Source organism: Budorcas taxicolor, chromosome 18, assembly GCF_023091745.1.
Source record: "Budorcas taxicolor isolate Tak-1 chromosome 18, Takin1.1, whole genome shotgun sequence".
Classification (NCBI taxonomy): domain Eukaryota; kingdom Metazoa; phylum Chordata; class Mammalia; order Artiodactyla; family Bovidae; genus Budorcas; species Budorcas taxicolor.
The window spans coordinates 16,877,806-17,021,984 of NC_068927.1; the positions used below are offsets into that span (position 1 = coordinate 16,877,806).

The following is a 144,179-nucleotide window of genomic DNA, read 5'->3' on the forward strand; positions in this document are numbered from 1 at the left end:
AAAAAAAAAAAAAAGCAGGGCTAGTTACACTTATAACTGAAAGAATAGACTTTAGTTTTAAAAGGAGATAAAAAAGGTCATTACATAATAATGGGGTCATTCCATCAAGAATTTATAACAATTTAAAGTATTTATGCAACCAATATTGGAGCTCCTAAATATATAAAGCAAAACAACAGAGCTATGCAGCAACCAGAGAAAGCCCACATTCAGCAATGAAGACCCACCACAGCCAAAAGAATAAAAATAAATAAATCTAAAAAAAAAAAACAAAAAAAACTAACAGAGCTAAAATAAGAAGTAAAAGTATTACAAAAATAGTTGGAGACTTTAAAACCCCACCCTCAACAATTCTGAAAATCAGTAAGGAAACAGCAGACTTGAACAACACTATGAACAAATGGACCTAATAGACACATATAGAACATTCTATCGGAGAAGGCAATGGCACACCAGTTCAGTACTCTTGCCTGGAAAATCCCATGGGCGGAGGAGCCTGGTAGGCTGCAGTCCATGGGGTCGCTAAGAGTCGGACACGACTGAGCAACTTCACTTTCACTTTTCATGATTGGAGAAGGAAATGGCAACCCACTCCAGTGTTCTTGCCTGAAGAATCCCATGGACGGGGTGCCTGGTGGGCTGCCATCTATGGGGTCGCACAGAGTTGGAGACGACTGAAGTGACTTAGCAGCAGTAGTAGCAGAACATTCTATCCAACGAGAAAACACATTCTTCTAAAGTGCACATGGAAATATCCTAGGAAAGACCATACGTTAGGCTGCAGAATAAGCCTTAGTAAATTCAAGCAGATTGAACTCATACCAAGTACCTTCTTTGACCACAATGGTATTAAACTAGACATCAATAACAAGAGGAAAATGGGAAAATTAATAAATACACAGAAATTACACAACACTCTCCTGAACAACCCAGGGATAAAAGAAGAAACTAAAGGTGAAATTTAAAAGTTTCTTGAGACAAATGAAAGTGAAAACTAAACACACCAGCACTTATGGGATGCAGCAAAAGCAGTGGTATGGGGGGAATTCATTGCAATCAATGTCTATATTAAGATGCAAGAAAGGTCCCAAATAAATCACTTGCCACTTGTGACAACATGGATGAACCTACGGAGTACTATGTTAAGTGAAGTAAGAGAGAAATATTGCATGATTTCACTTATATGTGAAGTCTAAACAACGAAATGAATAAATGTAACAAAACAGAAACAGTGTTATAGCTAGAGAGAACAAACAGATGGTTGCTGAGGGCTGGGGTAGAGTGAGGGGAGAAAAGAAAGAGGTGAAGGAGATAAGGGGTACAAACTCCCAGCTGCAAAATAAATGAGTCACAAGTATTAAATGTGTACTGTGGAGAAAAGTTACTAATTATGTAATATCTTTATATGGTGACAAATCACAATCAAACTTTATTGTGGTGACCATTTTGATATATATAGAAATATCAAATCACTGTGTTGTGTAACAGGAACTAACACAGTGTCATAGGTCGATAATACTTCAAAAACAAACATATTCATGGAAAAAGAGATCAGATTTGTGATTACGGGCGGGGGGGGGGGGGGGTGTCGATTGGATGAAGACAGTCAAAAGGTAAAAACTTCCAGTTATAAGATAAATAAATACTAGGGATGTAATGCATAATACAATAAATATAATTAACATTGCTGTATATTATATGAAAGTTGTTGAAAGAGTAAATCCTAAGAGTTCTCATCATAAAGAAAAATATTTTTTCTATTTCTTTAATTTTGTTATCTATATGAGATGATGGATGTTTATTAAACTTACTGTGCTAATCATTTCATGATGAATGTAAGACAAACCATTATGCTATACACCTTAAACTTATAGTGTTGGGTGTCAATTGTATTTCCATACAACTGGATGAAAACCTAAACTGAGACAAGATAAAAAAAAAATAAAGCCAATAGATGTCATATTAAAGCTACAAACAAGCAAAAATAAAGAAGAGGAACACTCTCAAACTCATTTTACAAGGCCAGCATTAACCTGATACCAAAAGCCAGAAAGGGACATTGCTAGAAAACTACAAACCAATATCCTGAATATAGTATAGATGTACAAATTCTCAATAAAGTAGTAACAAACTGAATTCAGCAGCAACTTACAAGGGTCATTCACCACCATAGTCAAGTGGGATTCATTCCTACAATGCATGGAAGGTTCAATGTGTATAAATCAATCAATGTGATATATTACATTAATAGAATGAAAGAAAAGAATTATCATCTCCACAGATAAAGCATCTGATAAAATCCCACATCCAGTCATTAAAAAAAAAACAACTATTAACAATTTAGTCAGAAGAAACATATTTCAACATAATAAAGGCCATATATCATAATCCCACAGCTAACATTATACTCAGTGGTGAGAAGTTAGAAGCTTTTCTTCTAAAAGCAGGAAGAAGAAAACATGCCCAATCTCACCACTCCATTCAATACAGTACTGGAAGTAAAAATCAGGTGGGAGAAAAAGAAATAAAAGGTATCAAAATTGGACTGGTGGTTTAGGTGGTTTACCCTAAGTCGTGTCCAAGTCTTGCAACCCCATGGACTATAGCCCACCAGGCTCTTCTGTCCATGAAATTCTACAGGCAACAATACAGGAGAGGGTTTCCATTTCCACCAGAATTGGAAAGGAAAAAGTAAAACTGTCTTTCCTTGCAGATGACATGATCATACATATAGAAAATCTTAAAAGTGAAGTCGCTCAGTCGTGTCTGACTCTTTGTGACCCCATGGACTGTAGCCTACCAGGCTCCTCAGTCCATGGAATTTTCCAAGCAAGAGTACTGGAGTGGGTTGCCATTTCTTTCTCCAGGGGATCTTCCTGACCCAGGGATTGAACCTGGGTCTCCTGCATTGCAGGCAGATGCTTTACCATCTGAGCCACCAGGGAAGCAAAAAATCTTAAAGATGAAACTAAAAATCATTAGATCTAATCAGTGAATTCAGTAAAGACGCAGGACATAAAATTAGCATACAAAAGCAACAGCATTTCTATCCACTAACAACACATTTTCTGAAAAAGGAAAAAAGATGTCAATCTCATTTATAGTAGCATCAAAAATAATTAAATATATAGGAATAAATTTAACCAAGGAGGTGAAAGAGCTCTACTCTGAAAACTATAATACTTTGATGAAAGAAATGGAAGAAAACACAGATAAATGAAAAGGTAGCCAATGTTCACAGATTTGAAGAATTAATACTGTTAAAATTCCATCTGTAAAAACTACAAACAGAACTGCCATATGACCCAGCAATCCCACCGCTAGGCATACACACTGAGAAAACCAGAATTGAAAGAGACACGTGTACCCCAATGTTCATCGCAGCACTGTTTATAATAGCCAGGACATGGAAGCAACCTAGATGTCCATCAGCAGACAAATGGATAAGAAAGCTGTGGTACATATACACAATGAAGTATTACTCAGCTATTAAAAAGAATACATTTGAATCAGTTCTAATGAGGTGGATGAAACTGGAGCCAATTATATGGAGTGAAGTAAGCCAGAAAGAAAAACACCAATACAGTATACTAACACATATATATGGAATTTAGAAAGATGGTAATGATAACCCTATATGTGAGACAGCAAAAAAGACACAGATGTAAAGAACAGACTTTTGGACTCTGTGGGAGAGGGAGACAGTGGGATGATTTGGGAGAATGGCATTGAAACATGTATACTATCATGTAAGAAACAAATCACTAGTCTAGGTTCGATACAGGATACAGGATGCTTGGGGCTGGTGCACTGGGATGACCCAGAGAGATATGGGGAGGGTGGTGGGAGGGGGGTTCAGGGTTGGGAACTCATGTACACCTGTGGTGGATTCATGTCAAGGTATGGCAAAACCAATACAGTATTGTAAAGTAGGAAAAATAAAATAAAAATAATAATAAAAATAAATAAAATAAAAATAAAAATGCAAAAAAAAAATTCCATCTATAGATTCAATGCAATTCCTATCAAAATTCCAATGGCATTTTTTAGAAGTTTGCATAAGTAAAAGCAAACAAAAGACTCCTAAAACTTACATGGAAATGCAGAAGTCCTTGAATGTCCAAATAAATGCTGAGAAAGAAGAACAAAGCTGGAAGCATCACATTTCATCATTTTTAGTTGTACTTGTACTTTAACGCTATAGTAATCCAAACAGTATGGTACTGGCATAAAAACAGTATGAAAAATACCAGTGAGCCTTAGCCCTTGCTATCTGCTCTAGTCCCCTTCACCAAGAGTTTATCTGCAAGTGACCTCTGCCACTACATAGGGATATGCAGCTGGCCCCTGCAGCCAAGCTTGTGCATTTTGCTGGCTCCAGCCACCACTTCCTGCCCTGCTACCAGTCTTGGAGGTGCCACTTAGCCCAAAAGATCTTGAAGCCAAGCGGAATTTCTGCAAAGCTTGTCAAGGGCCACACAGTTGTCAATACTGTGGACCCCAATGTCCTTGTGCCAAAGGGACATCATATATCACTGGACCTAGTGTCAAATGCACCTTTATACATGCTGCTCGCATCACTAGACAAGGCCAACATAACCAGGATGGGTCCCTATCAGCAGGTAGAAAGGCTCCTACAAAAAAAAGTGAAAGGTGAAAGTGACGTCGCTCAGTCATGTCCGACTCTTTGCGACCCTGTGGACTATAGCCTACGAGGCTCCTCTGTCCATGGGATTCTCCAGGCAATAGTACTGGAGTGGATTGCCATTCCCTTCTCCAGGGGATCTTCCTGACCCAGGGACTGAACCTGGGTCTCCCACATTGTAGACAGACGCTTTACCGTCTGAGCCACCAGGGAAGTCCCCTGCAAAAAAAATCAGTCCATAAACCCTGGAGGAAGTGACTGCTTTTTCAAATGTGCAGATACTGATACAATACTACAGGGATCACAGAGAGTCAAGAAAAATATATTTCCACCAAAGAAATACAATAAACTTCCAGTATCTGGCTCCAAATAGATGAATGTCCAGGAATGCCTGACAAAGAGTTCAAAATAATTATTCTGTGAATACTCAGAGAGGTATAAAACACAGATGAAAAGTTTAATGCTATCAGGAAAATAATAAAAGAACAAAATAAGAAACTCAAGAAAACATTAAAAAAAGAACCAAACAGAAAATCTGGAGCTGGAGAATACAAAGACTAAAATATAGTATTGACTAGAAAGCTTCAAAAGCAGACTTGAACAAGCAGAAGAGCAAATTCATGGTCTAAAGGACAAATTGAAATTTTACAACAGAAGAGAAAAAAGAATGAAAAAGAATGTACAAAGCCTATAGATGTCATGGAACACTATCAAAAGAAATAATGTATGATAGGGGAGAAAGGAGTAGAAACCTTATTTTAACAAATGGCTGAGAAATCCTCAAATATGAGGACAGATTTGGGCATCAAAGTTCATGAAGTAAATTGGTCAACTCAAAATCTCAATCCAAAATGTTTTTTTCTAAGACACATAGTAATAAAAGTGTCTAAAACTAAAGGTAAAGAGAGAATTTCAAAAGAAGCAAAAGAGGACTTCCTGGCAGTATGGTGGTTAATCCTTCATGCATCCACTGCAGGGGTTAAAGGCTCAGTCCTGCTGGGGAACTAAGATACTGCATACTACACAGTGTGATTAAAAAAAAAAAGGAGGAAAAAAAAATCTCTCCCATACAAGGGAATTCCCATAAAGCTATCAGTAGATGCCTCAGCACAGACCTTATAGCCCAAGAAAGAATGAGATAATACATCCAAAGTGCTGAAAGAAAAAACTACCAACCAAGAATACTTAGCCCAGAAAAACTGTCCTTCAGAATTGAAGGCAAAATGACAGCTTCCCCAAATAAACAAAAGTAGAGGGAATTAGTTAGTTAGTTCAGTCACTCAGTCGTGTCTGACTCTTTGTGACCCTATGAATCGCAGCACGCAGGGCCTCCCTGTCCATCACCGACTCCTGGAGTTTACTCAAACTCATGTCCATCAAGTCAGTGATGCCATCCAGCCATCTCATCCTCTGTCGTCCCCTTCTCCTCCTGCCCCCAGTCCCTCCCAGCATCAGGCTCTTTTCCAATGAATCAACTCTTCTCATTAGGTGGCCAAAGCATTGGGAGTTTCAGCTTCAGGATTAGTCCTTCCAATGAACATCCAGGACTGATCTCCTTTAGAATGGACTGGTTGGACCTCCTTGTAGTCCAAGGGACTCTCAAGAGTCTTCTCCAACACCGCAATTCAAACGCATCAATTCTTCGGCACTCAGCTTTCTTCACAGTCCAACTCTCACATCCATACATGACCACTGGAAAAACCATAGCCTTGACTAGATGGACCTTTGTTGGTCAAGTAATATCTCTGCTTTTCAATATGCTGTCTAGGTTGGTCATAACTTTCCTTCCAAGGAGTAAGTGTCTTTTAATTTCATGACTGCAATCACCATCTGCAGTGATTTTGGAGCCCTCAAAAATAAAGTCAGCCACTGTTTCCCCATCTATTTCCCATGAAGTGATGGGACCAGATGCCATGATCTTAGTTTTCTGAATGTTGAGCTTTATGTTTTTGGTTAACATACGTATTAATTTAATCACCACTAAATTTGCTTTGGGCTTCCCTGCTGGTCCAGATGATAAAGAATCTGCCTGCAATGCAGGAAACCCAGGTTTGATCCCTGGGTCGGGAAGATCCCCTGGAGAAGGAAATGGCAACCTCCTCCAGTATTCTTGCCTGGAGAATTCCATGGACAGAGGAGCCTAGCAGGCTACACTCCATGGGGTCACAAAGAGTCGGATATGACTGAACAACTAACACTACACTACTACCACTACCTTACAAGAAATGCTAGAAGAGTCCCTCAGGCTGAAACAAAAGGATGCTTATTGGTAACATGAAAATATACAACACACTGGTAAAGGTAAGGAAATAATCAGATTCAGAATACCCTAATACTGTAATTTGTTGATATGCTAACTACTTAACTCTAGAATAAAGGTTAAAAGGACAAAAGCATTAAAAATAACTATGTCTGTAACAATTTGCTAATAGATACACAATCAAAAAATGTAAATGGTGACATCAAAAACACAAAAGGGGGAGTAAAAGAATATTTTATGTGAGATATAATTACACATGATGTAAGTTTAACTGTTATAAGCATAACGTAAACTGTTAAGTCTATTACATGTTTTATGGAAACCTCATGGTAACCACAAAGCAAAAATCTACAAAATACACACAAAAGACATAGAAAAGGAAGTGAAAGCATACTTCTACTACAGAAAAACATCAACTTAAAAAGAAGTCAGCTAGAGAGGAGGAAAAAAAATGAAACTACAAAATAGCTAGAAAACAATAAGACAGTGTTAGCAGGTATCAATTACTATAAATATCAGGGGATTGAATTCTCCAATCAGAAGATATACAGATATACAGATTAAGAGGCAAAGCCAACAATATGCTGCTTATAAAAGATTCATCTCACTCTACGAATACACATAGATTCAAAGTTAAGGTGTGGCAAAAGGTATTCTATGCAAATGGAAAGCCAAAAAAGAAAAAAAAAGGAGTAGCTATACTAATATCAAACAAAATAAGTTTTAGGTCAAAAATGGTAACAAGAGACAAAATGGTCATTATATGATGATAAGAGGGCCAATTCATCAAGATGATACAACAGTTATAAATATATGCACTCAACATCAGAAATCTTAAATATATGTTAAGCAAATACTATCAGATCTAAAGGGAGAAACAGACAATACTAGGGGGACTTCAATACCTCACTTTAAATAATGGATACATCATCTAGACAGAAAAATCAACAAGTAAATGGACTCGATCATAGGTTAGCGCAAATAGATCTAACAAACGTAAAGCATTCCACCCAGTACAGCAGAATACACATTATTCTCAAGCACAAATTCAACATTAGCCAGAGTAGGTCACATAATAGAACATAAAACAAAACTTAAAAACTTAAGACAACTAAAATCGTACTAAGTATCTTTTTGGACAACTGTGTAAAGCTGGAAGTCCATAACAGAGAAAAGCTGAAAATCCACAAATATGTGGAGATTAAACAACATGCTCCCAAACAATCAATGGATCAAAGAAGAAATCAAAAGGAAATTCAAGTAATATGAAAAAAAAAAGTGAAAACTAAAGCACAACAGGGGCTTTCCAGGTGGCTCACTAGTAAAGAATCTGCTGGCCAATGCAGGAGTTGCAGGAGACACAATTTCAATCCCTGGGTCAGGAATATCCCCTGGAGGAGGAAATGACAACCTACCCCAGTAGTCTTGTCTGCAGAATCCCATGCACAGAGGAGCCTTGTGGGCTACAGTCCACATGGTCACAATGAGTCAGACATGACTGAGCACACACAAAAGCACAACATATCAAACCTATGAAATGCTACAAAAGCAGTTCTAACAGGGAAGATTACAGAGATAAAAACCTATATTAAGACACAAGGAAGATCTCAAATAAACCACCTCACTTTACACTTCAAGGAACTAGAAAAAGAACAAACTAAACAGTTACATTTCATTTTCTTGGGCTCCAAAATCAGCCACGAATTAAAAGACACTTGCTCCTTGTAAGAGTAGCTATTACAAACCTAGATAGTGTATTAAAAAGCAGAGACATCACTTTGATAACAAAGGTCTGTATAGTCAAACCTATGGTGTTTCCAGTAGTCATGTGTGGATGTGAAAGTTGGACCATAATGAAGGCTGACTGCTGAAGAACTGATGCTTTCTAACTGTGGTGAGAGAGATGGGAATACGAGACCAACTGATCTGCCGCATAAGAAATCTGTATGCAGGCCAGGAAGCAACAGTTAGAACTGGACATGGAACAACAGACTGGTTCCAAATAGGAAAAGGAGTATGTCAAGGCTGTATATTGTCACCCTGCTTATTTAACTTCTATGCAGAGCACATCATGAGAAACACTGGACTGGAAGAATCACAAGTGGAATCAAGATTGCCAGGAGAAATATCACTAACCTCAGATATGCAGATGACACCACCCTTATGGCAGAAAGTGAAGAGGAACTAAAAAGCCTCTTGATGAAAGTGAAAGAGGAGAGTGAAAAAGTTGGCTTAAAGCTCAACATTCAGAAAACAAAGATCATGGCATCTGGTCCCATCACTTCATGGGAAATAGATGGGGAAACAGTGGAAACAGTGTCAGACTTTACTTTTTTGGGCTCCAAAATCACTGCAGATGGTGACTGCAGCCATGAAATTAAAAGATGCTTACTCCTTGGAAGAAAGTTATGACCAACCTAGACGGCATATTCAAAAGCAGAGACATTACTTTGCCGACTAAGGTCCGTCTAGTCAAGGCTATGGTTTTTCCAGTAGTCATGTACGGATGTGAGAGTTGGACTGTGAAGAAGGCTGAGCGCCGAAGAATTGATGTGTTTGAAGTGTGGTCTTGGAGAAGACTCTTGAGAGTCCCTTGGACTGCAAGATCCAACCAGTCCATTCTGAAAGAGATCAGCCCTGGGATTTCTTTGGAGGGAATGACGCTGAGGCTGAAACTCCAGTACCTTGGCCACCTCATGCGAAGAGTTGACTCATTGGAAAAGACTTTGATGCTGGGAGGGATTGGGCAGGAGAAGAAGGGGATGACAGAGGATGAGATGGCTGGATGGCATCACCGACTCGATGGACTTGAATCTGAGTGAACTCCAGGAGTTGGTGATGGACAGGGAGGCCTGGCGTGCTGCGATTCATGGGGCCGCAAAGAGTCGGACACGACTGAGCAACTAGGCTGAACTGAACTGTGGTGCTGGAAAAGACTCCTGAGAGCCCCTTGGACTGCAAGGAGATCAAACCAGTCAATCCTAAAGGAAATCAACTCTGAATATTCACTGGAAGGACTAGTGCTGAAACTGAAACTACAATATTTTGGCCACCTGATGTGAAGAGTCAACTCACTGGAAAAGACCCTGATGCTGGGAAAGATTGAAGGCAGGAGAAGGGGGCAACAGATGAGATGGTTGGATGGCATCACTGACTCAATGGACATGAGTTTGAGCAAACTCTGGGAGATAAGGAAGGACAGAGAAGACTGGTGTGCTGTAGTGATGGGGTCACAAAGAGTTGGATCCAACCTAACAACTGAACAACAACAACAGGCGTACAGATACTACATATATTTCCAAATGTAAAAACAAGGCATGTAACAGTATTAAGGCGGGGGGTGGGGGGGGGGAACCAGCTACACACACAAAGTTTTAATTGTAATGAGATTCATTTATTTAAAAAAATGTTCTAAATGCTAAAAAGATAGAAAATGCTAGTGAGATTTCAAGAAAATAAGGCATCAAACCAAAACCAGAAGGTAGACTGGAAATAGCAATTTTTCTTTTTTTACATTTTTCTTTTTTTCAGCCATGCTGCATGGCATGTAGGATCTCACTTCCTCAATCAGGTATCAAACTGGAGCCCCCTGAAGTGGAAGCTGCAATCTTAACCACTGAACTGCCATGGAAGTACCGAAATATTAATAATAATTTTAAAGGAATTTCAAAAAATAATAGAGAAATGTTTTAGGGAAGAACACATTAAATTTGCAATGTGAGTGACTGTTATCTTGAGCATATTTTGTATGCAGAATCAAACAAATTTGATTGATGCTTTATTATGAAGTACATAAAGAGCTCAGTTTCTTCAAATTTAAAGGAAAAAGATGCAACTTGAGAGGAAAGTAAAAGTTAAGTATATTGCTAAGACCTTTCTACATACAGAATTAGAAAAGCAAGTGGAACTACCAAAATTTAGAAAGTTACTTTTCTATTATAATTATCTCAGGAAAATCACTTCTAATAGTACTTTTAGCAAGAAACAGATGTCAAGAAACACAGAAGTGAAGTGAAATGACTCAGTCACGTCCGACTCTTAAGAACTACACAAAAAAGATGTGAATGACCCAAATAACCACAATGGTGTGATCACTCACCTAGAGCCAATCATCATGGAGTCTGGAGTCAAGGGGGCCTTAGGAAGCATCACTACCAACAAAGCTAGTGGAGGTGATGGAATCCTAGCTGAGCTATTTCAGATCCTAAAAGATGATGCTGTTAAATTGCTGCACTCTATATGCCAGCAAATTTGGAAAACTCAGCAGTGGTCACAGGACTGGAAAAGGTCAGTTTTATTCCAATTTCAAAGAAAGGCAATGCCAAAGAATATTCAAACTACTGCACAATCAAACTCATCTCACATGCTAGCAAGGTAATGTTCAAAATTCTCCAAGTGAGGCTTCAACAGTACATGAACTAAGAACTTCCAGATATTCAAGCTGGATTTAGAAAAGGCAGAGGAACCAGAGATCAAATTGCCAACATCCGCTGGATCATAGAAAAATCAAGAGTCCCAAAAATTTATTTCTGCTTTATTGAATATGCCAAAACCTTTGACTCTGTGGATCACAACAAACTGTGGAAAACTCTAAAGAGATGGGAATACTAGGCCACCTTACCTGCCTCATGAGATATCTGTATTGCAGGTCAAGAAGCAACAGTTAGAACCGAACATTGAACAACAGGCTGGTTCCAAGTTGGGAAAGGAGTATGTCTAGGCTGTATATTGTCACTTTGCTATATTAAACTTATATTCAGAGTACATCATGAAAAATCCTAGGCTGGATGAACCACCAGCTGGAATCAAGATTTCTGGGAGAAATACCAATAACGTCAGATATGCTGATGACAATACCCTGTGGCAAAAAGCGAAGAGGAACTCAAGAGTCTCTTGATGAAAGTGAAAGAGGAAAAACCTGGCTTAAAACTCAACATTCAAAAACTAAGATCATGGTATCTAGTCCCATCACTTCATGGCAAATAGAGAGGGAAACAATGGAAACAGTGACAGATTTTATTTTCTTGTGCTCCAAAATCACGGCAGATGGTGACTGCAGCCATGAAATTCAAAGACATTTGCTCCTTGGAAGAAAAACTATGAGGAAACTAGACAACATATGAAAAAACAGACACATTACTTTACCGACAAAGGTCCGCATAGTCAAAGCTACGGTTCTTCCAGTAGTCATGTATGGATATGAGTGTTGGACCTTAGAAAGCTGAGCACCAAAGAACTGATGCTTTCAAACTGGTGTTGGAGAAGACTCTTGAGAGTCTCTTGTACAGTAAGGAGATCAAACCAGTCTATCCTACAGGAAATTAGTCCTGAATAGTCATTGGAAGGACTGACGCTGAAGCTCCAATACCTTGGCCACCTGATGCGAAGAACTGACCCATTGGAGAAAACCCTGATGCCAGGAAAAGACTGAAGGCAGAAGTGGATGACAGAGGATGAGATGGTTGGATGGCATTAGCGACTCGATGGACATGAGTTTTAGCAAGCTCTGGGAGTTATTGATGGACAGGGAAGCTTGGCGTGCTGTAGTCCATGGGTTCACAAAGAGTCAGACACGACTGAGTGATTGAACTGACCATTGTATCATTGTATCATGACTGTCAACAGAAAACTTAAAGAATTCTATACCACCAAAACTAGCATTTAATAGAAAAACCTGTAATCACTTTTTAAAATCCAGATGCATATCAGAATTATCTTGGAATCTTTTGAAAAATTCCACGACTGAGTGACTGAACTGAACAGATGTCATGGGATACCTACCATTATTTTTTAAATATTTCTGAAATTTAAAGACATGAATTTACTTTGGCTAAATTTCTAAGTCTAAGTCTATGCAGTAGAGCATATGGGACCTTAGTTCCCCATCCAGAGATTGAACCTGCACCCCCTGGAGTGGAAACAGTGAGTTTTAACCACTGGACCATCAGGGAAGTCCTTCCAATGACTATTTTAACATGACTTTCCTCTAAGGGGTCTTCAGCTTTAAACAGGTTGGCTCTGACATCAATAATTCTTATAGAGATACGTACTCCATAAGCTTCTTGTTTTTTCTGGGGACCTAAATAAGCACAGGCATACTTCAGTTTACTGAGCTTTGCAGATACTGCCTTTTTTGAAAACAAATTGAAGGCTTGTGGCAATCCTACATCAACTAAGTCTATAGGTGCCATTTTCCCATCATTTGCTCACTTTGTGTCTGTGTCAATTTTTATAATTCTCACATTTTGAATTTTCTCATTTTTGTATTTGTTTTGGTGACCTGCAATCAGTGATCTTTGATGTTACTACTGTAATTGTTTTGGGGTGCCATTAACTTTGACAACATAAGATGACAACCTTAATAAAGATGTATTCTGATCACTCCACCAGCCAATCATTCCGTCTTCCCGCCTTTCCCCTGGCCTCCAAGACACAATATTAAGATTAGGTCAGTTAATGTCTCTAAAGGACACTAATGGTTCAAGTGAAAGGAAGTCACAGGTCTCTCATTTTATATCAAAAACTAGACATAATTAAGCCTGGTGAGAAAAACATGTCCAAAGTCAAGATAGGCTGAAAGCTAGGCCTTTTGCACCAGTTAGCAAAGTTGTGAGTGCAAAGGAAAATTTCTTGAAGGAAATTAAAAGTGCTATTCCAGTGAACACATAAATGAAAAGGGAAACTGCCTAATGGCTGATATGAAGATCTTCCATATGGACAGAAGATCAAACCAGCCACATTTAGCCAAAACATAATCCAGTGCAAGGGCCTCTTTTCAGTTCTGTGAAGGCCAAGAAGTGAGGGAGCTGCAGAAGAAAGCTTGAAGGTAGTAGACGTTGGTTCATGAGGCTTATGGAAAGAAGCTGTCTCTATAACATAAAAATGCAAGGTGAAGCAGCATATGCTGATGTAGAAGCTGTTAACAAGTCATCCAGAAGACCTAGGTTAAGATAATTAATGAAGGTGGCTACACCAAAATGATAAATTTTCAATGTAGACCAACAGCCTATACTGGAAGATGCCACCTAGGAGTTTCATGGTAAAGAGAAGTCAATGCCTGCTATCAGAGCTTCAAAGGACAGGCTGACTCTCTTATTTGGGGTTATTGCAATAGGTGACTGAAAGTTGAAACCAAAGCTCATTACCATTCGAAAACCTTTAGGACCCTTTAAAATTACGCTAAATTTACTCTGTCTGTGCTCTACAAATGGAAAAACAAAGCCTGGATGACAGCACATCTGTTTACAACACGATTTACTGTTTAAAGCTCACTATTAAGACCTACTCCTCAGAATAAGATTCCTTTCAAAATATTAATGCTCATTGACAATGCACCTTTGTCACCAAAGAGCTCTGATGGTGATGTACAAGCAAGATTAATATCGTTTTCATGTCTGCTAACATAACATCCATTCTGTAGTTCATGGATCAAGGAGTAATTTCAACTTTCAAGACTTACCATTTAAGAAATATATTTCATAAGGCTATAGCTGCCATAGGCAGTGAGTGCTCTGATAGGTCTGGATAAATTGAAAACCTTGTAGAAAGGACTCACCATCCTAGAAGCCATTAAGAACATTGTGAATCATCGTTAAAAGTCAAAATATCAACATACATCGGAGTTTGGAAGAAGTTGATTTCAACTCTCATGGATGGTTCAAGACTTCAGTGGAAGAAGTAACCAAGATGTGATGGAAACACCGAGAGAACTAAAATCGTAAGTGGAGCCTAAAGATGTGACTGAATTGCTCCAACCTCATGATCTAACTTTAACAGATGAAGAGCTGCTTTGTATAAATGAGTAAAGAAAGTGGTTTCTTGACATGAACTCTACCCCTACTGAAAATGCTGTGAAGAGTGTTGAAATGGCAGCACAGGATTCAGAATATTACATTAACTTAGTTAATGAAGCAGGGTAATAAAGGTGAGAGGGCTGACTCCAATTTTGAAAGAAGTTCTACTTCTTTCAAACAGCATCACATGCTACAGAGAAATCTGTAAGGAAGAGGCAGTCAATGAGGCAGACTTCATTATTGTCTTATTATAAGAAATTGCCACAACCACCTTAAGCCTTCACCTGGATCAGTCAACAGTCATCAACATCAAGCTAAGATCCTCCACCAGCAAAGACTCTCTGAAGGTTCAAATGATGGTTAGCACTTTTTAGCAATTAAGTATTTTTTTAAATTAAGGTGTACGCATATATATATTTAAAGACATAATACTATTGTACACAATAAATTACAGTATCATACAATATATACATAACATTTACATGCACTGGGAAACCAAAAATTTCATGTGACTTGCTTTATCACAATATTTGCTTTATTGGAGGGGTCTGGATTTGTACCCACAATATCTTGGAGGTATGCCTATATAAGTTCATAAGCATTTTAAGATATTAATCATATAACTTTTTTTCTCAAAATGAAAGTTTCTTATCATTTTATTTCATAGATAAAAGTCACATTAACATTCCTGGGAATAAACTTTATTACCAGGGTTTTAAAATGCATAAAAGATAAATGTAGTAGTACTTGGAGGTAAATATGGAGATTGAGGGAAAAGGAATTCTTAGGAAAAATCCTATATCCTACCTAGAGTACCTCTTAAGCTCCCTCTGCTGGCTACCATTTAAATAAAGAAAAAAAAATTGTAAACCTCTTTTCCTCTGAGCAGTAACGAGAGAAACAGCCTGAAGCTGACAATGCTGTCGTTGAAAGGAAAATTCTCCCTTAAGCAAGGGCAAGTATAACTGCTGCCACCTTCCCTAATAAGGCTTTAGAATTTCCAAACAGATTTGGGGGGTGGGGGGGAGGTGGGAGAGGCCACAACCAACTTAAAATAAGGAAAATCATTACCAAGTTTGAATGTGTTAGGCACAAAATTGATATACAAAAATGCAAAAGCATTAAGTATAAAACAAATCAACTATAAACAATTATCATTAACACTAGGAAATTAATAATTTAAATACAGTTCACAAATTTCACTATAACAAAAAGCTTAGAGCACACTATTTAATCTATTAGTTTCAATATTAAGGTTTATTTTCTTTTTCCTCCAGAGTGAGGTTAAGTAACAACTTAAATAATTTTCCGGATGTATAAATGAACATCCATTCGGAACAAACATTACTGCTTAAAAGTGGCTAAGAAATATTTTGCATGTAATAAATATATTCTATGTTTAGGTTAACAGGCACCATCTCGAGAGCAAAAAAGTTTTTTTTAACCAATAAATAAATTACATTCAAGAAAACAAAGTATTTATATCTGAAGTATGATATATCCTTAAATGTTTTTCTTCATATATAGCACCCAAACTTTCAAACTGTCTAGAAAGTAGCTTCTAAAATATAACCCATACCTTACGTCATAAAAATAAAACGCAAAAAAAATCAATTTAAGACAAAACTTACAGTTTATATTAATTCCCCATTCAATAAAATATCAATTGCCAATTTATTAAATGAACTGTAAATATGCAATGTTAGTGCTCAAATCTGAAATATATATTTTCAAAAGTCACTCTTTCTCAAAGTATTTAAAATATTGCATCTCTGGTGGCAAACCTGAAAACTATCATTTTATTTCTCTGGTTTTCATACTTCCACTCTCAACCCTATCCTTTAATTCTTTAACAGTCAACCGGTTTGTTTACTTTTTTTTCTTTTTTGGAGTAAATTCACTATATCCCAAACACAAACACTGACAATACTCCTTGGTAAACAAGGAAATCCCAAAACAGTCCAAGCCTATAGCTTCACTCCCAAAGTGTGGCACAGGCTAAATGATAAGGAAAAAAACAATCAATGGCCCTTATTGATGCAATCAAAATGCTCCTGAGAGTCCACAACTGTTTTGAGAATTTGCTGATGTAATCCTGAAGAAAGTTTCAACACATTTTGCAGACAAATATCAGAGAATAAGTCTTTGATTAATAATTTTTCTATTTATTTCTGCCAAGGCGACTGAAAACACGAAAGCCTTTTCATCAGAGAGGTTAGCATAGATGTCAATTTCCTTTTCCTGTTTCTCTGTTAAAAGAAAAAGGGAAAGCTTTTAACATAAAGGCAGTAGATTCAGTAATTCAAGTTTTCACTATTTCTTTAAATGACAATAAATACTATACATAATACTATGATGCATACTAAATGGTATAAAGTATGTTACTAAACTGAAATATTAAAATTATACAAAGGAGTTACTAAAATGCATGAACTTAATTCTAAGACTAAATAGAGACTGGATATATATTTCTATACACACATCTAATATTTCTGTAAGAATCTCAAATATTTTTCTTCTCAGTAGCATGAGCTCCCTGTCTCAATCAAAATGAATTTCCTCACCATAAATAAGGTCCCTTCTGAACATTAATGGTGCCTTTATGAATATAATAAATTCTTCACCTTAGCCCTGCTACAGAAAATAAGAATAACCAACATTTATTTCTACTTTGCCCCATCTGATTACAAATGTAATAAAAGTTCATGGCAGAATTTTTTTTTTAAACACAGAAAACTAAAATAGAAAAGAAAAACCACCTATTTATCTCAAGCCAGCTAAAATCATGATTAACATCTTTGTGGATTACAAATTACTTTTTCAGGTTCTACTATCACAATAAACTGTGGAAAATTCTGAAAGAGATGGGAACACCAGACCACCTGACCTACCTCCTCTTGAGAAATCTGTATGCAGGTCAGGAAGCAACAGTTAGAACTGGGCATGGAACAACAGACTGGTTCCAAATAGGAAATGGAGTATGTCAAGGCTGTATATTGTCACCCTGCTTATTTAACTTATATACAGAGTACATCATGAGAAACGCTGGGCTGGAGGAAGCACAAGCTGGAATCAAGATTGCTGGGAGAAATACTAAGAACCTCAGATATGCAGATGACACCACCCTTATGGCAGAAAGTGAAGAGGAACTAAAAAGCCTCTTGATGAAAGTGAAAGGAGAATGAAAAAGTTGGCTTAAGGCTCAACATTCAGAAAACAAAGATCATGGCATCTGATTCCATCACTTCATGGGAAATAGACGGGGAAACAGTGGAAACAGTGGCTGACTTTATTTTTGAGGGCTCCAAAATCACTGCAGATGGTGATTGCAGCCATGAAATTAAAAGACGTTTTTTTCCTTGGAAGGAAAGTTATGACCAACCTAGATAGCATATTGAAAAGCAGAGACATTACTTTGCCAACAAAGGTCTAGTGAAGGCTATGGTTTCTCCTGTGGTCATGTACGGATGTGAGAGTTGGCCTGTGAAGAAAGCTGAGAGCTGAAGAATTGATGCTTTTGAAGTGTGGTGTTGAAGACTCTTGAGAGTCCCTTGGACTGCAAGGAGATCCAACTAGACCTTTCTGAAGATCAGCCTTGGGATTTCTTTGGAGGGACTGATGCTAAAGCTGAAACTCCAATACTTTGGCCACCTCATGCAAAGAGCTGACTCACTGGAAAAGACCCTGATGCTGGGAGGGATTGGGGGCGGGAGGAGAAGGGGACGAAAGAGGATGAGATGGCTGGATGGCATCACTGACTCGATGGACATGAGTTTGAGTAAACTCTGGGAGTTGGTGAAGGACAGGGAAGCCTGGCATGCTGCGATTCATGGGGTCGCAAAAAGTTGGACACGACTAAGCGACTGAACTGACTGATTGACTATGATTCTACTTTTGTCTGGATTTTTTATTATGCTTTGATTTTTAATCAGTTAAACATGTATATAGTTTGCTTTTGTTGTTCAGTCGCTTAGTCGTGTCTGACTCTTTGTGACCCCATGGACTGAAGCATGCCAGGCTTCCCTGTCCTTCACCATCTCCCAGAGCTTGGTCAAACTTATGTCCATTGATTCCTTGAGGCCATCCAACCATCTCATTCTGTTGTCCCTTTCTCCTTCTGCCTTCAATCTTTCTGAGCATGTCTTTTCTAATTAGTCAGCTCTCCACGTCAGGAAAATATCAAGAATTTCAGCTTCAGCATCAGTCCTTCTAATGAATATTCAAGGTTAATTTTCTTTAGGATTGACTGGTTTGATCTCCTTGCTGGCCAAGGGATTCGCAAGAGTCTTTTCCAACACCACAGTTGGAAAACACCAATTCTTTGGTGTTCAGTCTTCTTTATGGTCCAACTCTCATATCAGAAAATGACTACTGGAAAAACCATAGCTTTGACTATATGGACCTTTGTTGGCAAAGTAATGTCTCTGCTTTTTAATACGTTGCCTAGGTTTGTGATAGCTTTTCTTCTAAGGAGCAAGCACCTTTTAATTTCATGGCTGCAGTCACCATCTGCAGTGATTTTGGAGCCCAAGAAAATAAACTCTGTCACTGTTTCCATTGTTTCCTCATCTATTTGCCAAGATCTTAATTTTTGAAGGTTGAGTTTTAAGCCAGATTTTCACTCTCCTCTTTCACCTTCATCAAGAGGCTCTTTAGTTCCTCTTCACTTTCTGCCCTAAAGGTGCTGTCATTTGCATATCTTCAGTTCAGTTCAGCTGCTCAGTCGTGTCCGACTCTTTGCGACCCCATGAATCACAGCACTCCGGCCTCCCTGTCCATCACCAACTCCTGGAGTTCACTCATACTCACGTCCATCGAGTCAGTGATGCCATTCAGCCACCTCATGCTGTTGTCCCCTTCTCCTCCTGCCCCCAATCCCTCCCAGCATCAAAGTCTTTTCTAATGAGTCAACTCTTCTCATGAGGTGGCCAAAGTACTGCAGTTTCAGCTTTAGCATCATTCCTTCCAAAGAAATCCCAGGGCTGATCTTCTTCAGAATGGACTGGTTGGATCTCCTTGCAGTCCAAGGGACTCTCAAGAGTCTTCTCCAACACCACAGTTCAAAAGCATCAATTCTTTGGCGCTCAGCTTAGGTTATTGATATTTCTCCCAGCAGTCTTGATTCCAGCTTGTGAATCATCCAGCCTGGCATTTCACATGATGTACTCTGCAGATGTTAAATAAGCAGGATGACAATATACAGCCTTGATGCACTCCTTTCCTAATTTTGAACCAGTCCGTTGTTCCATGTCCAGTTCTAACTGTTGCTTCTTGACCTGCATACAGGTTTCCCAGGAGGCTGGTAAGGTGGTCTGGTATTTCCATCTCTTTAAGAATTTTCCAAAGTCTGCTGTGATCTACACAGTCAGACTTTAGCGTAGTCAATGAAGCAGAAGCAGATGTTTTTCTGGAATTCCCTTGCTTTTTCTACAATCCAGCATATGTTGGCAATTGGATCTCTGGTCCCTCTGCCTTTTCTAAACCCAGCTTGAACATCTGGAAGTTCTCGGTTCACATACGACTGAACCATAGCTTGGAGGATTTTGAGCATTATCTTCCTAACATGTGAAATGAGTGCAATTGTGCGGTAGTTTAAACATTCTTTGGCATTGCCTTTCTTTGGGATTGGAAAGAACACTGACCTTTTCCAGTCCTGTGGCTACTGCTGAGTTTTCCAAATTTGCTGGCATATTGAGTGCAGCACTTTAACAGGATTTATCTGATGCAACATCTTGGACTTCTGTTTTCAGGCATGATAAACTGACCTTCCACCATGAAAAATTAGGATTTATTGTTTTCTGTCTCTTGCCATCATACTTTTATCACATCTTCCCATTACAGTTGTATTATCATTTTGATGAGATCAATATTGTGCTTACATTATTCATTACGTAAATTATTTCACTTTTCCTGTACATTGTTTTCCCTGAAAAGATTCTCTTTCTTCATTTGCTTAGTTTTCATTACTAACTGAACGCAAACTCTCTCCTCGTTGGATAAATCTTTCAGAATGTTTACATATAACAATTTTATCTTCTTGAAGAAATTCTTCAAGAAAGTCTTCTGCTATACTCCAATCTGACATGGTTGGTTCCTAGGCCTACTGCACAATTATCATGTTGAGATCTCTCGTCAACATCATGCTGGAGATTCTTATCTCTCTCTTGAGTTGGACCCTGTGTTCTAAGTTCAGGATACATTCTTGGTTTACGCCTTCATTTTGATGCCATGTATCTTGCAGTAGCTTCCTGAGAAAGGGAGTATGGGTAGCAAATTTTTTGAGATCCTAAATACTAGAAAGTGTCTTGAGTCTTTCTTCACACTAGTTACTAGTATGATTAAGTAAAGACCTGAAGATTTCCTCTTAGTATTTAAAGGCAAAATACTGTATTGCAAATACTGGTGCCACTGCTAAGAAAATTCTATACCACTTTTTATAGTTATTTTTTAAGTTGTTGCTAATTTCCCTAAAATGAAATATACGATCTTAAGTGTACAACTGGATGACCCACACCACAATTTAAGATATGAAATTTCTCATTCTCTTCAGCCAATCCCTCACCACCCTACCAGAAATATTATTCCACCACCATAGATTCATTTTGCCTGTTCTTGAACATCATATAAGTGGCATTGTATAATATGTACTATTTTGTGTCTAGCTTCTTTCATTCAACATGCTTTTGAAATTCGTTGATGTTGCTCATACACAAGTAGCTTGTTCCTTGCTGGATAATATTTCACTGTACCATTTTGATTATTTCCTTTGAACACTTGAAGGATTTTCCTTTTAACCAAAGAGAGATAATTTATGATGATATAATTTTGTATAATATCTTGTTTTAACCATCCACTTAATTTGGTGGGGTATTTCAATACAGAAATTCAGTGTCCTTCAGGTGTGGGAAAATTACTCAAATTATTTCACTGATGGCTTCCTTCTCTTTCATCTTCTGTGTTCTTTTCTGCACCATCAATTATTTACATATGTTGACCTCAAATTGGTCCTCTAAATTTCTTATGTTTCCTATTCTATTTTTAATCTCTTTTCCTACTGGTATACATTCTGGTACATTCTTCAATTTTATCTATCAGATTTCTGTTAAAGTTTGCCATTTTTGCAAATCATATAGACATTATCTATACACATACACACATGTATGATTCTCATTTTAAAGTAACATATTTTATATAGATATATATATATAAGATTCTCATTTTAAAGTTCATTTTCCAGGTGCTTTTTTGACATCTTCAATTTCCTTTTAAGAAAAAGGAAATTCCTTTTTGTTTCATTACTACCACAACTTCTCTTACAAAGAATATTAATGGCAGTTTTCATTTTTTTTTTCACCCTGGAAAAACTCATCCAAGTTACTGTTTTTTTCCTTTATGAAAGCCTGATTGGAGAACCCAATATTTACATCTCTAATTTTTACCTAACTTTCCTCATTTTAATTTGATAGCCCTGCCCTCAATGATGCCTGGTTATTTCCGAGACCAGAAACTCTTTTGCCTTATCTTTTATCAAAGGATAAAGAGCCCTAGCAAGGTATTAAAAAAAGACTTTCAAATAAAGTTTTTAGCCTCACCTTCACCTCTACACTTCCAGACTTAACTCGTGCCAAAAATTGCTGACCTTAAGGAAGATGTAAAACAAGAAAAAGTTTCTTTCTTAGCTTTTCTCGAAGGAGCTTACAATTTAGGTTTCTTGGGTCTACTAAAGAAGTCATTACTTTCCAGAATTTTGCTATTTCTCCTATTCCCTCTTCTTGTGGAACTTTGCCCTTGGAAAACAAAAAGTCCCTTTCCTACTTTACTAGGGTTTGGGGAGAGAACAGAGCTAGATGTGTTTATTCAATCTACCATCTTTAACTTGAAGTCTACCTTAATTATCTATGTTCATTAATAAGATATTCAAAATTGGTTAATAAATTTTAATCAGTGAAAATGTCACTCTTACATTACTAATATCCAGAATAATCATACCCCCACATATAAAATGAAGACTTATTTTAAACCAACCAAAAATTAAGTTTAATGATTGGCTTTTACGATAATGTTGTTACCTAGATGTCTAAAAAGATTTCCTTTCATTCTTCTATTTTTTTCAAAATATAAAAAATAAAGTCAATTAAAAATGTGCTTTTAGACACATTGTAAGGTTTTCCTTATTAAAATAAAAGTAAAGCTTCCTTCAAATTCTTTAAGCGTCCTATGAGCAGGGATACTGAATTCAAGTGGCTACTAAACAATAAGAGGAGAAGGCAATGGCAACCCACTCCAGTACTCTTGCCTGGAAAATCCCATGGACGGAGGAGCCCGGTAGGCTGCAGTCCATGGGATCGCTAGGAGTTAGACACGACTGAGCGACTTTACTTTCACTTTCATGCATTGGAGAAGGAAATGACAACCCACTCCTGTGTTCTTGCCTGGAGAATCCCAGGGACAGAGAAGCCTGGTGGGCTGCCGTCTATGGGGTCGCACAGAGTCGGACACGACTGAAGTGACTTAGCAGGAGCAGCAGCAAACAATAAGAAGTATATCAAAGAAGTCTATTCTAAATAGACATTTTAAACGTTCGTATTTCCCACCAGTATTATATTTAGAGAACATGGTGTGCCTTCAGGGACTGAAAGCTATAGCCCAAGAGCAAAATCTAGTCTGCAACCTGTTTTTATAAAGTCTTACTGGAACACAGCCATGCCCATTCATTTACATATTTTCTATGGCTGCTTTCCAGACACAATGACAGAGCAGAGTGGCTTTGACAGAGACTTTATAGCCCAGAAAGCCTAAAATATTATCTGGCTCTTTACATAAAAAGCTTGCTGACTGCCCCTGTTCCTGACCTACATTAAAAGATTCCATTTTATTATACAAAAATTGCTTTGACATCTTCCTTGTTTGCAGTAAAAGCATATCTTACTCTAGAAACAGCTTTCTTAAAACTTTTCTACAACAAACTAAAAATATCTGAAAAAAATGTATAGCCAAACAAATGCTTCTGTTTTCAAGTTAACACAAAATAAAAGATTCAAACCTGCACAGTGAGAACCAGAACTACAGAGTCTTCATTTCCCCAAAGAAAAGACTGTCATTATCTATTTTCTCATCTCCTCTGACCCACCACCAGAAGCATTCCTTTTCCATTCTTTGAATTATGGTCTTTTTACTTCAACTGTAAAGAATGTTCTGTTTTCTGGGCCAAACAGTATTTTCCTTTTCTCTTTTTCCTCTGTTAGACTTTCCTTTACCTAGTTTCCCTGTTGAAATAGTCTTTGGCATATATTTTCTGGTCACCCCATTATTAAAGCACATTCAAACTGAGAAGAAAACTCAAACTCTCTGGAAGATCAGCATAACAGAAGAAAAGAGAATAAGTAGTAAAATTAGCCAAGGAATTAAGGAGTATCTAAGCACAGTCTTCACAGAATATAGTCAAAGACATTAACCTTAATCCTTTAGCCATATGATATTAAGAAATCTTTAACTTTGATAAAAGCTAAAAGATGAAGTTATTTACACTAACAGTAGTAACTTTATTCAAACAGATATTTAAATAGAAACACACAAAACAGGGAGAAATGGTGAACAGTAAGAAATTCTCAGTGTCTAAAATATATTTATGGGTGAATACCTGAATACCTGAATACTTAAGACTGACTGCCTGAAAAAAGTAAAGCGTAGCTCACAAATAACATAAGAAATTATAAACACATTTAACTGAAGATGAAATTATTCTAACAGAGGTTTTTCTGATGTCTAATAACATTGTTATTTATTTTTAATTAAAGTATAGTTGATTTACTTGATAGAGATTTTAAAAGAATTATAGAAAGCAACTATCTTTTTCATTTAATTACTGGCTTGAAATTATGGGCATATGGGGGTTCATTATACCATTCTTTTTAATTTGTGTAATTAAAAAAATTTTCCACAATAAAAGGTTTTTTAAAAGATAAACAAAAATCAAAGAAAAAGAAGCTGAAGTTTAAGTTGATGGTTAAAAACATCATGGTGGATGGTTATTGGTAGGCACACTAGTTATCCAAAGAAAAGAGAAAATCTATAAGGAGAAAATGAATATGTTTTAGACAAAGAAGAATTCACCTTTATTATCCAAGAAGAATCCACCTTAGCTTTTGGATACTAAAGAACACTGAAAATTCATACTGAAGAACACTTTCAATAGTAAATTTTTAAAACTCACAGTATAATAGTTTGAAATAAATCTTAATAGAATTTAGATTTATCTTTAAAAAAAATATAACCATTTTAACAGACTTATTCAGGATGTCATACACAAATTATTGTCTCTGAACTTTACTATCATCAGTTTATAGGAAAGTGAATTTACCTAACTTAAGCCTTTAGTTTTCCAATAAGAATTAAATTTATGGATTAAAAAAAAAAAAAAACAAGTATCTACCTGAGAGAAAATGCTTTTACAAACTAAAATATAAGTTGGAATTTTAAATCCAGGAGTTAAATGCCTACCAAATACTTTCTTCACTACTATCTAATTAAGATCTTAGAAAACTTTAATACTTGGGGGAAAAAAAACTGCTTGGATTTACTCATACCTCTTTCTTCCTCATGTTTTTTGGCAGATGCACTTTTAGGTCTTCCTCTTCCTCGTCTGATATGATCTGAATGGCTGTTACTTCGAGACCTCTTTCTGTTTTCTAAATCTTTATTTACTGTAGAATTTATCTTCTCTCGCCTAACTCTCTCTGTTCGCCTCCTCTTGGCCTCATGCTTGTTTTCTGTATGGATGAATAAAAGTGATATATTTTAGGGCTTAAGCAAGAACTGTTTGCCCATGTTCACACTGCTTTCTTCTTTTTCTTTCTAAATAGCGCTAGAGTTTGCTGCCTGGCATATTTTATAAAATTACATCCATAACATCTATGCCCTTCAGAAAAAAAAAGAAACAACAGAATTCAGATCCATATTAACATGTAAGGTAGGAGGAATATTAGAAAACAAGTATCTCTATTTGATATTCAGCCCCTGTAAATTCACACAATTCCAAGGCAACCTTTCTGCTTTTTTCCTTTTCTCTGTTTCTAAGCTAAAAATGGTTAAGTATTAAAAAGGAAAATAAATAAATATTCCATTCCTTTTTTCCCCTTACCCATATCACAGATTCAAATATATAAATTACACAGAAGTAAAACTGACTTTAGCTATATTATATTAATGTTACGGAAAAAAACAAACAGAAAGTATCTAGGGAAAACATAAAAACACTAGGGAAGTAAGCAGTTTTCACTTTAGTTACAGATAAGGTCATTTTTTATATTCTAAGAGCATATTTATCCCAATTAGAATCCAATGGGGGAACTTTACTCAACATGGTGATTTAATTAATGCAAGGAGCCACTCCTTCTCACTCCAAACAGATTAAAAGGTTGGGTAAGACAAACAATAAATTTAATACATACCCAACTTTAAAAAAAGAAAATTCCTCAAATGCCTAAAATAATAGTGGTAAAGGGGCAAAACAAATAAGAAAATTCATATCCCAAACACTAAAGGGAAAAAATTAAAAGGCTATATAAATTAAGTATGTTCAATAGGCTACTATAAAGTAAAATAAATTTAAGTAAAATAGTAATAGTTATTTCCAAATGCCATATCCTTAGAAAATTAGTTAATTCCAGGTCTCAAATGAGACATACACCAGATAATGTAAGAACATTTAATTATTCCAAACTGTAAGAAAGTTATTACTTTAACAAATAATTTGCAAGGAATAAAAAATAAAATAATAGAGTCAAAAGAGATATCACCCATATACAACGTGAGGACCTTATTTGGAATCTGTTTATAAAAACCATTTATGAGAAACCTGAAAATTTCAATACCAGTTGGATATTTGGTATTACAGAATTAGTGATATTTTTTTATTGCATGTAAGTTTTTAAAAATTATTTACTTGGCTGTGCCAGGTCTTAGTTGCAGCATGTGGGATCTAGATCTCTGACCAGGGATTGAACCCAGGCCCCCTCCATTGGGAACATGGAGTCCTAGCCACTGGACCATTAGGGAAGGCCCTGTGCTTCAGCTTTTAAAGGTCAACCTTTCAGAAACATATAATGAAATATTTATAATTGAGATTACATGAGATTTGCTTTAAAATGATATACAAGACAAGAAATGGATGTGGATGTGACAGTGTGTGCTTAGAATTTCTCAAAAAAATAAAAAATTGATTTGATACAGTTTCATTTATTATGGCATCTACTATTACTGCTAAAGGCAGAAAGATTATTATTTTAGTGATTTAAAAAAAAAACAATTTTAAATGAGGCTTGAAACTTCCAATCCAATTCTGAAAATATAAAGATATATGATTTTATTTTAAAAAAATAGAAAATTTACATGTGATTCCAGTATTATTATCTAAAGTATAGATTTTGTTCAAATTTCACAAAATTTTATGTCCACTATTGGTTTTCATACCTAATTCAGGATTTCACATTGTATTTATTGGATTGACCAGTTTCAGCTACATGCAATGAATTCTGATAACTTCTCTTTTCATCTTTATTCTTTACAAATATTTTCTAATTTCTCTTGTTACGGCTTCTTAGATACACCCATCACTTAAAAGTAGGCATTTAATTTCCACAAATATGGGTTTTTTTAAAGTATTTTTTATATTAATTTTTCATTTAAATGCTTTATTCTCCACAATCACCCTGTGTTTTTTCAGTCTTTTAACTTTCTTGAGGCTTTCAATGGGTAAGACAAAGATCTCTCTTGGTTAATGTCACACTGTACTCTTGCCTGGAAAATCCCATGGATGGAGGAGCCTGGTGGGCTGCAGTCCATGGGGTCATGAAGAGTCAGACACGACTGAGTGACTTCACTTTCACTTTTCACTTTCATGCATTGGAGAAGGAAATGGCAACCCACTCCAGTATTCTTGCCTGGAGAATCCCACAGACAGAGGAGCCTGGTGGGCTGCCGTCTCGCACAGAGTTGGACACGACTGAAGCGACTTAGCAGCAGCAGCAGCAGCACTTGAAAATATGTGGGCTATTTTCAAGTATCTTTCAATATTCATTTCTAACACAATTCCGCAGTTATAAGAGAATAATAGACTCTGTTTGATTTCAACACTTTTAGATGATGAAATTTTTGCACCTGGTTTTATGTCCCTGGATATGTTCCAGGGTCTCCTGGTGTATGTCTATAGGAACTTCAATAGAATCTGTACCCTGCTGTTGTGTGAAAATTGTGTAAATCTTAATTATGTTGAATTGGCTCATAACGCTAGTCTACTATATCCTACTTTTCTATTTATTCTATTAATTTTTGAGACTTTGATGCAGAAACTCCACCTAAAAAACCTTAATTTATCTACTTAAAAAATAATTGTAATACATAATGGAACTATATGTAATTTTGATCTGTATTTTCCAAGTCTCCAATAAATGTATTATACTTTCATAATTTAAAATATTAAAAGTTTAAATAAAGTATAAGAAAAAAATTAAAAGTTGAAAGAAATAGTAACTGGTAAAGCTTTTTACAGTATGCCTTTTAGACTTTAACACTGAATTTAAGTTTGTTCCTTCAGCTACCCACTCATCGCTGTAAACTTATTCATAGCCAATCTCAAAAAAAAAGAAGTGTCTATACTTTCTGCCTCTAGTTTCTCACCTCCCATTCATCCATCACTTCATTCCAGTGTAGTTCCCAACCCAATGAAAAGGATCAAGAACAAAAACCTCTGTCAGCAAATCTAACTGACACCTTTCTTTAATCATCTTAATTACCATTTCTCAAAAATTCAAGAGGACTACTCTTTTCCTTGAAATTAATTTCCTTGATTTTTCAGGTTCTCCAGGCTGCCCATCATACCAGCCACTCCTTTTTTATCTCCTTTGGAGTCTTCTCCTCCCTGCAGATTCTTTTCCATCTCTAATATTAAAGTCCTAGGACTCTATCTTGAACTCAGATACTCCGTGGACCCAAAACATTAAGCGCTGGTGTTATAATGGTTCTAAAATTCATACTTTCAGCTGTGACTTCTTCCCAAAGCTCTAGACTGCCTACTTTTGTGACCCACAAGCATTTCAAAAGTGCCCAAAAAAATAACTCTTGATTTTCCCTCCTCCAACCTTCATTATAATAGTAAACAGCACCAACAGTTACAAAAGCCAAATAACCTAGTCATTTGTGACTCAGATTGTTTCTTCTATCATCACAAAAGTCCACAGGTACTCTGTGCAAAATATATCCACAATTTCCTCATTTCTCCCACTTCTGTGGGCAACATCCAAACCGAATATATTCCCTAAACAGCTGTCAAAATTACCTTTAAGAAAAAATAGACTGTATAAGTTCCTTTTCTAAAACCTTTCATTAGGCTTTTCACTTTATTTAAAATATGGTCAAATTTCCTGACAAAAGACTATAAGTCCCACTATAAGACCTGACATTCACCTCTTACCCATCTCATTTCATACCACTAGCCATCTTGTTCACTACTCTCCAGACATGTCTTCCTCTAAAACAAGCTCCTTCCTCCTCTTGAAGCTCTGCACTTGCCAATCCTTCTGCCTAGAGTTCTCTTCCCAACACTCTTCATCAGATAGGCTATACTTCCTTCAGATGTCAATTTACAAATCACTCCAAGTCTCAAGCCCAAGTTACTTTCTTCTTCTACTATTACTATAGTCTGTTTTTTATTTACATATATGCTCAATATGTCTCCCCCATCAAAGTGTAAGCTCTATGGAAGTTGGGACACTTGTTTGTCTGTCTCATTCACAGAAACTAGAACATTACCTACACATGTTGCTGCTGCTACTGCTAAGTCGCTTCAGTCATGTCCAACTCTGTGCGACCCCAAAGATGGCTGCCCACCAGGCTCCCCCGTCCCTGGGATTCTCCAGGCAAGAACACTGAAGTGGGTTGCCATTTCCTTCTCCAATGCATGAAAGTGAAAAGTGAAAGTGAAGTCACTCAGTCATGTCCGACTCTTAGCGACCCCATGGACTGCAGCCTACCAGGCTCCTCCATCCATGGGATTTTCCAAGCAAGAGTACTGGAGTGGGGTGCCATTGGCTTCTCCAACCTACACATGTTAAGTGGTGCTAAATAAACAAAATTAGACTGAGTACATCCAGTGGTCATGGTTGGATGTGAGAGTTGGACTGTAAAGAAGGCTGAGCGCCGAAGAATTGATGCTTTTGAAGTGTGGTGTTGGAGAAGACTCTTGAGAGTCCCTTGGACTGGAAGGAGATCCAACCAGTCCATTCTGAAGGAGATCAGCCTTGGGATTTCTTTGGAAGGAATGATGTTAAAGCTGAAGCTCCAATACTCTGGCTACCTCATGCGAACAGTTGACTCACTGGAAAAGACTTTGATGCTGGGAGGGATTGGGGGCAGGAGGAGAAGGGGACGACAGAGGATGAGATGGCTGGATGGCATCACTGACTCAATGGATGTGAGTCTGAGTGAACTCTGGGAGTTGGTGATGGACAGGGTGGCCTGGCGTGCTGCGATTCATGGGGTCACAGAGTCGGACACGACTGAGCGACTGAACTGAACATGCATTTATCTCACGATGTTCTCAAAAATTCTACTGAAATGCAAATAAACATGGGAAAAAGGAAAATAAATCAGCAGGGTTTCAAACAGGAAATAGTGCTATTAGCAATCTGAAATTACAGAATTCCAGCAAGCTGGCAAACTGACAGACTCTGATTAAGTAACCAGAAAAGAAAAAACTAAAATTCAAACTAAGACTATGAGATGGCTCCTATAGAAGGGGCAGCTGTTCTTCCCAAAGACACTCCCAGGATAGGACAAAAAGTATAGTAAGGAAGAGTAGGCCACAGAGTGCTCATCAGAATAACTCTCGAACTACTGTAGAATAGTTGGGCCTATGTATACAAAGCAACTGACATAAAGAAATAAAGCTTTTCAGAACCAAGCAATGTTCAAGGGAACTTTGAACTTCCATATCATAGAAATATGAAAGGGGTTCCCAGGTGGCGCTAGTGGTAAAGAATACAACTGCAATGCAGGAGACGCTGGAGCCTTCGGTTCAATCCCTGGGTTGGGAAGATCTCCTGGAGGAGGCAATGGCAATCCACTCCAGTATTCTTGACTGGAGAACCCCATGGACAGAGGAGCCTAGGGGGCCACAGTCCACAGTGTTACAAAGAGCTGGACACGACTGAGCAGGCACACACATTAGAAATAAGAAATAAACAAAAAAAAGTAGTTCCTCATAAAAAAGAAACACTATAAAGGATTTCACATTCTGCCTCAGAATGATGCCTTTCTTATTTTGGCAATCATGGATTTCAACAGCATCTCCCAGCTTACCTAATTTACATCTAAAAGTTTGCTTCTTCCAATTATACAGAACCTCGAACATTACCTTCTTCCAAATACACACTAAAAATAAACTTCTTCCCATCATACACTAAAAAGACGATGTCAAAATGGACCTTCAAAACAGTGTAAGAAGGTTTTCCTGGTGGTCCAGTGGTTAGGAATCCACCTGCCAATGCAGGGGACACAGGTTCAATCCCTGGTCCGGGAAGAGCCACATGCCATGTGCAGCAACAAAGATCCAGTGCAGTCAAAAATGAATGAATGAATAAATAAATAAATATATTTTTTAAAGTGTAGGATATGCATGCAAGTTACCTACACTGATAAACCAAGGCCTTCATTTACAAGCATCAACAGATAATTAAAGATTACCAGCTATTTGAGGAAAACAAAAAGAGCAAGAGAGAAGGAACAAGATAAAACATGAGGAACAGGGAGTTTCCTGGTGGCCTAGTGGTTAGGATTCTGGGTTTTCACTGCTGAGGCCCAGGTTAAATCCCTGGTCAAGGCTAAAAAAAGACAACAACAACAAACCCATAAGGAACAAAAGTATTTCAGGAAACAAAAACATCTTAAAATGTTTCAGATGATACCTTCAGAGAGTATTATACCATTAACATTCTTCTGCAGAAACAGAAAACACATTCCAATCATATGGACTCTCAAAACCCCATATAGAAAGACAATCTTAGAACAGAACAAAGAACCATACTTCTTGGTTTCAAAACTTTTCCTAACAAAACTGCAGTAATCAAAAAAAATGATACTGTGTTACCAGAGACAAACAGACCACAGAATAAAATATCCAGAAATAAATCCATGGTCAAATGGTTTTCAGGAACAGTAGTCTTGAAAAAATAGAGCTTGCAACAAATGGTAATTCGGAAACTGGATACCCAGAGGCAAAAAAATGAAAGTGGACCCTTATACTACCTACAAGAATGGACTCAAAATGGACTGAAGACCTAACATAACAGCTAAAACCATAAAAGGCTTAGGGGGGGTGGAAGGAAACAGGAGAAACACTTCATGACAGTGGACTTGCCAGTGATTTCTTGGATAGGACACCAAAAATATAGGCAACAAAATAAAAACTAGACAACTTCGATTTCACTTAAAATTTAAAAACTTATGTATGTCAAAAGGACACTATCAACAAAACAGAAAGGCAACTCATGAAATAGAAGAAAAAAATATTTGCAAAAATGTATCAGGTAAGGAATTAACATCCAGAATAAAAAGAACTTCCAAAATTCAACAACGAAATAAAGGTCAAAGAACTTCAACAAACATTTCTCCAAAAACAGACAAATGGCCAATAAACACATGAAAAAATGTTCAACATCACCAATTATAAGGGAAATGCAAATTAAAATCACAACATGACATCACTTCAATCCCACTGGATGGTTAATAGGAAAAGAACATAAAATAACAAGTGTTGCTGAGGATGTGGAGAAATTGGAAACTTTGCATTGCTGGTGGTAAAGAAAAACAGTGAAAATGCCATGACACTTCCTCAGAAAATTAAACAGAATTACTATATGATCCAGCGTTTCCCCATACAGGCATATGTCCGTCCAAAAGAAACGAAGGAAGGGCACTGAGCAGTATGTACACACATGCTCACGGCATGTTTCATAACACCCAGAAGGTGAAAGCGACTCAAGTGCCCATCAGTGCATTACGAGATAAACAAAATGGGGTATGTAATACACTCAAATAGTATTCAAGAAGGAAATTCTGACACATGTTACAACGTGGATAAACTCTGAAGACATTATGCTACATGACACAAAAGGACAAATATTGGATGATTACACGTAAGACGATAACTACAGTAGTCAAATTCAAATTCACAGGCACAGGAAGAACACAGGTAGTCTGGGGCATGATATGGGGATGGAAGGAAAATGAGGAATTAGTGTTTCATGTGTATGGAGTTTCAGTTTGGGAAGATGAAAAGAGTTCTGGAAAAGGATAATGGTGAAGATTAAGCACATGATAATGAATGTATTCAATGCCACTAACCTATACAATTTAAAATGATTAAAATACTAAATTTTACAATAAAAGATATGAAAAAGTAAGATTCAATGAAAAAGAAGAAATTAAAATAAAAATGAACTGCTAATAAGAAAGCGCAAAAGACAAGTTAAATAGGGACTTCCCTGATGGTTCAGTGGTTAAGAATCACCTTCCAATGCAGGGGATCCAGGTTCGATCCCGTGTCAAGGAACTATAATTCCACATGCCACAGGACAACTAAGCCTGCGCATCACAAATAGAGAGCAGCTCATGTGCCACAGCTAAGACCCAATGCAGCCAAAAAGATACATTTTTTTTTAAATTTTTAAAAAGACAAATAATGGGCATGTCTGAACACAGAATTCAGGCATGTCCATTATGAGAAAAGGAAAACACTGAAATTTCTTGGAACAAAAACGAAGACAGAATATATGACAATAAGGGAAGAGCAATACAGGAAAGATCTAAGAAATCTGATACTCATCTATAATATAATGTGTAATTATCTACCCAATATTCATTCTCCCCCTCTTCCTTAAGAATAGAATCCTGCTCTGGTCAAGAGGGAAATGTGCCCAGTTAAAATATACACATTCAAAGATTCTCCTGCAGGTGAAGAGGCCATGAAATTTAGTTCTGACCAATGACATATAAGTAGAACTGGATAAGGTTTCCAGAAAGTTTTAATTTTTTTTTTAAGGAGTATAATCCCTAGGTTGGGAAGATCCCTTGGAGGAAGGCATGACAACCCACTCCAGCATTCTTGCCTGGAGAATCCCCATGAACAGAGAAGCCTGGTGGGCTACAGTCCATGAGGTCGCAAAGAGTTGGACATGACTGAGCAACTAAGCACAGCACATGGCTGCTTTGTCCTTCCCTCTGTGTCTGTCTCTCTTCTTTGTGCTTAGAATACTTAAGAGATGCCTAGATGTACAACAATTACTTTGTAACAATGAGCATGGACTGGTTCCAAATTGGGAAATGAGTACTCAAGGATGTATACTGTCACCCTGCTTTTTAACTTATATGCGGAGTACATCACGTGAAATGTTGGGCTGGATGAATCATAAATTGGAATCAAGGTTGCCAGGAGAAATATCAACAACCTCAGATATGTAGATGATATCACTCTAGTGGCAGAAAATGAAGAGGAAGTAAAGAACTTCTTGATGAGGGTGAAAGAGGAGAGTGAAGTTGGCTTGAAACACAACATCCAAAAAACTAAGATCATGGTATCCAGTCCCATCACTTCATGGCAAATCCAAGGGGAAAAAGTGGAAGCAGTGATATTTTATTTTCTTGGGCTCCAAATCACTGTGGACAGTGACTGCAGCCTTGAAATTAAAAGATACTTGCTCCTTGAAAGGAAAGCTATGACAAATCTGCTGCTGCTGCTGCTAAGTCGCTTCAGTCGTGTCCGACTCTGTGCGACCCCATAGATGGCTGCCCACCAGGCTCCCCCCGTCCCTGGGATTCTCCAGGCAAGAACACTGAAGTGGGTTGCCATTTCCTTCTCCAATGCATGAAAGTGAAAAGTGAAAGTGAAGTCACTCAGTCGTGTCTGACTCTTCGCGACCCATGGACTGCAGCCTACCAGGCTCCTCCACCCACGGGATTTTCCAGGCAAGGGTACTGGAGTGGGGTGCCACTGCCTTCTCTAAAGAGGGTACTGAAAAGCAGAGACATCACTTTGCCAACAAAGGCCCATATAGTCAAAGCTACAGTTTTTCCAGTAGTTATGATGTGAGAGATGGACCATAAAGAAGGTTGAGAGTCAAAGAATTGATGCTTTTGAGCTGTGGTGCTTTAAGAGTCCCCTGGACTACAAGCAGATCAAACCAGTTAATCCTAAAGGAAATTAACCCGGAATATTCATTGTAAGGACTGATGCTAAAGCTGAAGTTCCAATACTTTGGCCACCTGATGTAACTCACTGGAAAAGACCCTGCCAGCTCACTGGAAAAGACCCTGATGCTGGGAAAGATTGAAGAAAAAAAGAGAAGGAGGCAGTAGAGGATGAGATGGTTAGATAGCATCATCAACTTAAGGGACAGTGAAGGACAGAGGAGTCTGGTGTGCTGCATTCCATAGGATCGCAAACAGCTGGGCACGACTTAGTGACTGAACAACAATGAGCATGAAAGCCACATCTTCTCAAGAAAGGGAAGAGCTTAGGTCCTTGGGGACAACATTGAACAGTCCTGTACAGTGGTCCCTTGGTATCAATGAGGGTTTTAAAACCCCCAACAGATATCAAAATCTGTAGATGTTCAAGTATCTTATATAAATGGTATATTATTTACACAAAACCTACACACATCTACCTGTATAGTCTGTGATTTCTAGATATAATAACTAATACAATATAAATGCTATGTAAATACCAGGGCACAGCAAATTTAAGTTTTGCTTTTTGAAACTTTTTGGAATTTTTTTCCCCTGAATACTTTCAATCCATGGTTGAGTGAAACTGCAAACATGGAAACCCACAGATGCAGAGGACCAACTGTAATGCCAACTTCATTTTTCTTCACTAAAGGAAAAGTAAACTATTTGTCCAATCTAGTGTCAGCCAGGTTTTCTGTGGATGGCGATCATGACAACAATTATCCAATAAGCATGCCAGAAAGAGAATGGGGGGAAAGAAATAGGTAAAAATTTCCCTAAGCTGAAGACTTGAGCCTTCAGATGAAAAGGACTTACTGAGTAACAAGGAAGAATGACAATGACATAAGAGTGAGTACAAAGTAAAGGTGATTTGTGAGTACAAATCAGATGATTGCTTCTTGGCAGGAAAGCAATGACAAACCTAGACAGTGTGTTGAAAAGCAGAGACATTACTCAGCTGACAAAGGTCCATATAATCAAGGCTATGGTCTTCCCAGTGGTTATGTAAGTTCTCAGAACTGGACCGTAAAGAAGGCAGAATGCCAAAGAACTGATGCCTTCAAACTGTGGTGCTGGAGAAGACTCCTGGAAATCCCTTGGACAGCAAGGAGATTAAACCAGTCAATCTTAAGGGAGATCAACCCTAAATATTCACTGGAAAAAATGATGCTGAAGTTGAAGCTCCAGTATTTTGGCCATCTGACATGAACAGACAACTCATTGGAAAAGTCCCTCAAGGGAAAAATCTTTCCCTCATTGGGAAAGATTGAGGGCAGAAGAAGAGTATGTCAGAGAATGAGATGGCTGGACAGCATCACTGATGCAATGAACATGAACTTGGGCAAACTCCAGGAGATCATGAGAGACAGGGAGGCCTGGTGTGCTGTAGTCCGTGTGTGGCAAAGAGTCGGACATGACTAGGCTATTGAACAACAACAAAGTAAAGGTACTCTCTCCAATGGAAGATAAGAAATATACCATCACATATTTTTCATGAAAATTTTTTCAGGTCTAAAACAATTTTTAGAAAATTAGCTCCAGAAATAAAAACACATGGGTTTTTAAAAAAAGTATATAAGAAAAATTGAGATTATCCTTGTAGCACAATGGAAAGAAATTTTAGTGACAGCTCTGCTGTGGACCTAAAATCAGGAATAAAATTGTAAGGAATGATTTTTCTGAAATAACAATACCAAATCTTCACCGTCAAGTAATTCAGAGTTAAGGATAACTTACTATTGAATTAATGTTGAATGACTTTGGATTTCTAAAAGGTACTGGTGATAATAATTTCTTCATTTTTCTTCCTTAACAAAAGTGAGTATGCAATTTGTAGATTTTGCTTACTTATCAGCCTTTGCCTGTGAACTTAAGAGAATAATTTAAAAATTGGGTTTAATATTTCTATCCCTTTGTTCCTTCCTCCAGTAAAAAATGGGGAGGGTGTTGCTTAACCTAAAGCTTGTACTCACTGAGAAATTAAATATTAATGAGCTATCCCAATATCTTATTGTTTTAAGTCTTTTTCTTATCTTTAGAGAAGTCCTTATAAACTAGTATCTCATTTCGATTTTTGAGTTTATTTTTTCTTTACAGTTTTTATAACAAAAAATGTATAAAGGAAAAAGGTATATCCATTGCTATTAAGTGCAAAACAGCACTCTTGATGCACTAAACCATCCAGAACACCCATGTGGAAAACCAAATTTAAAGACTTGGAACAAACTGAGTTTATTCTCACTAAAAACTGCTTGTCAGTATTATCTTTACAGGTATATATTATCCATTTTCATTTCTCCTATAAATTCTCTGGTAATTAAAACTGAAATGTTCTAGATCCTATTGACAACATTCATTAGAACTTGATAAAACTGGGGAGATTTTTTTAAAAATTATACTCATCTCAATTCCCTATACATAATGGACTAGCCAAGGCAATCTTACTTTTAAGAAATTTAATTGTAAAAATTAGTATTTATGTACCTATAACATATCAAGCTTTCTTTACATTCAGTTCAGTTGCTCAGTCATGTCCTACTCTTTGCGACCCCATGGACTGCAGCTCGTCAGGCCTCCGTGTCCATCACCAACTCCTGGAGTTTACCCAAACTCATATCCATTGAGTCGGTGATGTCATCCAACCAACTCATGCTCTGTTGTCTCCTCCTCCTGCCTTCAGTCTTTCCCAGCATCAGGGTATTTTCATATGAGTCAGTTCTTCACATCAGGTGGCCAAAATATTGGAGCTTCAGCTTCAACATCAGTCCTTCCAAAGGACACTCAGGACTGATTTCCTTTAGGATGCACTGGTTTGATCTCCTCACAGTCCAAGGGACTCTGAGTCTTCTCCAACACCACAGTTCAAACACATCAATTCTTCAATACTCAACTTTCTATATAGTCCAACTCTCACATCCATACATGACTACTGGAAAAACCACAGCTTTGACTAGATAGACCTTTTGTGGTAAAGTAATGTCTCTGCTTTTTAAGGCTGTCTAGGTTGGTCATAACTTTCCTTCCAAGGAGTAAGCGTCTTTTAATTTCATGGCTGCAATCACCATCTGCAGTGATTTTGGAGCCCAAAGAAATAAAGTCTGACACTGTTTCCCCATCTATTTGCCATGAAGTGATGGGACTGGATGCCATGATCTTCATTTTCTGAATGTTGAGTTTTAAGCCAACTTTTTCACTCTCCTTTTCCACTTGCATCAAGAAGCTCTTTAGTTCTTCTTTTCTTCCTGCCATAAGGGTGGTATCATCTGCATATCTGAGGTTATTGATATTTCTCCCAGCAATCTTGATTCCAGCTTGTGCTTCCTCCAACCCAGTGTTTCTCATACTGTACTCTACATAAAAGTTAAATAAGCAGGGTGACAATATACAGCCCTGACGTACTCCTTTTCCCATTTGGAACCAGTCTGTTGTTCCATGTCCTGCATACATGGAACAACTGTTGCTAACAGTTGCTTCCTGACCTGCATACAGATTTCTCAATGAGCAGGTCAGGTGGTCTGGTATTCCCATCTCTTTCAGAATTTTCCAGTTTATTGTGATCCATACAGTCAAAGGCTTTGGCATAGTCAATAAAGCAGAAATAGATGTTTTTCTGGAACTCTCTTGCTTTTTCGATGATCCAGCAGATATTGGCAATTTGATCTCTGGTTCCTCTGCCTTTTCTAAATTCAGCTTGAACATCTGGAAGTTCACAGTTCACATACTGTTGAAGCCTGGCTTGGAGAATTTTGAGCATTACTTTACTAGCGTGTGAGATGAGTGCAACTGTGTGATAGTTCTTTACATTAGACATTTTCATATGCACTTCATCTACACAACAGCCCCCTAAGGTCGGTACTATAAATCTATGTATGTACAAGTAAACAGCAGCTTCTCATGGAGGGTTAATCTGTTACACTTACCAAACTAGAATCTGAATCTGAAGCCAGATCTTCCATGTAACAACATATAGCTCATGTCTGTACTGTACCAAACTGATTTCCAGGCTCTGAGTATTGTTAGTCCTTAAGGGCTTCCCTGGTGGCTCAGTGATAAAGAATCTCCCTGTTAAATGAAGGAGATATGGGTTTGATCCCTGGGTTGGAAAAGGTGGGTTTGATCCCTGGAGGAGGAAATGGCAACCCACTCCAAGATTCTTGCCTGTGAAATGCCACAGACAGAGGAGGCTGGTGGGCTATACAGTCCAAGGGGTCGCAAAGAGTTGGACACAACTTCTGGACTAAACAATAGCCCTTCTTAAAACCCTTTCTTCCTTTGGTTCTATAGCACAGCTTGTTCAGCTGCTCAGTCATGTCCGACTCTTTGCAACCCCATGGACTGCAGCACATCAGGTTTCCCTGTCCTTCACTATCTCCCAGAGCTTGCTCAAACTCATCTCCATTGAGTCAGTGATGCCATCCAATCATCTCATCCTCTGTCCCCCGCTTCTCCTCCTGCCTTCAATCTTTTCGAGCATCAGGGTTTCTTGTAATGAGTCGGCTCTATGCATCAGGTGGTCAAAGTGTTGGAGCTTCTGTATGAGTCCTTCAAATGAATATTCAGAGTTCATTTCCTTTAGGATTGACTGATTTGATCTTCTTGCAGTCCAAGGGATTCTCAAGTCTTCTCTAGCACAAAAATTGGAAAGCATCTGCCTTTTCTAAATAAAGCTTGTACATCTGGAAGTTCTCAGTCCATGAACTGTTGAAGCCTAGCTTGAAAGATTTTGAGCATTACCTTGCGAAATGAGTGCAACTGTATGGTAGTTTGAACATTCTTTGGCATTGCCCTTCTTTGGAACTGGAATGAAAAGTGACCTTTTCTAGTCCTGTAGCCACCACTATGTTTTTGAAATTTGCTGGCATATTGAGTGCAGTACTTTCACAGCATCATCTTTTAGGGTCTGAAATAGCTCAGCTGGAATTCCATCACTTCCACTAGCTTTGTTTATAGTAATGCTTCCTAAGGCCCACCTGACTTCACTCACACTTCAGGATGTCTGGGTCTCAGTGAGTGATCACACCATCATGGTTGTCCAGGTCATTAAGATCTTTTTTGTATACTTCTTCTGTGTACTCCTGCCACCTCTTCTTAATATCTTCTGCTTCTGTAAGGTCCATACCATTTCTGTCCTTTATCGTGTCCTATCTTTGCATGAAATGTTCCCTTGGTATCTCTAATTTTCTTGAAGAGATCTCTAGTCATTCCCATTCTATTGTTTTCCTCTACTTCTTTGCATTGTTCACTTAAGAAAGCGTTCTTATCTCTCCTTGCTATTCTTTGCAACTCTGCATTTAGATGCATATATCTTTCCTTTTCTCCTTTGCCTTTCACTTCTCTTCTTTTCTCAGCTATTTGTAAGGTGTCCTCAGACGACCATTATGCCTTTTCCATTTCTTTTTGTTGAGGATGGTTTTGACCACCACCTCCTGTACAATGTTACAAAGCTCTGTTCATAGTTCTTCTGGCACTCTATCAGATCTAATCTCTTGAATCTATTTGTCACTTCCACTTTACAAACATAAGGGATTTAAGTCATACCTGAATGGTCTAGTGGTTTTCCCTACTTTTTTTCAATTTAAGTCTGAATTTGGCAATAAGGAGTTCATGATCGAGCCACAGTCAGCTCCCAGTCCTGTTTTTGCTGACTACAGAGCTTCTCCATCTGCAGCTGCAAAGAATATAATCAATGTGATTTCAGTACTGACCATCTGGTGACATCCGTGTGTAGGGTCGTCTCTTGTTATTGTTGGACGAGGGTGTTTGCTATGAGCAGTGTGTTCTCTTGGCAAAACTGTTAGCCTTTGCCCTGCTTCATTTTGTAACCATGGCCCAACTTGCCTATTAGATAGCAAAGTCTATCTCTGATATTTCTCTGTCCTTTCTATTCCTTCTCTTTATTTTGCTGGTTCTTCTTCCTCCTCCCTAGGATTCCTAGGCTTCAATGTTTCATTTGTACTTCAAGGCCACAAGGCTACTCTAATTTATTAAACAACAGAATCTTAGGAAATGCCAAATGTAAAATAATAATGAATTACTTCTCACTTATCACCAGACTTATGTAAAAACCACTGTTGGCTGTTCTCCTACAGCTAACATTTTTTCTCAGTTGACAGGACCTCCCTACCTACTTCTACCCATAAACACTGGAGTCTGCCAGAGTTCTCTTCCTTCCCTATAGACTGTAGAACTAGCTCATCCATTCCCATGATCTCAACAACCATGATTATTTGAAACCTTTATCTCTAGCTAAGGCTACTCCCTGAGCTACTCTCAGATTGTATCTCCAACTGGGGAAAAAAAAAATTTACATAGATGGTATTTCACAACTATATCCAAATCTAGTTTCTTCATCTTTCCCTCAAAACTTGTCTTCCCTTTCTAGCCACTAATCCCAGGAAGAAATCTGGGAGTCATTCTAAAGCCTTCCCTCTCCTTCAACTGGTTCTAACTTTTTAACACTTGGAGTATCTGACCCTTTCCATTGTCCTCATTAGGTCTCCACCTTACCTCACTTCTCACCTGAATAACTGGTATACAGAAGGATCTCAAAGATATTTGTACAATAAAAATAAAATAAACATACTTGTTCCACTAACAAGCATGGACCACGTCTTACTCATTTTGGAGACTCAGAAATGAGTTGACCTGCCTCCCCAGAAAATCTACAGAGTGAATCATTCCAGAGTTTCCATTCCTTGAATCAAACTCTTAGGAAGTCAGAACCAGGAATCGATTTTTAACAAGCTCTCTAGATGACTCCTATATAACCCAATCCAGCAACAGTCTTTAAGAACTAATGCATTAGTAGTAAACCCATTATCATGTTGAAAAGGAGCAAACTCAAAGGCAGAAATGGAATTAAAACAACTTTCTGAAAACAGTATGTTGATTTCTTAAAAAACTAGGAATAAAACTACCACACGACCCAGCAATTACCACTTCTAGGCATATACCCTGAGGAAACCAACACTAAAAAAAAAACACATGTATTTCAATGTTCATTGTAGCACTATTTACAATAGCTAGGACACAACAGATGTCCAACAACAGATGAATGAACAAAGAAGCTGTGGTACATATATACAATGGAATACTTCTCAGCCATAAAAAGGAATGCATTTGAGTCAGTTCTAATGAGGTGGATGAACCTATTATACAGAGTGAAGTAAGTCAGAAGCAGAAAAACAAATATCATATATTAATGCATATATATGGAATCCAGAAAGATGGTACTGATGAAACTATCTGCACGGCTATAATGGAGATCCAGACATAGAGAACAGACTTATGGACAAGGGCGGGGGAGAGGAAGGAGAGGGTGAGATGTATAGAGAGAGTAGCATGGAAGCATATATACTAACATATGTAAAATAAATAGCCAATGGAAATTTGCTGACTCAGGGAACTCAAACAGGCTCTGTCATAACCTAGAGGGGTGGGAAAGGGTGGGAAGGAGGTTCAAGAGGGAGGGAACATATATACACCTATGGTTAATTCATCTTGCTGTTTGACAGAAATCAAACCAATATTGTAAAGCAATCACTAAATCAATTAAAAATAAATATAATTATTAAAAAATGAAGGAAGGAAATAGTCTTAAAAAAAAAACTTTCCGCCCATCTCTCCATAGACTTGGGATAAACAGGCCTCCCACAGACATAAATATAAATAATCCTTGAATCATCTCCTACTATAACTATTCTTTTGTCTAACCCGGCTCCCTTACTCAGTTAACATACTTCAAGAGCTCACTTCCATCTTGCAACCCCACAAACTATTCTCTAGATAGTAGTCAGAATGATCTTTCTAAAAGGCAAAGCAAAGCATGTCACCATCCCCTAACCTCATCCCACCACCCAGGGATAATTTCTTCTCACATGGTAAGAACAAAAACCAAAATCTTACTTTAGTTTAAAAGCCTTAAATAATCTGGCCCTTGCTTATCCCTCTGGCTTCATCTCAAACACTCTCCTGGTTTTACTGTCTACATTGCAACCACGTAGGCCCTTCTGTTCCTGCTGATGCTGCTGCTGCTGCTGCTGCTGCTAAGTCGCTTCAGTCGTGTCCGACTCTGTGCGACCCCATAGACGGTAGCCCACCAGGCTCCCCTGTCCCTGGGATTCTCCAGGCAAGAACACTGGAGTGGGTCTTCTGTTCCTAAAATACATCAAACTTTTAACAACCTTAGAATTTTTGCATTTGCGATTTCTGTCAAGAATGGTCTTCTTCATGGCTACTACCCCCGTCATGTTCCTATTCAGTCTCAACTTAAAATGTCACCTCTCAGAGAAGCCCTATTATTGTCACCCTGCTTATTTAACTTATATACAGAGTACATCATGCGAAATGCTGGGCTGGATGAAGCACAAGCTGGAACCAAGATTGCCAGGAGAAATATCAATAACCTCAGATACGCAGATGACACCACCCTTATGGCAGAAAGCAAAGAAGAACTAAAGAGCCTCTTGATGAAAATGAAAGAGGAGAGTGAAAAAGTTGGCTTAAAACTCAACATTCAGAAAATTAAGGTCATGGCATCTCGTCCCATCACTTCATGGCAAACAGATGGGGAAACAATGGGAACAGTGAGAAACTTTGTATGGATATGAGAGCTGGACTATAAAGAAAGCTGAGAACAGAAGAACTGATGCTTTTGAAATGTGGTGTTGCAGAAGACTCTTGAGAGTACCTTGGACAACAAGGAGATCCAATCTGTGAATCCTAAAGGAAATTGGTCCTGAATATTCATTGCAAGGACTGATGCTGAAGCTGAAACTCCAATACTTTGGCCACCTGATGCGAAGAACCAACTCATTGGAAAAGACCCTGATGCTGGGAAAGATTGAAGGTGGGAGGAGAAGGGGACAACAAAAGATGAGATGGTTGGATGGCATCACCGACACGATGAACATGAATTTGAGTGGGCTCCAGGAGTTGGTGATGGACAGGGAAGCTTGGTGTGCTACAGTCCATGGGATCACAGAGTCAGACACAACTGAGCAACTGAACTGAACTGAACAGAACAGAAAAGCCCCCAATCACTAAGTCAAAAGCAGTCTTAACAATCACACACCACAGCACTCTATTTTAATTCCTAACAAGGCATTTATTACAAGTTGATATTCTCCCTATTTCTCTATTTCCTGCCCACAGGAATGTAGTAAGATCTATGACAGAAGTGAACCTGCCTTGAGAGTAGATTGATTCATTACTTTAGACCCAAGGCTTAGACAGTGCCTAGTATACAGCAGGGGCTCACATATACATCTGTAATCAGTCTACTCTTATTTGGGGTTCAAAAACATACAAAGTTTTTCTATTTTATCAAAGATGACAAAATTTAATTTTTAATAAATATATCCACTGAATACACCCAATCTGTCTATATTAATGGGAAGATAAAATTCAAACAAAAAAATTTTTTTAGATATTCTATATCAGGGAATAACAAAGAATAATCAATGTGTCCAAAAATTATATTCACATCAAAATCAGGTTGTATATTTTTCAGCCACCAGTTTACTTTAACGTTAATATTACTTTAACGTTGTTACAAATTTTACCAGCATTATGAGGGGAAAAACCAAATGTTTATCAAGCAGTAAACAGGTAAACAAATTGTGGCATATCCACACAAAGAATACTATTAAAACTAAGCAATAAAAAGGAACGAATTCTTATATATAAAAATGTGGCTAAATCTTAAATTATGCTCAGTGAAAGAAGCCAGGCAAATGAGTACATACTATATGATTCCATTTATATAATACAAAGTTCTAAAACAGTAACAGCAGATCAGTGGTTATCTGAGGGAAGGGGAAATAAGATGGAGAGATCACAGAGGGGAACTAGAAAACTTATGGGAATGATGGACATGTTCATTATCTTGACTGTGGTGACTGATTAGTGTAAACAAAACTTATCAGATACACTTCAAATATGTGCAATTTATTGAATGTCAATTATAACTTTATTAAACATTAAAAAATTTTTTTTCTTAAATCAGATTAGGTCACTCCCTAAGCCCTTCAATGGCTTTCCATCCTCCAAAAGCAAAAAATAGAAAATCTGTCACAAGCTTTACCAGCACTGGTGAATTAACATTTAAATAGAATGAATGGCATATTAATGTCATAAAGCTGATTTCCAATAGCTAATAAAAACCAAACACATACTTCAATAGATTTTATTTAAATTCAACAAAAATTGAATAGTAAATTAACAAAAACTAACTTCAAATTTCTATATAGAAAAGCTAAAAATATGGTAAACTCTCACAATTACCTGTAGAAGATGGTGCTTTTTCTGGGTGTTTTGCATTTAAAAGTTTTCTGCTAATAAATATGTAACCACAGGGACATGATTTACATGCAACAGGAACCTACAGACAAAAAAAAAGACAAAACACAATTTATTATTACTGCTTTTCTGTTGTTAAACTTCTCAGTGTTTATTTAGTTTCCTGAGCTGAATGATAAATTACTTGAAGTAGGAATCATGGGTTTATTTAAACCCCGCCTCCTTATAATAAATGATGAGATGGGTATTGGGTCCTCTACATCTTCACATTCTACCAATGCATTACAACACTAAGACTATAGCAAATACATGATAAAAGTGTGCTGATGTAAGTGAACAACAGAAAACCACAACAGGATCAGAGCCAAGGAAAATATATTGGAAAAAAGGTAGCATTTCCTAAAATATTAGTTTGATAGCAGTTGATAATAGAATAAGTTGGAGGGCATGGTTGGGAAGTCATTAAAGTAATCCCAGCATAACATTTTGAGGGCCCCACTGGAATAATGAGACTGGAAACAGAGAAAAGGCAGATCTGTAAGACATTTCAGAGGGTAAAGAACTGAAAACATGAGAGGGTAAGATACCAATTACTACTGACAGGAAAACAAAATAGTTTACAACAACCAGTTTGAGAGGCCAAAGTGCAGTATAAACAACAGAGAATGTAGGACAAAGCAGGAGTTGAGATCTAGGATTTTATAATCTCAGGTCCAGGAAGGAAGTTTGATAAAACACTTAAATTCTCCAGGCTTCTGTTTCAAAATCTATAAAATATTTTTACAAGAGGATCCTTTCTCCATTTCATATAAATATTTTTTTCAGTCAAATGTTACTGAAAATTACTGAAAAAAGTTTTAGATTTTCCTCTACAATTGTTTCACTAATATTAACCTTAATGTTCCTTGGACTGGGGACACATTCACTAAGAACCAGAAATTAATCTCAACAAAAAAGTACTCACAAAAATAGTAATTACAATTCTGGTTTGTAAGATATATTCCATTTGTTGTAAAAGTTTAATTATGATTATAAAGCTTTCATCCATTTATGTACGAAATGCCTCATATTATAGAATATAAATATTTGATCTAAATAAGCTAAATCATAATTTTGGGAGAATCCTTTTCTTTGCAGTAAAAATACTAAAGAAAGAACTTGTTGTGTATTCATGAAAAATAACAATGAATGCTATAAAAATAATCAAACTCCAGTATATCTAACAGGTTCCTTTATCAAGAATATAATGAGATTTTTTCAAAAAATAGCAGAAAATGTAATGTTACATTTCTTATTAGTGAGAAATATGCCTAAAATAGGTAAGTTTTGTCATTTTAAAATTTCACATCTTCATAGAAACCAAGCTCAAAGGTACTGACTCATTTCCTTTACACTTAAACACATCATTAAGGACATAGCAGTAATATAAATTGTTTTAAGTTAATACTACCCAAAAAACAACAGAACACGATGTTCTTATTCAACAGATCCTTTGCTACTCAACAGCCATTTTCTTTCAGCTACTGAAACTCAACAAATTGAAATTTAATTCTGTGTCTTATACACAAAAAATACGTCAATCCAATCCAGAATTAACAGAGTGCTATAGTTAGATGAGAAATGTAACATTTGGCTTTCAGATGACTAACGCAATCGATAGGCTGATTTACATCCCTTAATGAAAGCATCTTATGTGCAAGAACATTTAGGTGCCTGAGCTAAATCACCCTAAGGGCCTTTTGAAAATGGAAAGTTCCTTTCCCTCACACCAACCCTGGAAAAAAGCCAACTAACCACCACCACAATACAGATCCTGTAAAAAGAATTGTTAAGCAGGGTGGCCAACTTCAGTAATATTAGTCTCTTTAAATTATTGTATAATTTAGATTTTTTTTTAAAAAATCTAAACTTCCTTTAAATTTCAGTTGTAATGCCAAAAACAACAGTAATGAAAGTTCTAATGCTATACTTTCAGGATTTTAAAATGGAAGAAAAAAACTTAAAGTTTTGTTTACTGATGGCTTGTGAATCAATTTATTCCTTGAAAAACAAGTATTTGGATTGTTTGCACATGTTTTAGAAGACAAGCTCTAAAAAAAAACTGCAAAAAACAAAATCCTGGCCCTATATTATTTCACTGATTTAAAAAAGCTCAAAAAAATAAACCATTTTATGGAGCATACATTTATATTCTTTGTTGCTAAGGGGAAAGTTACCTATAGCAGACACATTTGCTAAAGGTCACATAAAATTTTCTAAAATTTTTTTCCAAAAAAAGGGGGAAAAGCTGATCTAATAAAGAAGAAAACAAAAACACAAAAACAGAAACATACACCAAAGACACCAGAAAAATAAGGATCTTGACTACTACTATACTCAAAATGGCTCAGTAATTTGAATTAGTGGATGTGAAACCCGTTGAAAATGAAAAGTATTGTGGTTTGGATGTTTCAGAACTTTATTTTCAATAGAGGCATGTAAAAGGGGATGTTATAAAGCAACTGAAAATCTAGGTCTTTCTTGTTTACTGATCTCTGTACCCATTTTTAAACTTACACATACAGAACACATGTAAATCTACTTGGCTGAGGCAACTTCCTCAAACTTTAAAAAGATTTTACATTTATGCTTATAAACTGTATCTAAATTGTAATTTAATGTTCACCAGGCAACTTAGAATAACCGTAGTTTTTTTAAAATGGCTTTTGGGGTTGTAATTTTTCTCATTTATAAGAAATCTATACTTTCAAATAATTAGAAAGCTAAAATTAATCTTATTTTCTTCTATTGAGTTACTTTCAATAAAAGACAAATTGCTTTTAAGAATAACCAAAAGTTTGAATTAGTCATCATTTACGTTATCTTAAGTATTCAAAATAAAGGACAACACAAACTAACATTTTAAATTATGTTGTAGCTTGCTATGCAATGAATTGTGTCCCCACCCTGCCAAAAACATCCCAGCAATAAATTCATCTGTTAAAGCCCCAGCTCCTCAATGTAATGGTTTTTGGAGATGAGATAATTAGGTTTAGATGAGTTCATGAGGGTGGGGCCCTCATGATGGCATTAGTGTCCTTAGAAGAGCTGTCAGAAAGCTCTCTTTTCTGCCAGGATCTTGGGGCTTCCAGCCTGTGACAAAATAAATTACTGCTGTTTGAGCCACCCAATCTACAGTATTTTGTTATAGGAGCTGGAAGAGGGGTTGTGTGTGTTAACAACAAAATGAAATACAGTATTGCCAAATAAAATGCTGATCAGGTTCTGATGAACAGATACAAAGACTCCTACAAGTTTACAATCCTTTCCTCTTTCTTCAACCAGGATATTCAAAACAGGTTAAGGTTACTTCATGCCAAGTACTGCAAGGTCATGACTCACACTAATTGATGCCCTAAAGACACTGGAATGCATAATGCATACCATGTAAACCTTATATTTCTGCACAATTGGAACAAATGGAAATGATTTAAATATTGAAATAATCTTCGACAAGGAGACTTAAATAAAGAAGCCCAATTTTTTCAGAATTTAACAAATTTAGTTCAATGTTAAGAATGGAAATTTAACTTTGGTTTGGCAAACATGGCTAAATTGTTTTTAAAATGCATACTCAATAAATTCATAAAGTCAATAAACCATAATTCTCCTTGCACAGCCTTCCTCTAATCAGTATCTCTACCACTGCCCATAAAAGATACTGAATAAAACATGTAACATTTTCTGTTAAAAGATTTGCTCAATCTTTAAGCTTGCCCCGTAAAGAATGCTCTAAAATCAGCTTATTAAAAGAATCTTCAGCCATTTCAAATTATTCCTCATTTTAAAAAGAAAGAAAGAAAAAGAAAGGGGAAGGAGAGAGGTAGTCATTTTGAAAAAATTCTCCCAGTGGAAAAGGAAAAAACACACCCAGATCAGAATGTTGGCGTGAACCAAGGGCCCTTACTAATGCTTTTAACTGAGAGTTTTAACTCATTAGATTATAAGGTTTTAGAGGAACGGGTGAAAAATGAGGCACTCTTAAACTAAAAGAGTAAATGAGATTTAAAACATTACAGCTATGACACCATTAATTCTGTGTGGAAAGCAGTCATTTAAAATTCATAAAACCACATACATATTTTTTAGAAGATCTAGAAAAAGAAATCCTAAATTTTTAACAGTGGATACCGCGGCGGGTAGGGGAACGTGAGGAGCGCCCAGAAAGAAAGGGCTTCAGTGGGGACGTAATTCAATTATATTCCATTTAAAACAATGTACAGAAAAGATTTACGATTATTTACAGCAAAAATAATGTTTTAAGAGAAAAAAACTCCATATTTCGCCAAAACTTATAACTATTACACTGTGGGCCTTACTGTCACATTTAAGCATCCGCCCAGGTGGCGGGGGGACAGTTTGGGGGGTCCACCGTCCACATCTGAAATGGGAACAAAGCAACCCTGAGTGGCAGGAGGGGGATTTGGGAGCCAGGAGCCCTGACTTGGGAGTTCGCACATCAGGCACTCTCGTCGGGGCAGGAGGGGGCTGAGGGACGGTTCTCGTCCACTTGGGCCGCTGCCCCACACTCCTGCCGCTGTCACCGGAGCCGGCCAGGCGACTCGAGGAGGCTCCGGACAGGTCGCCCCGTCTGCTCAGGATAAACGCACGCCCCCTCTCACGCCCAGCCACAGGGCACGACACTCGCCCGTCTGACCGCCGCCAGGTGGACACCGGCCGCTTCCTCGGCAGCCCCTCGGCTCGGCCGGGCCGGTTCGGGGCTCCCGCGGTGGCCACAGAGCCCGAGGGCTGGCCCCCTCGCTCGGCCGCCGGGACCCCGGCGAGGCGGCCTCTCCACAGCCAACGGCCACAGGCAACGGCCCCTGCCCGCGCGCACCCGCCCCGCTGGCCCGCGTGTTCGGTGCCCGGCCCCCGACGCCCACCTGTTGGTCGCACTCGGGGCATGATTTGGTAGCCATCTTCACTTTCTTAGCTCGAGTTGCAGACATGCTTCTCTCAGGCGGCGGCGGCGGCGGCAGCAGCAGTGGCGGCGGCGGCGGCGGTTCGGACTCCGCCCCTCGTACCTCAGCAGCCCAGCCTCTGCCCGCGCGGCCCCCGCTGGCCAAACCGAGGCTCTGACGGGTGCGCGCGCGCGCGTTCGCGAACTCGAGCAGAGCCTGCGGGTCGAGGAGGCGGGGCGCGGCGGGCGCCGGCTCCAAGGAACTGCGGAGCACGCTTCCACCCACACGGCTCCGGTCCTCCAGCGGGTCTCGATTCTCACGAGAAGACACAGCATGGATTTTCCGACGGGACAATGGACACGCCTTCTCTCGGCCGGATGAACGGCGTGGGGGCGTGGCTTAGCCGGGATTCGGCAGTAACGGGCGTCGGGCTCCACCAACGAAAGCACAGAAAGGGCGGGTCCTGGTGCTGAGCACGCCCCCTTCCCCGGAGGAAGAAGGTGAGAGTGAAAAAGCAGGTGGGAGGTAAGACTTTTCGCACGAATACCGACGTTTGATAGACTTCAGTAAATGTTAGCAAGTCTAATCATTGATAAATTATAATAGACAGCTGATGAGTCTGCTAGATGCCAGCCTTGAGCTCTTCACCGGGAGGTATGAAATTCGTTAAGTCAAATATGTATTGAGGGCCAAATCGGCCAGACAAATTTGAATACTGGGAGGTGCCTGTCCTCAAACACGTAGTTTAGAGGTGTAGAGGGCCTAACGTTCGAATACAGGGGAAATGAGTTGTTGGGAGGAGTAATTCGGTTGACTACAATATCAAAATTTAAAATTCACCTCGCCTTTGATCTTGCAATCACATCCCTAAGAATTTGAAAAGATATTTTCCCTAAGAATTTAAAATATATTCTCCAGCTGTGCTCAAATGCATTTGTGCCAAGATGTTGCACTTCGCAGCACAGCTTAATCAGAAACAGCCCAGGTGTCCACCAACAAATTGCCTGAGCAAATTTAGGTATGCACACATCAGAATTATCATTGCAGTTTTTCAAAAGAATGATAGTTCTATATGAAGTGATATAATGATCTCTAAAATAGTATTAACTGGAAGAGCAAAGTACTCTACACCTTGTTTAAGATTGTGTAAAATAACATGAAAATGTATTTATGGTTACATATACATTAAGAGACTAGAAAAGGAAGTGGAGGGCAGGAAGAGGAGGGAGACATATTCCATATAGTATTGTATTAATGTGAATTGTCTACTAGGTTAACCTAATATGACATAGGACAACCCCTCACCCCCCACCCACTCCTCCACCCCCGCAAAAGAGAATAGGATTTGTACACAGTTAATGAGGAGGTCAACTGACACACTGTCCAGGGAGTTGGTGTTCCTGAAAGGCTTTCTAGTAGAGTTATCTCCAGTACTGAATCCCCAAGATCAAATTGCCAACATCTGCTGGATCATGGAAAAAGCAAGAGAGTTCCAGAAAAATATCTATTTCTGCTTTATTGACTATGCTAAAGCCTTTGACTGTGTGGATCACAACAAACTGGACAATTCTGAAAGAGATGGGAATACCAGACCACCTGACCTGCCTCGAGAAACCTGTATGCAGATCAGGAAGCAACAGTTAGAACTGGACATGGGACAACAGACTGGTTCCAAATAGGAAAAGGAGTACATCAAGGCTGTATATTGTCACCCTGCTTATTTACCTTATATGCAGAGTACATCATGAGAAACACTGGGCTGGAGGAAGCACAAGCTGGAATCAAGATTGCTGGGAGAAATCTCAATAACCTCAGATATGCAGATGACACCACCCTTATGGCAGAAAGTGAAGAGGAACTAAAAAGCCTCTTGATGAAAGTGAAAGAGGAGAGTGAAAAAGTTGGCTTAAAGCTCAACATTCAGAAAACGAAGATCATGGCATCCAGTCCCATCACTTCATGGGAAATAGATGGGGAAACAGTGGAAACAGTGTCAGACTTTACTTTTTTGGGCTCCAAAATCACTGCAGATGGTGATTGCAACCATGAAATTAAAAGATGCTTACTCCTTGGAAGGAAAGTTATGACCAACCTAGATAGCATATTAAAAAGCAGAGATATTACTTTGCCAACAAAGGTCCATCTAGTCAAGGCTATGGTTTTTCCAGTGGTCATGTATGGATGTGAGAGTTGGACTGTGAAGAAAGCTGAGAGCCGAAGAATTGATGCTTTTGAACTGTGGTGTTGGAGAAGACTCTTGAGAGTCCCTTGGACTGCAAGGAGAACCAGTCAGTCCATTCTAAAGGAGATCAGTCCTGGGTGTTCATTGGAAGGACTGATGCTGAAGCTGAAACTCCAATACTTAGGCCACCTCACGAGAAGAGTTGACTCCTTGGAAAAGTCCCTAATGCTGGGAGGGATTTGGGGCAGGAGGAGAAGGGGATGACAGAGGATGAGATGGCTGGATGGCATCACCGACTTGATGGACAGGAGTTTGGGTAAACTCCAGGAGTTGGTGATAGACAGGGAGGCCTGGCGTGCTGTGGTTCACGGGGTCGCAAAGAGTCGAACATGACTGAGCGACTGAACTGAAGGAAGTCAGGTGGAGTTGCCCAATCAGAGGTGAGAAACCACCAGGCAGATGAGACAGAGTAAGCAAAGGCAGAGAAGTCAGTAGCTTGGTGTGAGTACACCAAGTGCAAGACAGAGTTAAGACTGGTGATGTGGATCATACCCAGCTGTGCAGACAGGGTCTTTGCTACCATGGGAGGGAGTTTGGGCTTCTTCCTGAGTGCAGTGAGGCAGTAGAGGTTTTATTTTGGGGAATTAACAGGATTATATTTGAAGTTGATAATGATTGGACCAGTAAAACACCTCAGATATTAAGACCTGAGGCATGGGGAGAGGATGGACAGTAGTGGAGAGGAATTTTAAAAATATGAAGGCCATAGTGTTAGTAAAACTTAAGGAGCTATTTTGTTGGTGGAGAGCAGCGGCCATGGATGTTTCCAGGATGACTCTCAAACTTCTAATACAAAGAAATGGAGGAATAGAAGTAACAGAGGAAGATAGTACCTCAGTTTTCCTTGGAGAATGGTGTAGGGCATGAATTGGGAACCCAGGTCCTGTAATCCTGGCCTTGAGAAGTTTTCTGAAAATTTCATTTGACTAGGTCCTTTTTAGGAAACTCTCCCCAAAAGGGCACTTGGTTGGTGTGGGTAAGGAAGAGGTCTTTATCTCTGTGGGGTTTTTGGCACACACTGACAGTTGACTGATGCAAACTCTATCCAGGTTCCCCCCTTCTCTCTAGCCATCTTCTAAGTAGGAATGGGTCATGTGGTGTTATTGCTGGCCAATAAGATATAAACCAAAGTCCACTGAGTGGGATTTTTGGAAAGGCTCTGAGTTCCTGATAAAAATGAAGCAATTCTTGTCCAGAAAAACCTCTTTGTCCTTTGCCTTTCACACTTTTCTTACTCTCTGGAGCATCACCTTGAGGCCGTATAGGTAAAGCAGCCATCTTATGACAATGAGACAATAAGGTTTTGGTTATATATTGTTACATAACAAATTACCCCCAAAATCAGTGGCTTAAAACATACCTGTTTCTGTGAGTCAGGAATGCAGATGTGGTTCTACAATCTCATCTGAGTGCTCAACGATGGGGAGATCCACTTCTCGGTCAGTTCAGTCACTCAGTCATGTCCGACTCTATGCAACCCCATGAACCGCAGCATGCCAGGCCTCCCTGTCCATCACCAACTCCTGGCGTTCACCCAAACTCATGTCCATTGAGTCGGTGATGCCATCCAACCATCTCATCCTCTGTTGTCCCCTTCTCCTCCTGCCCTCAATCTTTCCCAGCATCAGGGTCTTTTCCAAGGAGTCAGCTCTGCGCATCAGGTGGCCAAAGTATTGGAGTATCAGCTTCAGTGTCAGTCCTTCCAATGAACACCCAGGACTGATCTTTAGGATGGACTGGTTGGATCTCCTTGCAGTCCAAGGGACTCTCAAGAGTCTTCTCCAACACCACAATTCAAAAGCATCAATTCTTCGGCGCTCAGCTTTCTTCACAGTCCAACTCTCACATCCATACATGATCCACTTCTAAGCTCACTCATCTGATGAGGGCATCACATGGAGATCTGATCTATGGTAGCGTAGAGTAATCAAGGAGGACTTCCTGGAGTAATCAAGGAAGAAATGTGCATGATAGGTAGAGTTAACAAGGTAAAGAGGAATAGCAAATATTCAACCAGAAAGAGCAGCATGGGGAAATTAACTGAGGTAAAAGGAAGTGAAAGGAAGCTATTGTTGCTGAAGCAGCAAGAGGAAGAGGAAGAGAGAATCTGACATATTGAGGATGGGTGCTGGAGAGTCCACTTTCCACTGGCTTTCAATGCTACTTCTCACTTTGTTCAAGATCTTTTATGTGTGCTGTTACAAGTGGCTGTAGGTGCTCTAGTCTCATAGTAAGCAATTAGAGCAGGCAGAAACTATAATATTTTAATAGAGGGATTATGTACTTGAGAAACCAAAATGGCCATTTAAATGTTTTTTTCTTTGGCTGAGCTTACTCAGCTTGTGGGATCTTAGTTTCCTGACTAGGGATCAAACCCAGGCCCTTGGCAGTGAAAATGCAGTCTTAGCCACTGGACCACCAGGGAATTCCCTCAAAACTGTTCTTTATACCCTTTACTATACCCAAGCTGTGGGGGGTGGGAGGGGGGAGGAGTGGTGGTAAGAAAAAGTGAGGTGTAACAGCCTCCATTTCCATTCCTTTATTTTGATACTCAAAGTTTCTACCAAGGAGCCCTTTAAAGCTTCTCTTTCTTTTCTGGGAAAGGAGAATGAGAGCACTTGGCTGCTTGGGAGGTCTTGATTTCCTTAAAATTTTGCATTTTTCTTGAAAATCTAATATAGCTCCTAAATTAAAGAGTTAAAAGTTTAAAGCTGTAGTTTCTACTTTTCCAAAGCAATGGAGAAATGATCATCACAATGATGAAAATGTAGTCATTTTGTGTTGATTCTGTTCACAACACCATACTCTGGATTTCCAAAAAGGAACAGTCCATGATTTTAAAAAAAGAAATATCAAGTAATAGACAAAGAAGATGCTATCTTTTTCCTGAAAGAGAGCTTTTCTTTTCTCCCCACGAAGCCAATAACACACTGCATCAAGGAGCACTCACTGCAGGAAAGCCACAGGCTCAAAGCAACTCAAGAGGCCAGCCCTCTTTTACAGCTGGGTACCTCTGGACAATTCAAGACATGTGCCCGGCTTCACTGAGCACCGAACTCAGCCCACTGGCTTGCCCTGGACACAGAGGGGCCTCCAGAGGTGTCCCATGCCTTGCTTTGCCTCCTTTTTCTTTTTCTCCCATAGTATTAAATACTACTTATTGGGCATCTACTCTGTGCCTATCCTTACATTATGTTCCTCTTCCTCCCCAAATCCTGCAGAGTATACAGTTAAATAAAGTAAGGCTCAGGGAGCATTATCAGTCAGGAATTTTTTTTTTTTTTTTTTGCCAAACAAAGAACCCAAATCAAAATGGCTTAAACAAAAAGGGTTACTGGCTCTCATAACCAAAAAGCATAAATAGTAGTACCAGTTTCAGGCACAACTGGATCCATGTCCCCAAACAAACATTTTTGTCTCTCAGGTCTATATCCCTTCTTGGAGGTGATAGGAAAGATGGCTCAGATAGCTCACCATCCTATATTTGCTCCTTTTCCTGTCTCATTACACTTCACTGCTTCTGTTTGGTTTTCCTACCTATACCAGAATCACTCATCTGGGCTGGACAAGGACATCCACTGATTATTTTAGACCAAAATTCAGCATCCAGCTCTGGAAATCTGACAGGGTGTCTGAGAACTGAGGGAAGGATCAGTGGGTCACAGAACAACTACCATCCAGAGTAAGTAACTTTACAACACTTTCTTTCACAATGGCCAAGCCACTGCCTCTCACCCTGTTACCATTTATCCTCACCCTGACCTTGATCCTGGGAAAGACTGAAGGCAGGAGAAGGGGATGGCAGAGGATGAGATGATTGGACATCACTCATGACTCGATGGACATGAGTTTGAGCAAGCTCTGGGAGCTAGTGATGGACAGGGAAGCCTGGCGTGCTGCAATCCATGGGGTTGCAAAGAGTCGGACATGACTGAGCCACTGAACTGAACTGGACTGTGCTGCCTTTGAAATAAAGTCCTTCCCACACTTCTGGTCTTAGTCCTCTTACCCCATCAGTCTGAACTAAATCAGAAGCTTCACTGTCCTGGGAGTAAGCAAGAGTCCGCAGAAACTGTAGATTCCTTGGTAAACCCATAGATGTAGTAGTACAATGAGCATGTGACTCCCAACCAGGGCATCCAGCAAAGGAAATAAATTAAGACTGGAAGCACGCTATGCTCTGCTCACCAAGCCTGTGTCATGGTGCAGGATTGCACCTACCCCAAGGAAAGAACACCTTTTCCCCCCTTTCTGCAGTAATACGTCCCATTGTCCTTAATCCCTGGGATCATAGTCAATTTTACTTTAGGGAATTTCCATTCCATGTCTTCCTCCATTTCTCTCCTTCCCTCCCTTTCAGTGTCTCTCTCCCCCTCCAGGTTAAGATTCATTCCAAGATGTCCTCTTACCTCTTACCTTTGAAGATTCCTTAACTCTCCTCTCTTTCATGGATTAGACATAGCAAGTTGTCAGCAGAGAAAGAGGCAGGAAAAGGACCATCCCAGTATCTTTATCATAACTTAATCCCTGGATGCCACAAAGAATAACTGCAATCTGGTTACAAAATCATAAAGAGGCCATTAGCTATGGTACCTAACAGGCTACCTACATTTTAAAAAATAATAAAATCAGAATGTAAAGTATATGAATGAAAGGACTGGCTCTGTGTGACAGAATGAGTGTTATCATCCAAAAGCATCACTGAGCCATGTGTGCATGGCATTTAGTATTAGAAACATGCTTTCATTTCTTTAGTGAAAAAATATTTTCTGAGAGCCTCTGATGAGGCAGTTCATCTCTCTGGAACCCACTTTACTTGGACCTTTGCATGACGGACTCCTAAGCATCTTTCACATACACATCCACTCTGGGCTCCACATTCCTCCAGTGAAAAAGCCCAAAACTCAGGGGCTGCTTGTAGTTTTCCAGCATCTTAGGTTCCTTTCCATATTCATGTTCTGCCAGGGTCTGAGAAGGTATCAAGTTGAACCACATGAAATTGCCTTTTTATGGGCTAAATGAAAATGTTAAGTATTTTGGAGAAAAAATGCTATACTCAACCAAAATATACACTGTTAGCATTAACTGCTTTCCCCAACTGATAAGTTTCCCCCAATATTAAATGGTATATATTATATTTATAAAATTCAGCATTATTAATATTTATTCAAATCTTCCAATTACTGCTTCTCAGTTGGAGAAAGTTTTGTTTCTTAGAGTTCCAAATGACAGGAAAGGTGGTAATTGGTTGAAAAAAAGTCAGGTAAATATGATGAATGTGGTAAAATTTCTTAGCTCAATTAACTTCTCTATGGTGGTTTGTGATTTCTGTGGTCAGATGTCATGGAAAAATAGAGGTTCATGTCTGCTAACCAATACGGAGTACTTTTAGATAAACTTTTTATATATAATTTCAACTTTTTGGCAATAAGATGCTACCATTAGTTATACCTGGGTTAAAAAGCAGTAATAAAATAGTCATTGTAGACCACCATACCATTACCAGAACCTTTTTTGATTACAGTGATGATTTGAACACGTTTGGCAACTTCATCAACATCTATCCATCGTCCAGATCACTTTCGATGTCACTTTTTGTCAAAGCTTATGATCCTCTCCCAAATATGTCTCTGTTCTTTCAAATCTTAAGAGATGAGAATATCTCTAACCATCTGAGTTTATGATCATTCGTTAACTGGTGTGGTACCTGCACACATGTCCATTTTTTTTACCTTTCCTATTGCAGCCGGGTGTCAAGAAATTATTGTAGCAGAAACTCCTAAGTCTGCTGCAAGACTTCGAATTGCTGTTTTGGGGTTAGCTTCTATCATAGCTCTCAGCTGATCTTCATTTAAAACAGATTTGGGTTTCCCCAAAGGCTCATTTTTCAGACTCAGATCCCCAGAACAAAATTTTTCAAACTAACATCCAGCACTAACAGAGCCTTTCACTAACAGAGCCTTTCCCAAAGACAGAATTGATATTTCTACTTGCCATGTCTGCACTATGAGCTAGTTTAAATTTATATTTTAAAAAGTATTTGTAACTTTCAAAGACGTGGTATTGTTCACATCTGTAGAGAAAATAAACAATAAAAACTCAATCGTCAAAGAAAACTGACCATATACAAAATTGTATACTTAGATTCTGTTACAAAACTTTGATTTTCCTCAAATTTTCACTCACTGATTTTACTGCCTATCAGTTCATCTTGTCTGCAACAAAAATTACTGTTTAGCTAATGCTGGTTTTCTATTTCCTGCAGTTCTTCCACAGTTATTAAACTAAAGTTCTGCTATGAAGGAAGAACTGTCCCTTTCCCCTCATTTTAAAATTTATATCAGTAGGGCTCACGGATATTATACTTTATTAATTCAGTGATAACATTATTTCTTTTGCTCAAACTATTCCAGCTTTGCCCATTAGGAACTCCTTTAGTCTGGCTCCTGTGTTCTTTCAGCAATATTCTCCCATTTCTTTTTCTAAAATAAAATAAAATAAAATAAAAATTACCTGGCACACCTAAAGATTTTCCAAACACCTTTATCCCATCTTAGTCCTGTAATTGACCTCTTCTCTAAAGATCCCTGGTTCCTTTTATTGAAGAATCATACTTAAAAATTGGATGTAATAACATTACATAAAGTAATAAAGTTTCCTCATTACTGCTGAGGTGTCATCACTTCTAGTTCCTCACACTGAACAGTTAGGAGAAATATGTATGCATACTAACTGACACATATAGTAATAGCTCAGATTCCAGTCCAACCCCAAAGAGGTCATTTTAGCCTCTTCCTCTCCTTACGAAAAACCCAGTTCTTATCTAAAACATATTTACCTGTTTGTTCAGTTTGAGTATACACATAAAGCACAGAATTGTTAATCTCTACCCCTGTGAGAAATACATTTACTGACTAGATTACAGCATTAATCCACGGTTCTTTGATGTCTAACATTACTGTATCTACTCAAGATAGTATTTTCCATAATTACTTGGGTTAGTTCTTTTCTTCCCCATCCTATTCAGTGTTACTCTTTTCTCATTCCACTACCCAGTTCCCATCTCTCCATTTCCCTTCAGCCCTATAGATTACCAATCACTTTGCTTTGTGGTTTAACCCTGCTGGCATTGATTTTGGACAAATGAACAACTACATATATGTATTGTCTTATGTCTCCTTTCTTACGTGAAAGGTAGGATACTATAAATACTATTATGCTTGATTTTTTTTTTTTTTTACTTAACTCTATATTTTGGAAAGAACTGCAAAGAACTGACTCATTGGAAAAGACCCTGATGCTGGGAAAGATTGAAGGCAGGAAGAGAAGGGGTAGACAGAGGATGAGATGATTGGATGACATCACCGACTCAATGGACATGAGTTTGAGCAAGCTCTGGGACTTGGTGAAGGACAAGGAAGCCTGGCATACTGCAGTCAATGAAGTTGCAAAAAGTCAGATATGACTGAGTGACTGAACTGAACTGGTATTCTGGAAAACACTCCAGATAAATTAATAAAGATTATCCTATTTTAAAAATATAACTCTATTACTCCACTGTACAGATATACCAGTTTAATTACTTTCCTATGTATAGGCATTCAGATTGTATCCAAAATTTTGCAGTTACATACAATGCTACAGTATATATCTGCATGTGTTTTCATATTGCTGGAGATATATCTTCATGGTAGATTCTCAGAAATGGTCTTGCTGGGTCAAAAGGTAAATAAATACTAAAAAAAACACTAGGTAACATTTTTTAGGTATTGCCAAATCTCCCTTCAGAAGAGTTAGAGCAATTTGTATTCTCACAAGCAATGTATGACAGTGCCTGTTTCCCCACAGTTTCACCAACAAAGTGTCTAATTACCATTTTTATATCTGATTGTTAGAATTTTGTCTCTCAATTTTTAAGACCTCTTTATACATTAAAAAATTAATAAGGACTGACTATAAAGTACAGGAAACTCTACCCAATACTATATAATGACCTATATACAAAAAGAACCTAAAATATATATATATATATATACACACACACTATGTTATATAGCAGAAACAATATTATAAATCAACTATACTCCAATAATAAATATAAAGAATTGCAGAAGTATTCTCATCTAAAAAATTATCATTTTATGGCATAGATTGTGAATATTTTTCCCCGCAAACTTTGTTTATGGGATTTTTGTCATGCAAGAATTGAATTTAGTGAAATTTGTAAATCTTTTCTTTTAATGCTTCTGGATTTTAAGTCACAGTTAGCCTTATTTTCTACACCACGATTATAGAGGAGCTAGTTTATATTAGCAGTGGATTGAAGTAAACTTTCAAATAATATTACAAGGACAACAAAAGTAAAAATAGATAAACTGAACTACATCAAAATTTGAAACTTCAGTGATGAGGACACAATCAACAGAGTGAAAAGGCAACCTATAGAATAGAAGAAATAATTAAAAATCATATATCTAATAAATGGTTAAATATTCAGAATATATAAAGAACTCTTACAATTCAACAACAAAAAAATTACCTGATTTTAAAAAATGAGCAAAGGACCTGAATAAATATTTCTCCAACAAACATACACACATGGCCAAAAGGCGTATGAAAAAATGCTCAACATCACTAATCATTAGGGAAATGCAAATCAAAACCACAATAAGATAATCACCTCACACCCATCAGTGAGAGGGTAACAGGCAGGAAGGCCAGGGGTCTCCAAACGGAGGAAATAGCCTGCAAGTGTCAGACATTTTTATCTCTCTTAAGTGGCAGGAGGAAACAAACTAGTGATATTTTTTTCTTCTCTATACAAATTTAAAAGGAGGTTTCTCTTAAAATACTGTGTTACCATAATAACACCTGGTTTCACTGAAGTTAGCTATTCTCAAACCCTGAGTTAACCAATGCATTTTTCTTATGGAAATGTTTGTCTTAAGCTATGCTAATGTACTATACATTTACCCCAATCTCTGTCTTCAAGTTGGTTCCTCCTAATGGCTCAGAACCTACTTGACAAACCAGTATGTTATACTTAGATATTGTTCCCCTAATCTATGTAAATGAAACTATTTGTATGGTAATCTGCCCTTATACAAGATTCAAGTTAATCATTTTATGGCCTGGGATGAATCTTCTGGTGCCAAGACTATCCCAAAATACATCTTATGGGTGAGGGGCCTGGTGCCATTCTGAGTTTTAAGACATTTCTTTCTTTCATTAACAGACTGCTAGTGACTATATAACATCCAGCTGAAGACTAACAAGGGGGTACTCTTTCTGCCCCCTTCTGATGCCTATGTCAAGAGCTTTCTCTATCTCCTTTATACTTTAATAAAACTTTATTACACGAAAGCTCTGAGCAATCAAGCCTTGTCTCTGGCCCTGGATAGAATTCTTCTCCTCTGGAGGCCAAGAATCCTGGCATCTTTTCATTCAGCAACAGCCTTTCATCAAGAAAGCTGCTAACAACAAAATAATGGAAAATAAAAAGAGTTGGCAAAGATACAGAGAAATTGGAACACTTGGGTACTGCTGGTAAGAATATGGTGCAGCCACTATGGAAAACAGTATATTGGTTCCTTAAAAAATTAAAAATAGAATTACCATATGATCCAGTAATTCCACTCTGGGAACTGAAAAGAATTGAAAGCAGTATCTCAGATATTTGTACACCCAAATTCATGGTGGCATTATTCACAACAGCCAAAAAGTAAAAGCAACCCAAATGTCATTCAAACAATGAATGGATAAACAAAATATGGTAAATACCCAGTGGAACATTATTCAGCCTAAAAAGAAATAAACTAAGGCACATGCTACAAAATGGATGAACCCTGAATACATTATGCTAAGTGAAATATACCAGTCACAAAAGGACAAATACTGTGTGATTCCCCTTTTATGAGGTACATAGAGTAATCATATTCACAGAGATAGAAAGTAAAATAGAGGTAGGTTACCAGAGGCTGAGGGGAGGGAAAAACAGGAAGATGTTGTTTAAGGAGAATAGAGTTTCAGATTTGGAAGATAAACTAGTTCCAGAGATCAGTGGCACAAAGATGTATATATATATACATATACATATATATACTTGCTACTTCTAAACTATATATTTTAAAATGGTTAAGATGGTAAACTTTATATTTTGTATTGCAGTGAAAATGGCTCAGTTGTGTCTGACTCTTTGGGACTCGATGGACTGTAGCCTATTAGGCTCCTCTGTCCATGGAATTCTCCAGCAAAGAATACTGGAGTGGGTAGCCATTCCCTTCTCCAGTGGATCTTCCCAACCCAGAGATCAAACCCTGGTCTTCTGCACTGCAGGCGGATTCTTTGCCATCTGAACCACCTTACCACAATTAATACAAATTAACAAAACGTAGATAAATCGGGCTTCATAAAATTTAAGAATTTTGTGTATCAAAAGACACTATAAAAAAGGGAAAAGGACTTCCCCAGTGGTCCGGTGGTTAAGAATGCACCTTGCAATGCAGGGGACATGGGTTTGATCTCTGGTCTGGGAACTAAGGTCCTACATGCCTTGGAACAACTAAGCCTGCTTGAGCCACAATCAAGAGTCTATGAGCTGTAAGCAAAGATCTGCATGATACAACGAAGATCCCATCTGTCACAACTAAGACAAGACACAGCCAAATAAATAAAAAAGAAAAGGAAAAGACAACCTACGAAATGGGGGGAAATGTTTGCAAATCGTGTATCTGACAAGAGATTAATACTCAGAATATAGGGAATTCCCCAAAACTCAACATTCTAAAAACGAAGATCATGGCATTTGGTCCCATCACTTCATAGCAAATAGATGGGGGGAAAATAGAAACAATGAGAGACTCTATTTTCTTGGACACCAAAATCACTGTGAACGGTGACTGCAGCCATGAAATTAAAAGATGCTCCTTAGAAGAAAAGTTATAACAAGCCAAGACAGCATATTAAAAAAGCAGAGATGTTATGTTTCTAATAAAGGTCTGTATAGTCAAAGGTATGGTTTTTCCAGTAGTCACATATCAGTGTGAGAGTTGAACCATAAAGAAGGCTGAGCACCAAAGAACTGATGCTTTTAAACTGTGGTGTTGGAGAAGACTCGAGAGTTCCATGGATTGCAAGATCAAACCAGTCAATCTTAAAGGAAATCAACTGTGAATATTCACTGGAAGGACTGATGCTGAAGCTGAAGCTCCAATACTTAGAAAAGACCCTGGTGCTGGGAAAGGTCGAAGGCAGGAGAAAGGGACGTCAGAGTGATGGTTGGATGGCATCACTGACTCAATGGACATGAGTTTGAGTAAGCTCCAGGAGATGGTGAAGACAGGGAAGCCTGGCATGCTGCAGTCCATGGGGTTGCAAAGAGTCGGACACAACTGAGTGACTGAACAAACAAACAAAGGTATTAAATGCACAGTGTAGGGAATACAGTCAATAATAATGTATATGGCTGAATGGTGCCAGATGGTAACTAGACTTATTGTGGTGATCATTTTGTAATGTACAGAAGTACTGAATCACTATGTTGTATACTAGGAACTAACACTGTGTTGTAGGCCAATTACATGTCAAAAACAAACTCAGAGACTTAAGAGATCATATTTGTGTTTCAGTTCAATTCAGTTCAGTCGCTCAGTCGTGTCCGACTCTTTGCGACCCCATGAATCGCAGCACGCCAGGCCACCCTGTCCATCACCAACTCCCGGAGTTCATTCAGACTCACCTCCATTGAGTCAGTGATGCCATCCAGCCATCTCATCCTCTGCCGTCCCCTTCTCCTCCTGCTCCCAATCCCTCCCAGCATCAGAGTCTCTTCCAATGAGTCACCTGTTTGTGTTTACCAGAGTCTTATAGAGAAGGGTGGGGGAATTGGATGAAGTACACTAAAAGTACACATTTCCAATTATAAGATAAATTAGTACTAGGGATGTAATGTGCATACATTTGCTTCCTTAGTCGCTTCAGTCGTGCTGAGTCATTGATCCTATGGACTGTAGCCCACCAGGCTCCTCTGTCCATGGGATTTTCCAAGCAAAAATACTGGAGTGGTTTGCCACGCCATGCCATCCTCCAGGAGATCTTCCCGACCCAGGGATCAATCCGCATCTCTTGTCTCTTGCACTGGCAAGCTGGTTCTTTACCACTAGTGCCACCTGTGATGTAATGTACAACATGGTAAATATAATTAACACTGCTGTATGTTACATATGAAAGTTGTTAAGAGAGTACTTCCTAAAAATTCTCATCAGAAGAAAAATTTTTCTTTTATTTAGTATCTGTATGAAATGATGGATATTCACCAAACTTACTGTGGTAGTCATTTCATGATGTATGTGAGTCAAATATTTGTGCTGCACATATTCAACTTATGCTGTATGTCAATTCAGTTCAGTTCAGTCGCTCTGTCGTGTCTGACTCTGCGACCCCATGAATCGCAGCACGCCAGGCCTCCCTGTCCATCACCATCTTCCAGAGTTCACTCAGACTCATGTCCATTGAGTCCGTGATGCCATCCAGACATCCCATCCTCGGTCGTCCCCTTCTCCTACTGCCCCCAATCCCTCCCAGCATCAGAGTCTTTTCCAATGAGTCAACTCTTCGTATGAGGTGGCCAAAGTACTGGAGCTTCAGCTTCAGCATCATTCCCTCCAAAGAAATCCCAGGGTTGATCTCCTTCAGAATGGACTGGTTGGATCTCCTTGCAGTCCAAGGGACTCTCAAGAGTCTTCTCCAACACCACAGTTCAAAAGCATCAATTCTTCGGCGCTCAGCCTTCTTCACAGTCCAACTCTCACATCCATACATGACCACAGGAAAAACCATAGCCTTGACTAGACGGACCTTAGTCGGCAAAGTAATGTCCCTGCTTTTGAAAATGCTATCTAGGTTGATCATAACTTTCCTTCCAAGGAGTAAGCATCTTTTAATTTCATGGCTGCAGTCACCATCCGCGGTGATTTTGGAGCCCCCCCCCCCCAAAAAAAGTCTGACACTGTTTCCACTGTTTCCCCATCTATTTCCCATGAAGTGATGGGACCGGATGCCATGATCTTCGTTTTCTGAATGTTGAGGTTTAAGCCAACTTTTTCACTCTCCTCTTTCACTTTCATCAAGAGGCTTTTTCGCTCCTCTTCACTTTCTGCCATAAGGGTGGTGTCATCTGCATATCTGAGGTGATTGATATTTCTCCCGGCAATCCTGATTCCAGCTTGTGTTTCTTCCAGTCCAGCATTTCTCATGATGTACTCTGCATAGAAGTTAAATAAGCAGGGTGACAATATACAGCCTTGACATACTCCTTTTCCTATTTGGAACCAGTCTGTTGTTCCATGTCCAGTTCTAACTGTTGCTTCCAGACCTGCATACAGGTTTCTCAAGAGGCAGGTCAGGTGGTCTGGTATTCCCATCTCTTTCAGAATTTTGCACAGTTTCTTGTGATCCACACAGTCAAAGGCGTTGGCATAGTCAATAAAGCAGAAATAGATGGTTTTCTGGAACTCTCTTGCTTTTTCCATGATCCAGCGGATGTTGGCAATTCAATCTCTGGTTCCTCTGCCTTTTCTAAAACCAGCTTGAACATCTGGAAGTTCACGGTTCACGTATTGCTGAAGCCTGGCTTGGAGAATTTTGAGCATTACTTTACTAGCATGTGAGATGAGTGCAACTGTGTGGTAGTTTGAGCATTCTTTGGCATTGCCTTTCTTTGGGATTGGAATGAAAACTGACCTTTCCCAGTCCTGGGCCATTGCTGAGTTTTCCAAATTTGCTGGTTCTACTCCTCTATGTTTTTGCCTTCAATGTCCACAGCCATCAGAACTAGTGTGTTTTCTTTTGTGGGAGCTCTCAATGATCTTTTATATATTCCACAGACTCAGAGTCTGCCTAGTTGATCATGTGTATTTAATGTGCAGCTTGTACAGCTGGTGGGAAGGTTTTGGGTCTTCTTTAGCCACACTGCCCTTGGGTTTCAATTGTGGTTTTATTTCCACCTCTACATGTGGGTCATCCACTGGAGATTTGCACCTGAGGCCGCCCTGTACGGCTTGGGTTTGCCCCTGGAGGGGCAGTTGTGGCGGTGATGCAGTTGCTTGGGTCACAGGGGTTCTGGCAGTACCATTCACTCAGGGGGGTTGGCAGCTAAGGCAGCAGGAAATATAGTGCTCTGTAAGGATATGGCAACCAGTATTGGCCAATATACTCCAGTATTCCTGCCTGGGGAAACCCCTTTTTGACACAGAAGCCTGGCAGGCCACAGTCTACAGGGTTGCAAAGAGTCAGACACAAATGAAGCAACCCTGTGTGCCTAGACAAAAGACTTTTTTTGCCTGTGGCAGCTCTGCCCCAGTGAGAGTTGAATGTGGAGATGGCGCAGCTGCTTGGCTTGTGGGAACCCTGGCGGCACCAAGTGTGCAGGGACACGGACTGCGTCTGCTGCAGGAGTTAAGGCCCTATCAGAGCCTTTTCTCGAGCCTCTTTTAGCTGGCGACCAGAAGGCCTCTTTGCCAGTCTTTCTCCGTAGCTCCGCCTGTTCAGGCATTCAGAGGGCTCCCTTGCCTGGGGTCCTTCTCTGTCATTCGGGGCATCAGGCACATAGAGGGGGTCCCCCTGGCTGGGGTCCTACTCTGTAGACAGGTGTGTCAGGCTCTTAAAGGGACACCCTAGGTGGGGTCCTACTCTGTAGTTCAGTGTATCAGATGTTTGACAGGCCAGCCTCTCTACTGTTCAGCTACTAATGCTGGCATACGGGGAGAGAGAGGCTGTGGTGATGGTGCCACCCCCTACAGTGACTCAGCAGTACTGCCTTGCTTCCATGGCTGCCTGGCTTTCCTCCACTGGCATTTCCCACCAGGATCTCCTCCCTCACATCCCCTCAACCTGTCTCTCCACGGTCAACAGCAGCCCTCACCCTGGGATTGCTCCACAATCCCTAAACTCCAGCTCCTAGCTGCTGCGCCTTCCAGGGGACCAGCGTTCCTGTCTGGGGTATCTATGGCTGCAGCAAGGACTGTCTGATTCTCAATTTAGGCTGCCACAGATCAGCTGTGGCACTCTCAGCCTTAAATGTTTCTTCTCTGACTCAGACAATTGCCCCGATGTGGGGATCGGACCCCTGCTTCAGTCTCCCCACCCACTGAGGGCAGGTCAAGTCCTACTAACACTCCTGTTTTTCCCCCTAGTTCCTTCATCCTACTGAGTTTTGCGTGGTTCTTTTCCACTGGTCAGGTACTCCTGTCCGCTCTCAGCTGGTGTTCGGCATCCACTTCTGTGTCTGAAGGTGTATTCCTGATGTATCTGTGGAGAGAGATGTACTCCACGTCCGCCTACTCTTCTGCCATCTTGTTCTCTCTGAAGACTTGATCTTCTTCCAGGAAAGAGTTTACAGTTCAAGATGAGAGTGTTGAATGATGATGGAGGCAGTCCTGGAAGTCAGGCGAGCTCCCAGCTGCTCCACAGTCTTCCTGCCAGCCTCGATTTTTACACATTTTTTAAGTGAAAAAACAAACAAACAAACAAAAACCTATCACTTAAACAACTTCACTAAGGTATAACAAATATACAATAAAATACATACATTTAAAATGTACAGTTTGATATGTTTTGACATGTGTATATGCCCATGAAGCCATCACAATCAAGACAGTGAATCTATCTATCATCCCCAAAAGCTTCCTTGTGTCCCTTTATAACCTCCCCTCCTGCCCTTCCCTTTTTAAAAAGTTTTAAAATAACATTTATTTCTTAAAAGTAACATGTGCATAATAGGAAATCACAAAACACAAGAAGCAAAAAACAAAGTCATTCATAATCACAAGCAGTTTACCATTTGACGTGTCCTTCCAGGTCTCATTGTGTATTTTCACTACTAAGCATCCATTTTTACGTAATTAAGATCCTATAGTCATGTATCATGCTGTTTCACACATCATGAATATTTATCATTTCCAAGTCCCAAAGCTATGAGTATTTTGATAACCAAGATTACACTACACAAAGTCAACCTGGAAGGAAAAAATCGTAATCCTTCATTTCCTGGCTTCTGGTGACAAAAATTTCAGGAAAGACAAAAATGACAACAGGCCTCTAGATAAAGATATTGGCAGATTTGTTATTAACATACTGTATTCCCTGAATGTTCAGTTAAAAATGAGACATAAAGCAACAGAGTACATAAAGTATAATGCTTCTAAGATGCTTCATTATCCAATCTAAATTATTCAAGTATTAGCAAACAGGTGTGTCCACTGAATTACTTAAAAATGCATTCCTACAGTACAGCCAAGAGATGCACACACAACAGCGGTTTTCATTAAAATATAGACATGAACACATCCACATACATCTCTCCCTTTATACTTCCTCTGCTGCCAAACTAAATGAACAAGCCCTGACATACATTTCTCAGACACGGTTTAACAATTCCATGTCCAAGGTGCTGTTTTTTAAAATCAGTTATAACAAAGATATTTATAAATTGGTTAATTCACTAGCTCTACTTTTTATCATACATTGTCACCTCAGGACATCCCCAGGTAACTACTGGCTGGCTTTCTGTCACTATAGATTAGTTTGAATTTTCTAAAGTTGTATATAAATGGAATCATAAGTACATGCCCTATTTTTTGTTTAGCCTCTTTCACTCAGCATAAGTATTTTGAGATTTGTCCATACTGTTTCATGTAATAAGTTCATTGGTAAATACTATTCCATGTAAAGATGTATCATCATTTGTTTATCCATCAACTAGCTGATGTACATATAGACTTTTTCCAGTTTTCAGCTATTATAAATAAAGCTGCTATGAATACAGCAGATACATGTCTTTGTACAGACATACTTTCTTTCCTCTTGAATAAATGCCTAGTGGTTGGGTTATACATGTGCTCAGTCACTCAGTCGTGTCCACCTCTTTGCGACACCAGGGCTGTAGCCTGCCAGGCTCCTCTGTCCATGGAATTTTCCAGGCAAGGATACTGGAGCACACCTCCTCTGTCCATGGAATTTTCCAGGCAAGAATACTAGAATGGGTTGCTATTTCCTACTCCTGGATGATATAGTAGGTAAGTATTTAACTTTCTAAGAAAACTGCCAAACTACTTTCCAAAGTGTACCACCTTACATCACCACCAGCAGTGTATGAGAGTTTCAGTTCCTCAACATCCTCAGTAACACTTGGTAGGTTGTTTTTAATTTCAGCTATTCTAGTAGGGTAGTGGCATTTCATTATGGTAATATGCATATCCCACATGACTAATTTGTTGAACATTTTTTTTCATGTGCTTATTGCCATCTATATGTCTACTTTGGTATAACATCCATTTAAATTTTTGCCCATGTTTTAATTAGGTGTTCTTATTATTGAGCTTTGAGAGTCCTTTATTTTGGATACAAGTCCTCTATCAGTGTCTTTCAGAAAGCAGGAGTTTTAATTTTGATGAAGTCAAATTTATCATTTTATCAATTTTTCTTTTATGGATCATGCTTTTGGTGTGTAACTAACAAACGTTTGCCTAACTTATGTTAATAAACATTATTCTAGAAGCTTCATAGTTTAAAATTTAACTTAAAATGTACAGTTTTAATTAAAATGGTTAAGATGATAAATTTTATGTCATATGTATCTCACCACAACAAAAACAAGTGGGGAAAAAGGTTTTTTTTTTTTAGTTTTTGCATGTTCTATCCAATTGCTACACCACCACTTGTTGAAAAAAATCCTCTATCACTGTGCTCACCCTACAGAGATGAAAGGACCTACTATCCAAAATTTGCTTCAGACGTTGACCCTGATGATACCATCCAGCACCTGGAAGGTATGTAAAGGGTTTCATAATGTGTCTTTTTGGGGAGAGCAGGGAAGGCTCCTAAGGAGGTCTAAAATGGTTTGAGAGAGCAAGGCAAAGAGATTGGTCCTGTTTTCACTGTAATTAGGGAAAAGGACTGGGGGGAGGGTCTCTGTATGTGAGCAGCTGTGGCTTACATGGCTTGAACTTTCTGTCAGCATTAAAGAAGAAAGTATCGAGCTTCCTCATCAACTTCCCCAGATATAGGACAGAAACGGATAGAAGTGCTAGGGCTTCAAATGTGTTAGCAATCAAGTATCAAAACCAGAGTCAGGCATTTTATTACAATTCACTCCTCATACTTAACTGGTGACATTTCACTTAATTTAATGTGAACTTCTTTAATTAAGCCATTTTGGCACTGTATGAGGTTGGCAGCTTGAGAGTAATAAAGATGAGAGTTCCACTGAATGCCATGTTCAGCAGCTCAGCATTGTATATTTTGAGAAGTGAAATGAGTGCCTTGGTCACTATGGATATCTGGAACTCCAAAAGGGATAAAGATTGTCTTGATGAGGCCTTGTACTGTGGCTTTAGCACGTGCACAGAAATGTTTGGTTAATACTGGGTGTCTTGTAAGGCAAGAGATTCCCAGAATTCTTTTTACCTAAAGGATTAACCTTGGGTAAGGAGTTGTTGCTGTCACTGGCAGGACCAGACAACCAACTATTGGCCATGGCTCAAGAGTCAGAAAAAACGTGAAAGAGAATTGACTGTTGAGTAGAGCATATAGTGCTAAGATAACTGTGTGAAGTTTGGCCAGTAGTGCCAACCCTCGGATCCTGCCCTTGATCAGGAACATCCTGCTTAAGGAATTAACAGCAACAGCTTTCCCATGGGCTCCATCAACTGTGATGCCATCCAAAACTGTACAAACTCCTTTTAATGTTCACTCAGGTGATCCTCAGGGGCTCCCCAAGTATCTAAAAGGTCCAATAGAAGCGTGACATCCTCCAGCACTATGGCATCTAGCAAAGGACTGAGGACGAGGGAGACCAATCTCTCCTGTAGGTGGAATATGCCAGAGGCTCAGGTTTAACTATACTGTAGATACTGCTTTTGTTTTGGGAAGGAGGCCTTGATGATGTACTGAGTACTTCCATGACCTAAGGCATAACAGGCAGCTGAGGAGGAAGGGTCATGGTCTTAGGACCTATCAGATTTTCCAGGAAAATCAGTGTGTAGCCAGCAATTACTAATGGTGTATAGCATGGGGTCAAGGAGGGCAGCTTCTTGCATCAAAAGTTTCCAGACAATTTATGGCCATAATGGGTAGCTGAGAGACTTTAGGCAGCAAAGGAAGAGGTTGCTAAAGCCTCTACAGTGAAGAGGTCTTTGGGGAACTAAGGTGTGGGGAAAATATCTAGACAACATGGCATCAGTCAGGCTCTCCTGCCCCACTCCCTCACGCCCTTTTCCTTGTGTTCTGTAAACAATATTGCTGACCTTGCATGGTTATGTAGCAGCTGGAGCACTGTGCCTGCACACCCACTTGACCATGGGCCACTTTTGTTCTTAGTATATCAGTGCTATTTGAGGACTTCTGGCTGCTGTTGCCCAGAGAGAATAAACATGTCTGCAGTCCCCACAGCTCCTCGAGTCTTCTTCCAGCTTCCCCAGTCGCACCTTATCTACCTTGGGTTCAGTGAACCATGCAAGCGCCAGGACATAAAGGGACTGCGTGTTTTTTTTCAAGCTGGACAAAATTTCAGAGCATTTTGTTATAAGGTCTCCATTCAAGGTATCTGTAAGTAATAGCATAAATAGGCTTAAGTAAAATTTATAAATGAGAAATGTGTTGCCTTCAAAATCTCAAAGAGCTGAAAGATATCATGCTTATTTGAACACTGCCAAGAGGGTCAATCCCTTTCATGGCGTGCAGCCTTATCATGGCAAAGGGACTTGCATAAGTCAATGAAGCTGTGAGCCATGCTGTGCAGGGGACCCAAAATGGATGGGTCATAGCGAAGAGTTCTGACAAAACATGGTCCACTCAAGAAGGAAATTGCAATCCACTCCAGTATTCTTGCCTGGAGAACCCCAGAGACAGTAGGAAAAGGCAAAAGGCATGACACTGGAAGATGAGACCCACAGGTTGGAAGGTATCTAACATGCTACTGAGGAAGAGCAGAGGGCAATTACTAACAGCTCAGAAAGAATGAAGTGGCTGGGCAAAAGCAGAAAAGACACTTAGCTATGGATGTATCTGGTGGTGAAAGAAAAGTCTGATGCTGTAAAAAACAATATTGCATAGGAACCTGAAATGTTAGGTCCATGAATCAAGGAAAATTGGACGTGGTGAAGCAGGAGAAGGCAAGATAGAACATTAACATCTTAGGACCTATCAATGAACTAAAATGGATGGGAATGAGTGAATTTAGTTCAGATGACCATTATATCTACTACTGTGGGCAAGAATCCCATATAAGAAATGCAGTAGCCCTCATAAGCAAAAAAAAGAGTCCAGAATGTAGTACTTGGGTGCAGTCTCAAAAACAACAGAATGATCTGTTTGTTTCCAAGGCGAACCACTCAACATCACAGTAATTCAAGTCTATGCCCCAACCACTGATGCTAAAGAAGCTGAAGTTGGCCAGTTCTGTGAAGACCTACAAGACCTTCTAGTTCAGTTCGGTTCAGTTCAGTCGCTCAGTCGTGTCTGACTCTTTGCGACCCCATGAATCCCAGCACACCAGGCCTCCCTGTCCATCACCAACTCCCGGAGTTCACTCAGACTCATGTCCATTGAGTCAGTGATGCCATCCAGACATCTCATCCTCTGTCGTCCTCTTCTCCTCCTGCCCCCAATCCCTCCCAGCATCAGAGTCTTTTCCACTGAGTCAACTCTTCGCATGAGGTGGCCAAAGTTTTGGAGTTTCAGCTTTAGCATCATTCCTTCTAAAGAAATCCCAGGGCTGATTTCCTTCAGAGTGGACTGGTTGGATCTCCTTGCAGTCCAAGGGACTCTCAAGAGTCTTCTCCAACACCACAGTTCAAAAGCATCAATTTGGGGAGGGAGGTGGGAGGGGGGTTCATGTTTGGGAACGCATGTAAGAATTAAAGATTTTAAAATTAAAAAAATAAAAAACTAAAAACAAAACAAAACAAAACAAAAGCATCAATTCTTTGGCCCTCAGCCTTCTTCACAGTCCAACTCTCACATCCATACATGACCACTGGAAAAACCATAGCCTTGACTAGATGGACCTTTGTTGGCAAAGTAATGTCTCTGCTTTTCAATATGCTATCTGGGGTGGTCATAACTCTCCTTCCAAGGAGTAAGTGTCTTTTAATTTCATGGCTGCAGTCACCATCTGCAGTGATTTTGGAGCCCAGAAAAATAAAGTCTGACACTGTTTCCACTGTTTCCCCATCTATTTCCCATGAAGTGATGGGACCAGATGCCATGATCTTCGTTTTCTGAATGTTGAGCTTTAAGCCAACTTTTTCACTCTCCTCTTTCATTTTCATCAAGAGGCTGTTTAGTTCCTCTTCACTTTCTGCCATAAGGGTGGTGTCATCTGCATATCTGAGGTTACTGATATTTCTCCTGGCAATCTTGATTCCAGCTTGTGCTTCTTCCAGCCCAGCATTTCTCATGATGTACTCTGCATAGAAGTTAAATAAGCAGGGTGACAATATACAGCCTTGACATACTCCTTTTCCTATTTGGAACCAGTCTGTTGTTCCATGTCCAGTTCTAACTGTTGCTTCCTGACCTGCATATAGGTTTCTCAAGAGGCAAGTCAGGTGGTCTGGTATTCCCATCTCTTTCAGAATTTGCCACAGTAATGGTGGTACATGTCATTATATATTTATTATATACATAATGGTGGTACATGTCATTATATATTTATTATGTATTTAATGGAGGTACATGTCATTATATATTTATTCACACACAGAATGTACAACACCAAGAGTGAACCATAACGTAAACTATGGACTTCAGGTGGCAATGATGTGTCAATGTAGTCATTAATTTTAACAAATTTACCAGTCTAGTGGAAGATGTGATCATGAAGGAGGCTATGAATGTGGGAGGGCAAAGGGTATATAAGAAATCTCTGTACTGTCTTCTCAACTTGGTTGAACCTAAAACTGCTATAAATAAAGTCTTACTGTGTGTTCATTTCAAAACATATACAAATATCAAATCATTATATTATACACCAGAAACTAACCCAGTGCTATTACTAATACATATAACTAATATAGCATTACATCAATTTTTAAAATATTTATTATAGTTGATTCAGAATGTTAATTTCTGCTGTACAGCAAAGTAATTCAGTTATACATATATATTATTTTTCATATTATTTTCTATTATGGTTTTTCACAGGATATTGAATATAGCTCCCTGTGCTACATAGGAAGACCTTGTTGTTTATCCATTATATATACACCAGTTTGCATCTGCTAATTCCAAACTCCCAATCCTTCTCCCATACAACCCCTGTTGGCAACTATAAGTCTGTTCTCTATGTCTGTGAATCTGTTTCTGTTTCATAGATATGTTCATCTGTGTTGTATTTTAGATTCCACATACAAGTGATATCATATGGCATTTGTATTTCTCTGACTTACTTCACTTAGTATGATAATCCCTAGATCCATCCATGTTGCAGCAAATGTCATACTTTTATAGAATGAGTAATATTCCATGGTATAGATACACCACATCTTCTCTATCCATTCATCTGTTGATGGATACTTAGGGTGCTTCCATGTTTATAGTGCTACTATAAACATAGGGGTTCAGGTATCTTCTCAAATTATAATTTTATCTGGCTATATTCCCAAGAGTGGGATTGCTGGATCATATGGTAATTCTCTTTTTAGTTTTTGAGGAACCTCTACACCGTTTTCCACAGTGGCTGCACCACTTTACATTCCAAACAACAGTGTTCCCTTTTCTCCACACCCTCTCTTACATTTATTACTTGTAGACTTTTTTTTTTAGGTTAATTTGTGCATTTATTTGCCAGTATAATTTAACTACAGTGGCCTAGAAACTTTTTTTCTGTTTTTAAAAAAAAATCACAATCCAACAAACACATACATATATATAATATGCATATATTTATAAAAGTGAAACAAAAGTTTTGCCAAAAACTTCTATCCTGAGTGTTAACTTTTTTGAGGCTTTTAAAAAGAAGTTTTAGGTTTACAACAAAAGTGACAGGAAGGTAAATTCCCCATGTCACCCCTCTCCTCACATGCATAACCAATATCAACAGAGCAGTACCCTTAAAAATAAAAACAAGGATGAACTATATTGACACATAGCACCAAAGTCAAAGTCCATAATTCACCTTTAGGTTTCCCTTTAATGAAACAAATAGTATTCCACATGCTATGGATTTGGACAAAAGTTTGATGACATATAACCATCATTATAATGTCATTCAAAGTATTTTCACTGCTCATAGAAACTTCTGTATCTATGTATTCATCTCTCCTTCACTCCCCTCAAACTCCTGGCACTGATCTTTTTGTCTCCATAGTTTTGTCTTTTCCAGAATGGCATATAGAATCTATCTTTTTTTCTTTCTTTTTCCATAAACAGAGAGGTGCAAAGCTTTTATGTCTGTAAGATCGCTCATGGCCTACATATGTATGGCCCAAATAGACTCTAGGTGGCAAACTCACCTACTAAATATTTTAGCTTCCTTCAAATATTGACCCCTGTCCCATTGGTCCACATGGAGGTACAGGGGGACATGTGTTGGATACTTGTTCATAAAAGGCCACAAATTTTGTGCCTCTTGTTACAGTGAACCCAGATTCCTGTTGGGTGTGTTGTAAACAAAGGAGCCATTTCTTCAGGCCCCCTACTTTGAGCATACCCCCAGACTTTTAAATGATGGCCATTCTGATCAAAGTGAGGTGGTACCTCATTACAGTTTTGATTTGCATCTCTCTAATAATTAGTGATTATGAGCATTTTTTTCATGTGCCTATTGGCCATTTGTATGTCTTTCTTGGAAAAATACCTACTTAGGTCTTCTCCCCATTTTTCATCGGTTGCTTCTTTTTTTGTTCTTGAGTTGGATAAGCTGTTTATATTTTCTGGAAATTAAGCCTTTGTCGGTCATATCATTTGCAATTATTTTCTCCATAATTATATATTAAATTTATAATTATGTTTGTAATATATAGGACTTCATGGTGGCTCAATGGTAAAGAATCTGCCTGCCAATGCAGGAGACAGGTGTTCAATCCCTGGGTCAAGAAGATCCCGAGAAGGAAATGGCTACCCACTCCAGTCTTTTTGCCTTGGAAATCCCATGAACAGAGGAGCCTGGCGGGCTACAGTCCATAGGGTCACAAAAGAGTTGTATATGACCTAGCAACTAAACAACATGTAATCATAATTATGTATATTATACACTATTACACCTTAATTTCTAAAACTGAATTATAGTTGATATACAATGTTATATGCTACATGTATATAATAAAATAGTGATACAAAATTTTTAAAGGTTATACTCCATTTACAGTAGTTATAAAATACTGTCTATATCCCATTATACAATATATCCTTTTAGCTTATTTATACATGACAGCTTGTAGTTCTTAAAATCCTACCCCTATATTGCCCATCCCCCCTTAATTACACCTCAATTTTTAAAAAGTCTTTAAAAATTATTTCTAGAAAAAGAAGACAAGAATATACAATGGAGAAAAGACAGTCTCTTCGGCAAGTAGGGTTGGGAAAGCGGGACAGTCACACGTAAATCAATGAAGTTAGAACACTCCCTCACAAACACAAACTCAAAATGGCTTAAAGACTTAAATATAAGACATGACACCATAAAATTCCTAGAAGAGAACATATGCAAAATATTCTCTGACATTTCTTAGATCAGTCTTCCAAGGCAATAGAAATAAAAGCAAAAGTAAACAAATGGACCTAATCAAATATATAAGCTTTTGTACAGAAAACTGTAAACAAAATGAAAAGACAACCTATGGAATGGGAGAAAATATTTGCAAATAATGTGACTGACAAGGGCTTAATTTCCAGAATACATAAACAGCTCCTACAGCTCAATATCAAAAAAACCAAACAATTCAGTTAATAAGTGGGCTGCTGCTGCTGCTAAGTCACTTCAGTTGTGTCTGACTCTGTGCAACCCCATAGACGGCAGCCCACCAGGCTCCCCTGTCCCCTGGATTTTTGGAGTGGGTTGCCATTTCCTTCTCCAATGCATGAAAGTGAAAAGTGAAAGTGAAGTCGCTCAGTCGTGTCCTACTCTTTGTGACCCCATGGACTGCAGCCTACTAGACTCCTCCATCCATGGGATTTTCCAGGCAAGAGTACTGGAGTGGGCTGTCATCACCTTCTCCAAATAAATGGGCAGAAGACCTAAACAGATATTACTCCAAAGAAGATATATAGATGTGCTGGGAGCCAGCATGGGAGATCCCACCCATGACAAGGCCATGTGGAGAGACCTGAGGGGCAAGGCGAGTCAGGTCTCTAGGGGTCCTCTGCCTGAGCATCTACCCCGAAACCAAAATCTGTCTGTTTACTGTCTGCTATACTATACTCTTCTGACATTACAGGGGGCTATCCCCAACCACCTTTCTCTGGAAAAAGTTAACTTAGGGCTCCAACTGGTCTCCTGCATACGAAAGGAATGTTTCAGCTCAAATTCCTCTGATGGCTCTCTAACTTGCCTGACAGTTGGAGACTTTTACAACTTGTGATTGTTTACAGCCCCCCAACCTTGAGAGGCACGAAGCTTAAAACATCTTAAAGATATAGAGCCTTTTAGAGCTAAGAATTAGTTTGATGAAAGGTTACATTGTTGAGTTAATGTTTGCTGCCAGGCCTCCATATCCTTTATCTTTTAGGCACCTGGGAGGATATTAATCAATGCAAACGGGATGCAGAAATAGGAATATAGTAGTTTTGATGTTAGCAACACTAGACTTTTGAATTAATGAATTTTCTCTTTGTTATAAATCACTGTACTCCTCTTTCCTTGTTATAAATTGTTGTGTCCTTGCTATGTAAGAATGTAACTTTATTTAGTGCTTTCTGAGAGTGGCACCAGACTTTTGGAAGAACAATACTATTAAGGCAAATAAGTTCTCTGGTTGACGGACTCTTATCAGAAAAGGGCCGTAAAATGTTAATTGGCCCTCTGGCCAGAAGATGATGTAAATCACCTAAGACTTGTGTATACAGCTAGGTATGCAGAGAGAAAGCCTGGTCTCGATAAGAGTCAGGGCTGCTGATGCTGCATAACTTTGTATTATCCATTGATCTCTATGTACAACCAAAAGTATAAAAGGCTTTCCCGAACAATAAAGGATGGACCAGTTTCTCAGACCAGCTTCTCGAACTGGTTTCTTGGAAATCTGGCTCCCCCCATGTCTCTCTCTCTTTCTCCCTCTCCCTCCCTCTCCTTTTCAGACTGAATTCCCATCTGTAGCATGGAGGCTCGCCAAGTCTACTTACTTGCCCTGGCTTCTAAGACCCACGCGAGAAGGAGCCCAAGGCGGGGTACCCTCTGCTATTCAAACGGGCACCAGTGGCCTAATGCAGATGGTGCAAACCTCTTGTCTTGAGGTTTTATTAGTTCTCCACGTAAACCAAGTTATTCAGCCTCTTTTCTCCACTGAATTTTCCTACTATACTATTCTTTCCTAATCTCTCTTTATATTTCTAATTAAATAGTCCTTTCCCAGACTCCGACTCTGTCCCCGCTTCTAATTCCCTGGATCCACCGGGGCTGGACCCCAGCACAGATGGCCAATAGGCACCTGAAAAGATGCTCAGCATTGCTAAGTGTTAGAGAAATGCAAATCAAAACTACAGTGAGGTAACACCTCACACCAGTTAGAATGGCCATCATCAAAAAATCTACAAACAATAAATGCTGGAGAGGATGTGGAGAAAAGTGAACCCTCTTACAGTTTTGGTGGGAACATAAACATAATGGAAAACAGTCTGGAGGCTCCTCAAAATCTGTAGTTACCATATGATCCAGCAATCCCATTCCTGGGCCTACATATCCAAACAACACTGTAATTTGAAAAGATACGTGTACCCCTATGTTTATAGCTGTACTATTTACAGTAGTGAAGACATGGAAGCAACCTAAGTGTCCATTAATAGATGAATGGATAAAGATGTGGTATTACTCCTTCTAAAATTGAATAGAATAATGCTATTATCAGCAACACGGATGGACCTAAAAATTATCATATGAAGTAGAGTAAATCAGACAGAGAAAGACAAATACTATATGATGCCACTTATATGTGGAATCTTAAAAAAATGATACAAGATGAACTTATTTACAAAACAGAAACAAACTCACAGATGTAGAAAATAAACTGATAGATACGAAAAAGGGAAGGGGGAATAATTAGAAGTTTGTGATTAACAGATACACGTAACTATATATAAAATAAAAAACAAGGAGCTACTGTATAGCACAGGAACTATATTCAATATTTTGCAATAACCTATAATGGGAAAATCTGAAAAAAGATATATAAATATACACACACATACACCTGAATCACTTTGCTGTATACCTGAAATTAACACAACATTGTAAATCAACTATATTTCAATTTTTTAAAAGTCTTTAAAAGAATCCTGTGTATCAGTAAGGAAAGAAAAACTAAAGAGTGTAATGCTGGCAGTAAGAACAGCAATTCAATGGAATTGAGAGTCCAGAAATAAACCCATTAATCTGTCGTCAACTGACTTTCAACAATGGTGCCAAGACCACACAATGAAGAAAAACTAGTCTCAACTAAAGGTGCCAGAACAGTGAAATATGCACATATAACAGAATTAAGCTGAACTCTTACCTCACACCATATACAAAAATTAACTCAAAATGAATCAAGGACATACATATAACAACAAAAACTATAAAACTCTTAGATGAGAGAAAGGCTAAATCTTTATAATGTTGGGTCAGACAATAGTTTCTTGGTTCTGGCACCAAAAAGCACAAGCAATGAAAGAAAAAATACACATATTGGACTACGTCAAAATGAAAAACTTTTGTGCATCAAAGGGTACCATCAAGAGAGTAAAAAGACAACCCACATAATGAGTTTTTGCAAGTATTTGCAAATTATATGTCTGATAAGGCACTCATCTCACATGCTAGCAAAGTAATGCTCAAAATTCTCAAAGTGAGGCTTCAACAGTACATGAACCAAGAAATTCCAGATGTTCAAGCTGAATTTAGAAAAGTCAGAGGAACCAGAAATCAAATTGCCAACACCAGTTGGATCATAGAAAAAGCAAGAGAATTCAGAAAAACATCTACTGCTATGCTAAAGACTGACTGTGTGGATCACAACAAACTGTGGAAAATTCTTAAAGAGATGGCAATACCAGATCACCTTACCTGTTTCCTGATAAACCTGTGTGCAGGTCAGGAAGCAACAGTTAGAACCAGACATGGAACAGACTGTTTCCAAATTATGAAAGGAGTACGGTAAGTCTCTATATTGTCACCCTGCCTATTTAGCTTATATGCAGAGTACATCATACAAAATGCTGGGCTGGATGAAGCACAAGCTCGAATCAAGATTGCTGGGAGAAATATCAATACCTCAGATATGCAGATGACACCACCCTTATGGCAGAAAGCGAAGAGGAACTAAACAGCCTCTTGATGAAAGTGAAAGAGGAGAGTAAAAAAGCTCGCTTAAAACTCAACAATCAAAACATGAAGATCATGGCATCGGGTCCGATCACTTCATGGGAAATAGATGTGAAAACAGTGGAAAGAGAGACAGACTTTATTTTCTTGGGCTCTAAATTCACAGCAGATGGTGACTGCAACCATGAAATTCAAAGACACTTGTTCCTTGAAAGAAAAGCTATGACCAACCTAGACAGCATATTAAAAAGCAGAAACATTACTTTGCCAACAAAGATCCATCTAGTCAAAGCTATGGTTTTTCTAGTAGTCATGTGAGAGTTGGACCATAAAGAAAGCTGAGCACCGAAGAATTTATGCTTTTGAACTGTGGTGTTGGAGAAGACTTGAGAGTCCCTTGGACTACAAGGAGATCCAACCAGTCCATCCTAAAGGAAATCAGTCCTGAGTGTTCATTGGAAGGACTGATGTTGAAACTGAAACTCCAATACTTTGGCCACCTGAGCGAAGAAATGACTCTTTGGAAAAGACCCTGATGCTGGGAAAGATAGAAGGCGGGAGGAGAAGGGGACAACAGAGGATGAGATGGTTGGATGGCATCACTGACTCGATAGACAAGAGTTTGAGCAAGCTCCAGGAGTTGGTGATGGACAGGGAAGCCTGGCGTGCTACAGTCCATGAGATTGCAAAGAGGCAGACATGACTGAGCAACTGACCTGAACTGAACTGAACTGAAGGGTCTAGTATCCAGGATATACAAAACCACTTAGAACTCAAATAAACAACCCAATTGACAAGTCAATTAAAAATGGGCAATGAGGGCTTCCCTGGTGGCTCAGTGGTAAAGAATCTGCCTGCCAATGCAGGAGACACAAGTTGAATCCCTGATCCAGAAAAAGCCTACATGCTGCAAAGCAACTAAGCCTGTGTGCCACTACTATTGAGCCTGTGCTCCAGAGCCTGGGAATCATGACTACTGAACCCACGTACTACAACTACTGAAGCCCACACACCCTAGAGCTTGTGCCCCACAAGAAGCCATCTCAAGAGCAGCCTGAGCACCACTCCTAAAGAGTAGTCCCTATTTGCTGCAACTAGAAAAAAGCCTGTGCAGCCAAAAATAAATAAAATTAAAATTTTTTAAAATGGGCAATGAACCTGAATAGATATTTCTCCAAGGAACAAATATAAATGATCAAGAAACACATGAAAAGATGTTCAATGTCCTTAATTATTAGGGAAATGCAAATCAAAATCACAATGACATCCCATTTCACATGTACTAGGATGACGATTCTAATCCCACCTCCCCAAGGAAAAAGGACTATTTGTCTCTTTTATTCACTGTTTTATTTCCTGAACTAGAACAGTCTCTGACACAAAGCAAGTATGTAATAAATATTTGTTAAATTAATAACAAGCTCTAGGAAATTACATTTCAGGGGAAGGTCCAGAACTAGGAAGATATCATAGTATCCATTTTTCTCCATTGTTGGATTTGGTTATGGTTGTAAAGAGCCAACACTGCAGCTTAAAGCTTTTTGAACATGACAATTTTCTCTCTCTCTCTCTCTTTTTTTTTTTGGTGTCAAACTACACTAATTCTTTTAAAAAATGAAAAATAACAAGTATGAGTGAGCATGTGGGAAAACTAGAACTTTCATATAATGTTGGTGGGAATATAAAATACAACAACTCCTATGAATGACAGTTTGACAGTTCCTCAATAAGTTAAATGCAGAATTACAGTATGATCATGCTGCTTCATTCATGGGAATATAATAAATGAAAACAAATGTTAAAACAAAACTTGTGGGAGTTCCCTGGTAGGCTACTGGTTAGGATTCAGCACTTTCACTGCCATGGTCCAGGTTCAATCCCTGGTTGGGGAATTGAGATCCTATAAGCCACGCAGTGCAGCCAAAAAACAAAAATTGAGTAGTAATGTCCTGAAAAGAATATATCAAACACACACACAATTGGACATGAATATTAACAGCAGCACTATTCACAATAAGCAAAAGGTGGAAACCACCAAAATGTCCATCAACTGCCGAATGGATTAACAAAATGTGATATATCCACACAATGGAAAGTCATTTGGCCATAAAAACGAGCAAAGTACTGATATATAGTACAATATGGATAAACTAAATGAAAGAAGTCAGATATCAAAGGACACATTGCATGACTCCATTTATATGAAACATCAATAATAGGCAAATCTACAGAAACAGAAAGCAAATTCGTGGTTACTAGGGACTAGAGGGAGCATGAATCAGGAAGTGAGTGCTTAATTGAAAACAGGGTCTCATTTTGAAATGATGAAAATATTCTAGAACTAGATGGTGGTGATGGTTATACCATATTGTGAATATATTATGCCACTGAAGTATATATACACTTTAAAATGGTTTATATGGTGAATTTTATATTTTTCAATAAAAAATAAATTTATTTCTATATATAATTAATGAACATTGATAAAATGAAAATTTTAAAACAATTCCACTTATAGTAGCATCCAAAAAATTAAATTCACAATGATAAACTTAACAAATATGAACAAAATCTATACATTGAAAACAATAAAGCACTGCTGAGAGAAATAGAAGCAGTAAATTTCTCTTGCTCAGAGGGAAAGTAAAAAAAGAAGTAATTTTTAAACATATATTAAGATCTGCATTTTGGCATAAAAGATGTCTTACAAACGGTTTTAATTGAGAGAGCTTGAAATGAATTACTTTTTCTAGTTAAGAATAATCAAATTTTATACATATAGGAGTCAGTAAAAAATTTTTTTTCCATTAGGTTATGTATGACACATTAGTAAGGGGTAAACAAAACTGTATCATGAGGAAAAATACCTTTGGTTACCTTTCTATCACTCTAACCCTGTCAACCCAATAAAGATGGAACGGCAGCAGTGTTACTAAGCAATCCTGCTTAAAGTAAAACTGACCCTTTGTTGGCATCTGGACTGGAAGGCTCCTGGTGAGAAGCCACAGCTTTGGGCTTCCCTAAATGCAGTGTAATCATTCCATTCTCTGGAAAACCTTGGTAGTTAAGGCCTTGCTCGTGGGCTAAGAAACATGAAATTACCAAGCCATGATAACTTGCAACCACTGGCACGAGCTTTTTTTCTTCTTCTTCTTTACACCTGGGCTGTCATTTAGGGAAGCAGAGAAAGCCTCAGGAATGCTGTGAGGATCCTTACCACAATTCTGATGCTGTTCTCACCACATGCAGTGTTTATTGTCATAGCTGAGAGCTTTCAAGTTTAAATGTCAGTCTGAACCCCAGATCAACAACAGTCATAAAGCCACTGCAGGACCTAATGAATTTAATTTAGAAAGCAGATATCGAAAGTTCAAGAAACCACATAAGGCAAATTCACCTCTTAAAAAGTTAGAAGAATATGCAACATTGTCAGAGGAGAAAACTCAGAAAAATAGGACTTTAATGGGGACTTACTATTTTAAAGTGTTCTACTAAAAACTAGACCAAATTAATGACTATTGATGTTCTGCAAATTATTTAAAAGCATATAGATCATCAATTACTTAAGTCTAAGAGGAAAGCATCATTACACTTGCAGGCCTTACTGTCACATTTAAGCATCCGCCCAGGTGGCGGGGTGGGGGGTGGGGGTGGGGGACAGTTTGGGGGGTCCACCGTACACATCTGAAATGGGAACAAAGCAACCCTGAGTGGCAGGAGGGGGATTTGGGAGCCAGGAGCCCTGACTTGGGAGTTCGCACATCAGGCACTCTCGTCGGGGCAGGAGGGGGCTGAGGGACGGTTCTCGTCCACTTGGGCCGCTGCCCCACACTCCGGCCGCTGTCACCGGAGCCGGCCAGGCGACTCGAGGAGGCTCCGGACAGGTCGCCCCGTCTGCTCAGGATAAACGCACGCCCCCTCTCACGCCCAGCCACAGGGCACGACACTCGCCCGTCTGACCGCCGCCAGGTGGACACCGGCCGCTTCCTCGGCAGCCCCTCGGCTCGGCCGGGCCGGTTCGGGGCTCCCGCGGTGGCCACAGAGCCCGAGGGCTGGCCCCCTCGCTCGGCCGCCGGGACCCCGGCGAGGCGGCCTCTCCACAGCCAACGGCCACAGGCAACGGCCCCTGCCCGCGCGCACCCGCCCCGCTGGCCCGCGTGCCCGGCTCCCGGCGTCCACCTGTTGGTCGCACTCGGGGCATGATTCGGTGGCCATCTTCACTTTCTTGGCTCAAGTTGCAGACAAGCTTTTCTCTGAAGAGGCTCGGGCTCCGCCCCTGGCACCTCAGCCGCCCAGCCTCAGCCCGCCAGGTCCAGGATAGCCGGACCCAGGCTCTGACCGGTGAGAGCGGGCGCGTCCGCAAGCTCGCCCAGAGCCTGCGGGCCGAGGGGGCGAGGCGCGACGTGCGGGCTCTGAGGGTCTGCGGAACAGCTCCCGTTCACAGGGATCGGCTTCTCACAAGATTACTTGGCCTGGATCTTCTGGAGGAACAATAGGTACGCCCCCTCTAGGCCGGCATGGGGGCGTGGCTTGGCCGCGACTCCGCAGTGAAGGGGCATCGGCCTCGACCAACAAATGGGTCGTGGTATTGAGCACAGATAGGACCACAGTGCTGAGCACGCCCCCTCTCTAAGAGGAAGAAGAGAGAGTGAAAAGCAGGTGGAGAGTGAGGTGCTTGGCACAGATCCCGATGTTTGATAAACTTCAGTCTCACAAGTCTAATCATTGAGAAATTGAAGTAGAGATGTCATTAAAGCCCTGGGCCCAGGATTGGGGATTAAAAATTCATTCGTTTAATGAATAATTGCCTAAGGCCCACTATCGGGCAAATTTGAATAATATGCAATTTGTCTGCCCTCAAAAACCTTCTAGCTATTTAGATCTGTTACTACTTAAGAGCCCACAATGAAAGGCCAGTTTGTTTTAAATTCATCATGCATTTTTCAGAAAAAAAGAATTACTCATAAAATGAAGTGAAAAAATATATACAAAATACAAGTTCATTTTTTAAATGTGGGATTCGACAGCCATAAAATTACACTTAAAAAATTATATTTCAACAATCGGAGCAAATATAACTAAGAAAATAAGAAAGTAAATTTCATTCTGACAAAATTTGCCCATGAGCATTTATTACAATGGGTATTACTCCAGTACTCTTGCCTGGAAAATCCCATGGGCAGAGGAGCCTGGTAGGCTGCAGTCCATGGGGTCGCTAAGAGTCGGACACGACTGAGCGACTTCACTTTGACTTTTCACTTTCGTGCACTGGAGAAGGAAATGGCAACCCACTCCAGTATTCTTGCCTAGAGAATCCCAGGGATGAGGGAGCCTGATGGGCTGCCGTCTGTGGGGTCGCACAGAGTTGGACACGACTGAAGCGACTTAGCAGCAGCAGCAGCACAATGGGTATTGCACTGATATCCGTTCTACGATTTTAAGGAAAGCAAAGGCATTAGTGAAATTTCTATTCTACATGTTAATGCCTGTAAGCACACTTTGAATGAAGACAATATATATAAATATTTTAAGTTTTCAATGTGACAAGTAAGGTTGTTTCTTGTTTAGTCATTTACCTAAATGAGTTTGGATTGATAAAAGCACCACTTGTAGAGAAAAATTTACGTCGAAACCGTCTCTGGGTTCTTGTGGCAGGAAAATTATCTTAAACCATTAAACTATGTTAATGGTGATGGAAGAATAGATTTTAAAGCAATTTTAGTGAATTCATGATTCATTCTTACCCTTTATCCAAGATGAACTGATGATGTAGTTTCATACATCATATTCGGAGGAGGAGGAGCCCCCTCAGAAAGGAGCACGAGGCTTTACAGCGGATGAAGGGAGAGAGATTTGGACCCCAAATTTTCTCCCTGTTCTTTGGCTTCTGTGTGGTCCCAGACGGTATGCCTCATCCAGCTTCAAGGCTGCTAACGGGCTGCTGGAAATGACATAGGAGCCTCAAAAAAAGCCTGACCCCAGCCAGCCCCTGCTGTTCAGGAAGGCGTTCACCGATCACATGCTGATGGTGGGACGGAACAGGGAGACGAGCTGGAGTCAGCCCCAAATCCAGCCCTTGCAAAACCTCACTCTTCTCTCCGCCCGCCCAGCTCTCCACTACTCCCTGCAGCTCTTCGAAGACCTGAAGGCATTCAAAGGCGGAGGACCAGCGCGTAGGCCTCTTCCGACCTTGGCTCAGCATGGAACTCATGCTGTGTTCAGCTCTGCGCCTCCGCCTGCAGTTTTGACAAAGCTGAGTTGTTGGAGTGCATCCGCCGGCTGGTGAAAGACAAGGACTGGGTTCCTGAGGGCGTGGTAGCCCTCGCTACGTGTCTGCAATCTTCCCTGGATATGCCTTGAGCCCTATCTCCCTCCTGGAGGATCCATCCTTCATCTGAGCCTGGGTAGGTGGGGTGGGCGACTGCAAGCTGAGGGAAAATTAAGCGCCCACCGTGTTCGTGCAGCAGGAGGCACAAAAGAAGGGCTGCGAACAGGTCCTCTGGCTATGGGTCTGACCTCCAATTCACCGAGGTGGGCACCAAGAACATCTTCGTCTTCTGGACCCACGACAATAGGGCGCTGGAACTGGTGACCCCTTCACTGGACCGTGTCATCCTGCCTTGACTAGTCCAACAGAGTCTGCTGGACCTGGCTCAGACCTGGGATGAATTCCGGGTGGTGGAGTGTAAGATCACCATGAATGTGTTCTTGCGGGCGCTGGAGGACTGTCAGTTTCGAGGAGTCTATGGTTCAGGAACTACTTGTCAGGTCTGCCACGTGCATTGAATCCTGCACCAAGGCAAGCATTTCCACATTCCCACTAAGGAAAATGGGGCTGAACTTATCCTGCGCTTCTACAAGGAGCTGAAGGCGATCCAGTATGCATCAAAAGCCCACAAAAGGGTGCTCCTGGTGCAATGCTGCAGGCTATGCCGAGCCACTCACTCCAGGGACCACCAACCTGTAGCAGCCACCCCAGTTGGACCTTCACCTCCATACCAATGACTCACCTGAAGTGATATGAAATAAAAGACAGAGGAAACTGGGTCTCTGCCTCCCCTACATTACACTCCCAAAGTCATAAGAGCCTGACCCAGGCGTCTTAGCCTCTAGCCCTGCCGCTCAGGCCTTGGGGACCTGTACTGCCCTCTGCTCCATACTGTGTGGTCAAGGATTGTTGGGTCAAGACATTTAGGAAACACCTTGAGCCCAAATCTGCATCTCTGTTTTCAGGCCGGATCTCCCCAGGGCTGCCATTGATTTTTTTTCCTTTAGCTGCAATTTTGAAAAAAAAAAAAAAAAAAAGCCAAGGAACAAGAAAAGAAATTCATATTCAATCCTAATAAATAGCTAGATCTGACAGTTTATCCAAGAGAGTAATGGTTAGAATTTAAAATGTCTTTCAATGAAATAAACTGATTCCAGATCCATGATTTTCCTGTATGGGGATTTTCTTTTGAGGGAAAGTGCAATTCAAACTGTTCTATAACATTTGTATAATATTTAATTACAATTAATTATTGTAGATAATTATTGTTAGAATATGAAATTATTGTTAGAATATGAAATAACAATACATGAAACTGTTCTTCCAACTTTCTAACTTAAATTTTTGTTCTTCAGTCTTCACTGCTGTACTTGCATTCCTTCCTTCCACTGATACATTAAAATCCAAAAAGCTTCCCTGGTGGCTCAGATAGTTAAGAATCTGAGACCTGGGTTTGATCCCTGGGTCAGGTAGATCCCCTGGAGAAGGGAATGACTACCCACTCCAGTTCTCTTGCCTGGAGGATTCTATGAACAGAGGAGCCTGGTGGGCTACAGTCCATGGAGTCACAAAGAGTTGGACACAACTAAGCTACTAACACTTGCACTTCACTCCTTTCATCCTTCACAAAATACTAGCAAACCAAATTTAGCAACATATTGAAAGGTTTATATGTCATGACCCAAATGAGATTTATTCTCAGATTAATTCTCAGATATTCAACATACAAAAACCATTCAGTGGAATAAACCAAAGGGGTAGCAGCAACAAAATGGTGAAATAGGAGTTTTCTACCATCCTCCCTTCAAAGAACACTAGTTTTGACAACACACATAAGTGAGGGTATCTTTGTGGAAGTCCAGGAGTCCAGTGAAGAAGTTCTAGCACATCCTTGGAGCAAAAAGCAAATCCAAGACTGGACACACTAAAGAGGACCAAAAAAGCAGTTTTACATTATTTGTGCCATTCTTCCCTCAGTGTAGCACATCTCAGAGGCAAAAGAGACCTCCTAGGGCTGGAATTTCTTTCACAGCAGCAAATGAGAGCAGGTGAATGAGTGACCAGTTTCTCCCCAAGCTGTGAAGGACACTCCCAAAGAGGCCCACTTCTTTCTGACCCTATCCAGAATATGAGGGCAGTTACACAGCTAAGAGTGGGGAGAGGCTGGGAACACAGTAGGCAGTGCTTGGAATGCATCAAAGAGATGTGAATTCTTCTGTTTTGTAGACTCTGTTAGAGGATCACCCACAAACCTCCGAAGAGGCCTTACCAGCAGATCCCCCCAACTGGCCCAAGCCATTGCCAACACTCTCCACACCTCACCCATACAGTCTTCTGCCTTGCAACCAGCATCCTGTGTCTGCCCCTGAGGTGGCAAGTACAAGCATTGGCAGAAAGCTTGTGTGTAAATGCAGAAAGCTGGCCCAACTCTGCAAGACTGTGAGAAAGCAAACAAACTTCAACATTCCCCAATAGCTCAGTTGGTAAAAAATCCACCTGCAATGCAGGAGATCCCGGTTCAATTCCTGGGTTGGGAAGATCCCCTGGAGAAGGGAAAGGCTACACACTCCAGTATTCTGGCCTAGAGAATTCCATGGGCTGTGTAGTCCATGGGGTCACAAACAGTCATGAGCAACTGAGCGACTTTCACTTTCTTAGGAAAAGTAAAATTGATTCTGTCAGTTCAAGGCCTAGACTGAATCATGAAGAAATTAAAAATTTGAACAAACCAGTAACAAGCATGAAGGTTGAATTAGTAATTTTAAAAACTTCCCAAATAGAAAAGCTTAAGATGAGATGGTTTCATTAGTGAATTCTACCAAACATTTAAAGAATTAATTCCAGTCATTCTCAAATTCTTGCAAAAAACTGAAGGCAAAGGAATACTTCTAAACTTATTTTAGAAGGCCAACATTACCCTGACATCAAAACAAGAAAGGAAAACTAGAAAATAACAGAACAATATCCCTGAAAATCATAGATGTAAAAATCCTCAGCAAAATATTAGGACTATGAATTCAACAGCATAGTAAAAGGATTATATGGTGATGCTCAAGTGGAATTTAACCCTGAGATTCAACATATACAAATCAATAATGCTGATACACCACTTTAACAGATTCAAGGAGGAAAATCATATGATCATCTCAGATGCAGAAAAGGCATTTGCCAAAATTCATCATCCTTTCATGATAAACTCTCAACAAATTAGGTATAATAATAATAAAGGCCTAATTAGGCCTTTTGAGGTATATTATTAGGCATAATAATAATAAAGTTATAATAATAATAAAAGCTAATAATAATTAGCTATGATAAGCCCATAGCTAATAACTTTGTTTCCGTTATTGTTCAACCACTCAGTTCTGTCTGACTCTTTGTGACCCCAGAGACTGCAGAACGCCAGGCTTCCCTGTCCTTCACTAGCTCCCAGAGTTTACTCAAGCTCATGTCCATTGAGTCAATGATGCCATCCAACCATCACATCCTCTGTCATCCCCTTCTCCTGCCTTCGATCTTTCCAAGCATCAGGGTCTTTTCCAATGGGTCAGCTTTTTGCATCAGATAGCCAAAGTATTGGAGTTTCAGCTATAGCATCAGCCTTTCCAATGAATATTCAGGGTTGATTTCCTTTAAGGATTGCTGGTTTGATCTCCTTGTTGTCCAAGGGACTCTCAAGAGTATTCTCCAGCACCACAGCTTGAAAGCATCTATTTTTCTGTGCTCAGCCATCTTTATGGTCCAACTCTCACATTCATACATGACTACTGGAAAAACTATAGCTTAACTATATGGACTTTTGTCGTTCCTCTTTCCCCTGGGTCCTCGTGCACACAAAGTTTTGTTTGTGTCCTCCAAAAGTCTCTGTTTTCCCCAATCCTGTGAAAGTTCTGTAACCAAATCCCACTGACCTTCAAAACGGGATTCCCAGTCCCTTTGCCCTAGTTTGGGAAGTCTTATGTGGGGCCTAGAACCTTCACAACCATGCAAGAACTTCTTTGGTATAATTGTTCTCCAGTTTGTGGGTCACTCACTCAGTGGCTCTATGGTAGGGCTAATGGTGACCTCTTCCAAGAGGACTTATGCCACCACTCCATGCATCCCAAGACTACTGCTGCCTGTGCCCATCCCTGCAGCAGGCCACTGATGACCCATGCCTCTGTGGCAAACCCTCACACATTCAGAGGCAGGTCTGTTTCAGTCTCTTGTGGGGGTCACTGATCCTTTTCCCTGGGTACTGGTGAGCACAAGTTTTTTATCTGTCCCCTCTGAGAGTCTCTGGCAGGTATGGGCAGGTATGATTTTAATGTAATTGCAGCCCTCCTACCATCTTATTGTGGCTTCTCCTTTGTCCTTAGACATGGGGTATCTTTTTTTGGTGGGTTGCAACATAATCCTGCCCACGGTTCACCAGCTAGTTGCGATTTTGTTGTTTTCACAGAAGATGATAGTACATTCTTCTAATCTGCCATCTGCATCAAAACTAGCTAATATCATACTCAACAGTGAAAAGCTAAAAGCTTTTCCCCTACGATCAGGCCAAGACAAGTGTGCCCGCTCTCACCACTTCTATTCAACATGGTACTGGAATTCCTAATCAGCGCAATTAAATGAGAAAAAGATATATAGACTACATAAATAGAAATTATTTTTGGAAAATTCTTAAAGAGATGGGAATAACAGACCACCTAACCTGCCTCCTGAGAAACCTGTAGGCAGGTCAAGAAACAGCAGCTGGAACTGGACAAAGAACAACAGACTGGTTCAAAACTGAGAAAGGAGTACATCAAGGCTCTATATTGCCACCCTGCTTATTTAACTTATATGAAGAGAAGTTAACATATATAATATAAACTTAATAAGGTATGTAACATCATGTGAAATGCCAGGCTGAATGAAGTACAAACTGGAATCATGATTGCCAGGAGAAATGTCACCAACCTCAGATATGCAGATGACACTACCCTAATGGCAGAAAGCAAACAGGAACTAAAGAGCCCCTTGATGAAGGTGAAAGAGGAGAGTGAAAAGGCTGGCTGAAAATGCAACATTCAAAAAATGAAGGTCATCTAGAAGAAATAAAAAAGAGTCAATATATAATGAATAATGCAATAAATGAGATCAGAAACACTCTGGAGGCAACAAATAGTAGAATAATGGAGGCAGAAGATAGGATTAGTGAAATAGATGATAGAATGGCAGAAATAAGTGAATCAGAGAGGAAAAAAGAAAAATGAATTAAAAGAAATGAGGACAATCTCAGAGACCTCCAGGACAATATGAAACCCTACAACATTCAAATTATAGGAGTCCCAGAAGAAGAAGACAAAAAGAAAGACCATGAGAAATACTTGAGAAGATAATAGTTGAAAACTTCCCTAAAATGGGGAAGGAAATAATCACCCAAGTCCAAGAAACCCAGAGAGTCCCAAACAGGATAAACCTAAGGCAAAACACCCCAAGACACATATTAATCAAATTAACAAAGATCAAACACAAAGAACAAATATTAAAAGCAGCAAGGGAAAAAAAAACAAATAACACACAAGGGGATTCCGATAGGGATAACAGCTGATCTTTCAATAGAAACTCCTCAGGCCAGGAGGGAATGGCAAGACATACTTAAAGTGATGAAAGGAAATAACCTACAGTCCAGATTACTGTACCCAGCAAGCATCTCATTCAAATATTAAGGAGAAATCAAAAGCTTTACAGACAAGCAAAAGCTGAGAGAATTCAGCACCACCAAATCAGCTCTCCAACAAATGCTAAAGGATATTCTCTAGACAGGAAACACAAAAAGGGTGTATAAACCCGAACCCCAAACAATAAAGTAAATGGCAACGGGATCATACTTATCAATAATTACCTTAAACGTAAATGGATTGAATGCCCCAACCAAAAGACAAAGACTGGCTGAATGGATACAAAAACAAGACCCCTATATATGTTGTCTATAAGAGACCCTCCTCAAAACAAGGGACACATACAGACTGAAAGTGAAGGGCTGGAAAAAGATATTCCATGCAAATAGAGACCAAAAGAAAGCAGGAGTAGCAATACTCATATCAGATAAAATAGACCTTAAAACAAAGGCTGTGAAAAGAGACAAAGAAGGCCATTACATAATGATCAAAGGATCAATCCAAGAAGAAGATATAACAATTATAAATATAGGGGCTTCCCTGGTGGTGCAGAGGTTAAAGCGTCTGCCTGCAATGTGGGAGACCTGGGTTTGATCCCTGGGTCAGGAAGATCCCCTGGAGAAGGAAATGGCAACCCACTCCAGTATTCTTGCTTGGGGAATCTCATGGACAGAGGAGCTTGGTGGGCTACAGTCCACGGGTAGCAAACAGTCAGACATGACTGAGCAACTTCACCTTCACCTTCATGCACCCAACATAGGAGCACTGCAATATGTAAGACAAATGCTAACAAGTATGAAAGGGGAAATTAACAATAACACAATAATAGTGGGAGACTTTAATACCCGACTCACACCTATGGACAGATCAACTAAACAGAAAATTAACAAAGAAACACAAACTTTAAATGATACAATAGATCAGTTAGACCTAATTGATATCTATAGGACATTTCACCCCAAAACAATGAAATTCACCTTTTTCTCAAGTGCTCACAGAACCTTCTCCAGGATAGATCACATCCTGGGCCATAAATCTAGCCTTGATAAATTCAAAAAAATTGAAATCATTCCAAGCATCTTTTCTGACCACAATGCAGTAAGATTAGATCTCAATTACAGGAGAAAAACTATTAAAAATTCCAACATATGGAGGCTGAACAACATGCTTCTGAATAACCAACAAATCACAGAAGAAATAAAAAAAGAAATCAAAATATGCATAGAAATGAATGAAAATGAAAACACAACAACCCAAAACCTGTGGGACACTATAAAAGCAGTGCTAAGGGGAAAGTTCATAGCAATACAGGCATACCTCAAGAAACAAGAAAAAAGTCAAATGAATAACCTAACTCTACACCTAAAGCAACTAGAAAAGGAAGAAATGGAGAACCCCAGGGTTAGTAGAAGGAAAGAAATCTTAAAAATTAGGGCAGAAATAAATGCAAAAGAAACAAAAGAGACCATAGCAAAAATCAACGAAGCCAAAAGCTGGTTCTTTGAAAGGATAAATAAAATTGACAAACCATTAGCCAGACTCATCAAGAAACAAAGGGAGAAGAATCAAATCAATAAAATTACAAATGAAAATGGAGAGATCACAACAGACAACACAGAAATACAAAGGATCATAAGAGACTACTATCAGCAATTATATGCCAATAAAATGGACAACCTGGAAGAAATGGACAAATTCTTAGAAAAGTACAACTTTCCAAAGCTGAACCAGGAAGAAATAGAAAATCTTAACAGACCCATCAAAAGCACGGAAATTGAAACTGTAATCAGAAATCTTCAGCAAACAAAAGCCCAGGTCCAGATGGCTTCACAGCTGAATTCTACCAAAAATTTAAAGAAGAGCTAACACCTATCCTACTCAAACTCTGCCAGAAAATTGCAGAGGAAGGTAAACTTCCAAATCATTCTATGAGGCCATCATCACCCTAATACCAAAACCTGACAAAGATGCCACAAAAAAAGAGAACTACAGGCCAATATCACTGATGACCATAGATGCAAAAATCCTTAACAAAATTCTAGCAATCAGAATCCAACAACACATTAAAAAGATCATACACCATGACCAAGTGGGCTTTATCCCAGGGATGCAAGGGTTCTTCAATATCTGTAAATCAATCAATGTAATTCACCACATTAACAAATTGAAAAATAAAAGCCATATGATTATCTCAATAGATGCAAAGAAAGCCTTTGACAAATTTCAACATCCATTTATGATAAAAACTCTCCAGAAAGCAAGAATAGAAGGAACATACCTCAACATAATAAAAGCTATATATGACAAACCCATAGCAAACATTATCCTCAATGGTGAAAAATTGAAAGCATTTCCCCTAAAGTCAGGAACAAGACAAGGGTGCCCACTTTCACCGCTACTATTCAACATAGTTCTGGAAGTTTTGGCCACAGCAATCAGAGCAGAAAAAGAAATAAAAGGAATCCAAATTGGAAAAGAAGAAGTAAAACTCTCACTGTTTGCAGATGACATGATCCTCTACATAGAAAACCCTAAAGACTCCACCAGAAAATTACTAGAGCTAATCAATGAATATAGTAAAGTTGTGGGATATAAAATCAACACACAGAAATCCTTTGCATTCTGATACACTAATAATGAGAAAGTAGAAAAAGAAATCAAGGAAACAATTCCATTCACCATTGCAATGAAAAGAATAAAATACTTGTGAATATATCTACCTAAAGAAACTAAAGACCTATATATAGAAAACTATAAAACACTGATGAAAGAAATCAAAGAGGACACTAATAAATGGAGAACTATACCATGTTCATGGATCGGAAGAATCAATATAGTGAAAATGAGTATACTACCCAAAGCAATCTATAGATCCAATGCAATCCCTATCAAGCTACCAGTGGTACTTTTCACAGAGCTAGAACAAATAATTTCACAGTTTGTCTGGAAATACAAAAAACCTCGAATAGCCAAAACAATCTTGAGAAAGAAGAATGGAACTGGAGGAATCAACCTGCCTGACTTCAGGCTCTCCTACAAAGCCACAGTCATCAAGACAGTATAGTACTGGCACAAAGACAGAAATATAGGTCAATGGAACAAAATAGAAAGCCCAGAGATAAATCCACACACCTATGGACACCTTATCTTTGACAAAGGAGGCAAGAATATACAATGGATTAAAGACAACCTCTTTAACAAGTGGTGCTGGGAAAACTGGTCAACCACTTGTAAAAAGAATGAAACCAGAACACTTTCTAACACCATTCACAAAAATAAACTCAAAATGGATTAAAGATCTAAATGTAAGACCAGAAACCATAAAACTCCTAGAGGAGAACATAGGCAAAACACTCTCTGACATAAATCACAGCAGGATCCTCTATGATCCACCCCCCAGAATACTGGAAATAAAAGCAAAAATAAACAAATGGGATCTAATTAAAATTAAAAGCTTCTGCACAACAAAGGAAACTATAAGCAAGGTGAAAAGACAGCCTTCGGAATGGGAGAAAATAATAGCAAATGAAGCAACTGACAAACAACTAATCTTAAAAATATACAAGCAACTTATGCAGCTCAATTCCAGAAAAATAAGTGACCCAATCAAAAAATGGGCCAAAGTGAAAAGTTGTTGTTGAATCACGACACCGGGATTCTTGGCCCCCAGAGGAGAAGAATTCAATCCGGGGCCAGAGACGAGGCTTGATCGCTCAGAGCTTTCGTGTAATAAAGTTTTATTAAAGTATAAAAGAGATAGAGAAAGCTTCTGACATAGGCATCAGAAGGAGGTAGAAAGAGTACCCCCTTGTTAGTGTTAGCAATGAAGTTATATACTCTCCAGTAAATCCAAAGAATGTCTGGAGGTTGTAAAGACCTCACCAGACCCACTCCCATAATTTACATTTTAAGATAACAGAATTAGCCAGAAGGTTTAATCCAGAGACTGTCCTCAGGCAGAATACATAATACATTGTTGTTATATAATCCTTGTAAAGAGCAGGTCTACTTCCCATAATTTACAGAATTAGCCAGAAGGTTTAATCCAGAGACTGTCCTCAGGCATAATACATTGTTGTTATATAATCCTAAGTAGAGAAGGAGAAAAAAATTTGTCCTTTCTTCCTCCTTGAGAATTCCAGACCCCTCTCTCCTTGGGGACCCCTAGACTTCTTATCAACCTGCCTAGGAAATGACTCTCTCATTTCCCCCTTTTCTTTTAGGAGAATTATGTTGCCTAGGGAAAAGGGGCATCGTTCTGGTTCCATAACTGCTTCCAAGCTGAGAAGGGGCGTTGTCCCTAAATTGGTGAGGCAACATATTCTAATCCTCATATTGAGGATATCTGATCCAGGGGCCCCAAGTAGTAGTTGGAGGAAGTTGCAGCAGTAGCAGGAGTTAGAGCAACCATTTGTAACTTAAAAGCTTTCATGCGGCTAGAAACAAATCCAGTTATACAGTTACAAATACAGGGAGTAAACAACAAAAACAAAACAATCAGAATCAAAATTAAAAGTCACATTGTTTCCATAGTTAAAGTGCAATGTATTGCACCAGTCCATTTTAGGGTTGGTAGATGTCATCAGATGAAGGAGAGGCGTCACATGTGATTGTTGTGGAAGGTATTCACAGAGTTGAAGAAAGTCCTTTCCTTGAAGTGGAGATGTCCACCGCGGGAAGCCTTCCACTGATGAAGAGAATCTTTATAACCTTCTTAGCCTGTTCACTACAACTGGGAAAAGCCTCAAGTCTATCCAGTAAAAGTATCTACCCAAACTTGTAAGCAAGAATATCCATTAGCTTTTGGCATATGAGTAAAATAATTTTCCCAGTCCTCTCCAGGATACTTCCCACTTCATTGTAATCCAGATGGGGAGAGATTTTGCTTCCAAAACCTGTTCAGCAGTCACCACAGCATAACCTGCTTTACGCTTTCCATTCCGAACAAAAGAACTGCCATCTCTAAATATTTCCATGTCAGGATTGTCTAATGGGGTATCCATTAGATCCTCCCGAGCTGCATAGTTTAAAGTTAGGAATTGAGAACAATCGTGATCAGGTGTTTCATTTTCCTTTTCAGGAAGGAAAGTGGCAGGATTTAATTCTCCTAAAAGAAAAGGGGGGAATGAGAGAGTCATTTCCTAGGCAGGTTGATAAGAAGTCTAGGGGTCCCCAAGGAGAGAGGGGTCTGGATTCTCAAGGAGGAAGAAAGGACAAACTTCTTTTCCTTCTCTGCATTCCTTAGGATTATATAACAACAATGTATTCTGCCTGAGGACAGTCTCTGGATTAAACCTTCTGGCTAATTCTGTTATCTTAAAATGTAAATTATGGGAGTGGGTCTGGTGAGGTCTTTACAACCTCCAGACATTCTTTGGATTTACTGGAGAGTACATAACTTCATTGCTAACATTAACAAGCGGGTACTCTTTCTACCCCCTTCTGATGCCTATGTCAGAAGCTTTCTCTATCTCTTTTATACTTTAATAAAACTTTATTACATGAAAGCTCTGAGCGATCAAGCCTCATCTCTGGCCCCGGATTGAATTCTTCTCCTCTGGGGGCCAAGAATCCCGGTGTCGTGATTCAACAACAACCTTTCACAAAGAACTAAATAGATATTTCTCCAAAGAAGACATACGGATGGCTAACAAACACATGAAAAGATGCTCAACATCACTCATTATTAGAGAAATGCAAATCAAGACCACAATGAGGTACCATTTCATGCCAGTCAAAATGGCTGCGATCCAAAAGGCTACAAGCAATAAATGCTGGAGAGGGTGTGGAGAGAAGGGAAACCTCTTACACTGTTGGTGGGAATGCAAACTAGTACAGCCACTATGGAGAATAGTGTGGAGATTCCTTAAAAAACTGGAAATAGAACTGCCTTATGACCCAGCAATCCCACTGCTGGGCACACACACCAAGGAAACCAGAATTGAAAGAGACATGTGTACTCCAATGTTCATCGCAGCACTGTTTATAATAGCCAGGACATGGAAGCAACCTAGATGTCTATCAGCAGAGGAATGGATAAGAAAGCTGTGGTACATATACACAATGGAGTATTACTCAGCCATTAAAAAGAATACATTTGAATCAGTTCTAATAAGGTGGATGAAACTGGAGCCGATTATATAGAGTGAAGTAAGCCAGAAAGAAAAACACCAATACAGTATACTAACACATATATATGGAATTTAGAAAGATGGTAACGATAACCCTGTATGTGAGACAGCGAAAGAGACACAGATGTAAAGAACAGACTTTTGGACTCTATGGGAGAGGGAGAGGGTGGGATGACTTGGAAGAATGGCATTGAAACATGTATACTATCATGTATGAAACAAATCACCAGTCTAGGTTCAATACAGGATACAGGATGCTTGGGGCTGGTGCACTGGGATGACCCAGACAGATGATATGGGGAGGGTGGGGGGAGGGGGGTTCAGGATTGGAAACTCATGTACACACGTGGCAGATTCATGTCAATGTATGGCAAAACCAATACAGTATTGTAAAGTAAAAAAAAAATAAAGAGCAAAAAAAAAAAAGAAAAAACAAATGAAGGTCATGGCATCGGGTCCCATCACTTCATGGCAAATAGATGGGGAAACAATGGAAACAGTGACAGACTTTATTTTCTTGGGCTCTAAAATCACTTCAAACAGTGACTCCAGCCATGAAATTAAAAGACACTTGTTTCTTGAAAGAAAAGCTATGACAAACCTAGACAGCTCATTAAAAAGCAGAGGCATCACTTTGCCAACAAAGATCCATATAGCCAAAGCTGTGGTTTTTCCAGTAGTCATGTAAGGATGTGAGAGTTGGACCACAAAGAAAGCTGAACGCCAAAGAATTGATGCATTTGAACTATGGTGTTGGAGAAGACTCTTAAGAGTCCTTTGGACTGCAAGGAGATCAGTCAGTCCTAAAGGAAATCAACCCTGAATATTCATTGGGAAGACTGATGCTGAAGCTGAAACTTCAATACTTTGGCCACCTGATGCGAAGAACTGACTCACTGGAAAAGACCCTGATGCTGGGAAAGATTGAAGGCAGGAGGACAAGGGGAAGACAGAGGATAAGATGGTTGGATAGCATCACCAATTCAATGGACATGAGTTTGAGCTAACTCCAGGAGACAGTGAAGGACAGGGAAGCCTGACGTACTACAGTCCCTGGGGTCACAAAGAGTTGAACACGACTGAGAGACTGAACAAAAATAAATATAAAGGAAGAAGAAAATTTGTCTCTGTTTACAGATGACATAATCTTATATAGCTAAAACTACAACAACAAAAGCAATTAGAATTAGTAAATTAATTCAATAAAGTTGCAGGACAAAAAAATTCAATAAATAAAAAATCAATTGCAGGGGACTTCCCTGGCCATCCAGTGGCTCTGTGCTCCCAATGCAGTGGCCCCAGTTTCTATCTCTAACCAGGAAACTAGATCCCACATGCTACCACAAATATTGAAGATCCCACGTACTGCAACTAAGACCCTGCATAACCAAATAAATTAATTAAATAAATAAATATTTTTAAAAATCAGTTGTATTTTTAAACACAAACAATGAACTACAAGAAAGATAAGAAAGCAAAAAAAAAAAAAAAAAAAGAAAGAAAGCAGCCCCATTGATAATAGCATCAAAAGTAATAAAATATTTAGGAATAATTTTACCCAAAGAGGTGAAATATCTCTACATTAAAAATTATAAGTGAAAGTGTTAGTTGCTTAGTTGTGTCTGACTCTTTGTGACACCATAGACTGTAGCCCACCAGATTCCTCTGTCCATGAAATTCTCCAGGTAAGAATACTAGGATGGGTAGTCATTCCCTTCTCCAGGGGATCTTCCCAACCCAAGGATCGAACCCAGGTCTCCTGTATTGCAAGCAGATATTTTACCACTTGATATAAAAATTATAGGACTTTCCTGGTGGTACAGTGGATAAGAATCTGCTTGCCAAAAATTCACATGCAATCACAAAAGATGCTGAATGGCCAGGTGAACCCTGAAAAAGAACAAAGCTGGTGACACCGAGGAAAGGGGAGAGGCACATGTAGATGAGAGACAGAGGGCATTGGTGGGTGACTCCCTTTTCCGGGGAGGGAATGCAGGGCCAGGAGATGGTGGTGGTATGTGAATGCCACCATACTAATCCATGCCTGGGTCCTCCACCATCACTGGTGCAAGTGTGGGCCAGAGGGCCTGGTCAGTCATTGGCCCTTGCTCTCTTCCTTTCCACGGTGCAAGTCAACCAGCAGTCCTGGCAGGCTTGGCTGAATGTCCCAGCAGACTGGCTAAATGGTTACAAAACAAGACACATATATATGCTATCTATAAGAGACCCACATTAGATCTAGAGACACATCCAATCTGAAAGCAAGGTAATGGAAAAGAAGTATTCCATGCATATGGAAATCAAAAGAAAGCTAGAGTAGCAGTACTCATTTAAGACAAAATAGACTTTTTAAAATAAAGACTATCACAAGAGACAAAGAAGGACATTACACAATAATCAAGGGATCAATCCAAGAAGAATAACAATTGTAAATACATATGTATTCAACATAGGAGAACCTCAATATATAAGTCAAATACTAAGAACTTAAAGGGAGAAATGGACAGTAACACAATAATAGTGGAGAACTTTAGCACCCTACTTCATGAATGAACAGATCATCCAGACATAAAACCAATAAGTAAACAAAGGCAAGAAATGACAAATTAGATCAGGTGGACTTAATGGATATTTATAGAGCATTCCATCCAAAAGCAGCAGAATACATATTCTTCTCAAGTTCACATGGAATATTCTCCAGAATTGACCATATCCTGGGCTAAAAAGTGAGCCTCAGTGAGCTTAAGAAAACTGAAATCAAATCAAGTATCTTTTCCAACCACGACTCTTATGAGATCAGAAATCAACTATGAGGACTTCCCTGATGACGCATTGGATAAGAGTCTGCCTGCCAATGCAAGGGACATGGGTTTGATCCCTGGTCTGGGAAGATTTCACATGCTGCAGAGCAACTAAGTCTGTGCATCACAACTATTTAGCCTGAACTCCAGTCTGTGAGTTGCAACTACTGAGTCTTCCTAAGGCCCACTTGACTTTGCATTCTAAAATAACTGGCTCTAGGCTGGTGATCACACCCTTGTGATTATCTGGGTCATGAAGATCTTTTTTGCATAGTTCTTCTGTGTATTTTTGCCACCTCTTCTTAATATCTTCTGCTTCTGTTAAGTCCATGCAATTTCTGTCCTTTATTGTGCCCATATTTGCATTAAATATTCCCTTGGTATCTCTAATTTTCTTGAAGAGGTCTCTAGACTTTCCCATTCTATTGTTTTCCTCTATACACAGAAGAACTATAGAAACTATACAAAAAAGATCTTCATGACCCAGATAATCATGAGGGTGTGATCACCAACCTAGAGGCAGACATTTTAGATTGCAAAGTCATGAGCCTTAGGAAGCATCACTACGAACAAAGCTAGTGGAGGTGATGGAATTTCAATTGAGCTATTTCAAATTCTAAAAGATGATGCTGTGAAAGTGCTGCACTCAATATGCCAGCACATTTGGAAAACTCAGGAGTGTCCATAGGACTGGAAAAGGTCCAATCTTAAGGTCATTCCAATCCCAAAGAAAGGCAATGCCAAAGAATGCTCACACTACTGCACAATAGCAGTATCTCACACTCTAGTAAAGTAATACTCAAAATTCTCCGAGCCAGGCTTCAACTGTACGTGAACCACGAACTTCCAGATGTTCAAGCTGGATTTAGAAAAGGCAGAGGAACCAGAAATCAAATTGCCAACATCTGCTAGATCACTGAAAAAGCAAGAAAGTTCCAGAAAAAGGCATCTGCTTTATTGACTATGCCAAAGCCTTTGAATCTGTGGACCACAACAAACTCTGGAAAATTCTTAAATAGATGGGAGTACCAGACCACCTGACCTGCCTCTTGAGAAACCTATATGCAGATTAGGAAGCAACAGTTAGAACTGGGCATGGAACAACAGACTGGTTCCAAATAGGGAAAGGAGTATGTCAAGGCTGTATATTGTCACCCTGCTTATTTAACTTACATGCAGAGTACATCATGAGAAACGCTGGGCTGGATGAAGCACAAGCTGGAACCAAGATTGCCAGGAGAAATATCAATAACCTCAGATATACAGATGACAACACGCTTATGGCAGAAAGCAAAGAAGAACCAAAGAGCCTCTTGATGGAGGTGAAAGAGGAGAGTGAAAAAGTTGGCTTAAAGCTCAACATTCAGAAAACTAAGATCATGGCATCCGGTCCCATCATTTCACGGGAAATAGATGGGGAAACAGTGGAAACAGTGACAGACTTTATTTTATTGGGCTCCAAGATCACTGCAGATGATGACTGCTGCTGCTGCTGCTGAGTCGCTTCAGTCGTGTCCGACTCTGTGCGACCCCAGAGACGGCAGCCCACCAGGCTCCCCCATCCCTGGGATTCTCCAGGCAAGAACACTGGAGTGGGTTGCCATTTCCTTCTCCAATGCATGAAAGTGAAAAGTGAAAGTGAAGTGGCTCAGTCATGTCTGACTCTTCGCAACCCCATAGACTGCAGCCCACCAGGCTCCTCCGTCCATGGGATTTTCCAGGCAAGAGTACTGGAGTGGGGTGCCATTGCCTTCTCCCACAGATGATGACTGCAGCCATGAAATTAAAAGATGCTTGCTCCTTGGAAGAAGAGCTATGACCAACCTAGACAGTATATTAAAAAGCAGAGACATTACTTTGCCAACAAAGGTCTGTATAGTCAAAGCTACGGTTTTTCCAGTAGTCATGTATGGATGTGAGATTTGGGCTATAAAGAAAGCTGAGCACCAAAGAATTGATGCTTTTGAACTGTGGTGTTGGAGAAGACTCTTGAGAGTCCCTTGGACTGCAAGGAGATCCAACCAGTCCATCCTAAAGGAAATCAGTCCTGAATATTCATTGGAAGGACTGCTGCTGAAGCTGAAACTCCAATACTTTGGCCACCTGATGTGAAGAACTGACTCACTGGAAAAGACTCTGATGCTGGGAAAAATAGAAGGCAGGAGGAGAAGGGGATGACAGAAGATGAAATGGTTGGATGGCATCACCAACTCAATGGACATGGGGTCGCAAAGAGTTGGACACGACTGAGCGACTGAACTGAACTGAACACCATGATCAAGTGGGATTTATCCCAGGGATGTAAGGACTTTTCAGTATCTACAAATCAAACAATGTGATATATCACATCAACAAATTGAAGAATAAAAATCATATGATCATCTTAATATAGAAAAGGCTTTTGATAAAATTCAATACCCATTTATAATAATAACTCTCCAGAAAGTGGGTATAAAGGGAACCTATCTCAACGTAATAAAGGCTATATATGACAAACCCACAGCAAACATTATTCTCAATGGTGAAAAACTGAAAACATTTCCTCTAAGACCAGGAACAAGGCAAGGATGTCCACTCTCACCACTATTATTCAACATAGTTTTGGAAGTCCTAGCCAAAGCAATCAGAGAAGAGAAAGAAATAAATGGAATCTAAATTGGAGAAAAAGAAGTAAAACTGTAACTGTTTGCAGATGGCATGATACTATACACAGAAAATCACTAGAGCTCATCAAGTAGCAGGATAAAAATTAATACACAGAAGCCTGTTGCATGTCTATGCACTAACAATGAAAGATCAGAAAGAGAAATGAAACAGTCCCCTTTACAACTGCATCAAAAGCTATAAAATACCTAGGAATACACCTACCTAAGGAGGCAAAAGACCTATACTTGGAAAACTTTGAGACACTGATGAAAGAAATCAAAGATGACATGGACAGATGGAGAGATAGTCTATGTTCTTGAACTGGAAGAATCAATTTTGTGAAAATGGCTAAACTACCAAAGGTTATCTATAGATTCAGTACAATTTGAGTTAAATTACCAATGCCATTTTCCACAGAAATAGAAAAAAAAAAAAATTTTTTTTTAATTTGTGTGGAGACATGAAAGACCCCGAATAGCCAAAGCAATCTTGAGAAAGAAAAACAGAGCTGGAGGAATCAGGCTCCCTGACTTCAGACTATACTACAAAGCTACAGTCATCAAAGCAGTATGGTACTACCACAAAAACAGATATATAGATCAAGGTAACAGAATAAAAAAGCCAGAAACAAACCCATGCACCTATGGCCAATTAATCTTTGACAACAGAGGCAAGACTATGAAATGGAGGAAAGGTAGTCTCTTCAATAAATGGATCTGGGGAAACTGGAAAGCTACATGTAAAAAAAATGAAATGAGAACATTCTTTTATGCAATACACAAAAACAAACTCAAAATGGATTAAACACCTAAATGTAAGACAGAATTCTATAAAACTCTTAGAGGAAAACAAAGACAGAACATTCTTTGACATAAATGTTGACACTATATTTTTGATCTGTCTCATAGAGTAATGGGAAAAAAAAACAAAAATAAACAAATGGGACCTAATTAAATTCAAAAGCTTTTGCACACCAAAGGAAACCATAAACAAAATGAAAAGACAACCCACGAAATGGGAGAAAACATTTGCAATCAATGTGACGAATAAAGGATGAGCCTCCAAAATTTACAAACAGCTCATGTAGCTCAATATCAAAAAATAAATTAAAACAAAAAGTTCAAAATGGGCAAAAAACCTAAAGAGACATTTCTCCAAAGAAGGCATACAGTTGAACAAGACACACATAAAATGATGCTCAACTTTTAGATAGCATCGCTAGTTTTTAGAGAAATGCAGATCAAAACTACAATGAGATATCACCTCACACCAGACAGAATGGCCATCATCAAAAAAGCTGCAAATAGTAAATGCTAGAAAGGATGCGGCAAATAGGGAAACTTCCTACACTGTTGGTGGGAATGTAAATTGGTACAGCTACTATAGAGAACAGTATGGAGATTCCTTAAAAGACTAAAAATAGGTCTACAATATCATCCTGCAATCTCACCCTTGAGCATATATTTAGAGAAAAACATGGCTTGAAAGGATACATTCACCCCAATGCTTATTGCAGCACTGGTTACAATAGCCAAGACATGGAAGCAACCTAAATGTCTATCAGCAGCTGAGTGGATAAAGAAGATGTGATGCATATATGTGATGGAATATTACTCAGCCATTAAAAAGAATGAAAGAATGCCATTTGCAGCAACATGGATAGACCTAGGGAGGGTCATACTGAGTGAAGTAAGTCAGACAGAAAAGGAGAAATATCATATAACATCCCTTATATATGAAATCTAAAAAAAAAAATGATACAAATGAACTTATTTACAGAACAGAAAGAGACTCACAGACTTAGAAAGCGAGCTTATGTTTGCAAGGGGAAGGGATAGTTAGGGAGCTGGGGATGGATATGTATACACTGCTATATTCAAAATGGATAACCAACAAGGACCTATCGTATAGTATGTGGAACTCTACACAATGTTATGTGACATTCTGGATGGAGTGAGGTTTGGAGGAGAATGGATACATGTATATGTATGGCTGAGTCCCTTCAATATTCACCTAAAACGACCACAACATTGTTAATTGGATATACCCCAATAAAACATTTTTAAAAATTAAAGTTTAAAAAAAAAGAATGAAATAATGCCATTTGCAGAAACATGAATAGACCTGGAGAAGATCTTACTAAGGGAAGTAAGTCAGACAAAGAAGTATTATGTGATATCACTTATACGTGGAATCTTTCTTAAAATGATACAAATGGACTTATTTACAGAACAGAAAGAGACTCACAGACTTAGAGAATGAACTTATAGTTACCAAGGGGAAGGGTGGATAGACTGGAGTTTGAGATTGACATGTGCAATCTGTGATATTTAAAATAAAATGCCTTTTCCATGAAAAAAATTTTAATAAACTGTATTATAAGGATACAGTAATCAAAACAACATGGTTCAGGAGTTCCCTGGTTGCCTAGTGGTTTTCCAAGCTTTCACTACTGTGGCCCAGGTTCAGTTCCTGGTTGGGGAAGTGAGATCCTGCAAGCCATGTGCATGGCCAAAAATAAAACAAAACAAACAAACAAAAACAGTATGGTATAGCCATAAAAGTAGGCACATAGATCAATGGAACAAAACAGAGTGCCCAGGACTTTCCTGGTGGTACTGTGGATTAAAATCTGCCTACCAATGGAGGGGACATGGGTTCAATCCTTGGTGCAAGAAGATTCCACATGTCCATGTCACAGAGCAACTAAGCCACAACTTACACAACAACCACAGCTACTGAAACCTGAACACTCTAGGGCCAACGAGCCACAACTACTGAGCTTGTGTGCTGCAACTGAAACCTCTGCACCTAGAGCCTGTTCTCCATGACAAGAGAGGCCACTGCAATGAGAAGCCTGTGCACCACAACCTGAGAGTAGCCCCATCTCTCCCCAACTAGAGAAAGGCTACACACAGCGATGAAGACCCAGTGCAACCAAAAATAAAATAAATGAATTATTTTTTAAAAAATAGAGTGCCCCCAAATAAAGCAACATTTATACAGTCATCTGCTATTGGACAAGGGCACCATGGAACATATAATTGAGAAAGGATCATCTCATCAGTAAATGGTGTTGGGAAACTGGATATTCACATGCAAAAGAATGAAGCTAGACCCCCGAACTATGCCAAACATCTTGATATTAAACTATACTACAAAATTATCTTGAGATGGATTAAACACTTAAATGTAAGACCTGAGACTGTAAAACTCTTAGAAGAAAACATAGAGGGAGTTCTCCTTAACATTGATGTTGGCAGTGATGTTTGGGGCATCACACCAAAAGCAAAACAACAAAATAAAAAATAAACGAAAATACATCAAATTTTAAAACATCAAAAAAAACAAAAATAAAAAAATAAATAAAACATCTGCTGCACAACAAAGGAAACAGTAAACAAAACAAAAAGGCAATTGCAAAATGGGGAAAAAAAATTTCAAGCTATATATCTGTTCAGTTCAGTTCAGTGGCTCAGTTGTGTCCAACTCTTTGCGACCCCATGGACTGCAGCACACCATGCCTCCCTGTCCATCGCCAACTTCCAGAGCTTACTCAAACTCATGTCCATCAAGTCAGTGATGCCATCCAACTATCTCATCCTCTCCTCCGGTTCTCCTCCTGCCTTCAATCTTTCCCAGCATCAGGGTCTTTTCCAGTGAGTCAGTTCTTCACATCAGGTGACCAAAGTATTGGAGTTTCAGCTTCAGCATCAGTCCTTCCAATGAATATTCAGGACTGATTTCCTTTAGGATGCACTGGTTGGATCTCCTTGCAGTCCAAGGGACTCTCAAGAGTCTTCTCCAACACCACAGTTCAAAAGCATCAATTCTTTGGTGCTCAGCTTTCTTTATAGTCCAACTCTCACATCCATACATGACTACTAGAAAAACCATAGCTTCGACTAGATGGACTTTTGTTGGTATATCTGTTAAGGGTTTAATATCCAAAATATTTAAAGAATTTATGCAACTCAAGAGCAATAAAAAATAATAATCCAGTTTGAAAGTAAGCAAAGACACAGATGTGGAAAATAAACTTTATAGTTACCAGAGTGAAAGGGGGAAGGATAAATTGGTATATTGGGAGTGATATAGACACACTACTGTGTGTAAAATAGATAACAAGGAACTCTTCTCAATACTCTATATTGCCCTCGATGGGAACAGAATCTAAAAAAGAGTGGATGTTTGTACATGCATTGCTGGGAGCCAGCGTGGAAAATCCCACCATGGCAAAGGTCATGAGGAAGAGGCCTGACGGGCAAAGTCGAGATCAGGACTCAAGGGACCCCCTGGACTTTCTCGAGCATCTACCCCCAAACCAGAATCTGTCTGTCTTACTATTTTATGTCTTTCATCAACTCCTCTAGCATTAACAGGGGGCTGCCTCCGACCACCTTTCACTGGAAAGAGTTAACTTAGGGCTTTAGTTAATAAGTCTCCTGGACAAGATAAGAGTGTTTCAATTCAAACCTCCTGTTAGCATTTTAGCGTACCTGGCAGGTTTATCCAGACTCTTGCAACATTGTTGAGCCTATGCTTGCTGCCAAGTTCTCACATCCCTTATCCATTGTGTTCCTGGGAGTGCGTATAGTCAGGATGTAGAAGAAACAAGCAGTAGATTTAACATTAACAACATTAGACATTGAGTTAATAAGTTCTTTCTTTGCTGTAACCCACTGAATCTTTGCTCCATAAAAATTTAACTCTGTACTTTAAGGGTGATGCAGGCTAAAAATTTAAGAAGAAACACTTTAAGGGAAAATTATTGTTCTGGCTGACCAATCTTTATCAAAAAGAGGTCATGAAGTATCAACAGGCCTCCGGGCCAGAAGATGATGTACAAAAAATAAGACTCTTGCAGGAAGGAACCTGATATCGATAAAAGTTATTACTGATGGAATGTTGAGTTGACTCTGCATTTTTTCACCTTGCTGTATGTATAACTCAGGGTATAGAAGCCCCAAGGAAAATAAAGTAAATGGGCTTCGCTCACTGAAGCTTGGTCACCCCGTGTCATTCTTTCCTTATCTCTTTCTCTATCTTTCTTCATTCGCCGATGTCGTCCATCCTGGACTCTGCTGAGGCTGGACCCCGGCAATGCATATCTAATTCACTTTGCTGTACAGCAGAAACTAACACAACATTTTAAATCAACTACACACCAATTTAAAAAATTAGAGAAAATATACATATTCCTAGGCTTCTGTAAAGAAAAACCATAGCTTTGACTAGGCGGACCTTTGTTGGCAAAGTAATGTCTCTGCTTTTTAATATGCTGTCTAGGTTGGTCATAACTTTCCTTCCAAGGAGCAAGCGTCTTTTAATTTTGTGGCTGCAGTCACCATCTGTAGTGATTTTGGAGTCCAGAAAAATAAAGTCTGCCACTGTTTCCATTGCTCACCCATCTATTTCTCATGAAGTGATGGGACCAGATGCCATGATCTTAGTTTTTTGAATGTTGAGTTCTAAGTCAACTTTTTCACTCTCCTCTTTCATCCTCATTAAGAGGCTCTTTAGTTCCTCTTCACTTTCTGCCATATGGGTGGTATCATTTGCATATCTGAGGTTATTGATATTTCTCCCAGGAATCTTGATTCCAGCTTGAGCTTCATTCAGCCTGACATTTCACTTGATGTACTCTGCATGTAAGTTTAATAAGCAGGGTGACAATATACAGCCTTGTTGTACTCCTTTCCCAATTTTGAACCAGTCTGTTCTTCCATGCCCAGTTCTAGCTGTTGCTTCTTGACTTGCATACACGTTTCTCAGGAGGCAGGTAAAGTGGTCTGGTATTCCCATCTCTTTAAGAATTTCCCAATCATGGAGTACTAAAGTCCCCTATTATTATTTAAAGGGATTTCCCTCAATTATTATTATATCACTGTAAATTTCTTCTTTTAGTTCTGTTAGTATTTGTTTTACATATTTAGGTTCTCTAATATTGGGTACTTAAAAAATTAAAATTTTGATATCTTATTGATGGATTAATTCCTTTGTCATTATTGAAAAATTCAGTCTTAAATTGAAAAAAAATAGGGAAAACTACTAGGCCATTTAGGTATGACCTAAATCAAGTCCCTTAAGATTATACAGTGGAGGTGATAAAAAGATTCAAGGGATTAGATCTAGTAGATAGAGTGCCTAAAGAACTAGGGACAGAGGTTAATAATAGTAGATAGTGACCAAAGCCATCTCCAAGAAAAAGAAATGCAAGAAGGAAAAGTGATTGTCTGAGGAAGCTTTACAAATAGCTGAGGAAAGAAGAGAAGCTAAAAGCAAGGGAGAAAGGGAAAGATATACTCAACTGAATGCAGAGTTTCAGAGAATAGCAAGGAGACACAAGAAGGCCTTCAATGAACAGTGCAAAGAAGTAGAGGAAAACAATAGAATAGGAAAGACTAGAGATCTCTTCAAGAAAATTGGAGAGATCAAGGGAACATTTCATGTAATGATGGGTGCAGTAAAATACCTAACAGAGGCAGGAGAGATTAAGAAGAGATGGCAAAAATATACAAAAAAGGTCTTAATGACCAGAATAACCATGAAGGTGTGTGTGGTCACTCACCTAGAGCCAGACATCCTGCAGTGTGAAGTCAAGTGGGTCTTAGGAAGCATTGCTACAAGCAAAACCAGTGGAGGTGATGGAATTCCATCTGAGCTAATTAAAGTCCTAAAAGATGATGCTGTTAAAGTTCTTCTCTCAACATGTCAGCAAATTTGGAAAACTCAGCAGTGGCCACAGGACTGGAAAAGGTCAGTTTTCATCCTAATTCCAAAGAAGGGCAGTATCAAAGAATGTTCAAACTACTGTACAATTTCACTCATTTCACATGCTAGTAAGGGTATGCTCAAAATCCTTTAAGTTAGGCTCCTGCAGTATGAACTTCAAGATGTAAAAGCTGGGTTTAGAAATGACAGAGTAACCAGGGATCAAATTGCCAACATTCTTTGGATTGTAGACAAAGCAAAGGAATTTCAGAAAAACCTTTACTTATGCTTCATTGACTATGTGAAAGCATTTGTGTGGATTACAACAAATTGTCAAAAATTCTTAAAGAGATGGGCATGCTACTGCTAAGTTGCTTCAGTCGTGTCCAACTCTGTGCGACCCCATAGACGGCAGCCCACCAGGATCTGCCATCCCTGGGATTCTCCAGGCAAGAACACTGGAGTGGGTTGCCATTGCCTTCTCCAAGACCACATTATCTGCCTCCTGAGAAATATGTATGCAGGTCAAGAAGCAGCAGTTAGAACTTTACATGGACCAACTGTCTGGTTCAAAATTGGGAAAGAAATACGACAGGCTGTGTATTGTCACCCTGCTTATTTTACTTATACACAGAGTACATCATGTGAAATGCTGGGCTGGATGTATCACAAGCTGGATTCAAGTTTCCTTGGAGAAATATCAACAGTCTCAAATATGTGGATGATACCATGCTAATGGCAGAAAACAAAGAAGAACTAAAGAACCTCTTGATGAGGATGAAAGAGGAGAGTGAAAAAGTTGGCTTAAAACTCAACATTCAGAAAACTAAGATCATAGCGTCTAGTTCCTTCACTTCATGGCAAGTTGAAGGGTGAAAAGTAGAAGCAGTGACAGATTTTATTTTCTTGCGTTCCAACATCACTGTGGATGGTGACTGCAGCCATGAAATTAGAAGATACTTTCTCCTTGGAAGGAAAGGTATGGCAAACATAGAGAGTGTACTAAAAAGCAGAGACATCACTTTGCCAACAAAGGTCTGTATAGTCAAAGCTATTGTTTTTCCAGTAGTCATGTACAGATATCAGAGTGGGACCATGAAGAATTCTAAGCACCAAAGAACTGATGCTTTCAAAGTGTAGTGCTGGAGAAGACTGCTGAGATTCCCTAGGACAGCAAGGAGGACAAACCAATCAATCCTAAAGGAAATCAACCCTGAATATTCATTGCAAGGACTGATGCTGAAGCCGAAGCTCCAATACTTTGGCCACATGATGCGATGAGTCGACTCATTGGAAAACACCTGGATGTTGGGAAAGATTGAGGGTAAAAGAAGAGAGCATCAGAGGATGAGATGGTTAGATAGCATCATCGACTCAATGGACATGAATTTGAGCAAACTCCGGGAGCTAGTGAAAGACAGGGAAGCCTGGCATGCTTCAGTCCTTGGGATCGCAAGGAATTGGACATGATATAGCAACCAAAAATTACCTTTTGTATCTTTAGATCATTTTTAGCTTAAAACCTGTTTTGTTTCATGAGAACAGCTACCAAATAGAAGGCTAATGGGAACCTGCAGTATAGCACAGGGAACTCAGCTTGGTGTTCTGCGGTACCCTATATGCGTGCGATGGAGGGGGATGAGAGGGAGGTCCAAGAGAGAGGATAGATGTATACATACAGCTAATTCACTTCATTGTATACCAGAAACTAACAACACTGTAAAGCAACTATACTCCAATTAAAAGATAAAAATGAAAAGGAGGCCTCTCCTTTGGGGTAGGCCCGTCCTCACACCTCGAGAGTATACTATCCTTTGTTTGCCAAATAAAACTCCGAGCTGTAACCGAGCTGTAACAGTCTGCTGTAAAAAAAAATAAGTAAATAAACAAAAATGAAAAAGAATAGTTACCCCTGCTTTCTTTCGGTTACAGTTTGCTCGAAATATCTTTCTCTATCTCTTCATTCTCAGTCTATCTACATGTATCTTTAAAACTAAACTAGACGTCTTGTAGACAATATTTCATTGGATCATCTTTTGATTGGATAATTTAATCCATTTATGTTTCAAGCAATGATTGGTAGGTAAGGACTTCAGTTCAGTTCAGTCGCTCAGCTCTTTGTGACCCCATGGACTGCAGCATGCCAGGCTTCCCTGTCTATCTCCAACTCCTGGAGCTTGCTCAAACTCGCCCATCAAGTTGGTGATGCCATCCGACCTTCTTATCCTCTGTTGTCCCCTTCTCCTGTTTTTAATCTTGCCCAGCATCGGGGTCTTTTCCAGTGAGTCTGTTCTTCACATCAAGTGACCAAAGTATTGGAGTTTCAGCATCAATCCTTCTAATGAATATTCAGAACTGATTTCCTTTAGGATGGACTGGTTAGATCTCCTTGCAGTCCAAGGGACTCTCAAAAGTCTTCTCCAACACCACAGTTCAAAAGCATCAATTCTTCGGCACTCAGCTTTCCTTATAGTCCAACTTGCACATCCATACATGACTACTGGAAAAACCATAGCTTTGACTAGATAGACCTTTGGCAGCAAAGTAATATCTCTGTTTTTTAATATGCTGTCTAGGTTTGCCAAAGATTTTCTTCCAAGGAGTAAGCGTCTTTTAATTTCATGGCTGCAATCACCATCTGCAGTGATTTTGGAGCCCCAAAAAGTAAAGTCTGCCACTGTTTCCATTGTTGCCCCATCTGTTTGCCAGGAAGTGATGGGACAAGAGGCCACAATCTTCATTTTCTGAATGTTAAGTTTTAAGCCAACTTTTTCACTCTCCTCTTTCACTTTCATCAAGAGGCTCTTTAGTTCTTTGCTTTCTGCCATAAGGGTGGTGTCATCTGCATATCTGAGGTTATTGATATTTCTCCTGGCAATCTTGATTCCAGCTTGGGCTTCATCCAGCCTGGCATTTCACATGATGTAGTCTGCATATAAGTTTAATAAGTAGGGTGACAATATACAGCCTGATGTACTCCTTTTATAGTTTGGAACCATTCTGTTGTTCCATGTCTGTTTCTAACTGTTGCTTCTTGACCTGCATACAGATTTCTCAGGAGGCAGATAAGGTGGTCTGGTATTCCCATAATATTGCCATTTTGTTAATTGTTTTCTGTTTTGTGGATCCATTACTCCTTGATTCTTATCTTGCTATCTTTTATGATCTGATATCTTTATGTAGCAGTATGCCTTGACTCTTACTATAATCTTCTTGTAATTATGACAGAGTTTCCTTTGTGGTTACCATGAGGTTTACATAAAATATCTTACATTTATAACATTCTATTTTAAACTGAAGACAGCCTAACTTTGATAGCATTCCAAGCTTGACATTTTTACTTAACACATGGGCTTCCCTGGTAGCTCAGCTGGTAAATAATCTGCGTGCAATGCGGGAGACTCTGGTTTAATTCCTGGGTCAAAAGGATCCCCTAGAGAAGGGCTAGGCTACCTAGTCCAGTATTCTTGGGCTTCCCTGGTTGTTCAGCTGGTAAAGAATCCGGGACCCCTGGGTTTGATCCCTGGGTTGGGAACATCCCCTGGCGACGGGATCAGTTACCCACTCCAGTATTCTGACCTGGAGATTTCCATGGACTGTATAGTTCATGGGGTCACAAAGAGTTGGACATGACTGAGCAACTTTCGCTTTCATTTAAAATTTTAGGTTTTTGATTTTACAGTTTACATTTTTACAGTGTGTATTCAAAAGCGAAATATTTTAGCTATGGTTATTTGTAATATGTTTGTTTTTAACTTTTTTTTTTCAGGCCATGCTGTGCAGCATGTGGGATCTTAGTTCCTTGACCAGAGCTCGAAACTTTGCCCCCTGCATTGGGAGTGTGGAGTCTTAATCACTGGACTACCAGAGAAGTGGCTGTTTTTTAACTTTTAAACTAGAGTTGTAAGTGAATTACAAGCCACCGTTACAATATTAGAGAATCTGACTTTGACCTCATATTTACTGTTCACGACGAGTTTTACACAACTACCTTCATATATTTTCATGATGTTAGTTAGTGTCCCTTTATTTCCACTTGAAAAACTTTCTTTAGCATTTCTTGTAAGGAAGGAGTACTGGTGAGGAACTCCCTCAGCTCTTGCTCACTTTAGAAAGTCTTTATCGCTCCTTCATTTCTCACAGGCAGCCTTTCCAGGTATAGTATTCTTGTTTGATGTCGGGTTTTTTTTTCTTTCAATATTTTGAATATACCATCCCATTCTTTCTTGACCTAAAATGCTTTTGCAGAGAAATCTTCCAACGGTTCCATGGGATTCCCTTATATGTTTGTGACTTTTCACTTTTCCTTTGTTGCTTTCAAAATTCTCTCTTTTTTTTAGGTAAGAAGTAGATTTATTTAGGGAGAACACACTTCACAGAAAAGAGTGTAGGCCGTTGCTGAGGGCAGGTACAGCCCCAAATTCTCTGTCTTTGACTTCAAATAATTTAAATCTAGTGAGTCTCTGTGTGGTCCTTTTTCATTCAGCTTTGGGGTATTCTTTGGGCCTCTTTTGGTTGTCAATTTCTCTTCCCATGTTAAAGAAGCTCTCAGCCATTACTGATTTAAATATATTTTCGGTCTCTTTCGCCTCTCCTAAGAGTCCCATAATGTGAATGTGGTTTGTCTTGATAGTGTCCCATAAGTCCCACAGGCTTTCTTCATTTTTTTCATGTTTACCTGATTCTTCAAGGTCCCTGATTCCTTTTAGTTGGTATAAGCCCACGTGTGTAAACTGGCTCCTCTTTCAGACTTCACAGATTCATTTTGGCAGAGTCAGTTCTTCACCAGTCATCTTAGCTTGGGGTTTCAGATGGGTCACTTGGTATTGTCCTGGAGCAGACTGGGCATGCAAAGCTTTTATGGGTTCAGAAAGTAATGGGGAAATTACTTCCACAGTATTCTGTTGGTAACACAGGGCTGGGCCATATTCACTATGAAAGGAAACTACACAAGGACATATCATTAGTTGTCATTATTTGTAGTATTTAAATTCTCTACGTTTTGTAAATTAACTATAATTAACTAAAAATAAATTTAAATAAATAGATGAATTCAACAAAGTCACCATGAACACTGAATTAGTGAATACTGAACCATTGCTTCTAGAGGAAATATAAGGTTGTGTTCCTGCAAGCCTCTGGTCACAACACTTTTGTCAACTGATTAATCCAGAACTTATTTTTATGTTTGTTTCCTCTCTAAAGACACATTATTCACTATATATTGTCGATCCTTCTGCATTAATCTAACAACCAATGGCACTCTAACTCATACAAGAACAAAGCTTTTCTAATACACTCATTTTCTCCATAAGACAATCACAGCCTTCTTGAGCTTCAACACTCAAACACCAGACAGCACTTCAACACTCTACTTGAGGACTACCAGACTAATAAAGGCCATCACTAATCTCTTTTTAGTCTCTGTGAACTTAGACCTTTTCTGATGACTTTGTATAAATGAAATCATATAGCCTGTAGTGTTTTCCACCACCCCTTCTGGCAACAAGTATGAGGGGAGTTTTCTCCCCCACATTAACCAATTCCCTAGCTCACTAGACACTAGCTGGGTGTCTTACAATTATACATTTATTCTTTTTGGCCACTCTGTACAGCTTGCAGGGTCTTAGTTCCCCAACCAGGGATTGAACCTAGGCCCTTGGCAGTTAAAGTGCAGATTCCTAACCACTGGACTACCAGGGAAGTGGATAGGACAATACATTTCTGATGTTAACTGGAGTTAGCACAGAACCCACATTTTAAGAACTTAGTCCCTTAAGAGTAACCCAGCTTTAGATACCAGTTGCAAGTTCCTATACGTCTGACCAATCTGCTATGCATCCGGAGTCCCCATGATCCCTCCAGAGTTTTATTTTCTAGAAAAGCTCACAGGACTCAGAAAAACATACCACTTACTATTACCAGTTTGTTAGAAGAGGATACACCTCAGTTCAGTTCAGTTCAGTTCAGTCGCTCAGTCGTGTCCAACTCTTTGCGACCCCATGAATCACAGCACGCCAGGCCTCTCTGTCCATCACCAACTCCTGGAGTTCACTCAAACTCATGTCCATCGAGTTGGTGATGCCATCCAGCCATCTCATTTGTCATCCTCTTCTCTTCCTGCCCCCAATCCCTCCCAGCATCAGAGTCTTTTCCAGTGAGTTAACTCTTCACATGAGGTGGCCAAAGTATTGGAGTTTCAGCTTTAGCATCAGTCCCTCCAAAGAACACCCGGGACTGGTCTCCTTTAGGATGGACTGGTTGGATCTCCTTGCAGTCCAAGGGACTCTCAAGAGTCTTCTCCAACACCACAGTTCAAAAGCATCAATTCTTCGGCACTCAGCTTTCTTCACAGTCCAACTCTCACATCCATACATGACCACTGGAAAAACCATAGCCTTGACTAGACAGACCTTTTTTTGCAAAGTAGTATTTCTGCTTTTCAATATGCTATCTAGGTTGGTCATAACTTTCCTTCCAAGGAGTAAGCGTCTTTTAATTTCATGGCTGCAATCACCATCTGCAGTGATTTTGGAGCCCCCGAAATAAAGTCAGCCACTGTTTCTACTGTTTCCCCATCTATCTGCCATGAAGTGATGGGACCAGATGCCATGATCTTTGTTTTCTGAATGTTGAGCTTTAAGCCAACTTTTTCACTCTCCTCTTTTACTTTCATCAAGAGGCTCTTTAGTGCTTCTTCACTTTCTGCCATAAGGGTGGTGTCATCTGCATATCTGAGGTTAGTGATATTTCTCCCAGCATTCTTGATTCCATCTTGTGCTTCTTCCACCCCAGCGTTTCTCATGATGCACTCAGTTCAGTTCAGTTCAGTCGCTCAGTTGTGTCCGACTCTTTGTGACCCCACGAATCACAGCACGCCAGGCCTCCCTGTCCATCACCAACTCCCAGAGTTCACTCAGACTCACGTCCATCGAGTCCGTGATGCCATCCAGCCATCTCATCCTAGGTCGTCCCCTTTTCCTCCTGCCCCCAATCTCTCCCAGCATCAGAGTCTTTTCCAATGAGTCAACTCTTCGCATGAGGTGGCCAAAGTACTGGAGCTTCAGCTTTAGCATCATTCCTTCCAAAGAAATCCCAGGGTTGATCTCCTTCAGAATTGACTGGTTGGATCTCCTTGCAGTCCAAGGGACCCTCAAGAGTCTTCTCCAACACCTCAGTTCAAACGCATCAATTCTTCGGCACTCAGCCTTCTTCACAGTCCAACTCTCACTCTGCATATAAGTTAAATAAGCAGGGTGACAATATATAGCCTTGACGTACTCCTTTTCCTATTTGGAACCAGCCTGTTGTTCCATGTCCAGTTCTAACTGTTGCTTCCGGACCTGCATATAGGTTTCTCAAGAGGCAGGTCAGATGGTCTGATATTCCCATCTCTTTCAGAATTTTGCACAGTTTCTTGTGACCCACACAGTCAAAGGCTTTGGCATAGTCAATAAAGCAGAAATAGATGTTTTTCTGGAACTCTCTTGCTTTTTCGATGATCCAGCAAATGTTGGCAATTTGATCTCTGGTTCCTCTGCCTTTTCTAAAACCAGCTTGAACATCTGGGAGGTCACAGTTCACGTATTGCTGAAGCCTGGCTTGAAGAATTTTAAGCATTACTTTACTAGCGTGTGAGATGAGTGCAATTGTGCAGTAGTTTGAGCATTCTTTGGCATTGCCTTTCTTTGGGATTGGAATGAAAAGTGACCTTTTCCAGTCCTGTGGCTACTGCTGAGTTTTCCAAATTTGCTGGCATATTGAGTGCAGCACTTTCACAGCATCATCTTTCAGATACACCTCAATAACACTTAAATGTAAGAGATGCATAGGACAAGGTATGGGGCTATGGGCACAGGGTTTCCATTCCCTCTCTGGGCATACCACCCTCCTGGCACCTCAATAGGAAAGCTTTCCAAACCTTATCATTTAGGGGTTTTTATAGTGGTTCCATTACATAAGCAGACTGATTAATTCGTTGGCCATTGGTGATTGAACTCATTGTTCAACCCTCTTCCTTCCGAAGAGGTCCAGAGATGAATTAAAAGTTCCAACCCTCTGATTCATATGCTAGGTTGCATTAGCAATCACCCTCCATTCTGAAGCTATCTAGAGCCTCACCAAGAGATATCTTTCTAGCATAAAGCTTGGTATAGTCAAAAGGGGCTTATGAATAACAAAAGCTGCTCCCTTATCACTCAGGAATTCCAAGGGTTTTTGAAACTCTGTGATAGGAACTGGTGAGAAGACCAAATATAATTCTTATTGTATCACATAGAATGTGCTGTCTTTTATGACTAGCTTCTTTTATGTAACATAATGTTTTCAAAGTTTTTCTCTGTTGTAGCAAGCACCAGTGTTTTGTTTCTTTTTATAGCTGTATTACATTCCATTCTATGGATATTCCACATTTTGTTTATCGATTCACAGTTGATGGACATCTTTTGTGATGAAAGGGTTGTTTTCACTTTTTAGTTATTATAAACAATGTTGCTATAAACATTCAAAAGCTCTTATGTTAGACATGTTTTCTTTTCTCATAAGTATATACCTAGGTTTGGAATTACAAGATAATATGGTAATTTTACCTGGAGGAGGGCATGGCAACCCACTCCAGTATTGTTGCCTGGCAAATCCCCATGGACAGAGGAGCCTGGCAGGCACAGTCCATGGGGTCACAAAGAGTCAGACAAGACTGAGGGACCAAGCACGCATGGTAACTTTACATTTAATGTTTTTAAGGAACTGCCAAACTGTTTTTCAAAGCAGTTCAGCTATTTTTCTGTTGCCTCTTTTAATTCAGTTATCTTTTTTTGAGAGGTTATTTTGACAAGAAAAGAAGATTTTATAACTATGTATGGTATTGGATGTTAACTAGACTTATTGTAGTGATCATTTAATGATTTGATATTTAGTAGTATTTCGGAGAAGGTGATGGCACCCCACTCAAGACTCCTGCCTGGAAAATCCCATGGATGGAGAATCCTGGTAGGCTGCAGTCCATGGGGTCGCGAAGAGTCGGACACGACTGAGCAACTTCACTTTCACTTTTCACTTCATGTATTGGAGAAGGAAATGGCAACCCACTCCAGTGTTCTTGCCTAGAGAATCTCAGGGACGGGGGAGCCTGGTGGGCTGCTGTCTATGGGGTCGCACAGAGTCAGACACGACTGAAGTGACTTAGCAGCAGTAGCAGTATTTACAAAATATCAAATCACTGTGTTGTATACCTGAAACAATTTGTTAATTGTACTTCAATTTAGAAAAGATTATATTTATTTTTAATTTATTTATTTGTGTTCTGTTTGTATATGCTATGTAAGTTTTGACAGTTTCATTGTTTCATTGGTCAGTATACTTCCACAAATAATATACCGCAGTCTTAGCTCTTAACTGTTAAGTTTGGCATGTATATTGACAAAAATAACCCAGAAATAATAAAGTTTGTTTTGACACATTAGGAGTGAAAATAAATAAATTTTCCTTCTCTAATTTAGCCAATGGTATCAATATTAAATTAGATATATAGTTTTAAGACTCAATTAAAAACTTAAATGACTATAAAATTGGGAGCAGCTTAGCCACATGGTTCTGGCACAGAATCTCTCATAAGGAGGTGGCAATCAAGCTGTCAACAGGACTACAGCCATCTGACTTGACTAGAGCTAGAGGATATGCTCCAAGGTGACTCACATGTGGCTGTTGGCAGGAGGCCCCAGTTCCTCACCTCGTGGTCTTATCCACAGGGATATTTGAGTATCCTCATGACATGTCAGCAGATTCCTTCCAGATCAAGTGATCTAAAAAAGAGCGGGGGTAAAGTTGCCATTTCGCTCATGACCAAGTCTCAGAAGTCACAGACCATCCTGTCTCCCATATTCTATTTATTAGAAGTGGGTTGGGATTTCCTTGGTGGTCCAGTGGTTAAGACTCTGTGCTTCTACTGCTGGGAGCAGAGTTTCAATCCCTGGTCAGGAAACTAAGATCCCTCATGCTGCAAAGCATGGCCAAAAGAGAGTTGTAATTCTTACCTTCATTAAACTACTGTGGTGAATAAAAATTCCATTCCCATTAGTTCAGGATACCAGAAAAAAAAAAAAAAAAGGCTCAAAATGAGCAAAGACAGTGTAACAATGTAAATAATTATTTTAAAAAGGAGTTAACAAGTCCAGTCCATACTCAAGAAGGGAATTAAACTCTACCTCTTAAGAGAGATGTATCAAAGAAATGGTGGACATCTTTTAAAACCACCACACTGGCTAATGGCAAGAAGCCTCAGTTCTTGAAAAGCCATGTGGACTTCTCCATTGGGTGCTCGAGTGTCCTTATGACACGGCACCTGGTCTTTCAGTGTGGAAGAAGGTGGAAGAACAATAAGGAATCCACAGTACCTTTTATGGTCTAACTTCAGAAGCTACACTCTGTCATTTCTGCAGTTTCCTATTGGCTATACAGCTCAGCTTTATCCAAGGTGGCAAGACACTAAATGAGGGCATGCATCCCAGGAATATGAGAGCCGTCCTGGGTGCTGGCAACCACAGGTATCCAGGAAGTAGTAACTAATTCTGCCAGGGCATTCTGGGGTGGGCTTCAAAAAGAAATGATAGAGAGGTGGGCTTTTTGGGTCTCACAGATACTGAGAAAAATGAGAAGGATCAGTAAACGTTATCTGGTTTATCCCTGACTTAAAGACAGAAAGTAAGAAAGAACCAGGACAGATGCCAGAGAAGTCCATTTTCCACTGGCTTTTGATGCTATTTCTAACTTTGTTCAAGATCTTTCACGTGTGCTGCTAAAATACCTGTAGTTGCTCTAGTCTCACAATATGCAATTAGACCAGTCAGAAGCTTCTTTAATAATAGGTATTAAGTACTTGATGAACCAAAATGGCTATTCAAAGCCACTTTTTGTTCACTCCTGTAATTAGGATACGCTTCCTCAGGGAGATTGGGAGAATTTACATGCAACAGCGCCTTCTCTCCCCAACTCCCGTCATCGTTTTAACATTCAGAACACAAAATCTCTACTGGGAAGTCAAAGTTTTTGTAATTTTGGTGGGAGAGGAGAAGAAGAACAGTGGGAAGCTCAGCAGATCTTTAAAATATAAAGTTTCTTATTCCTCTTGGAAAACAAAAAATAACTCCTGAGTTATAAATTATAGGTCTTTGTTCTTTCTTGGTTTTTCCCCCTAAAGCTTTGGCATCATCACAGCACTGCGAAGGTAGTCATTTCATATTTATTGTTTTAATTTTGCTATAAACGTCACATACGTCCACAAAGAAATAGTCTACAAACAATAATAGTAACAAAAATAAAGACAGAGAAGTGTCCATATTAAAGAAAAAGAGAGTGAGAAGACTCTCATCTTGTCCTGAAAGAGAGCTTTTATTTTCTCCCTACAAGGCCAGTAACACACTGGAACAGGAAGCATTCGCTTCAGGAAAGTCACAGGCACAAAGCAACTTAAGAGGCCAGCCCTGTTTGATAGCTGAGTACCTCGGGAAAGTTCAAGACAGGTACCAGCCTTTGCTGAGCACTGAACTCAGCCCACTGGCCGGCCCTGGACACAGAGGGCCCTCCAGAGGTGTCCCTTGCCTTGCTTTGCCTCCTTTTCCTTTTTCTCTGATAGTATTAAATACTATTTGGGGACATCTACTCTGTGCCTGTGCTTTATATTAGTTGTCCTTCTTCCTTCTCAAACCCTGAGTCACATTTTACAGTTAAGGAAAGTAAAGCTCAGAGAGCATATTAATCAGGAAGATTTCTTTTGCTGAAAAAGAAAACCCAAACTCGAATTGGCTTATGCAGAAAGACTGTTGACAGGTTCACATAACCAAAAAAGCCAAGCATGTGACTGGGCTTCAGATGTAGCTGCATCTAGGTACTCAAGTGAGCCACCAAGACAACATTTCTCTCTGGGCCTATTGTTTCTTTTCTTTTAATATTTACTTATTTCATCTACGTGGCTTTACTGGGCCTTAGTTGCAGAGCGTGGGATCTTCTTTGTGATGTTTGGGCTTTGGTTGCAGCATGCAGACTCAGTCTTAATTCCCTAACCAGGGGTCGAACCCACATCCTTTGCATCGGAAGGCAGATTCTTAACCAGTGGACCACCAGGGAGGTCCCTCAGCCTTTTGTTTCTCTACTCCATGCAGGCAAGCTCTTCCTTCCTGGTGTTGGGGAGGTGGCTGAGACAACAGAAATACTGCATTTGATTAAGTGTGGTAGCTGAGGGAGTGCTCCATTTGGACCTCCCTTGTAAAAGAACTTGCCATTCAGCCACAAGCAGCACCTTTAGCCAAGAGCCTCCAGCGATACCATCTTCAGGATCTGTACCTTTCCTGGTCGGCTACCAATCAATTCCTGGGCATGCAAGGGGTATGAGAGCCTGGTCACTTCTGCCCACTGCATAACTCCTCTAAAGGACAACCTTTGTTTTAGAGTTTCCGTGGGATTGGCTGAGAATGTCAGCTCAGATTGTGGTGAGGCCCCCCTGTATCAGACATTACCCTCTCCACTAAATAAACCTCTGGTACTCCAAATCCATCTCAGTGTCTTTCTCTTTCAGGAGTTAACTGAACCATCGTGTCTCACTGGTTTAATCCCTGGTAGAAACAGATGCTCTTGCTTCACACAGATCCCTTTGGATGCCTTTGTAGTGATTTTCAGCGTGTTCTTCTAACACCCAGAACCTTCAGCTGAGCCCAGGTAGTGCTCTCAGAGCCCCGGAGTTAGTGCTTCACCCTAACTGAATGTTTAGAAGGTCCAGGTCCTGTATAATGCCCTGCTTCCTCTCATCCCCATCCACCTGACCAATGAATGGCAAGTTAAGAGTCTCAATGCCAAGCCTCTTTGCCTCCAGGTAGACCATCTGAGAAACAACCTACCTCTCAAAGTTCCTCTGAGGGGTCAGGCTAACACTGCCTTTCCACAGAATTCTGCGTGAGATAATATCTTGCTGATCTTCTCTCCTTCTCTGCCCTGCTTCTGCGCCCCTACCGCTTCCCATCTGTCCAGGGATTCCTTATTACAGTGCTTTCATGTGAATCCTCCTCTAAGGGTGTGCTTCCCAACCAAGAACCACAGCTGAGGCCACAGCAACTGTCAAGTGGCTCTCTCCTGTGGAACAGTTCTTCTGGGTCCTCTTCTGCTTTTTGCTCCATCTGGCCTATGAGTGCTAGCTGCTTCTGACTGTCACTAACTCTACAGTGCTTTCCTGGTCTTGACTGTTTCCCTGAGTCCCTTCCCATCCTTTCTGAGTAGCCCTTTCATTAAACTCTCCCCAGCCACCCCTTTGAAGCATGCTACCTGTTTCCTACAAGACTCCTGAATCATAAATGTGTCCATTCCAGAATTTCTTTATAAAAAAGATTATGTAGAATCTACGAAATTCATAGTAACCTAGAGGTTTGAAATGAGACACAAATTTTATATTGTGGAATGATTACCCTTTTATTCCATCCAATCAGTTAGATTCTGTATCTATAATAAAATAAATTAGAGATAATATCAAAAGCCTGATTTTAAGGTTCTTCCTGATGATAGGGGTAATGACCTCCTACTTCCATTTGGCTCCCCAAATGCCCTTCAGCTGGAAACAGCAAGTAAACAACTTGCAGAAGGTGACATCTGGCACTAGATGGCAGTCATACCCACTGGTGCTGCTGCTCACAGAAGCCTGCAGGTTCGAGTCACACAGTCCAGCAAAAGCCAGTTCACCTGCCAGCTCTCCACTCGTAAATCAGGGTTATTCCACTTTCCTCCAACATAGAAGCAGCTTGTGGTTTTTCAGAACCTTGGGCCTGAGAAGGCTCCTATTTGTATCCCCTTCTATCGGCCCTCCCTCAATACATCTATTGCTAGACGCTTGTCTTGCTGTATCTCAGTATTCACTGAACCCACAGTAGTCAAGGCGAGAGCGGAGAAGCTGGAAGAAAACTCAAGGAGCCGTAGGAACTGCAAACATGTTTATTTTCTCCTGACTAGCACAGCAGCTGTAGCAGCAGACATGCTGTATTCTCTCACAGCTGACCCAGCAGACGCAGCCATAATGCAGCCACAAGGGCTTTTCAGGTGGAGCTTATATCGGCAAACAGAACAAAAGCGGCCTGTGGCCAAGTGAGTACATTGTGACACGCATATGCAGTGCTATAAGTGATCTCAACTGTTACATAACCACGTATTTACAAAACGTGGGGCGAGAGGCTGTGGGGTGAGAAAGCCTGACCACAGCTATCTTGGCTAATTTGCTGTTTGCTTACAACACTCAAGGGCTTCCCTTGTGGCTCAGCTGGTAAAGAATCCACCTGCAGTATGGGAGACCTGGGTTTGATCCTTGGGTTGGGAAGATCCCCTGGAGCAGGGAAAGGCTACCCACTCTAGTATTCTGGCCTGGAGAATTCCATGGACTGTATAGTTCATGTCGACGTTCAGTCTTGCCATCTCCTGTTTGTCCACTTCCAATTTGCCTTTATTCATGGACCTGACATTCCAGGTTCCTATGCAATATTGCTCTTTACAGCATCAGACCTTGATCTATCACCAGTCACATCCACAACTGGGTGTTGTTTTTGCTTTGGCTCCATCCCTTCATTCTTTCTGGAGTTATTTCTTCACTGATCTCCAGTAGCATATTGGGCACCTACTGGGGAGTTCCTCTTTCAGTGTCCTATCTTTTTGCCTTTTCATATTGTTCATGGGGTTCTCAAGGCAAGAATACTGAAGTGGTTTGCCATTCCCTTCTCCAGTGTATCACATTCTGTCAGACCTCTCCACCATGACCCATCTGTCTTGGGTGGCCGCACACAGCATGGCTTAGTTTCATTGAGTTAGACAGGCTGTGGTCCGTGTGATCAGATTGGCCAGTTGTCTGTGATTGTGGTTTCAGTCTGTCTGCCCTCTGATGTCCTCTCTCAGTGCCTACCATCTTACTTGGGTTTCTCTTACCTTGGATGTGGGGTTTCTAACAGATGGCAAGAGTGAACATCAACATTCTAGGAATCAGTGAACTGGATGGACTGGAATGGGGGAATTTAACTCAGATGACCATTATATCTACTACTGCGGGCAGGAATCCCTTAGAAGAAATGGAGTAGCCCTCATAGTCAATGAAAGAGTCCGAAATGCAGTACTTAGATGCAATCTCAAAAACGACAGAATGATCTCTGCTCATTTCCAAGGCAAACCATTCAATATCACGGTAATCCAAGTCTATGCCCTGACCAATAATGCTGAAGAAGCTGAAGTTGAAAGGTTCTATGAAGACCTACAAGACCTTTTAGAACTAACACCCAAAAAAGATGTCCTTTTCATTATAGGGGACTGGAATGCAAAAGTAGGAAGTCAAGAAACACCTGGGGTAACAGGCAAAGTTGGCCTTGGAGTACAGAATGAAGCAGGGCAAAGGCTAATAGACTTTTGCCAAGAGAATGCACTGGTCATCGCAAACACCCTCTTCCAACAACACAAGAGAAGACTCTACACATGGACATCACCAGATGGTCAACACCGAAATCAGATTGATTATATTCTTTGCAGCCAAAGATGGAGAAGCTCTATACAGTCAGCAAAAACAAGACCAGGAGCTGACTGTGGCTCAGATTATGAACTCCTTATTGCCAAATTCAGACTTAAATTGAAGAAAGTGGGGAACCACTAGACCATTCAGATATGACCTAAATTAAATCCCTTATGATTATACAGTGGAAGTGAGAAATATATTTAAGGACCTAGATCTGATAGACAGAGTGCCTGATGAACTATGGACAGAGGTTCATGACATTGTACAGGAGAAAGGGATCAGGATCATCCACAAGAAAAAGAAATGCAAAATAGCAAAATGGCTATCTGAGGAGGCCTTACAAATAGCTGTGAAAAGAAGGGAAGTGAAAAGCAAAGGAGAAAAGAAAAGATATAAGCATCTGAATGCAGAGTTCCAAAGAATAGCAAGGAGAGATAAGAAAGCCTTCCTCAGTGATCAATGCAAGGAAATAGAGGAAAATAATAGAATGGGAAAGACTAGAGATCTCTTCAAGAAAATTAGAGATACCAAGGGAACATTTCATGCAAAGATGGGTTCAATAAAGGACAGAAATGGACCTAACAGAAGCAGAAGATATTAAGAAGAGGTGGCAAGAATACATAGAAGAACTGTACAAAAAAAAATCTTCACAACCCAGATAATCACAATGGTGTGCTAACTCTTCAGACATCCTGGAATGTGAAGTCAAGTGGGCCTTAGGAAGCATCACTATGAACAAAGCTAGTGGAGGTGATGGAATTCCAGTTGAGCTATTTCAAACCCTAAAAGATGATGCTGTGAAAGTGCTGCACTCAATACGCCAGGAAATTTGGAAAACTCAGCAGTGGCCACAGGACTGGAAAAGGTCAGTTTTCATTCCAGTGCCAAGAAAGGCAATGCCAAAGAATGCTCAAACTACCACACAATTGCACTCCTCTCCCACACTAGTAAAGTAATGCTCAAAATTCTCCAAGCCAGGCTTCAGCAATACATGAACCATGAACTTCCAGATGTTCAAGTGGTTTTAAAAAAGGCAGAGGAACCAGACATCAAACTGCCAACATCTGCTGGATCATGGCAAAAGCAAGAGAGTTCCAGAAAAACATCGATTTCTTCTTTATTTACTATGCCAAAGCCTTTGACTGTGTGGATCACAATAAATTGTGGAAAATTCTGAAAGAGATGGGAATACCAGACCACCTGACCTACCTCTTGGGAAACATGTATGCAGGTCCAGAAACAACAGTTAGAACTGGACATGGAAAAACAGATTGGTTCCAAATAGGAAAAGGAGTATGTCAAGACTGTATATTGTCACCCTGCTTATTTAACTTACATGCAGAGTACATCATGAGAAATGCTGGGCTGGAGGAAGCACAAGCTGGAATCAAGATTGCCGGGAGAAATATCAATAACCTCAGATATGCAGATGACACCACCCTTATGGCAGAAAGTGAACAACTAAAAAGCCACTTGATAAAAGTGAAAGAAGAGAGTGAAAAAGTTGGCTTAAAGCTCAACATTCAGAAAACTAAGGTCATGGCATCCAGTCCCATCACTTCATGGCAAACAGATGGGGAAACAGTGGAAACAGTGACTGACTTTATTTTGGGGGGCTCCAAAATCACTGCAGATGGTGATTGCAACCATGAAATTAAAAGACGCTTCCTTGTGGCTCAGCTGGTAAAGAATCTTCCTGCAATGCGGGAGACCTGGGTTCAACCCTGAGTTGGGAGGATCCCTGGAGAATGGAAAGGCTACCCACTCCAGTATTCTGGCCTGGAGAATTCCGTGGACTAGTCCACGGGTCGCAAAGAGTCGGACATGACTGAGTGACTTTCACTTTTTTACTCCTTGGAAGGAAAGTTATGAACAACCTAGACTGCATATTAAAAAGCAGAGACATTACTTTGTCCACAAAGGTCCGTCTAGTCAAGGCTATGGTTTTTCCAGTAGTAATGTATGGATGTGAGAGTTGGACTATAAAGAAAGCTGAGTATCGAAGAATTGATGCTTTTGAACTGTGGTGTTGGAGAAGACTCTTGAGAGTCCCTCGGACTGCAAGGAGATCCAACAAGTCCATCCTAAAGGAGATCAGTCCTGAGTGTTCATTGGAAGGACTGATGTTGAAGCTGAAACTCCAATACTTTGGCCATCTGATACGAAGAGCTGACTCATTGGAAAAGACCCTGATGCTGGGAAAGATTGAGGGCAGGAAGAGAAGGGGACGACAGAGGATGAGATGGTTGGATGGCATCACCGACTGACTCAATGGACATGGGTTTGGGTGGACTCCGGGAGTTGGTGATGGACATGGAGGCCTGGCATGCTGCAGTTCATGGGGTCACAAAGAGTTGGACACGACTGATCAACTTTCACATCTATACCACTCAAACACTGATGTAGACCCAAGGGTCTGGGTCTATGGGAAAGAGACTCTAGAACATAGAACCTGAGGAGGAATCCCTTCTGGTGCAGGAAATATTGGTGTGTTTGGGTTATGCTCTTCCTGGCTCAATGACCTCCTCAATTGCTTTAGCAGGCTTCCCCTACTACCTTTGGATACAGCAGACAAGTGACATTAGTTAAAATCATTGCATTAAAAGAGAAACTTTAGGGAATTCCCTGAAAGTTCAGTAGTTAGGACTCTGCACTTTCACTGCTGACGGCCCGGGGTTCAATACCTGGTCAGGGAACTAAGATCTCCACAAGGTACGTGGTATAGCCAAAAAAAAGAGAGAGAGAGAGAGACTTTAAGTTGCAAGTAACTGAAGCCCTGTGAAAATGAGCTTAAGCCAAATAAAGAGAACTGTTTAGTCAATAGACTTAAGAGCCATACATATGTGAATTTAGTCACAGCTGTATCTACATGATGAGTTTCAGGCATGTCTGGATTCAGGTGCTAAAGAAAAAAATTAGCAATAATCTGTTTGTCTCGATCCACCTTTTCTCTTCTCTCTCGAGCACAAACTCCCAAGTCCTCAAAGAAAGAAATGTATTTCTCCATAGTTCTGCCAAGATCTCTAGACTAATCACATGGGAGACAGCCTGAGAGATGACATAGCCAATTTGTTTAGGTCAAGCACCCATTGCTAGAAAAAGGCATAGGTCAGGATGAAAATGAAAGAGGCTTGGATTCCCAAGAAAAAAATTGAAGGACTCTCACCTGAACAAGGTACACAGGACAAGCCAAGTCAGCAGAAGCCCATGATGACCAGGCAGCTATGAAGTTCCCTGTCCCCTTCACTCCCTCAATTATCTATTGACTCATCCAGTACACCTGCTAACTTTCCCTGTCTATTCTTGCCAAGCTGAAAGTCCTGAGTATTCAAGGACTCCTACCACACAGTCTTCTAACATCCTGTTCTTTTCCTTCAAAGCACTGATCAGTTCAAGATTATGTAGTGACATGTATGATTATTAATCTAGTATGCATCTTTCCTTTAGATTTTGGTGCCTGTAGATCCTCGCACAGTGACGGAAACATAGTAGGTACTCAGTAAACATGTGCTCATTCATTGATTTTATGTTTCCTATTGCTGTCTGCCGCTAAGTCGCTTCAGTTGTGTCCGACTCTGTGGGACCACATAGACAGAAGCCCACCAGGCTCCCCTGTCCCTGGGATTCTCCAGGCAAGAACACTGGAGTGGGTTGCCATTTCCTTCTCCAATGCATGAAAGTGAAAAGTGAAAGGGAAGTCGCTCAGTCGTGTCCGACTCTTCTCGACCCCATGGACTGCAGCCTACCAGGCTCCTCCATCCATGGGATTTTCCAGGCAAGGGTACTGGAGTGGGGTGCCATCGACTTTCCTATTAGGGGATAGCAAGTCCAACCAGACATGGCCCCCACCTGGCTTCTATCCTAATGATGGAGTCAGACAAGTAAAGCAGTATTCACAGGCCAACTGCAATGATTTCTGCAAGAGTGGTGGACTCAAGGGAGCCTGGGAGAGGAACGTCTAAATCAGAGTAGTCCAGGAAATTGCCCTGAAGAGTCATCGTGTTGTGTTAACTTTGGAAAAATAAGAAGGCACATGCAGCAAGATGCCCTCAGAAGCACATTGGAAGACAAGAAAATCTCACAGAGTCTGATGTAGTCTCAGTCTCAGAGCACTGACCCTTCAGGACAAGGGGTAACCATACCAGAATTATCTCTTTTAGCTAAACCAACCCCTTTTTAAAAAGAAAGAAAACAAAAGGGATGGCATCAAAAGCAGAATTTTTTTGGACAAAAAACTAGCTTAAAAGAGTATGGAGAAGTCCTCTGATTATAATAGCACCTGGCAGGGCAACTGCCAATAGTAGGCCCTCGATAAATATGTGACTACCTGGATGAAAGTCATTGGAATTGGTATATTTCACTTGAAACAGAAAACAAAACCAACCTGGGATATGGCCTGTTAAGAATCCAAGCAAACTGCTCAATGAAATAAATGAAATAAAAGGAAAAAAAAAAAAAAACTGTAAAACAAGATTTATATAACCCTATCTGTGGAATAAAAGTGTGTCCAGTTTCATGCTGTTCATTTGCTACCAGGATCAGAGATTGTTGCTGAGAAAGGGGTGGGAGGAGGCTGTTGGGGGAAATCACATGCCAGGCCAAGAAACAGGGACAGAGAATTCAACGTTTAGGGGTTTGAAGAGAAGGCTTGGAACACAAGCCTCTTTTGTTCCTCAGGCTTCTTTTATTGCCACGTTTGAGATCTGGGATTTATGATGGAAGCGCTATTCAAAATGACACTTTCCACTTCATTATAAAGAAAGCTCAGTCACAGTCCCCAGTCTCCCCTTAAGTTGTGTTAGCCTAAAACCAGTGGGTGTCCAGCCAAAAGACACAACAAAGCCAAAGACTGGGAGAAGGAAGGATTTATTACTGCTTGCAGCAAGTAGGGAGAACTCCAGGGCTCTTTCCCAAAGCAGTGTCTCCCTTAACAGCAAAATTGGGGAAGTTTTAAGCTAAGCATACATGCATATTCATGAAGGGGCTTGGGAAATGAGCAGAGTCCAAGTTTCAGCTGAATGAAGTCACAGGGGTTAGAAAAGGTCAACATCATCATCCCTCAGGTTCCAGTTTGTCTGGTGGTTGAGCACTTCAGGCTAATCTTTACTACTGAAACAGAGTTGGGATTCTTTACAACTGATTTCTTTGCTATTGCCAAGATTCTCTTGCCAGACAACAGTTGTTTGTTTCTGCATTCGTTTGTTCCTTCAAGATCATTAATTAGAGATCTGTTCAAGGACAAGCATTGTGGCCAGGATTAGATCACAAAATGTGTGTGTGTGTGTGTGTGTGTGTTCAATCGCGTCCTACTCTTTGCAAACCTGTGGACTGTAGCCCGCCAGGCTCCTCTGTCCATGGGGTTTTCCAGGCAAGAATACCAGAGTGGCTAGAGTGGATTGCCGTTTCCTGCTCCAGGACATCTTTCTGACCCAGGGATCAAACCCGTATCCCCTGCATCTCCTGCATTGGCAGACGGATTCTTTACCACTGCGCCACATGGGAAGCCCATAACAAAACGGCTTAGAGTAAAAGGGATACATTTGAATCACTTCTAATGGATGGAACTGGAGCCTATTATACAGAGTGAAGCAAGCCAGAAAGAAAAACACCAATACAGTATGCTAACGCATTTACGTGAAATTTAGAAAGATGGTAACGATAACCCTGTATGCGAGACAGCAGAACAGATACAGATGTATAGAAGTCTTTTGGACTCTGTGGGAGAGGGCAAGGGTGGAATGACTTGGGAGAATGGCATTGAAACATGTATAATATCATATATGAAACGAATCGCAGTCCAGGTTCGATGCATGATACTGGATGCTTGGGGCCGGGGCACTGGGACTACCCAGAGGGATGATGGTACGGGGAGGGAGGAGGGAGGGGGGTTCAGGATGGGGAACACGCGTATACCTGTGGCGGATTCTTGTTGATGTATGGCAAAACCAATACAATATTGTAAAGTAATTAACCTCCAATTAAAATAAATAAATTTATATATTTTTTAAATGGCTTAGGCCAAAAATGGTTTCCCTTGTGTCAAAAAAGCCATGCCTTGTTCTCTTTCTCCAGAGAACACCCCCAACAGCTTTCTCCAGCGAACCACCCCCACCCCCACCCCCCATCAGCAACCTGAGTCATTTGTGGAATGGCTGTGTTAAGAGGAGAGGAGAATTATAAATAAAATCAGTTTGTTTTGTCACACATTGAAGCAGTTGCTGCTCCCCAGGCTGGCAGCAAAATCACGAATCAGAGTCTAAAGTTTAGAGCAATGTTTGTGAATTGTCTCACTCATTGTGAATCTCACAATGAGTCGTTCCCCCTGGTATTTAGCAGTGAGGCCCTCACCTCCAGATCTCTTGTGAACCACCCCCAAGTATGCAAATACACTGAACCTGGAAGCTGCTCATTCCAAACTAAGCTTTTGAAAGGGACCTCTTCCAGTTACTGTATCACAGCCTTAGGCCAAAGAACCCTACCCTCTTTGTTCAGTACTTGCTATACGGAGAACTTTTCTTACTCTCCCCTCCAGACCATTACATCTCTCTCAGTAATAGCAAAGGCTTCTCTGGATCTTGTCCCAAGCCAGTCACTCTTGTAAGTGTTGCTGTAATTTTGTTGTAAGTTAGTTGCTCAGTCGTGTCCAACTCTTTGCAGGGATCAAGCCCAGGTGTCCTGCATTGCAGGCAGATTCTTTACCATCTGAGCTACCAGGGAAGCCTCTAAGTGCTGTATGCATAGTTGATTAATTTGATGTCACAACAATCTTGTGGGGGGCGTGCTATCATCCCCTACTTTTCAGATAAGAAAGCTGAGGCCAGAGGTTTGTTAGCTTGCCCAAAGTCATACAGCCTTTAAATGGCAAAGCCAGTATTAGAACCAAAGTCATTTGGCTCCATAGCCCACATTCTCAACCACTAGATGCCTCATAAGAAGGGGTGCAAAATAAGCAGAGCTGAGCTAGCCTTTGTCATAATCCACTCTGTTAACCACGCCTGATTCCCTCTTCCTTCCCTCTTCATTCAAGGGGTCCTGAAGAAGACGCTGACCTTGACCAGGCATGAGCCAATCACCCACCTTCCTGCCTCAGTGACTGGCTCAGGGCTGGTCCTGTGACCAGATCAGTCAGTGAGTCTTGACCAGACTTTCCTGCAGCCTGGAAGGGAGGCCTTTAAGGGGGAGTCGACAGAGAAAACAGAACAAAGAGAGGGGCCCAGAGCACAGGACTCCAGGGGCACTGCCAAAAGTACACAGTGTTGGACTCATGCCACACAATATAATGAGGCCCTCCGGAGTTGGCAAAGCATATTGCCAAGACCTGATTTGAGCCCTGAATCCAGTGACTCCTGAAGTGCCAAGCAGCTCTACAATTTCTAGTTCCATGAGTCAATATATCCCTTTTAAAAGCCAATGTAACGGACTTTCCTGGTGGAAAGTGAAAGTGAAAGTCGCTCAGTCTTGTCCAACTCTTTGTGACCCCATGGACTATACAGTCCATGGAATTCTCCAGGCCAGAATGCTGGAGTGGGTAGCCTTTCCCTTCTCCAGGGATCAAACCCAGGTCTCCCTCATTGCGGGCGGATTCTTTACCAGCTGAGCCACAAGGGAAACCCAGGAATACTGGAGTGGGTAGCTTATCCCTTCTCCAGAGGATCTTCCTGATCCAGGAATTGAACTAGGGTCTCCTGCATTGCAGGCAGACTTTTTACCAACTGAGTTATCAGGGAAGCCCTTCCTGGTGGTCCAGTGGTTAAGAATCTGCTTTGGAGTTAAGAATGCAAACGACATGGGTTTGATCCCTGGTCTGGGAATGTAGCACAAGTCACTGGGCTAATAAGCCCATGTGCCACTACTACTGAGACCACACTTTAGAGCCTGAGAACCACAACTCCTGAAGTCTGTGCACCCTAGAGCTGATGCTTTGCATCGAGAGAAACCACCGCAATAAGAAGCCCCTGCACTGCAATGAAGAGTAGCCCCGCCCCACTCGCCACAACTAGAGAAAGCCTACTTGCAGCAACAAAGATCCAGGGAAATAAAAAATAATAAATAAATAATAGACACACAAATTTTTTTAATTAAAAAATAAAAATAAATAAAAGAAAAGAAAAAATAAAAGTCAATGTGGGACTTCCCTGGTGATCCAGTGGTTAAGAATCTGCCTGCCAATGCTCAGGACATGGGTTCAATTCCTGGCCTGGGAAGATTCCATATGCCACGGGGCATCTAAGCCCATCAGCCACAACTACTGAGCCTATGCACTGTCACAGCAAGAGAAGCCACCACAGTGAAAAAGCCGAGCACTGAAACTAGAGTAGCCCCCACTCACACCTAAAGAAAGCCTGCACACAGCAACAAAGGTCTAGCATAGCCAAAAATAAATTAACATTTTAAAAATAAGTAAAAAGTCAATGTGAGTATGATTTTTGGCAACTTGAATCAGAATGCACCCTAATTAAAACAATCTCAATAAACCTTGTGATGGCTAGGTCAAAACGTCCATTAATTACCAATGCTAGGATGAAACAGTAGTCTTGCTGATCAGAGATGAATCATGCCTCAAGATGCCCACCCCCCCTAGACAACAGAGAAAAGGCTAAATTCCTAACATTCCCAACCATTCTCAAGTTTTACATTTTTGTACAAATGGAGGACAAGAGCAGCTCAAATAATTCTCCAAAATAGTTGTTAATGAATTCACTTTTCTAACTACATTGAACTCTGGTTAATGTTAAAATGACTTCAGCAAGGCAGAGAGTCATGGATCAGAAGTCTATTGAAGAAGGGGCAAAGTCAACCAGGCATCAAGAAGAAAAAGCCAGGAGACTTGTGTTGGTGAGGAGTGTCCAAACAGGACTTTAGCCTTATGTATGTGTGGATTTCTTATAAAGGAATGCATTTGTAAATTATTTGTTCATAAATAAAAATTAACTTTAAAATAGATAGGGTTAGGGACTTCCCTGACAGTTCAGTAGTTAAGACTCCACACTTCCACTGTAGGGGGGTACAGGTTTGTTCTCTGGTTGAGGAAAGAAGATCCTGCATGCTGTGTGCCATGTGGCCAAAAAATTTTTTTTCATTAAAAATTAAAAGAAAACAATAAATAGGTTTAAAGGACAAGTTATGTAATTGCATGATCTTAGATGAGTGCTTAGGTTTGGTTGGTTTTTTTTTTTTAATAATGGAACTCGTCAAATGAAACATTACATGGAACACTAGTGAGCATCTGTTGGGTTTCTCTTTCTTTGGTACAGATTTTTAAAAATGTGATAACTTGCCTTCTGGGAAACACCTTCTCCTCTTCACACCTAAATGTGAGTCAGGTAGTTGGTACTTGGTCCTGGTCTGGCCATGGAAGCAAATGTAATATTTTCTTCCTGAGCTCTCCTGGCTTTTTTCCTCGCTAACAATACTGGAAAGGCAAAGCACCAGTGTTGCAGGAAGGGCGACCCCTTCCAGGACCCCAAAAGGGGCTCTTGTCTAACACTGGAAATGACGTGTCTGAGGAGACACATCTGCTGACAAAGCAACAGACTTTATTGGGAAGTCATACCCATGCTGAGAGCCAGAAGAACCGTTTTGCCACATGGTTCACAGTCTTGGGTTTTATGGTGATGGGATTAGTTTCCAGGCTGTCTTTGGCCAATCATTCTGACTCAGGGTCCTTCCTGGTGGTGCACATATTGCTCAGCCAAGATGAACTCTAGCAAGGATTCTGGGAGGTGGTGGGGCATGTGGACGCTCCTTTTGACCTTTCCTGAATTCTTCCGGTAGGTGGTGGCTTATTCGTTCCATGGCTTTTTAACTGAGATCACACACCTGGCCTCAGGACTTAAAGAAGCTCAGGCACTTGACGTCTCATTTCAGAAAGTGAGAGACAAACCGATAGGTAAGAAGTGGACTTATTTAGAGAGAAACACATCCCACATTGGGTGGGCCATCTCCCAAGGTGAGAGAGTGCCAAAATATGGCATTAGTTTTGCATGGGCTGGGTAATCTCATAGGCTAATGAGTGGGGGTATTATACCAACAGTTTTGGGGAAGGAGGCAGAGAGATTTCCAGGAGTTGGGCCACCACACACTTTTTGGTCTTTTATGGTTAGCCTTGGAACTGTCATGCACTGGTGGGTGTGTTGTTTAGCATAGGCTAATGTTTTACAGCAAGCTTACAGTGAGGATCAACAAGGTCCCATGGAAATCCACTCTTCCACCATCTTGGACCTAGTTGGTTCTAATCAGGTTTTGTCATGTCCTATGTGTATGTTATTCTTTTAGAAAGTATGACTTATCCCTTTCCCTCCTGTTTCACCAGCACCATAAGATCTCTGGGATATTTACATTTACGCAGAAGAAAGCACAAGGAAGAAACAGGGCATCTGATGGGCCAGCAAAAGGGTATTCATAGAAAGGCAGAATGGGCTGATTTGAGCAAAGCAGTTGAAGCAAAAGGCCTTTTGCTGGCTCCAATATTAAATGAGTACAAAGGATCTCAATTCAAAAGATACAAGATATCAAAAGTTAACATAAGAACTAGAAAATTATATCAGTTAAGCAATAAATCTCAGTAAAAATTAAGAATAAAAGTTCTCAGGAATGAAACTAAATAAAAAAGAAAAAAAGAGTGAATACATATCATAGATATTGCCTTATGAGAAGTAGAAAGAGAAAAAAGTTTTTAAATTAAAAGAATAAAGGAAGAAAAAGAATTCAAGAGAAAGTGACAAATATTGAAGCCATGTAAACGAGATCCAACATATTATAACAGGGCTTCCCTAGTGGCTCAGTTGGGTGTGTTGGGTGTGTGTAAAGAATCCTCCTGCAATGTGGGAGACCTGGGTTCGATCCCTGAATTGGGAAGATCCCCTGGAGGAGGGCATGGCAACCCACTCCAGTATTCTTGCCTGAAGAATCCCCATGGACAGAGGAGCCTGGAGGGCTACAGTCTGCTGCTGCTGCTGCTGCTAAGTCGCTTCAGTCGTGTCCAACTCTGTGCCACCCCATAGATGGCAGCCCACCAGGCTTCCCCATCCCTGGGATTCTCCAAGCAAGAATGCTGGAGTGGGTTGCCATTTTCTTCTCCAATGCATGAAAGTGAAAAGTGAGAGTGAAAAGTGAAAGTGAAGTTGCTCAGTCGTGTCCGACTCTTAGTGACCCCATGGACTGCAGCCTACCAGGCTCCTCCATCCATGGGATTTTCCAGGCAAGAGTACTGGAGTAGGGTGCCATCACCTTCTCTGGGGCTACAGTCTATGAGGTAGCAAAAAGTCAGACACGACTGTGTAACTAAGCACAACTCTGAAAGAAAATGAAACAAGGGGACAATATGACAAGTACTAAAAACTGTTCAGTTCAGTTCAGTTCAGTCGCTCAGTCGTGTCCAACTCTTTGCGACCCCATGAATCACAGCACAACAGGCCTCCCTGTCCATCACCAACTCCCAGAGTTCACTCAGACTCATGTCAATTGAGTCGGTGATGCCATCCAGCCATCTCATCCTCGTTCGTCCCCTTCTCCTCCTGCCCCCAATCCCTCCCAGCATCAGAGCCTTTTCCAATGAGTCAACTCTTCGCATGAGGTGGCCAAAGTACTGGAGTTTCAGCTTTAGCATCATTCCTTCCAAAGAACACCCAGGGCTGATCTCCTTTAGAATGGACTGGTTGGATTTCCTTGCAGTTCAAGGGACTCTCAGGAGTCTTCTCCAACACCACAATTTAAAAGCATCAACTCTTCGGCGCTCAGCCTTCTTCACAGTCCAACTCTCACATCCATACGTAACCACAGGAAAAACCATAGCCTAGACTAGATGGACCTTGATTGGCAAAGTAATGTCTCTGCTTTTTAATATGTCATCTAGGTTGGTCATAACTTTTCTTCCAAGGATTAAGCGTCTTTTAATTTCATGGCTGCAGTAAACATCTGCAGTGATTTTGGAGCCCCCCAAAATAAAGTCTGACAGTTTCCCCATCTATTTCCCATGAAAGTGATGGGACCAGATGCCATGATCTTCATTTTCTGAGTGTTGAGTTTTAAGCCAACTTTTTCACTCTCCTCTTTCACTTTCATCAAGAGTCTTTTTAGTTCCTCTTTACTTTCTGCCATAAGGGCGGCCAAGAGGAGCTACCCCACGGCTGAGGGCAGGGGCGGTGGCTGAGAGGAGCTACCCTACGTCCGAGGCCAGAGGTTGCAGCTGAGAGGAGCTACCACTAAAAACTGTAATTCAAGAAAATTGTCTTGAAATAAGATTTGAAACTACATATTGAAGAGGCACAGCTTTACCTGAAAATACTGACCCAGAATGATCAACACCAAGAAATATTCTAGACCTTAAAGGAAAAGAATTAAATTGAGCCCCCCCTTTTTTTTTTGCATCAAGGCAAGAGGGCCAAGTGAACTTTGGTGGAAAGAAAAGTAGGTTTTCATTAAACTTTCAACAATAATTCAGTTCAGTTCAGTTCACTCACTCAGTCGTGTCCGACTATTTGCGACCCCATGAATCGCAGCACACCAGGCCTCCCTATCCATCACCAACTCCCAGAGTTCACTCAAACTCACGTCCAGTGAGTCAGTGATGCCATCGAGTCAGTGATGCCATCCAGCCATCTCATTCTCCATCGTCCCCTTCTTCTCCTGTCCCCAATCCCTCCCAGCATCAGAGTCTTTTCCAATGAGTCAACTCTTTGCATGAGGCCAAAAGAAAATGATAAGTCATATATATAAGATAATCAAGGAAAGAAAACATGAGTCAAAAGCTTTGTATCCAACTGAACTGAGTATCCAACTGGGTAAAGGGTCAATAAAATGAACAAATGTTATCAACATGCAAAAACTCAGGGAATCTTACTTAGATTTCTGGTCTCTTTGAAGAAGCGGTTTTTGTGATTGAGATGAGTCATACAGATGGAGGCCAGCAAAGTTTCATCTCTTTTCCTGAGTGGTGGCTATAAGAGTATTCACCTTACAATAATCACTAATGAAGGACTGATAATGAGGCTGAAACTACAATACTTTGGCCACCTCATGTGAAGAGTTGACTCATTGGAAAAGACCCTGGTGCTGGGAGGGATTAGGGGCAGGAGGAGAAGGGGATGACAGAGGATGAGATGGCTGGATGGTATCACCGACTCAATGCACATGAGTTTGGGTAAACTCCCGGGAGTTGGTAATAGACAGGGAGGCTTGGCGTGCTGTGATTCATGGGCTCGCATGGAGTCGGACATGACTGAGCGACTGAACTGAACTGAACTGAACTGATAGGTATGTTTGGTATAGCTTTCTGTAAATGTGTTTTAGTTGCTCAGTTTTGTCCTTCTCTTTGCAACATTACAGATTATAGCTCACCAGGCTCCCCAGTTCATGGGATTCTCCAGGCAAGAATACTGGAGTGGGTTGACATTCCCTTCTCCAGGGGATCTTCCCAACCCAGGGGTCCAACCTGAGTCTCCTGCATTGCAGGCAGATTCTTTACTGTCTGAGCCACCAGGAAAGCCCATACTTTTCACTTTTCAAATGTGTTTTATTTTATAATAAGTTTAAAAGAAAAGAAAAGAAAATAGATAATTACTGTTCAAGAAATTTGAATATGGGCTAAGGAACTATTGGTAAATTTTAGGTATGCTACAATAGTATTGTAGTTATATAGTAGAATGTTCTTGTTTTTTGGAAATGCATGCTAAAAAATTTACTGTAATGTTCTAGTAAAACAAAACTGATTATATGCAATTTGTTACTTTAATTTTTAATTGAGGTATAAAATATGTTATATATTACATAAAGACCTTAAGTGTTACAGTTACATGAGTTTTGACAAATCCCATTACTCTATCAAAATACAAAATATTTTCCCCAGAAAATTTTCTCCTGGCCCTTCCCAATGAATCCCCTCTCCTGCCCCCATTGAGGGAACCACTGTTCTGATTATCTCTTTCACCATAGATTAGTTTTACTTGATCTAGAACATCACATAATGGAATCATGCAATACGTACTCTTTAGACACACATTTTTTTTACATTTTTAATATCCTGAAACTGGAATGTATCTTAGAAATTGGTAGCGTTTTAACAATTAAATGGAAGTGTTTTCTTCTCTTTTTTTAAATAAAATAACGGAGTGTCTTATAGTCAATGTCACCTTTAATTTGATGAAGTGTATTACACACAGAGGAGTAGGTCAAGGCTGTATATTGTCACCCTGCTTATTTAACTTCTATGCAGAGTACATCATGAGAAATGCTGGGCTGAAAGAAGCACAAGCTGGAATCAAGATTGCTGGGAGAAATATCACTAACGTCAGATAAGCAGATGACACCACTCTTATGGCAAAAAGTGAAGAAGAACTAAAGAGCCTCTTGAAAGTGAAAGAGGAGAGTGAAAAAGTTGGCTTAAAGCTTAACATTCAGAAAACGAAGATCATGGCATCCGGTCCCATCACTTCATGGGAAATAGATGGGGAAACAGTGGAAATAGTGTCAGACTTTATTTTGGGGGGCTCCAAAATCACTGCAGATGGTGATTGCAGCCATGAAATTAAAAGACGCTTACTCCTTGGAAGAAAAGTTATGACCAACCTAGATAGCATATTAGAAAGCAGAGACATTACTTTGCCAACCAAGGTCTGTCTAGTCAAAGCTATGGTTTTTTCAGTGGTCATGTATGGATGTGAGAGTTGGACTGTGAAGAAAGCTGAGCATCGAAGAATCGGTGCTTTTGAACTGTGGTGTTGGAGAAGACTCTTGAGAGTCTCTTGGACTGCAAGGAGATCCAACCAGTCCATCCTAAAGGAGATCAGTCCTGAATATTTATTGGAAGGACTGATGCTTAAGCTGAAACTCCAATACTTTGGCCACCTCATGGGAAGAGTTGACTCATTGGAAAAGACTCTGATGCTGGGAGGGATTGGGGACAGGAGGAGAAGGGGACGATGGAGAATGAGATGGCTGGATGGCATCACCGACTCGATGGACGTGAGTTTGGGTGAACTCCGGGAGATGGTGATGGACAGAGAGGCCTGGCGTGCTGCCATTCATAGGGTCGCAAAGAGTTGGACACAACTGAGCGACTGAACTGAACTGAACTGAACTGAAGCAAATATAGCAAAAATATTAACAGTTGTTGAAGCTTGTTGGTGGTATATATGGGTGTCCTTTTCTGTGAGTCTGAAAATTTTTATATAAAAGAGTTTACTTATACATAAGCAAATGATACCACAATTAGATATCTTGCTTTGACCTTTTTTCCCCCTTAGTTAAAGTGACCCTTAGCTAATGGAATTGGCTGGAGTCTTCCTCCTCTGCAAGGCCCTGATTATAGCAGGGACCTGGACACTCAAGATAAAGTAACAGGTGATTATCAGGTCTTTGTAAGATTTGCCTTTTTCTCATATGTATTATTTTTCTTCCCTCTATTTCCCCAAACTTTTCAAAAGCACAGAGTTTCTGTCCTCTGTGTCCTAAGGCAGTGAGAAAGTGAAGCTTTGTACTTGTTACCAGAGGGTCTAATCAAGCTTTTAACCCAGCAAGCAGAATGCCTGAGCCTGTGGCAAGAGAAGAAAGTTGGGGGCCCAGAATCAGGGCCTTGAAGCTGGAAGGCCAAGGCGCTGGTCTTCTAAGTCAAAAAACACTTTCAGTTGCTCCTTGTGAGTGGTACTTCTGGCTTGAGAGCTGACACTTTTCTTTGCACTTACTGGAACAAAGCCTGTGGCCATCAGACCCTATCCTCATCATCTCGGACTTGCATCACTGCTGTATCATCCATCAGAAATGGAGTTCCCTGAAGGTCCCTGAAGGTCGGAACTCCTTTCTTGTCCTGGAATCTGGCTTTCCCAGTTCTGTCACCTTTAGGAAGAAGCCACAGGCTCTTTGTCCATGGAGGAAGAGATGGTGACTCCACACTGCATGTATCACTTTTGCCACTGGCAGAATTACAGCTATGGTCACATATTATTAAAAGTCTTTAGAGTTGAAACCATTTGGTATCATTTCAGGGCTCCAAAGAACTCCAGTACCATAGTCCTTTATGTCTCAGTACAGAAAAAATTTCAGCAAGGGGAAACCTACAGAAGTAGGTTTTCAAAGGGAAGTTCTGACTCTCCCATTAAATAAACTATGTGGCCCAGAAGAAATCTGCAGCTCTTGCACTCCCAGTTGCCTCATCTGTACGACAGGTTAATAGCACCCATCTCTCAGGGTGGTTGAAAATTGAGTAAGGAAACAAAAGGGAAAGCATTTAGCAGACTGTAAAATTACTTTCAATGTGAGCAGTTAACTTTTTCCTGAGAAGGGAGAGAAAAACACTTGTTGACTGAAAAATAAAAACACAATCTAGAAGTTAAGAATTATGTTTTATTTGGCAGACAAGACTGAGTACTTAAGCCTGGAAAACAGCCTCTCAGATAGCTCTGAGGGACTGCTCTGAAGAGGTAAGGGAGGAACCAGGATATATAGGAGTTTCCGCAATAAAAAGCAGGTACTTCGAACTGTCCATGGGATTCTCCAGGCAAGAATACTGGAGTGGGTAGCCATTTCCTTCTCCAAAGGATCTTCCAAACACAGGGATTGAACCCAGGTACCCTGCACTGAAGGAGGATTTTTTACTGTCTGCACCACCAGGAAAGCCTATTAAAAGATTCAGTTCAGTTCAGTTCAGTTCAGTTCAGTCGCTCAGTCGTGTCCAGCTCTTTGCGACCCCATGAATCGCAGCACGCCAGGCCTCCCTGTCCATCACCATCTCCCGGAGTTCACCCAAACTCATGTCCATCGAGTCGGTGATGCCATCCAGCCATCTCATCCTCTGTTGTCCCCTTCTCCTCCTGCCCCCAATCCCTCCCAGCATCAGAGTCTTTTCCACTGAGTCAGCTCTTCCCATGAGGTGGCCAAAGTATTGGAGTTTCAGCTTTAGCATCAGTCCTTCCAAAGAACACCCAGGACTGATTTCCTTCAGAATGGACTGGTTGGATCTCCTTGCAGTCCAAGGGACTCTCAAGAGTCTTCTCCAACACCACAGTTCAAAAGCATCAATTCTTCGGCACTCAGCTTTCTTCACAATCCAACTCCCACATCCATACATGACCACTGGAAAAACCATAGCCTTGAGTAGAAGATTACTGTTAATTAAAGAAAACAAGACATCTCAAGTTAATGAATTTAGCGGTTTTCTGTGTTTGGGAGATGCAAGAATCTGGGCTCATTGAAATCATTGCTTTCACACGCATCTTAACCATCCAGTGCCAGTGTCCTGTTTTCTCCATTCTGAATTCCCTCAGGGCACACAGTGGGAGGTGGCTGCAATGGTTACTAGTTTGATGGATGAAGCATGCTTTGCTTACTGATCTGGCAGATGACATGTTTCATTCATACACTTCATCTCAGATCTCAGTTGGCTCATGGTAGGGGGGGCGGTGATAACACTCATTGGCCCCTATCTTCATGGGGGTGCGGACTGGATAACCACAGGCCCTATTGTTGTGACATTCTGGCCTTCTCTCAG

The 144,179-nt window shown here is 40.0% G+C and overlaps 1 protein-coding gene, 1 long non-coding RNA gene, 2 other non-coding genes and 1 pseudogene across 5 annotated transcripts; 2 read left to right on the plus strand and 3 right to left on the minus strand.

Moving 5' to 3' along the window:
- Positions 1-2,872: 2,872 nt before the first annotated feature.
- Positions 2,873-2,945, minus strand: TRNAC-GCA (transfer RNA cysteine (anticodon GCA)). Its single transcript has one exon. It is a non-coding gene; the product is annotated as a tRNA-Cys (tRNA).
- Positions 2,946-16,387: 13,442 nt separating this feature from the next.
- Positions 16,388-50,337, minus strand: C18H16orf87 (chromosome 18 C16orf87 homolog). 2 transcript variants are annotated; one of them, XR_008200911.1, is made up of 5 exons: positions 50,203-50,337; positions 45,266-45,362; positions 25,285-25,467; positions 20,341-20,463; positions 16,916-16,947 (listed from the first exon to the last, which is right to left on the minus strand). XR_008200911.1 is itself a non-coding variant. In XM_052656544.1 (4 exons), the coding sequence occupies exons 1-4, from the start codon at positions 50,266-50,268 to the stop codon at positions 16,829-16,831; spliced, it is 465 nt and encodes a 154-aa protein (XP_052512504.1). In that variant the 5' UTR covers positions 50,269-50,337; the 3' UTR covers positions 16,388-16,828. The 2 variants fall into 2 exon arrangements, 1 of the variants encoding a protein (XP_052512504.1); XM_052656544.1 differs by lacking the exon at positions 20,341-20,463 and having other exon boundaries at positions 16,388-16,947.
- Positions 50,338-69,506: 19,169 nt separating this feature from the next.
- LOC128062907 (uncharacterized) lies at positions 69,507-72,877 on the plus strand. The gene is made up of 3 exons (XR_008200862.1): positions 69,507-69,534; positions 70,217-70,287; positions 72,841-72,877. It is a non-coding gene; the product is annotated as an uncharacterized LOC128062907 (long non-coding RNA).
- Positions 72,878-76,043: 3,166 nt separating this feature from the next.
- On the minus strand, positions 76,044-76,172 carry LOC128064230 (small nucleolar RNA SNORA11). Its single transcript, XR_008200951.1, has one exon. It is a non-coding gene; the product is annotated as a small nucleolar RNA SNORA11 (small nucleolar RNA).
- Positions 76,173-86,859: 10,687 nt separating this feature from the next.
- Positions 86,860-87,977, plus strand: LOC128063439 (branched-chain-amino-acid aminotransferase, mitochondrial-like; annotated as a pseudogene).
- Positions 87,978-144,179: the final 56,202 nt, after the last annotated feature.

Excerpts from the sequence above, each read along its gene's own strand:
- C18H16orf87 (XM_052656544.1), bottom strand. The coding sequence starts at position 50,268 with ATGTCTGCAACTCGAGCTAAGAAAGTGAAGATGGCTACCAAATCATGC. Across the intron at positions 25,468-45,265 it reads AAAAGCACCATCTTCTACAG|AAAACAAGCATGAGGCCAAG; the intron begins GTAATTGTGAGA and ends TCATCCATACAG. Across the intron at positions 16,948-25,284 it reads AAAACATGAGGAAGAAAGAG|AGAAACAGGAAAAGGAAATT; the intron begins GTATGAGTAAAT and ends TTCTTTTAACAG.